This window comes from Thunnus thynnus, chromosome 19 (assembly GCF_963924715.1).
Source record: "Thunnus thynnus chromosome 19, fThuThy2.1, whole genome shotgun sequence".
In the NCBI taxonomy this organism is placed as follows: domain Eukaryota; kingdom Metazoa; phylum Chordata; class Actinopteri; order Scombriformes; family Scombridae; genus Thunnus; species Thunnus thynnus.
Genome location: NC_089535.1, coordinates 7,821,158 through 7,928,117, shown reverse-complemented (window position 1 = coordinate 7,928,117; position 106,960 = coordinate 7,821,158). Strand labels below are relative to the sequence as shown.

The 106,960-nt window shown below is 38.7% G+C and overlaps 7 protein-coding genes across 16 annotated transcripts; 4 read left to right on the top strand and 3 right to left on the bottom strand.

The window, feature by feature from the left end:
• Nucleotides 1–5,806: 5,806 nt before the first annotated feature.
• Nucleotides 5,807–12,118, top strand: LOC137171185 (neuropeptide FF receptor 2). Its single transcript, XM_067574974.1, has 3 exons — nt 5,807–6,134; nt 8,788–8,887; nt 9,002–12,118. The coding sequence occupies exons 1-3, from the start codon at nt 5,807–5,809 to the stop codon at nt 9,894–9,896; spliced, it is 1,323 nt and encodes a 440-aa protein (XP_067431075.1). The 3' UTR covers nt 9,897–12,118.
• Nucleotides 12,119–27,677: 15,559 nt separating this feature from the next.
• On the bottom strand, nt 27,678–35,659 carry LOC137171001 (probable global transcription activator SNF2L2). Of its 2 annotated transcripts, none has more exons than XM_067574710.1 (6): nt 34,996–35,659; nt 32,768–32,997; nt 31,300–31,405; nt 29,147–29,248; nt 28,759–28,903; nt 27,678–28,669 (listed from the first exon to the last, which is right to left on the bottom strand). In XM_067574710.1, the coding sequence occupies exons 1-6, from the start codon at nt 35,089–35,091 to the stop codon at nt 28,536–28,538; spliced, it is 813 nt and encodes a 270-aa protein (XP_067430811.1). In that variant the 5' UTR covers nt 35,092–35,659; the 3' UTR covers nt 27,678–28,535. The 2 variants fall into 2 exon arrangements, with proteins under 2 accessions (XP_067430811.1, XP_067430812.1); XM_067574711.1 differs by having other exon boundaries at nt 35,192–35,656.
• Nucleotides 35,660–40,624: 4,965 nt separating this feature from the next.
• On the bottom strand, nt 40,625–54,109 carry LOC137170993 (KN motif and ankyrin repeat domain-containing protein 1-like). Of its 2 annotated transcripts, none has more exons than XM_067574702.1 (12): nt 53,827–54,109; nt 51,346–51,449; nt 47,865–50,426; nt 47,060–47,203; nt 46,418–46,526; nt 46,152–46,331; nt 45,883–45,970; nt 44,999–45,218; nt 43,071–43,213; nt 41,840–42,040; nt 41,488–41,586; nt 40,625–41,383 (listed from the first exon to the last, which is right to left on the bottom strand). In XM_067574702.1, exons 2-12 carry the CDS (start codon nt 51,380–51,382, stop codon nt 41,321–41,323), a joined length of 3,846 nt encoding a protein of 1,281 aa, XP_067430803.1. In that variant the 5' UTR covers nt 51,383–51,449; nt 53,827–54,109; the 3' UTR covers nt 40,625–41,320. The 2 variants fall into 2 exon arrangements, with proteins under 2 accessions (XP_067430803.1, XP_067430804.1); XM_067574703.1 differs by lacking the exon at nt 53,827–54,109 and adding an exon at nt 50,744–50,838 and having other exon boundaries at nt 51,346–51,423.
• Nucleotides 54,110–57,583: 3,474 nt separating this feature from the next.
• On the top strand, nt 57,584–61,003 carry fbp1b (fructose-1,6-bisphosphatase 1b). Its single transcript, XM_067574837.1, has 8 exons — nt 57,584–57,832; nt 58,451–58,613; nt 58,721–58,813; nt 59,708–59,848; nt 59,962–60,099; nt 60,221–60,340; nt 60,489–60,678; nt 60,784–61,003. Exons 1-7 carry the CDS (start codon nt 57,663–57,665, stop codon nt 60,675–60,677), a joined length of 1,014 nt encoding a protein of 337 aa, XP_067430938.1. The 5' UTR covers nt 57,584–57,662; the 3' UTR covers nt 60,678; nt 60,784–61,003.
• A 13,571-nt stretch (nt 61,004–74,574) lies between these two features.
• Nucleotides 74,575–76,721, top strand: gas1b (growth arrest-specific 1b). The gene has a single exon (XM_067574667.1). The coding sequence runs from the start codon at nt 75,023–75,025 to the stop codon at nt 75,797–75,799; it is 777 nt and encodes a 258-aa protein (XP_067430768.1). The 5' UTR covers nt 74,575–75,022; the 3' UTR covers nt 75,800–76,721.
• Nucleotides 76,722–83,405: 6,684 nt separating this feature from the next.
• On the bottom strand, nt 83,406–90,912 carry c9 (complement component 9). 2 transcript variants are annotated; one of them, XM_067574818.1, is made up of 11 exons: nt 90,800–90,912; nt 90,601–90,691; nt 89,128–89,278; nt 88,904–89,045; nt 88,102–88,240; nt 86,740–86,967; nt 86,395–86,635; nt 86,131–86,259; nt 85,100–85,275; nt 84,178–84,415; nt 83,406–84,081 (listed from the first exon to the last, which is right to left on the bottom strand). In XM_067574818.1, exons 1-11 carry the CDS (start codon nt 90,871–90,873, stop codon nt 83,915–83,917), a joined length of 1,776 nt encoding a protein of 591 aa, XP_067430919.1. In that variant the 5' UTR covers nt 90,874–90,912; the 3' UTR covers nt 83,406–83,914. The 2 variants fall into 2 exon arrangements, with proteins under 2 accessions (XP_067430919.1, XP_067430918.1); XM_067574817.1 differs by having other exon boundaries at nt 86,509–86,635; nt 90,800–90,909.
• A 6,095-nt stretch (nt 90,913–97,007) lies between these two features.
• dab2 (DAB adaptor protein 2) lies at nt 97,008–106,034 on the top strand. 7 transcript variants are annotated; one of them, XM_067574004.1, is made up of 15 exons: nt 97,008–97,187; nt 99,913–100,179; nt 100,289–100,428; nt 100,743–100,841; nt 100,943–101,074; nt 101,185–101,268; nt 101,821–101,847; nt 101,937–101,987; nt 102,096–102,158; nt 103,061–103,684; nt 104,262–104,391; nt 104,486–105,142; nt 105,335–105,429; nt 105,528–105,616; nt 105,711–106,034. In XM_067574004.1, the coding sequence occupies exons 2-14, from the start codon at nt 100,041–100,043 to the stop codon at nt 105,597–105,599; spliced, it is 2,313 nt and encodes a 770-aa protein (XP_067430105.1). In that variant the 5' UTR covers nt 97,008–97,187; nt 99,913–100,040; the 3' UTR covers nt 105,600–105,616; nt 105,711–106,034. The 7 variants fall into 7 exon arrangements, with proteins under 7 accessions (XP_067430105.1, XP_067430103.1, XP_067430104.1 ...); XM_067574002.1 differs by having other exon boundaries at nt 97,009–97,187; nt 104,262–104,334; nt 105,263–105,429; nt 105,525–105,616; XM_067574003.1 differs by having other exon boundaries at nt 97,009–97,187; nt 105,525–105,616.
• The last annotated feature ends 926 nt before the right edge of the window (nt 106,035–106,960 follow it).

Here is a 106,960-nt window from a genome sequence, read left to right as displayed (position 1 = left end):
TAGTGGGTTTCATTCGTTTGCAAGGTGCACAAATGGGGAGACAATGCTCTCAGTATGGTTTTTGGTGTCGACATTGACACTAAATTTGAAAAGCCCATTAGAGGCATAGCAAAAACTGCTGCTCACGACAAAAATATAGAAAAGGTTGTATATATTTCTCTCTCCAGATAACACTGAAAGGCTAATGTATTTTTTTTTTATTACCAGTAAGGTAATGCATTCCTTTCTCTCTTCCCTAAATAGACAATAGCCGAACTAGAATTAGAACTGCTGTGAGAGTTTTAATGTGAACCAGAAGGGGAATGCAAATTACCCATGTTTTAAAATCCTGTCATATCTTCTTGTGAGTTTTAGAAAATAAAAGTCTCTATTCTCTTCTATTTTCTATTCTCTCGCCCTCTACTTTTTTGTGGATTTGCACCTCAGGACATACATATATTCATATTCATGTTGCTCTGAAGAGGCATGGTAATATAATGTAGTTCAACCATTTTTTTGTATTTCATGGAATTTTTGTGTCATCTGCAGGCAATAAGGTTACACTCAAAATCATGTTTCATAATTAAATTAAGATTATGTGATTCTGAATAAAGGGTTTAATTCAATAAAAGTTCAAGTGTTTGTGCAACACTTAGTTATTGCTTTTGTGTAAGCAGTTGTACTTCAATTATCTTTTCTTGGTATATTGTATCACATAATCAAATTATACATTTTCAATATTTATATGAAAAAGCTCGACACACATGAAAAATGTTCTGTGCCCATTATTGATCACTATTGATCACTAGTCCTGCAGAGGTCAGTTCGGTGAAAGGTAATGATGAGTTGCAAACATGCATTTTTTAAGTGAGGGGACAAGATATAAGGACACTAAGCAGAAATGTTGCCTGGAGAGATGAGTGCAGGCAGCCATGGAAGAAAAAAAAGAGCACTGTTAGAAACTGTGATTGGCCAATAGCCTCAGGCAAGGAGAGGAGGAAGGGCAATGGGATTATTTAATCCCTTAATGGACAATTTCTGCTTGATAGTTATTTTTAGTTTACTTTATTTTTTTTTTTACATTTAAATAATTCATCATCATCACTCATTATTAACTCACTGAGTCACTGTGAATAAGAAACCAACAAGGCAAACTACAGCATGGACACTTTTTGTTAACTGCCTGTAATTATCATTTTTGATGATCACTATGTAATAGTCTTGCAATCATTAACACGCATTTGTCGGAGAAATCGAAGGCCCAGCTAAATGCACCATTTATTAATTCACCATAGATTATTTTTAGTATTTTTTAGTATTGTTGTTATCTGTTTTTAGCAAGGCTGCTACTATGGCTCTATAGATGGCAATGTCAGTCTGTCTGTTGATCAGTCGATCCACCATTTTGGTCCAGGCTGAAATAGCTCAACAACCTTCGGATGGTCTGTCATGAAATTTTGTGTAGACATTCATGACCCCCAGTTGATGAATCCCAAGGTCTTTGGTGATCCCCTGATTTGTCCTCTACCACCACCAGCAGGTCAAACTTTTTCAGTGAAATATCTCAACAGCTATTGGGCGGATTGCCATGAAATTTGGTACACACTTTATATATCCTCTCAGGGTTAATTGCAGGTCAAAATTACAATTTGTCCAATACTTTAGTTTATGATCAATAATATATATTAATATTAATAATATTATAATACATACAAAACTAATGACATTCCCTTCAGACTCAGCTGTAGATTGAGTTCTGTGCTAATTAGCAAATATTAGCATTCTATCATGCTAAGTTAAGATGGTGGACAAGGAAAATGGTAAACACTACCCCTGCTAAAGATCAACATGTTAGCATCATTGTAGCATGTTAGCATGCTAATGTTAGTAACAGGGCTGCCAACTCTCACGCACTGACCGTGAGACTCATGCAGTTGACACTTTTCACACACTCTCACGCATCACGTTCATTTTCTCTCACAGAAAAACAAATTCATAACTGATAACGTTGCGGCACGAAAAGAGGACACTGACAGCGCACGGACAGACAAGTTAGAGCAGCACAGCGCAACAGCAGCACCATGAAACAACGATTAATCAGACCATCAGGGGGAAAGCCAGTAATATACACAAATCTATTAGAGTATATTGTAATTTATTCTCATGCATGCTGCTCAGAGTAACCCCCATCCCCCCAGGGACAAATCTCACTCCAAGCTGAAGTCAAAGGTTGGCAACCCTGATGTTAGCATTTAGCTCAAAGCACCGCTGTGCCTCAGTACAGCCTCACAGAGCTGTTAGTGTGGCTTCCAACCTCAATAGGACTTACCTGGTCAAACAATGGTTAGATAAATAAATAACATTTCACTGTTGTGGGACAGGGTTACATGTGTTACTCGACCCAGGTTTAACTTTCTCCCTCTGTCCTTCTTTCTGTATTAACATAACAACAAAAACAACATTCTCAATGTTTTCATTAAATGAGATGAAGTGAAAAAAATACATAATTAGACCATAAAATAACTTGCTGGCGTTGCTTGAAATCATTGTCTTATTGTTATTTTATATGTGTGTGTATGCGTGTGTGAAAGAACATTTCTAATTAGTGCTGTTTAACAATGCCTGAGACTAATTAAGCCAACAGGCAATGAGCCAAAAAACTGCAGAGATGAAAAAAGTTGAGAGTGAATTTTTTGATGGGAGCTTATTATCATTTTTGCATCCTTGATTTTCCACGTCCGTCACACAAAAATACACACACACTCTCTCTATCTCTATCTCTCTCTCTCACACACACACACACAATCAATCACAACATAATTCTTATAACTTAACATGACAACCATTAGAAATTTCAGTACACACTGAAAGCTCTATTTTTAAAACGCCTCGTCTATCAAACTTCATACAAACTCTAGCTGACAGTGCGTTTCCTCCCTCTCACCTCTCCCTGAGCTAAGAATCCCAACAGTTTGACAGGATTTGTGCTCAAGGCATTTCAACGTGTTAATTAAGCATTCTACAGCAACTGCAGTAGTTTAAAGGGTTTAATTGAACTGTTGTTTCTTGCCCTTCTATCTTCATTTCTACTCAGGTCAAATGTAAGTCATCTACTTATCAAACCTCCTCCTCAACCTACTGCACAGTGGCCACCCTGCACGATTAATCCTGACCTCTTCATCTTACCTTTCACTCCTGTGCATTGATCAGGTGTTGCCCCTTCATTAAGTCTCACCTCTGCTTCTAATCCCTCAACCCATCATCCCTCTGTTTTTACCTTCTGAGCCAATTTTTCTCCCATGTATGCCATTAAACACAAATTCTGTTTGCAATATTGTGTATCTTTGTTGCACCCTTTAATTTGTGGGGCGTGCTGCAGCCTGCATTAATGGCATTTTAGTCGACATGTACCAGTTAAAATACCAATTAAAACAGATTCAGTTACAGACACTTCTGTGCAGCACTTAGACTTCACTTTTTCCACTCTGAAGGATTGAAGATGTGAAGGGTGAGTGGTGAGACTTGACTCATGGAAGACCTGATTAGTGCAGGAGTGAGCACTGAGGAGGAGGCCTGACACCTCGTAAGAGTTGGTCTTAGATTCCCCAACACCTATCTGCCTGATTGATGACCTCCAACCTTTGCCCCCCCATTTGTACAGAGTCATCGCACAGTGTGACAATTAGAAGAATCAACACCCACAGAGTCAGGTGCAGACTACACCTGCAGAAACTGCAAAAAAAGACTGCCACTCGAAAATTAGCACAGCAGGTGCTGCAACTCAACCACTGACTAATCCTTGGTGCATACTCCAACACACACACATATATATAATTCAATTTACACAACATATATTGCTCCCTGTGCCTGCACCGCCCAGTACATCTCTCTTGAGTGAATCTGCTCTCTGTCATCTATAAGCGCTACAGCAGTCTCTGCCTGGCAGGCGCACTGAGCAGACACGCAGGGTTTAACATAGGGATGAGAGTGCGCAGCTTTGCTCTATGAGTGGAATTTCTGTCATACGGATATACAACGCCTGTATGGAGAGAAGATAGGAATACAAGTCAGATACTGTTTCCTGAAAGGTAAGAAAGTATCTAGAGTTATTTGTGAAATTTGAGAATTTATAAACTAGATAATCCACTGTACTTCTGTATCAAACTGTCATTTCCCATCTCATCACCTGGGCTAATTTATTAGGAATGTACTGTATTATTTACTTTTGTTGTTACATGAATCAATTGCAAATCAACAGAGATATTAAAGCTGTATGATTGCACATGGATGACAAATCAAGACAGACTTTGACAGATAAAGACGGACTTTTTAATCACTTATATTGAACTGTTATTACTCAGGCAGTGTAAGGGCTGATACCCACCAGGCATGACTTTTGAAAGTGTAGCAGGTACAATAACTTAAGTCCTTGGATCATAAAGTGATAAAACTGTCTGATTCTGTATATCATAGGAATATTGAAGCTCAGTCGGGCTACAGATCTGCAGGGATAATGATTTTCTCTTTAATCCCAGATATACTGCATGTATGACATTTTGGAAATGAGCTCAAACTCAAAAAATCTTCTCAGTCATCCATTTAATTGCCAAAAGAACAATAGGGCAAAGGGTTTCAAGGAAAACAATCCAGATAGATTAAAAACAAATTTTAAATGTTTGAATTGTAGGTGTTTGCTACTCATATATTATGTTAGTTAATTATTTGTTGATGCATGCAGTTGGTAACAAGATTAATTTTATTTTGTAGGCAAGGAGCTATAACTAGCTGTGCAGCTATAATCTCTGATCACCTTTTTCAAGAGTTAAACTGTCACAGTGGTGCTGTTCAGTCAGTTTGGGAAATAATTCAAACTGAAAATTTACTCAGGAGGTTGACAGAACAAAAAGTATCTTTTAACAGCTCATTTTTTGAGGAAAAATGTATTATCATTTATTAGATACAATTACAGGTTTTCAAAATACTGTTCGTGATTAAGTGTGAAAATGAAATTATTTAGACTGCATGATTTCATATGTAATTACTTATTAACATGCTAATAATTGATTCATCACATACCATCAATTAAATATTCATCACTGAATAAACCTGGCCTACTTTTTTTTGTTTGTCCCACTGAAAACCATTTTCACATGAGAAAGACTGCACTTTATAAACAGTTGTACAGCAGATGTTCAGCTGCAAGAAATTAATACATGAAATAGCCTAACAATTTTCCTGCCTTAACTGGACAATAAAGTTTACTCTATTCTATTCTATGAAAATAGGACTTTGATTAATCTTAATATTCTGCAGTATTGTAGGTTATGCAGAAGGCATGAGCCTAACCTTGCAGAAGATATAAAGGTCCCAAAATACATTAAGATTTGTCAAATTTAAGTGTCATAAATAATTTGAAGTCAATAGTAACCTAATTCCTTCCCCACAGTGCTGCATTCACATGATTGATGTAACCAATCGGCAAGCTATCAAGCGCACCTCCCCACTGCTCTCAGAATAGATTGGTCACTTTGGTATTGATATTAGAGTGTGTGAGAAAGCATGCACTTGACTGGATCAACCAACCCACAATAATCAAAAGAGGCAAAAATTGGACTATTGATTTCTGGAGAGGTTCTATTGTTTGTAATTACCAATTGATCTATAGGATTGCACTGGGAGGATGTGTGTAATGTTGTTCTGGTTTATAATTGGCTGATTTTGTTAAAGGAGAATAATGGATACACATGCACCAACATGCCAAGCACATAATAAGTAATCCATGTATTACACCTCTGCCTTTCTTTCTCTGTTACTCTCAGATATCACCATGACCCAGAATCTAATTCTCAACACCACCAGGGAGGACATGAACCCTTTCAATTCCTCAAGTTTGCAGGAAAACCCTTTGACTCGCCAGAATATCACCTATGTTGATTTCTACCTCCACAAGCCTTCTGTTGCTGCAATCTTCACCGTATCCTACCTGCTCATTTTTCTGGTGTGCATGTTGGGCAATGGGGTGGTGTGTTTCGTCGTGCTGCGCAGCAAGAATATGCGCACGGTCACTAACCTGTTCATTCTCAACCTCGCCATCAGTGATCTGCTGGTTGGCATCTTTTGCATGCCAACCACGCTGGTGGACAACATCATAACAGGTCAGGATATAACGTATTTTGCTTGTTCTACTTGTTCTAAATTTAAATTTGGAGGTATTTACCGTCCACCTGTTTCAATGATGTACTTGCTGCTGCTTTGGATTTATTAATGATGAAGAAAAACTGTCAGTCTTTTCAAAAGTGAAAATCACTCTCCCACAGCTGATTTTTCAAATGTATTGTATTCATCCTGCTTTTACCCTCTCATATACAAACCAACTAGAGTGACAAATAAAACGGCCACCCTAATTGACAGTATTTTAACAAATTCTTTTGATTATGTATCCAACTCCAGGATACTGTGCACAGACATTTCAGACCACTTCCCTGTATTTCAATTGACTTCAGCAACTGATGTTGTACATGTGTGTAAAGATAAAGCATGCTTTTGTAGGTTTAGGGAAGGGAATTTAGGATGCTTCAAATCCATGATTGATGATGTTCCATAGGATAATATTTATACTCAACTGGATGCTGAATTGGCATACCAATCATTTTCACAAATAATCAACTCTATATTTCAATAATTGCTTTCCTTTAGTTGCTAGTAAATCGTGGTTCTGTTTGGGATTATTGAAGTCCTCTATAAAGAAAAATAAACTATATAAATGATTTCTGCTAAATCCACCTCCCCACAACTTTGATACATACAAATACAAAAACAAATTTCCACATCTATCCCATATAGCAAAAAAGAAATACTATTCAGACAAATTTAAAGAGGCTGCTAGTAACATAAAATCCACGTAAAACATCATTAATCAATTACTTAATAAGAAAAAGGCTCCTGTGAAAATTCCATCTCAATTTACTGATGGTGACATTTCATTTACTAACCCTTCTGATATAGCATTGCCAGTGTGGTTAGCACTCTTGCAAAAAAAATTGTTCATACAGATGTATGTCCAATAGATAAGAATACTGGTTATTTTCCCGCATTGTGTAGATTTGAACCCCCTACATCCAGAGAAGTGCTTGACATTATTGTCAATCTCAAATACTCTGCAGGAGGTCATGATGAAATCAAGGCAAAGCTTTTAAAAGAAGTAACATCTTCAATTAGTGAGCCACTAACTCATGTCTTTTCAGTCTCTTTAAAATTTGGGTTGTCCCAAGAGACCTGAGAGTTACGTTGGATCCTAGCCTTTTCACCAATTACTGACCAATTTCTATTTTAACTTACTTCTCCAAAATTTTTGGAAAAGCTAGTCTTTGCAAGAGAGTTAAAACACCTCAATGATAACAATATCCTGTATAAACACCAGTATGGATTTCAACAAAATCACTCAACATGCATAGCTCTCTTGCAACTTATAGAAAAATCTGTACAGCTTCAGACAATAATATGTTCACAACTGATATATTCTTGGATTTATTGAAGGCTTTTACAGTTGATCATAAAATTCTCATTTCTGAAGTTCACCGCTATGGCTTTCAGGATGTTGTTATCTATTGGCTTAGTGACTACCTTAATAATAGAGATAAATATGTATCTATAAACGATGGTATTTCTAATGGAATCAAGCTATATTGCGGAGTGCCCCTAGGATCTATTCTTGGGCCACTTCTATTTCTCATCTATGTAAATGACTTGGTTTGGATGTCTGAATCTGCATTACCCATTCTGTTCGCAGATGATACCAGTATTGTCATATCAAAAGTAATCTTTGGTTCCTTGATCAGAGAAGCCAATGATATTCTATCATATACTGCAAAGTGGTTCCAGATGAACAAACTTTCCCCAAATGTCAAAAAATCCTATTGTATCATTTTCAGAAATAAAAATAAATGTTATACAAAGGAAGATGCTAAATTGTTAGTTAATAATACTGAAATCAACCAAGTCACTACTGCAATTTTTTTTAGGTGTATTAGTAGATGAATAGATAGTTTAATGTTTCCTGTTTGGGCCAGTACATACCCCTCTTCAATTCAAAAAATTATTTTAATCCAAAAGAAATTTTTAATATTGGCAACTGCGACAAATCCCCATGAACCATCAGAGCCCCTGTTTAAGAAATTAAATGTTATCCATTTCCAACATTAATATTTATCAAACATGTATCTTTATGTATAAATGTATGTTTCAAAAGTATAGCTTACCTAAAGTATTTCACAACTTATTTTTAATTAACTCTGATCTCCATTCATATCCAACTAGACAAGCAAAGGATATTCCTCTTCCCTATTATCACACAACTCATGGACAATATGCTATAAAAATACAGGAGCCCATCATTTTGGAATATGAAACCTGTCCATCATTGTCAGTATTTAAGTCTAATATGAAAAAACACCTGTGCCATATTTATTCATATTTATTTTTGAATTTTCTTACCTCTGCTGCACAATCCCTGCTATGTTTGTGTTTATATACTTTTGCTTTTATTACTTCCTTTGTGCTAATAAATTAAAATAAATCAATCTGTGAACAGAGACTGTGTTATAAAATGACAGCATTATCAATTCATCATTTATATACCACAAGCTTCTGTGTTAGCTTTGATTCAGAAATAGTCAAATATTCATTACTAGAAAGCGTCTGATACTTTCTGCCCATTAGGAGTAATCCTAGCATTTAAATTATTCATGTTGTCTCCCTTTCTTTATGTTTTTACACTTGCACATTTAACAGTTTTTCTTTTTTCTGCAGGATGGCCATTCGGTAGCGTAGTGTGTAAGCTAAGTGGTATGGTTCAAGGCATATCTGTGTCAGCATCTGTCTTCACTCTAGTGGCAATAGCTGTTGACAGGTGAGGGTTGTAATTGTACAGTATGACTGGTTATCATCTGCTTGTGTGCGTGTTTTTTTTTTTTACCCTAACTTCATTTTCTTCATGCATGTCCTTCAATCCTCTTTGTGTTAGGTTCCGGTGCATCGTCTACCCTTTCAAGCAGAAGCTGACCATCAACACCTCAAAGTTAATTATTGTTATCATATGGGTCCTGGCTGTGTCCATCATGTTTCCTTCTGGGGTGATGCTGCAGGTCACCAAGGAGCAGAGGGTGCGAATAGTCCTTGGCCACAACAACAACACCCGTCCCTTCTACTGGTGCCGGGAAAACTGGCCCAATCAGGAGATGCGGAAAATCTACACCACCGTCCTCTTTGCAAACATCTACCTCGCCCCTCTCAGCCTTATCGTCATCATGTACGCTCGTATTGGCCTCACCCTCTTCAAGACCACTGTTCCCCCATTAAGAGGCAGTGGAATTGTGTCTGGAGAGGGCAGTGGCAACAACAAACCCAGCATGGAGGGTCGTCAAACAATTTCACGGAAGAAGAAGAGGGTGATAATGATGCTGCTGGTGGTGGCTCTGCTCTTCATCTTATCCTGGTTGCCGCTGTGGACGCTGATGATGCTGAGTGACTATGCCAGCCTGACAGAGCACCAGTATCGTGTCATTAATATCTACGTCTATCCCTTAGCTCACTGGTTGGCCTTCTTCAACAGCAGCGTCAACCCCATCATATACGGGTTCTTTAACGAGAACTTCCGTAGAGGTTTTCAGGCGGCATTCAAATTCCAGCTGTGCTCCGCTGACATTGAACGCCAGAAGACCTACTCGCATCGGATCCGAGCAAACGCTGTGCTTCCAGTCCAGCCAGCCATCCTAAGTAGATCAGGCTCAGAACTCGGATCAGTGTTGGTGAGGAACGGTAAGTGCTCATGTCAGGAAGCAGAGTGCTTGGCAGGTAGAGGTGACATCAAAGAGCAGGATCTGATCATGGAGGACCTCGAAAAGGTGTCCCAGATTTAGACAGACTGTGCAGCGCAAAGACACTTTCAAAGGTTCTGGGGCTTCTGGAGAATCATGTATTGCATTTTAAGGGCAAATGAGAAACATGCTTCAGAAATACATGATTAAACTCCATGTATGTTTGTTAAAAGTGAATGTACACGCAAGCTTGCTTGAATAATTTTGAATATCTCTTGTGAATGTTTTTTTCAAAGTATATATAGCAAATAATATAAACAAAGAGTTTAAAATACGAATCTGAATGTCCATTATCGCAGTGTAAAGAAATGAATCAGATGACATGAGATTACTGTGTTCATTGCTTCAATTGTGTTTTTGTTGTTCACATATTGTAAAATTAGCCAACCGTATTGACTCTGTGTACAGATTTTCTTTGCAGGCGATGTAATACCTGTGAGATTCAATGAATGGCACAGTGGCACAGTTCAATCGGGCTTTTATACAATGTGTAATGCGCTGAACATTACCACTTTACAGCTTACTCCTGGAAGGTTTTATGTTCCAGGAAGATTATAGGCCTATCTAGACATCTTTGGCAATTGAAGATATTGAGATTAGAATAGCACTGCTCTCAAGGGTGAAGCACAAGGCAGTGTGAGCAGAATTGTGTCAGCTTCCTTCAGTCAAAGTGCATGTTTTAGTGCCCTAAGGCAGTTGGTGTTGGGCTGGCGGCCGTGACATGCAGCAGCAGGAGAAGAAGATCATGGGCTCATTTGGAAAGCCTCCATGTGCCCTCCCGTTCTCTGCTTTCCTTCCTCGGAGGATTTGGATATTTAAAACAATGTAAAAGGGAAGAAAGTTACATTTATTAGCAGTAGTAAGATTCGGGAAAAGAATAAGTGTGCGTAGTGAATAAAGCAGAGCCGATAACACTGAATGCATGAGCACATATGCATAATGTGGTTATTTACATAAAAAGGGTACGCTCAACATAAACGGGTAGTGGAGATTCACTGTCTGTCGAAGCCTGAATCAAATATGGAAACAAAGCTTATAGATATATAATGCTTAATAGCCGTTTTTGCTCTGATCTTTTTTCAGAACCATTTCAACTGCTGTTTTTTTTTTTTTTTTACTGTACATAAGGTTTTTAAATCCCAGGAAAACCACCAGGTCTCACTGTTATGACCTGGCTCAAGTGGCCACAACTAAGAGGAGACACAAAAGTTTATTAAACAGAGTAACCCAGATTAACCAAATTAAAGTTGCAGCTAAATACATATAGTATGGGGTGTGGAGATTGATATGAGGTGCGTGATGCATGAATGGAGAGTGTGTGTGTGTGTCAGGTGAATGAAAGCAAATAACTAAGACAGCATAACTAAACCAAACTAGTAGAGAGCTGCAAGCAGCAGCAACAAGCAGTCAGGAGGGAGAGAGATTACTGCAGATGCACCCCAGACTTCAATAATCTGGCAACCCCATGGGCCCCCAGGTGTCGCCAGTTGTCCTATTGAGCATGTGCAGAGAGAGAGTAGACAGGTTAATCACAATGCCAAACAAAAATGACACCAGGGGTCACCAGGTCTCAGTCTTTTTGTGCCTCTTCACAGTCTATGATCAAATGTCCAAATGGCTGGCTAACGGCTGGAATGGGACAAGACAGAGCAGGCTCAACAACCTGACTTGCTTCCCCAGCCAGCGCGATATATGGCATGTCCTGACATATTTGGATAAGTCATGCTTTAACCGAGGCCAAGAGAAACAGCACAGGACAAGTTGATATGTTTTCTTTATCCCCAAATGTCCACAGTTATCTTGCGCTGCTTGTAACCACACCACATCACGGAAGTTACTTGGCGCAACAACCTGAAAACTCACTTCCCACTTCCTCACCAGCAAATTGTCCTGGAAAAAAAGTATCCATGTGCAGCATCTTTCTTTTTCAACTGGCAAAGCCTCTTTCCATAAGTCAGACAGATGAATCAATCCTTTGGCTCTTGCCCCATTGCTCCCTCCAAAACAGCTGGAGGAAGATCAGGCAGCGAAACCACATGTTCTGCACTCACCATACCTTCACTACAGGCGTTCCTGGATCAGACATATTACAGCTCTGTGCGTGCGTCACAGAACTATAATATGGAAAAATCTTTGGATCAGGCAGGTCTTGGGCAAACACATCAGGGCCCTGTGCACACGCCACGGTGCAGGCTGGAAAAACCCCTGGATCACTCCGACCACTCTCATCCGGCTCCCCAGACGCTAGTGGTTTGGAAATAATCACAGGAGACTCCGGCACATTGGCCCACACAGCACCACAAGCCACGTCGCTGCCCGAAATCATAACCACATCGTCAAGTGGCAACACAGGGCTCATGCCAACAGGAACAATGCCCTGTACCAACTTACAATTCAGCACCATAAAATGATGGGGCAAAGCAATCAAGCCCATCTCCATACCGTGCATCAGGACGAAATCCCCCGTTTCTGTCTAAAAAAGGTAAAAGAAGGCAATATCAATTCCACAATAAATGAGTATTAAGCACCTGTGTCACGCAACAGCTTAATCGGAACATGCTTCTCACTATCAACCAAGGACACAAAAGCATTGGCTGATGGCTCAAAACCAGAACCAGTTTTGGAATCAGGCCAGAACCAGAACTTAAAACCACACACACACACACACACACACACACACACACACACACACAATGGCCTCTGCTCCGAAACTGTAGAGCATAGCATAGCTGGCGAACAACGCGACGGAGAATGATGCAGAGGTGATGGTGAATGACACTTAGCTCTTAGATTTAACAATGGATCCAAGAGCTAAGCGTTGCCCCGTACATGCAGCCCTGTACATGCAGGCTTATGTGAGGGACGAGGCAAAGTTTTGCACCACCGCAGGAATTACCTCAATTATCTTTTCCGCTTCTCCAATCACTGCGGTGACTCAAGACATACCGATCTGCTAACGCAGCTGCCTCACCAACTGTACCTGTTGCTCTGTTATATATGTGGCAATACAGCTGGGAACTGCATTTCTGAACTGTTCCAAAACAATAAGATCACACAAATCATCTAAAGTTTACACATCAGAAGCTGTGTGCCAACAATTAAAAGTATTCAGCAAATTGTGTGAAAACTCAAGGACTGTTTATCTTCCTTTCTACCATTCCTAAACTGCTGGCGATAAACATCGGGAACCATCTCATAGACCTTAAGACTAGTGGCTTTCACTGATACATAACTCAAGCTATCTGTCACAGAAAAAGCTGCATATGCCTCCTACGCCTTCCTGTCAGTACACACTGCAACATGATTGTGTGATTGGCATCAGGCCAGCCACTGGCGTCCGTCACTCTTTCAAACAGAAAAAAAATGTTTCAGGGTCCCTCTCATTGAACCTTGGAACAAGCTCTAAACTACCCACCGGATTAAAAATTGAGGAGAAGCAGTTACCGGATAAGAAACTATCTCCACCTTGCCCTGACCAGCTTCCAGGCTCAACCTAACCTCTCTGATCAAACTTAATTTTTCATGCTCCAAAGTAATCCCAGCCTGTTCTGTGTCACACTTCATTTTTTCCAAACCCAATTCTTTATCAAGTTGACATTTACTTTTCTCATTTTTCCTCAGTTTCAACCTGATGCTTTAACTTTTCATGTTCCATTTGCAACAACAGTAACTCCCTCTGCTGTTTAAAGGACAAACCAGTACTGTGACCTAATGGCGAAGACAAACCAGTAGCATCCTCAACTACACTTCCCGCTGCACCTTGCAACACATAAAAGTTAGCTTTAAAATAGATTTAATCGTGTCCTTGAGACTTTTGTCACTGATTTCAACCTTATAGTGATCCACAGTGTTCAACTGCTCTTTTGTGCAGCCACTCAAAAATGCTTCCTTTAGCTGCCTAAAAAAACTCTGGTAAGGAAGCCAAACACTTGAGGCAATACTTAATCCTCACATAGACTTTCCCCCTAACTACCTAACCAAAACTTACTAACAACTCACCCAGTCTTCATGTGGTTTGCGGCAGGTATTTACAGACTGCAAACCAGCAGACTTGTATAGCGACCTGTCAGCAGGCAACCCCACGAAATCACGTGGATGTGCCTCTGAGACAGTTGTCTGTAAACAACTGACACTAACCATGTTGCTAAACACACACACAAAAACAAATGGGCAACCCAAAGGGGAAACTCCAGTACAGCCCAAAGGGGAAATCTCTGTACACAGCGCATCAGGACAGTAATACTTACCTTCTGAACAGTACTCGACAATCCAAAACTGGGTCGGAAACCAATGTTTCCATAGAGAGAAAAAAAAAACACATGGTGTACCTCCCAAAAACCAGAAACCAGAGCAAAACCAGAGCTAAACCAGAGCTGCTCTGGCAAACAAAGCATGCAGCCAAAACCAGCAAACAGCTGGACCAAATCAACTGATCAGTGTGCGCAATCAACACCATGTGTCCACTGCTACGCGAGGCACAAACAAACTTTCTTAGTAAAACAACCTAAATGGACGAGCCCCCGATTGTTATGACCTGGCCCCAGTGACCACAACAAAGGGGAGACACACCCTGTTAAAGAGTTAACAAAAGATAAATTTGTTTATCAAAGTAACCCAGATTAAACCAAATTCGGTCAAATTAAAGGTATTAAATATATACAGTACGGGGTGTACGGGGTGTGGAGATCCGTGATATCAGTGTGAGTTGCGTGATGCATGAATGGAAAGTGTGTGTGTGTGTGTGTGTCTCGGTGTGGGTGTTGTCAGGTGCCTGAAAGCAAATTAAATAACTGAGGCAGCATAACTCAACCAAACCAGAACATGTGCCTGAAGAGAGAAGCAGAGAGAAGCAGAGAGAAGCAGAGAGAAGCAGAGAGCTGCAAGTAGCAGCAGCAAGCAGTCAGAGGTAGAGAGACTGCTGCAGATGCAGTCCGGACTTTAATAACCTGGCAACCTGGTGGGCCCCCAGGTGTCGCCAGTTGCCCTAATGAGCACCTGCAGAGACAGAGCAGACAGGTAAATCACAAGGCCAAACAAAGAAGACACCAGGGGTCATAACATCACGAATATACCTACACTGACAGTGTTCTCCCAAGAAAAATGACAGGCAATCTATTGTTTGTGATAAATGACAGAGCCCTCTAGCTGTAATAGTTTTAACAGAGACAAGAAAGGTGATGTTACTGTGTAACTAAGTCCGCATAGGAAAGAGGTCTGTGTGGATGGGAGAGTCAACCAAATGTCTAACTTTAAAGGATATGGTTGAAAGTCTTCTGCATTCTTCTTATTGTTAACAAGTCTCACACATGTGCAGAGCCATGTGTGTATCCAAAGCCTGATGTTTCTCTTCTTCCTTATTTCTCCATGCTGAAGACCTCAATTGTTGTTCAGAAACTATTAAAGCACATCAATGAGCCACACCGTTGCACTGGGTGACATGCACTTTCACCACAAAGATTGCAGTCACATTAGTTTGTTTAGCAACAGCAACCACTTGACTTTGTACTGAAGTGCTTTGAGAAATTAAAAATGTATTGGACAAAGTCAAGAGGGTGTGAGATGTATCATAACAAGCTAGCGAAGTTCTGAGTTGTGCATGCACAGTGGCGTCTGCCTTACACAGTACTACTCTGTAGAGATTGAAAACGTGATTTCTGTTATTAATCTTTGGAGCCATTTTAAAACAAACTTACATGACTAATCTTTGTGGTGAAGGAACATGTCATGTAGCACAATGGTGTTTTTTATATGGCTCAGAGGAATAAGATATATCAGGCTTTGGATACACACACACTACATGTAAGTGATCAATTCATTGTTGGTTTGACTCAACATATGATATTTGTTGACAATAATAAAAATATGAAAAAATTCGCCAGCCTTATCCTTTAAAATGGGAGACTACAGTTTGTTTCTCATTTCCAACTGCAAATCAACATAATTTTTTTTCAAACTATGACAATGATCGTCTCCTAACCTTAACCAAGTGGTTATTATTGTAACCATGACGATCAAAGTCCCCTTAAGGAAGAAGTAATTCCAACCCAAACCATGACCTTTCCCTAAATATCAAACATCATTTTTTGCTTAATCCTACATCGACTTTAACTATAGCCTTGTTGCATAATAAAATGTTTATTGTTCAAAAGTGATTTGTAGTATTTTTGGAAAGCATTGATAAATGCTGTCGTCCTGCCGATAACTGCTGATAACTGCCAATAGGGGCTTCAGATTAGAAAACATTTTGATATGTCAGTCTGGAGTGGATGGACCGACAACAAATTCATTTTGGAGGACACGTTGCCCGTATGTCAACTATATGTTCTGATATGGTGAGAGCCTGATCTCATAGCTGAAAGTAGGCCAAGCATTCTCAAATAATGATAGTGTTATTATGCTATTGCCACAAAGGTAATAGCTGTCTGAGGAATGTACAGCATTGATGTAAAATGAGTTATTTTCTGGAAAGTATGGGGTTTGTGCCCTATTTCCAAATGCAATTATATTTTAAATGGTTGCCTCAACATGTGATTGTGTTATTACACAGTGCTGATGCTGACACCAGTGCATAAATGTGTACAGTATATTCAATAGATATTTATTTAATAGATATTTATTATGATTGTAAATAATAATAATAATTTAATGGAAATCCTTATTTTAACTTATTATGGGATTCTTTCATTTTTGTGTATATTTGTAATAATTTTGTTCAATTATGTTTAAAATAATTGCCATTTTATTTCATTTTTTGTGATCAATATTTGGCAAGCTACAATACATAATGTGTTTATGCCAAAATCTTAAAGGTACCCAGTGATGTTTTTAACCACTGGTAGCGCTCTGGAGCAATGTTTTTGAGAGTTTTTTTGTTTTTTTTAAAGTTTGTTTATATCAGGAAAATGTGATACACAATCCTGACATTAATGATTCAATTATTAATTAATGATCAATATATATATATGTATATATATATATATATACATATATTTGACTTTATGAGGAAGGAAATACATTCAACAAGTTTGTTAAACCTCAAGGATGCACACAGTGTGTTTTGGTGAGTATTACTTTTGTTTGTTTACAAGACAACACCACAGGGCACATTTAAGGTCTTTAATAATTTACAAATCATAAAAATGATAATGATGTGTATAGTCCTTTCTTTCTGCAGCTACATAATTACTGTTATTATTCTTACTGTTATTGGTGGTCTGATTTTTGTGTGCTGTGCATCTTAAGTGTACTTGTGCATGCTTTTCCTTTATTACGGTGTGTTAAAAAAGATTCTTCATCATGTGTCTAAAAGCAACTCTTTTTTTTTTTAACAACAGCTCTGTATAAAAAGTTCTACATATGTGATGATTATGAAAGCACTCTCAATGACACTATCTAGAGCAGCCAAACAAAGCAGCCTCAGGGATTGAAGGAAAAGAAGAATAGTTAATGGATAGAACCATGAAGTGAATGCAATGTTCAGTTCGTGGTTCCAAGCTAATCTGTACATAGATTGTACTGAACAGGCTTGTTTATCAATCACCAAAAGACCAATGTAATGAAATAAGAAAAAAATGTTCCTCAGAAGGGGGTCTGAAAGGTGTACGAATGTATTCACACGATCTGTTTTCATAAACATATACAGTATATGTTTATAATATGTATTTCAACCACCCTCTTTTGGCTTATTACACATTTTAATATTTATATTTGAAAAAAATATGGATAAACACACTGCCAATGATCTTTGCTGCTTGTTTGCGAAATATAAAAGGCAATTTTCAGACAGTTTGCTAATGAAATTCCAGCTTCTCTGTGGTTCTGAGGCTCAAACACACTGGTTCCTACTGAAGACGTAAATGGGTCATAAATATACACTTTCATTTCGAAATGTTAGACAGCTAGGCACTGGAGTTTTTAGCAAACTTTAGAAACTGTGTATTTGTTGGGGGATATTTTCAATGGTGGGTTAATGCACATTTGGAGCTTACTGGTGTATGTGGGATTGTCTCAGAATAAACTACAGTGCCCATGTCCATTGTAATGAAGAAGAATGTGAAGAAGTGCAACGGTGTGGCTCACTGATATGTTTTTTAATGGTTATTGGACAACAATGGAAGTCTATGGTTCAGAGAAATAAACTACATCAGACTGGATACACAGACAATACCTGTTGGAGGATCAATTCACTGTTGGTTTTGGTCTTAAATTACCAGATTTATCCTTTAATCACTTATATTAGAGGATGAGTGCCAGAAAGCAGCATTGAACATGCAGCACTGGATTAATTGCTAGTTTTTGGAAATTACGTGTGCTAATTATTCACTATTTCACCATGTAATAATAACATGAAATCAGTCTTTAGTCACTGTGAACATTGCAAACAGAATAACCCTCAGAATAGCCTTTGATTTGGTACACTTAAAGGGGACATATCATGCACATTTACAGGTCTATATTTATATTCTGGTGCTTTACTGGAATATCTTTGCATAATTTACAGTTAAAAAAAACTCCTTATTTATACTGGCCCTTAATTGAGCCTCTGTCTGAAACAGACTGCTTTAGCTCCTGTCTCTTTAAGACCCCTGCCCAGTGAGCCCACTCTGTTCTGATTGGTTAGTTTCCAGAAGCTGCACATCGGCCAACTTCTGGCAGTTCCTGAGGCTACTTCAATAAACTATGACAGTCTGATATCACTTTTTTTTTTCTTCCAGGGAGCATTTTTCCAGATGTTCAGCCAATGTTTTGGAATTGTGACCATGTTTAACACAGACATCCACCATCATAACAGTATAAAATAACAGAAAATCACAAAAAGCATATGTCCCCTTTAAAGTTCATATGTTTTGCATTATACTGACAGTACAAAGGTAATGCGCCATCTGGTACTGCGTCTGCTGATTTGTGTGGCACTTGCATATACAACTGCAGTTCATTTCAGTCGCACTTCAAGATGATAAGAATGGAGCGATCTACAACACAACCCTCCAACCCCCACCACTAACAGAAAACTGTATAATAGCTTTAATGAGCTGGCCATTATAGATTGAAGGGGTTGGATATGTATTGTATTGCTTCTGCTGGCAACAGGGACATCTATGAGAAATTGATTTTGAAAGAAAATCTTTAACACTTACAGATGACCTCATCTAGAAACCAGTTGTCTGAATCTTATAGTTAAATACTTATAGTCCCATCACCTGATGTACGGACCATAATTAACTCTGAGGTTGCCAACTGCCAACAGACAGATTGTTAGTTTCCTTGAATTAATTTGAATTAATGCATAATAGTGACTATTATTAATCTTAAGATGCAATTTAATAACAGAATCCTGACTTTAGTGTGTATTCAACCTTAAAGGTATACTGTGCAGGATTTGTCAGGTTGGTGTTTGTATTTAAAGTTGGCCCCTCCTCCCCGGCTCAACCAAAGCAAGCTGAGAGCAGAGAGAGAAAGAGAGCAGCGGTGGTCGTGTGAGCTAGGGTGTGAATGAAGACAGCGAGCAGCACTGGGTGAGAACAAAGCTGTGAATCAGATAAATAAAATGTTATTTTTATTCTGATTGTTTCACAGAGGTTAGCTCTAAAGCACAAATAAACACTCCCACACCTCTACACAAACCTGCGGGAAGGTTCCGCATTGCCAGATTTTGTGTGAATGCAGAACTTCATCCCGCCCGCTGAGGCCTCTCTGCTCTGCGTGTGTGTGTAGCTCAGCCCCAACCTTGGTCAAGCAGACACACAGACCTGCAGGTCTTTATACATCCATGACACAAAGACAGAGAGTAGAGCGGAGCAGAGGAGAGAGACGGAGACAGACATGTAGCCTGGTCCCGACCTCACACCAGTGTGCTGTTATTGGCGTGAGGCTACACACTCACAGTCCAAAGGTTGATGCCCAGAAGGGTCCCAAACACAGCTAAATAATAATAAAAAATAAGAAAATACAGGCAGAGGGCAGAGTTTATGTAGATACACACCCCCCTACATGGTTCAAAGGGGTCATAAGTGATTATTGAAAGGGGTTACTTTTGTATGAGTCGTTTTTTTTTTTTAGGAAAATCTTACATAGTATACCTTTAAATGTATACATAAAACTAAGTACTATTTATTCAAGCCAATATTACACCTAGCACAGTTGTCAGTCTATTTTTTTGTGCCAGAAATGCCACATTAAGTCCCAAAAATTGAAATTTAAATACATTTGCAGCTGATGTAGATTCACCAAAATAGCTTATAGGATTTTCCTCAATTTGACTAAACAGACATCAGGGAGTTTTTAGAACGACTCTATAACAATCAATGCAAGATGTCAGATATTTTATAGAAATGCTCCTGAAGACAAGACCTCCTATAAGGACTTCCGAATCAAAAATGACTCCTAACGTCCTGGCAGCTAATTTCATATTGCTTGCACACTTTTTCAGAATTTCCCATATCTCCATATTGCAGATATCCAGATAGCATGTGTTCAGCCAAATATTCTGTGACAGCCTCTTATTTGTCATCATTACACCGGAAAACTGTTTGAGATATTCAGCTGTTTAATATCAGCAAGGCAGTCCATTTAGTGTATCAGCGGCCTTTGTTTCACTGGGTTTAACCAGCAGAAACAGATGGGAATCATAAACTGGATGATCAAAACACTTGGATTATACATTCAACTGGGATCAAAGGGATAAAGACACAACTTGTTGGGTTTGGAACGTCGTTGCTCTGTCCAATACTGACAAAGTAATCATCACATCTTTTAAACAGATCAACTTTGAAATCGCATCCAGTTCTAAAAAAAAAAAGCGGCTGTCAGAATGAGATTTCCGCTTCCACTTGTTTGCTCATCCCAGACAAGACTTTAATAAAGAGTTTAATACATTTAAACTTTTATTAAGCTTTTACTAAATCTGGGATAAGCAGAGATATTTCCTAATGCCGGAAATCTGCTACCGGGTAAGCAACCATGACAGGGTTGGAGAAACACATCTTTGTCTCCCCCCCGGGGATATTACACTTCTCACTCTGCTTTCATTTTCACGCTTTAATATGCACCCACGCTAATACACTATATTAAATCTCTGAAGGAAAAACCTCTCAGCGAACCACAGCATCACTTAAGCCATCTACAAATAATAAATAAAGATGTATACTCCTGTTTGTGTGCATCTTTTTATTGGCTTAGAATTGTAAAAAAATTAATATCACTGATCCTCAAAAGGTGGCGTTAAAAGATCTTTTCTGTGGCTGGTCCATTGCTAAATAGAAGAGTCATTTATTGGGACCCGGCTCATTGGCCACAACAAAAAGGGAGACACAGCGTGTAGTTTTAACAAAAGATAAGTTTATTTTACAAAGTGAGCCAGATAAAAGGATGGAAGTATTTACAAAATGAGGTATGGAAATCAGTTGTATCAGTGGTGTATGTGATGCATGAGTGGAGAGAGTATGTGTGTTGTAGGCTGCATGAAGGCAAAAACAAGGAACTAAAGCAATATAACCTAAACAAACAGGTGCCTGTAGGGAGAAGGGAAAGAGAGCTGCAGCAGCAAGGCAGCCAAGTAGCAGAGAGAGACAGCTGTCTGCTGCAGCCAGGCTTAAATAACCTGGAAACATTGCGGGCCCTCAGGTGTTCCAGGTTGCGCTAACAATCACCTGCAGAGACAGAGCAGACAGACAGGTGAATCGCACAGCAAAAGCAAAGATGACAACAGGGGTCATCACAGGGAGATCAATCAGGAAGCACAGCTTGTTCAAAGCAACAATGAGATTGAAAGTAAAAAAGGATTTGTTTAGCAGGCTGTTATCATGCTTTTGCAGCCACAATGCAGCCATGGAAGTTGAAATCTGATACTGACAAGTACAAAGATATACCTGCCCTGCAGCTGGGCTGATTGGACTTGAATGACAGATGAGTTACAAGGGATCAGATAGGGCTCATCCACTGGAAAAGTCTAATGAAGAGTGAGAGTGAATACGCAGAGCTTCCTCTGGTTCCTTCAGGGTGTGTGGTTTTGAAGGTAAGTTACATCATTATGTAATGTTAGAGGATTTGTTAATTCAGATGATACCGTTAAAAGCCTGTGAAACAATCCCCGAACTGAGATTCAAGATGGGGACAAACTATATAATTTACATTTCTGACTGAACATAGGTATGAATATATTATCAGAATCTTGTTGGGTTTTAACAAAACAAGCCTTACAGTGGCTTCAGCTGAACTTTGGAATATATTTTTTTACCCAAGAAGAAGTCTGTGGATTTTGTCCTCCATCGTTGACACTGAAATCACATTAGGACCAGATCTCTTGTGGCCAATGTGGTATCCTTTAAGCTTTTGATTGCTTCTAGTTTTTGGTGTTTTCAAGGGGGAATTTGATAAAGCGGCTATAATCAATATTTTCATATTAATAATGGATCACATGACTACTTGTATGTAACAGGTGTCGCCTGTAGTGATGCAGTTGCCCTCAGCTCCATGAGTTTAATCTCATGTCATCTAATTTTTTGTCTTTTATCTCAAATCAATTCATCTAAAGTCATCTCATCTCATTTTATATCAGCTCATGTCATGTCATGTCATTTCATCTCATAAAGATGCGTACATTTAAATAAAAGTTCAACCAAAAAAAAAAATAAAAATCTATCATCACTTTTCTAACTTCAATGTCATACAAAATATCAGGGGAGTAGGTATGTTCAATAACACAGCATGTTGACAAGCACAGATGCATATAAGCCTTTTTCAAAACACCTAAATTGGCTGGAAATTAATTAACAGATCCCAAAGGGGCAAAAATGACAGTTATTCCCGCATACCTTAAACAATAAGCTGACAGCACCAACCAATATAATTAAACTTGAAAGTTACTACTTCAGACTTCAGAGTATCTTGTCTCCACAAAATGCATCCACTGAAAAACAAACTATACACAGTTTAAGCCTTGTACCAAAGCACGATGTGAAGTCAAGTTGTCTTTAAGATCATTTATAGGTACACTGGATGTAGTCAGTGAAGTAGAAAACAGTAACACCAGCAGAGGGAAAACAACAATTGAATTATTGACTTTTGCGTTCAAGTCATTATTCCTCCAGCTACTGTATCCAGTAATGCTGTAATGTTTCCTTGATCCAGCAGTTCTGTCACACAAATTGTATGTTTACTGCGACAGAAGACGGCTGATGTGTTTTAATGTTATGTGTAGGCTAAATCAATTTGTCAGCACTCTGACAGTCTGGGTCAGTGGCATGGAAACTTGCTGTAGCACTAGTTGGGACTCTTATGACAAAGTAAAATATGTGACAAACTCAGTCTATGTTTTAAAAAATATTCTAGCTGTCTTCCTCAGGGAGGGGCTACTTGAAAAAAGCAAAATAAATGCAAAAACTATGTCTTTAAATGCTGAGAAATTTAAATTACCCAATTAAATTAAATTACTTATCTGACAAATAAAGCATAAAATCAAAGATAAATGTTGGTGCTGACATTTTCCCACCAATACTGACAGAGCAATTAGATCAAATGTGATCAACTGATATTACAGGCGATTAGTGGAGGCCATAACAAATGTGGACCACACTAACTATATTAAATCTGTGTCCTATGGGTAAAGAGAAATGGATTGTCTTCTCCTTCTGGACCCATTAATCTCCAAAAGCCATTAGAGTGTCTACCTTCAGCAATATCTCTATCCCTCCTCCTCCATTAGGTTTACGTGTCATTTTATGTGAGATTTTCATCAAGACGACATACGTGCCACTTTGTTTCCCAGAGCTATTTACTGTAAGAGCCCACGCCTTTTAGCTGCCCCACACTAAGGACGCTGTTAATCTCAAATGAGGAGCTTTTTACTTCTGACACTTCATCGAACATTAAGGAACATATCTCAATACTGTAAACTGATTTATTTAGTTTTCATTATCTTTTTCTACCTGGGGAACACTGCAGAAAAATGTACTTCGACTGAACAAGATGAGACGTGTTGATGAGTGATATACTAATGAGCTTTCTTGTAATTGATGTGGGATTTGAATGTAGATATACAGAAAACAACTGGGTAATAATTCAGATAAAAACAGAATCACAGAGCAAAAACAAAGGCTCTGTTCATTGTTTTTTGGGTAGCCTAGTTTTGAGGGTACTATTGTGGCTAAATCTTCCGCACTCAGAATTCAGACATTCAAATTAAATAGCGGATGGTAAATATAGTACGCTATATAGTAAATAGGAAGTGATTTCGGACACAGCCTGAGTCTACAGCCATGCAAGTGGCTCTGTGTGGTTGGTACCTTTAGGTACCATAGTGCTTTTAGCTAAATGCTAAAATGCTAATGCAATCAGAATGCTAACTTGCTCACAATGACAACAAACTCACAATTACAATTCTAACACGCTAATGTTTAGCACATGTAATGTTTACTATAGGTCAGCAGTTTAGCACCTTAGCATGCTAATGTTTGCTCATTAGCACTAAGCCCACAGTGCAGCTGAGGCTACGGTTTAACCAAAAATATTGGAAATGTTTACATTTTGACCTGATGATGGTGCTACATGAAATGTTGAGAATCATCAAAGTTATTATAAATCATCCTGAGGGGTACATGAACGTCTGGACCAAATTTCATGGCAATAGTTGTTGAGACATTTCACTGAAAAATACAAATGTCAACCTCATGGTGGCGCTAGAGGAAAAGTCTGGGGATAACCAACTTGGCACCACCATATATCAGTGGATTACTGACCCCATACAGATCCACAAGGTCCCTCAGGTCATCAGAACTAGGGCTTCCAGTTGTGCCCTGCTCAAAGTGCAGGATCTGTGGTGACTGAGCTTTTTGTTGTCCTGACCCCTAAACTATGGAGCAGTCTCTTGAACACATAATGCAAAGAAAGAAAGTTAAAGAATTCTTCTTTTGCTTATTTATTTTGCAGGTCAAGAATAATCTCTTCAGTTGGTTCATAAGTGTATTTAAATACAGGTTTACCTTGAGCTTGCAAAATTCTATTATCACTACATGGTCTCAAGTGTTGTGAGCAGGTACCATTTTGTAAAATCTCATTCTCAAATCTCAAGGATGCTCTGACCTCCAAGGCTTGTGAATCAGTTTTCAGAAAGCATTGCATTAATGAGCCATATTGTCCAAAAATCATTGTGAAAATCTCAGATGTGTAATATATGTATAAAAACTAAAACACTTCTTTACACTGAATGTGTAAGGTTACATTGCCTGCATCTGTGAAGTTTAGAGAAAAGCACTGTGGAATAGTAAAACAGTGGTTTTATGTATCTCTGAAGGGGAGTGAATATTTCCTAACAGAAGGGACTTCAGCACTGAAAGAGAACAAAAATCCTATTTTTCTACCACCATTGCTCTATCATCAAGATATTCAGGTAAATATTGTCTTCATGGGAGCTTTGAGCGGCTTCACTTTCAACAAGGAAAGCAAATTAAATATTTATGTTTTTCTTATCACAAAGCTCCTGAGTCAAACGCTTGGATGTACAAGGAGGAACTGACACTTCTGATCAGAATTTCATGTATGCTTTTTGTTTTGTTTTTTGCATTGAACTTCTAGACTGGGGCTCCAATAAGAATAATTGATTATGCTTAACTTGTGCTTACACCAAACTAAACAGATACCTTTTCTTTGTTGTTGTAAAACATCCCTTTTGCAGTTCAGACACTTGTGCAATTGTATCCACAGAAACTAAACTCAAGCTGAGAGCTGTAGATCACCACCTGCTTGTGTCTGAAGCCATGATTTAATTACAATACATTTACTCATATCAATTTATGTTCAAGAGATGGCAAGACATTGAATTTTAATGCAAGCACACTATATACAAGCAACACTAGTCACCCACCCTCCACTGTTGTCTCTGCATACTGATACTCCAATGAGCTGTATGCTCAGAGAGCCGTTTTTAAAACCAGTCGCGACCGAATCAAAAGCTGTTTTCTTCAGATGTTTAAAGCTCTGGTAGGTGACATTTTCTATATTAACACTGTCTTAAATAACTCCCTGAAATATGAAAGGTTTGCATATACTGAGAATCCCCCAGAGACTCAGCTCAGTCTGCAGCTCTGTGCAGCTTTTTTTTTTATTTCTTTGGGGGTTTTTTTGTGTGTGTGTTCATCAGCCCATATAGTTAAATCGCAGTAACTCTCTCCCTAATATAAAGCTGTGGGAAGCTGCTATGTAACGTACTCAGAAAAAGCCCACACAGCTTCACAGTGCAAAACAGTGGAGAACCAAAGTAAACAGGTGGCTGCTGAAGTGAGTTGAACATCGGGCAAGCCAACAAGATCAAGTTATATTTTTTTCTCAGGGGCTTGCTGACCAAACCATGTCTGAAACGCTGTGAATAGATTAGATTTGACAGGTGGCCGGACAGAGGACTCCAATGGCCCCACTGGATGAGTAAGTAGACAGTTTTCTGCTGACGAATGAGACACAGACATATGACAAGCTGAAGGACAGTTGCTGCAAGTTTGTTTTGGAACCTTTCTGTCATATTGTGGTAAAAATAATCACATAATGCACCTTTTAAAGCTGTCTTGTACTGTAGATAATACTGCCACCAGTAGTTCCTACTTATTACGAACCGATAAAGACTTAATTAAACTGTTACCTCTGTTTCTTAGTGATAACCAGACATTTTGTTGGTATCAATAGTTGTTTCATGTGTTCACTTATCATTAATTACTCTCAGGAGATAAATCTTAAAAATCCTTTTGTTGCTTTCATTTCCTCATCAGAACACCTACAACATACAGTAACTTTAATGCATAACAAGACTTTTAGACTGATTTTCACATTTTCTGAGGTACTAACAAGTTGCAAGCACGTGACTTGGCAAAAGCTCCCATGTTACCCACATGTCACATTACTTATGTTTTGATTTGTACCATTTAGCCCTCAACCTGACGTAAACTGAAGGCCGTCGAGGGGGTGGACGGCTGGGTGGGCACAGATTGGCTTTGATGCTTCCACAGATGGGCCCCTGTGATACATGACGTATAAACCAATCATGATGGAGGATATGATTGAAGCATATGAGAGAGACGATCATGAAAATTTAAACATCAATCACAGGCTACGCGAGCACAGATGGCAGGGGTTCTAGCAGACTGTGGATACTAGAACTCATGCCTTTAACGGACCCGCATGTCCACCTCAGGATTTGCTTTAAAGGAAACTATTCCTCAAAAAGTGCAATATCAGTGTGCTATTAACTGGTCGGAAACACCATTATATTTTATATGCACTATGGATCACTCAGTAGTGGTGTTAAAAATTACCTTTCAGTATCTCCATATTAATTACTGTAGTCACTGTATGTACTTGATGAAGTGAAGTCACATCACTTGCATTTTGTGCATCATTTTGTGGAAATAACAGTCATATTCTGATGAATTACTGCATTAAATAAATAAATAATAAAGAAAAGAAGTGCTGCAAACACCTCGGTAAACACATATATGAAAGCTGACACTTTTTTCTTAAGCATGTGCTTAAAACAACACTCCTGGCAACCTGAATTACAAACAACCAAACAGTTCTCTTGCACCACCTATTGGCATATTGTCAAAAATACATACAGTATTTATTCTTGACAGAGTAATGCTGACTCTGTGCTGTAGACTCTGTGCTGTATGTGATATATATTTGTGCTATATTTCAATTTAAACCTCTGTCGGGGAGCTTTCGATACTACTTCCATCCTGTTCTGGCATGGAGTGGTTTATAAATTAATTAATAACCACTATATGACAACAACAACAACAACAACAATGAAAACTAACGCTACCAATAATTACAAACCAGTTGGACTTTTTGGTAAAATTTATTTTGCAAGTGTTTAAATGATACATGTTTCCAGGGATTGTCTTAACAATGATGTCTTCCATTTCTCCCCTACAACCAGTTGTAGTTTTTACTTACTGTTGACACAAACTGTACAATATGAGAATATACTGTAGCACAAGGGGCACAAATGTTCAACTTGAGTACCCTTGATTAGATCCAAACATGTTCCATCAAGTATCAGAAACAGACAAAAGGTATACTGTCGGTACTGGTATATGTCAAGTCTCTTTGACTTAATACTTCCACTGTGGTTTTTTTTTTATCAAAGATGTATCATCTCTAAAATCAGATTCAGAGATTTTAAACAAACTTACAGTGTTCTTTAATTCTCATTTTTCTTTAAAAAGACCGTCCCATGTGCTTCGACTCATTAGCCCTGAACACATCAACATTGTCATCAGCGGGCGCTGCTCTGGAGGAGCCAGCATCAGGAGAGATATACTGTACATATCATGCTCCAAGACATATGAAGGCATTTCATACAATCAAATATATTGATTAAAAACAGTCAGTGAAACTGGTTTTTTACATAATATCTGCAGAAGCAATCACAGGGACTAAGGCAGATAAATTGAAAATTATAATTATTGTAAAAAGACCAGCTAAATTAAAAGAACAGCACTATGTGCAGCAAGATGTGTGAGTCGTTTAAAAGAAGAAAGCATTGTTCCATAAGTGCCTTTCTTTAAGTGGTCCTTCCTACTTTATTTTCAAAGACCTTTCTTTTGCTTAGAAAATCAAAAAACCAATGAAAAGGGATGTGGCAGAGAACAGACATGAACAGGAATACAAAAAAAGAAATAAGGACCCTCCAGTTCAACCTTCATCTTTTGTAGTGTTTTCCTCTAGATCCTCATCACTGTCTAAATCACTGTGGAGCCTTTTGGCCATGGTATTTCTGCGTCTCTCGTCCTTGTTCCCCTTCTTTAGCTGAACTGGTAATGGTTTCACTGGTTATACAAAGAGAAAATAGGATGGGTTGAATGGAAAGCTATTGTAGTTGTATATTTCAAATTCTCTAGGAATAAAAAACTCTCACCTGCTGATTGTACAAATTGGTCTTCAGCTCTGCCGCCATTATCACTGTGACTGGCGGTAACCGTCTCTTTCTGTTCCTCGTCTGTGACAATTCTCTGTCTCGCACTCTCGAAAACAGACTTAATCACAATTGAATCCTCATAGATCTGCAGTGGTAAACAGAGATATGTGCACAAGACACACAGACGCAGACACACACACACACACACACACACACACACACACACAAACACACAGATAATCAGAGCATGGGTTGTTCTTCACCACATCAAGATCCAAACCCATTTACGATTACAATAACAGCTCAGGACTATACAAAGCGTGAGCAGAATGGAGACTGTGAAAAATAATATTGCAGCTTTCAAATGAAAGAATTCCTTGGGGTTCACCTGAGATCCTTCCAAGTTATAAGTCTGAGCATTGTGACACAGGAGGAAAATATCCTTTTCCAAATCCCCCACACTTCTGTACTTGTGATTACGAACACGTTCCTGTGAAGCAGAGGGTCAGTATCAAAACCTTAAGGTGACCAGTGGAGTAAATAAGGAACTATTATACAAGAAAATAGAAGATTATACAAGAAAATAACACAAGAAAAAAACAAAAGTACAATCCAAATGTTGCAGACAGCGTGGGCTTTTGTACAAAATGAGGACTGTGAATTTTGTCCCCAATCACTTCCACTGCAAGTGCATCTGGAAAAGATCTTTTAATAGCCAGTATGAACAGGAGGAATGATTAGTAAAATCTCTTTTAATGTTCATAAGGGCACCTGACTGTTGTTTTAAGACAGACTTGAAAAATAGTGAACCTATCCTTTCAATTTGGAACAGAAACTGCCTCAATGTTATGTCGACATAAATACTTTACCAGAGTAGATGATTTATGATTTTGTTTTATCTTTCGGAGATCTATTCTTTAAACCTTTTGATGTGTTACTGAATCTCAACCTTACAGCTCAAGTTTTCTGTAGCTATCAAGCTTGTTAAATGAAGCATTACTTGTGTTTGTAGCTGACTGATTAAGCAAGATGTTTTATATATGGCGTCACTTGCTGAGTATTCAAGAGACTCAAAAGTACAGTACAGTACAAAGGAAAGAAACAAAGTAGGAATATTCCACTCTTCTCTGCTTGGTAGCTTAGGTTTCAAGTTGAATGATTTTTGGAGTCAAGCCCGTTGGTGTCATTCAAATGCGTTGGCTAGTGAGCTGTGGTTGATGGCTATTCCTGGTTTGTGTGCATCATACGTTATTTTTATTCATTGCGTCAACAAATGAAGATGCAATCTTCTTTTAGCGATGTCAGTCGGTTGGTCGGTCCACCCCCTTTGGTGCAGACTGAATCATATACCAATGACTTAGATGGATCACCGTTCCGTGATCCTCTGACTTTTCCTCCAGCACTACCATGAAGTTGATGTTTGTTGCTTTGAGTGAAATGTCTTGACAAATATTGGATGGATTGCCATGAAATTTGTAAATCCATCTCCCCTTAGGGTGAATTGTATTAACTTTGGTGATCCTTTATCTCTTCCATCAAAATTTTAACTTGCATGATACGTTGGTTTATGACCAACCACCTGAAAATTGATGTCATTTCCGTCAACCTCTGCTGTACTTTGCATTTAGTTCAGGAAATGCTAACTAGGACTACAACTAACGATTATTTTCATTATTGATTAGTCGATTGGTCTACCAAAGCCCAAGATGCAACCTAAAATGTCCCAACAAATAGTCCACAACCCAAAGACACTCAGTTTACTTAAAATGATTAATCGATTATCAAAATAATTGCAGATTAATTTTCTGTCAATTGACTAATCGTTGCAGCTCTGATGTTAACAAGAAAACACGCTAACATGGTAAACATTATACCTGCTTAACACTGCCATGGTGCTGTAGCATTGTCATTGTAAGCGTGTTAGCATGCTGACGTTAGCACTTAGCTCAAAGCAACTCTCAGTACAGCCTCAAATTGCCACTAGACTTGCTTTGTTTCCTAACTTTACATCTAAACCTAAAATAAAAGATGTAATATACAATACTTAATAAGAAGATTTCATCCATTGATGTCACCTCCCTCAAGTTTCAAGTATCTTAAATACTTCCCCAGGCAATGAATATCAAGTTAAGTGAAGCCAGTCAAATAAAGATCCAAATCATTAAATTCGGTACTCAAATCTGACTTGGGTCATATCCTGTCACTCCACTCCCTCACCTCTGGTAGCTTATAGGTAGCAAATAATTTCACTAGTAATACTGCACTTGAAGTATTTGAAGAATTCAAAGTGCATAATTCAAAGAAATAATATGCAATGAATGAAAAATACATCAAAGTTTAAGTTGTAATGATAGTTAAAAGTTTAAGCATATTATATAGTTGACACCACATTAAGTGTTTTGGTAGTCAATACACTGTTGTGTCTTTGATGTATTATGTATCTGTTGGAGTTTCATCTCCCTTTATGCCCTTGATTTTATTTCAGCAGCAAAGCTAACAGTGGTATCTGTATGCAACTTGAAGGTTTTCAATGACACATACCCTGATCCTTCTGAAGTCCACAGGCTTTCGGATCAGCTCGTAGTACTCAGGTACCTCCTTCTTAGAGGGAAGCTGAACAAATCCTTTACTTATCTGTCGACCCAACCTGGAAGCATAATTTGAAAGTTCACATAATCTCACTTTATCAAGAAACTGTTTGATGATCATGTCAGGCTGACATTTACAGAAGCCCAGAACAACCATGGTTGCTCATAATGTCTTTAAGGCTTAGGTAATGACTTATCTTGTTATCTTGGGATAACAAATCCTAAATTTGCGGTGCTCATTTTCCCGTTTCAAAGCCGTTCCAAGATAATGACTCAATCACACTGTTATCTGCAGTTATCAGATATTGTTTCCTCTTAGTCACCAGTTAAATGTCTTCACAACACTAGATAACGAAGATGCCACAATCCCAACTTGATGGTGCCAGTGATGTTGAATCCTTGCAGAACTGATACAAACAGCACTCAAATATGTCTTTATAATATAAGAAGCGAAGACTTTCAAGGTAGGTTTGTTCGCAGCACTGAATTATTATGTTGGAATAGAGAAATATTTATTCCAACATAACATATGTATTTATATCTTTTCAGCTTGATCCAGCAGCAAGTGATGAAATGAGGCTTGAACTATAGCAAAGATATTAAGAGTTGTGACCCTGGTTTATGTAACTCAGCTACTGCAAAACTTGAATGATGCGACAACTAAGAAAACTGGATTCTGATCTCCATCACAGAATTTATACAATGAATTTTTATTATGTGGATTGTGTTGCTTCTATTGGTTTGAGCAGACTAGCTGACAGACAAGCTAATAAAATTATAAAATTATTATATTGTATTTTTTTTTTTTAATCAGCCATACTAACAATGACAAACTCTGCAAAACTATTTCTCATTAGCCTCGAGTGTAGTTTGTGTTTAGTGCTGCTATAGTACTTGCTAAACATGTTGTGGCTGCATGTTAGCATGCTTGGGTTAGCATTTAGCTCAAAGTACCTCTATGTCTAAGTTTAACTTCACAGAGGTTGTCTTACAATATTCCACCACACAGATTGATTGATTTTAAAAATAGATTAAAAACAAAACAAAACATATGGATGTCAGTTTAAAAGTCATGATGAGAAATAAAATCTGATATTTTAATTATTATATATATATAACATGTTTTAGTGACATGAAGATTTTGAAAAAGCATGGAAAGACATAAAAGTTATAGTATTCTGGAATAATAAAATTATGAATTTATGTTAATTGCCTTTGCATACACTAATAAGATAATTATGTTGTCATTTTGTGTGAATAACTGGCCTCAACACTTTGGGCTCTGGGCTTCCATAAACTTAACTGTTAATATGTGAAAGAAAAACTGTTTTTCCAGTTAGTTCATGCATTTGGACTAATACATTAATATAGTTGCATCAAAGAGTCAGAGTCACAGTCCACGAATAATTAAGCGTCCTCACCCATCCTTGTAGTTAATAACCATATCAACCAGTGTGTTCAGTTGTCTGGTGAGCTCAGGTGGATTAGGAGGCAGTTTCTCAGCCGGTGGACGTCCTCGCTTCCTTTTGACCTTTTCGCCAGTTTCCTGCCCGGCCTGGAGCTCTTTCTCTCCATGACGATCACCTTTACGTTTCTTCAGACTGATGTCCTCTTCCATCGCCTCCAGGGAACCGTTTTCTCCTGCTTCAGGCTGCAGGAAGAAGGAGCAATGGGTGGGGACATCTAACAAACAAACTCAAACAAAACTTATAGGTGGTAGAGTACTGTGATATAGATGAAACATTGCAGTATAAAACAAAACATACACTGCAGATATTGTACACACAAAGCCTGCCACCTTCTTCCTTTGTTGTTAAATTCATACCTCAACATAACAAAGACAATAACAACTGGGGGAACGGTAGGAAAGAAAGACTGATTTGCATTCAAAACTCTTCCATTTCCATTTATTTCCAACTCTTCCTCTGACTTTCATGTGACAGTCGTGATGCTAGAAAACAGTAAACGTTTCCAAATATTAATTTGCCACAAAGGCCACAAACCTGAAGCACTTCAGGCAGCACCCTATAGAGTCGAAAAGTCTAAAACCCTCAAATTAAAGCACTTGCAATTTCCAGCTAATTAGCAGCACTGGCTGGAGTTTAAGTATTCAGATTTATAGAGTATGGTTTTGTATTTGAATGACAGAGGGGTTATTTATTTATTTATCTATTACAATAGCATCCGAATTCGTATTAACTGGAGCGACCCCGACTGCTGTGCTGTCTCTGCAAATTTAGGACAGATTATTTTATTTGGAGGCTTTGATGTCAGATGATTATCGAGGGGAGGCGGAATTTTTTTTTTTTTAAAATTGCACAATGAGTGTGAATACATTTGAAGAATCCACGCTATATCAAATCTAAAATGGCCAATATTACATTGAACATTAACGCATATTTTTCCTGGTTTGCATTTTGCTTTCATGCACACAAATGAGACAGGAACATGATTTTAGTTGTGTGGTGTTGGACAAGTGTGCCTGCTGCATCCTGACTTATTTTCAACCATTTCATTGCTCCTTTTTCTGACTATCTGCTGCAACCACTGTATTTCCCACAAAGGCAATTAGAGGCCAGAAACATGAGTATGCATGCAGCAAGAGCGACTCTAGCAGCAGCAGCAGCAGCAGCAGAAGCGGCGGCGGTGGCGGAAAGAAGCAGCAAACCCGGCTGGAGAGAAGAGGAGGGAGGAAATAGGGAAGGCATGGTGTCCAATCCACACAGAATATTGATGCATCAATCAAACAGGCACATACAGCAGCACTCACAGCATAGCCTAATACAGCATGCACTTGTGAAAATGTATTTCTCAAGGACAGAGATGATACCATGCTGAAATACTAGGGCTATATTCTGCACACACTGGTCAAAGGAACAGTAACAGCACCATGCAGAATAGTTACTGGAAAAAATGATAACAATTGCCAAGCCTCAAGAAAATATGACTGCTGGTGGCAAACGCTGTGATAGAGAGAGAAAAAACATCAAAACGCATGCCTGCACTCCCCAACCAAAGAGACATGGCAGGGAATTGAGTTAGAAGGAGACAACAACACTAGAGAGGTAACAAAAGAAATCCTGCTCATCATCGCTCGGCTCAAACGTAGGCTTTGAAAGCCCCGCTACTCTCTCTAAGGGGCTGCAATCGTTCCAGCGGAATACTGGAGGGATAGAGGGGTAATCCTCAAAGATGTATCTACAACACAGCTGAGAGCTGCCTGATTGACTGTGCATGTGCGAGTGGAAGGGTGTCAGTGTGTGCATGTGATGCTCCATGCCTGTGCTATCTCCTAACAAGCCTGCCTCTTCCCTGACAAATCTGGCAAAGATTCCTTCTCATCTGTTACAACACACACCTACACTCCCTCTCTTCTGTCCCCCCCCCCACTCCTGCTTGCTCACACACAGACACACACACACACACACACACACACACACACACACACACTTCCACAGAATAAACTCAGAGACACTCACTCTCCTTCCCTGGCTCGCACGCGCACGCGCACATAGACACGCACGCACACACACACACACATACACATATACACACACACACATTTTATCCATCTCTTCCTCTCTTCCCATGCGATGTAGCCTGGCTGAATCCTGAGCCCGAGAAGAAAGACATGGAGGAGGATATTTACCTGACTGCAATCTGCAGGCTGGCTATCAGGATCGACTGCAGCTGTGGGGGAGAGAATTAGCAAGCCAGCATAGCGGCGAGCTGCTAGTCTCTTCATCAGCTGATCACTCAGAAGCAGAGCCCAGAAGGGGGGAGAATAAAAGCGCTATGTTTTCATTTACAAATCAATGGGCTGGGGGAAAATACAAATGCCATACCCATCTCCTGTCTGCAGCTCTCCGAAGTCTTTTTCCTGACTCTGGAAGGCCCCGAGCTTGTCTCCCTCTGCATGTTTTTAATATCGAGTGTTGCCAGACGTTTTTTTTTTTCCTCCCTTCCTACCCTGCTGTTAAAGTTATCGGGTCCATTTTTTTTATTTTTTTTATTATTTTTTTTTTTCTCCTTTAATTTTGCATCGCGTTTCAGAGGGAGCGTGGCATTCAATGTTAATGCAGAGATCTTCGAAACACGAGTCCAGCCTGCAGCAGTAAAACGGACACTCATGGTTCATACAATAGTGGACATGCTTGTGTGTGTGTGTGTGTGTGTGTGTGGTAGGCTATGAGCAGCCCCAGAATTCCAACAGAGTGATTAATGCATAAATATTGACTCAGATTACAGTTGATTCCTTTGCCAAGACAGCAAGGAAAACATATCTTTGCAATACTGAACTGTAACAACTGCAGTAAAAAACTGGACTTTTTCTAGTTTGGGCTGATATTCACACACATCTGGTTTCTGTGAATCAATTAGTCTTTTTTTCCCTAACATGTGACAAATTACTGCAGGAAAACAGCTAGCACACAATGTTAGAACTCACACCACAGGAAAGGACAGGCTACGAAAGAAAATTGGATGGACGTAAAAAACCCTGTTGCATGTTATCCAAATAATATCAAACTCATGAAGACAGAGCGCTGTCCTTTTGTATAAAGCAGAAACTTGGCAACTGTAGGACCTGAGCTGCTGGGATTGGAATTTTAAAGAAATCATGATGCACATGAGTTGAACAGCTCTGCTTTCATGCCATACAGTTAAGTCGATCTTCCAGAGGCTAGCCAGGGCCATTTGTCATACCTAACTTTTTACAGTCTAATGCTTTCTCTTGTAGCCTTTCTTTAAGCAGAAAGTTTTTTTTTTCTAAAAATAAAATGCTTTTATGAAACTAAAGGGGACATATCATGCACATTTAGGTCTATTTTTTTTTTATTCTGGGGCTCTACTAGAATATCTTTGCATGATTTACAACTCATAAAACTTCTTATTTATCTGATACTGGCCCTTTATGCAGCCCCTCAGTTCAGCCTCTGTCTGAAACAGGCTGTTTTAGCTCTTGTCTCTTTAAGCCCCCCCCTTTTGATGAGACCAATCTGTTCTGACTGGCCAGCTTCGGGTGATTCTGGAGACAACATCAACAAACATTAGTATTATGATTTCACTTTTTTTTCTCGTTCTGGCGTGCGCAAACAATCTGATGTCATCGTGAGGTGGAAGTAGAGATAACATTACGAATGCAGCGTTCAGAGCAGGCTGAAACCCTGGCTTTTTTTACTTGAAGGGAACATTTTAACATCCTTTAACCTCAAATTTTGGACCTCTGACCATGTTTAACATAGACTTCTGACACCATAATATTATAAAAAATAACAGAAAATCACAAAAAAGCATGATATGTCCCCTTTAAATATTCAGGACCTGCAATAATTTCAAGTTTTGAAAATGGTTGCATTTCTAGTCACCAGGCGAATGTCTAAAGAAAGTCTAATAGTCACTTTCCTTTTACCTCTGTTTTTGGTCTCCACTCCAACTTAGCTGCGAAATGCTCCAATATATTTACCTATACTATTTTCTAACTGTCTGTTTGCTGTTTGGTGCTGGGCTGGTTGTATTCAGTACATTGTAAGAGCTTTTCTGCTGAAAACAGCTGCCTGTTGCTGCTGAAAATGATGGTGTTAGCGCGGTAAGAGTGAACCAAAAAAAGTAAGTTGTAAAAGTAAATTTGCAGGTCGTTCATCAAAAGCGACCCCTTTCACATTACACATCGTTATTGCTTTAAGCCAAACCTAGTTAAATCTAGATTGGTGCACAGACATATGTGACATCAACTTTTTCAGCTTGAGCCCCTACCACTTCAAACCAGTGAAAGGAGCACTGACATAATTTGAATTTGACTGACATCATTTGAAATAATGAAAACTGTTCCAACTTTGGCAGGAAATAATGTGTAAATGTGGGACCTCATTGCTCATATTAAGAAGCTGTTTGAAAAAAAAAAGTCTGAGTTGGGTGACAAAATCCACAGCTGTGCAAAAATGCATTTAAAGTTTGAAGTTTATTTGAAGCTATATGAGGCTTCAGCCATCCAAATTACTCAAATCAAGTCAATATGCGTCAAAGTTACTGTGCTTTAAGTGCCAAATTCCCTCTTTTTGTGTCTATCCTTCCACTGCAGCTGAACAGAAAAACAGTCCGTCGAGACACAGAGGGAATTTTTTTACTAAAAAAAAACTGTAACTATGGGAGATACACACTTTATTTGACTAACTCACATTATCTTCAGATAAACTCACAAACATTTCTGCTCAAAACGAGGACTGTGAATTTTGTCTCCTCATCACTTACATTGTAAACGCATTTGGAGGGAATCTTCTAATGGTCAGTATGAACAGGAGGAATGAGTACAGTGAGCAAAACCCTGTATCAATGTTCATTTGGGCTCCTCACTATTGTTTTAAGACAGGCTTTAAAAATTGTGAGCCTGTCCCTATATATAAGTTGCAGTGGGATATGATATATATTTAGATCTTTAAGAGGCATATATTATGGTTGATGAAATGACATATTAAACTGCAGAAACCCTGACATAAACAAAAAATACAGGCAGCACCACTTGCAGACTTGCAGTAATATATCATTAGCCAGCAGATGTCAAGAACATGCGAGATACAGTACCATACTGTCTACTAATACTGTGCACAATGGCTCAGCATATGGTGGATTCATCTGCATGGAACTATTACTACTCCTTTTCCTTGCATGCCTGCTTCATATGACATTTATTGTTTAAAGATGAAGGGAAGAATGTAGCCCTCCTTTTGTTTTCTTTTGAATATGTTTTAGATAAAAATATATTCTAATAAAGTTGTAAAGTGCAGTGACGTTGCTTTAAATAAATTGTAGGCCAGTGTGAAGTGACTGGATTAGCTAACCCCGGTGAAATAGAAATATGATTTCTGTATTATGTTCCCAAGAACCACTTGCTCAAAACCGCTGACTGTTACCATGGCAACAGCAAATTTTGATGGTGGACCCTGTATATCATTGTGTTGTATTGCCGTTGCTGGGAAATGACTCAGAGTGCTCTCAGTCACACATGCACAAGCTCTCAGTAATGGGACACAGTGACACGCTTGGAGGGAGGCCGCCATGTGGAATGACAACATAATTTTATACGTCTACCCTGTCTTTTCATGGAAGGTTTCTATCTTCTACGTCCAAGTACCACCACTGCTTCAAACAAGCAAAATGTAAATCATCAGGGACATACAGAGCTTTGAATGACAACCCAGCTACTGTGTCCACGCATGTTTCACAAATGCCAATAATGTCGTCATGATTGAAATGTTTGCTAATACTTAAAAAAAAAAAAATTTTTTGCGCTTCTATGATTTCTTATAATTAAAACCCGATCACACATTTATTCACCATCAGTTTTCTTTTTAAAACTAAACTAAATATAGACGCAGTTGCAGGGCTGATGCAGAAATGAATTATTGTCCCATATTTCATGCCAACATTACCCCATTCCTGCTTTTCTCAGACAAACACTCTTCTCTTGCTATTGAAGCTCAAAGAGAATACTCATTATAACAGCCTGAACTCTACAAGGCGTAGGTTATTCTGAATGTTTGATACATTATTTATAGCTTATTTAAAACTGAAATTCTGTTTTCATTTGCAGAGATGCAAACATGGACGGAGCTCAGCATACTTTGATCAGATACCCTGCTGTGATTTAGAGTGTCACAAAGCCAGCTAACAACAAGCCTGTTGTCTATACCTGTCTTCTTAAAAGATGTTTAAAATTTAAAGCAACTTCCTGCCATTTCCTCATGGAATTATAAGTAATTAATAGTCAGTAAATTAATGAATGATTGCCCAGTGACAGACTTTATAAGTGAAAGAAGTGGACACGGGGGTGGAGGAAAATAAGACGTGAATGAGGCAAGTGGCTTCTGTCTCGGAGGAGAACACACAGCTGGGTGTCAAGCTCAAGGGTTGAATCAAACTGGTGTCTGCCAGACTGGAAAAATGTGGGAAAGAAGTGCTGATGACCCACAGGGGATGTTTTCATCTGGTTGAGTTATTTAATAAGAGAAATGTGAGAGAGCAGCCATCTAATAAAACTCACTGAAACCTAGTGAAATTGTAACCTGTTGAATGTAGAGAGAGGGGAAAAAGTCTCCACAAAAACTTTCACACATGTATCAGAGTCTTTGTGTACCCTTTTTGGGGGTGTTTTTGCTTCATTTGATAAGTAGCCAACAGTAGAGAGTGACGTAGTGCAGAAAACAACTCAAAACAATGTTGAGGCGCCGTAACCCAGCGTTGCACAACACAAGATCTTGTTTTTGTATTTGCTCTTCCAATTGATATGATAAATGATTTGTGTATATTAACTTTCTAAGTTTAGCATGCTAGCATATTAATAGATGAGAACTAGTGCTTAAAGGCTAGTGAGTGATTTTCTATATTTTTTTTGTCAACAAATCTCAGGTGCAGGGCCAAACCAACAATAAATTGATCCTACTTACAAGTAATGCATGTATCCAAAGACTTAAATATTATATTCTTCTATGCCGTAGAGCTCCATAACTATTAAAAACATGTTAATCAAACACTGTTGCACTGTTCCCTAGTCTGTTTAGAAATGGCTCTGAGGACTAACTTTGTACTGGAGTTCTTTGAGAAATTTACAAGGTAGTACAAAGGTTGTGGTATCTGTAGCACAATAAGCTAGCAAAGCTCTGTAAACGGCACTGTGGCATCTGCCTTACACAGAACTACTCTCCTGAGACTGAAAACGTGATGCTGCTGTTAGTCTTTGGAGCCATTTCTAAACAAACTAACATACCCAAACTCATATGGCTCATTGACATGTTTTTAATAGGTGTTGGACAAGTCTCTGGTAACCTGACGTGCCAGATGGTTTGTTACAGAATCATCTTAGAAGTCGTCCTTGGAAACTGTTAAACATACTTCGCAGGTGATTGGATGAACCATCTGTCTATCATTAACTATAATGGGCTAACTTCAACCAATCAGATCAACGAACCATATGACGTAGTAAGAGCGCAGAGGAAACACAAAACCGCAGTCTGAGAAACTTTAAAAGCTAGCAAGCAAGTCAGTGTAACTAGTTATGTAGTTAGCATGTTGGTAGATGATTCTTGCCATCTGCAAATAAAAGGCAATCTTATGAATTGCTGTTGTTGTCTTCGAATGAACAGTTGCTTCTTGCTGTCGTCACGCCTAACATTGTCATCTCTAGAGCGCTGCCACTGACGTGGGTAGATAAACTGTGAAAGGTGTTCAAATTGTTTCAAAATCAATTAAAAGGAATGTATAAGTCACTGAAGGAGAGTGTTGCAATCAATGACATGTCTCTTTATTCAGTGAGGAGAAAACATTCAGCTATCCAGCCTTCATCAGTGTCAAAACTATGCAATATAGACAAGTAAAACAAGTAAGACATGTCCAAAATGTATATCATGCTTCATGATGCTTCAAAAGTAGTAGTACAGATACAGAAAACCTATAGACAACTTACTCCATACTGTACAGTATGTTTTTACATTACAAAATATAGATAGACAGGTTTTATCCAATTGTAAGTTGTAATATTTTTTCATAATGATTAACAAAATCAAACTTGTATGTTTATTTTTATTTGTTGATATGTATTATTTAGTTTCTATTCATTTACATATCTACTGATATGCGTTTCCATAATCCTTTTTTTGAATCTTTTTTCTTTGCATTTATATAATACTGAAATTATAAATTTGCATTTACAAATATTTACAAAAAAGAGAAATGATTACAGAAAAAGCTAAAGTGACAGTATATAATAGATGATGCCAGGATACAATATTAACTACTCTCCATTATGAATACAATCTGTCATGCGCATGTTACCTGCTGAGTTACAATATGAAAGACACTATGCCATCTTATGCAAACATTAATCTAGAATGAATATCATTACAGTTCTTCTTTGTTATGTGAGCTTTATCACCTCATAAATAAAATTCATGAAGCGTCCATTCAGGTTTTGGAGTATCACCTCATTCAAAGACATTTCTACCACCAGAGGAGGAGAGAGACTTGCCACAGTGACGAGCTGCTGTCTGTTAAAGACACACACACACACAATAAAAAGTTCTTTTTACAAATATACTACCTGAATATCTCCTTTGTTAAAGCGTTACTGTGAAAATGTAGACCCACATACCCCTGTCTGTCCTTTGGAGAAGTTGGCGTGTGCATAAAGGAGGACTGCGATGTCATTATGTCCTGCCTCCAGTGCAATGGACAGGGCTGTGCTTTCATCCTGTATGCACACAAAAAAGCATTTATATTACAAGAGGTTTATTGTACATTTACAGATGGAAGACGCATCCTATATTTATTGAATCATGTATAACTTCTACTCCTTTGCTTCCCAGTTAAATTTTTACATAACATTTTTTCACAAAACTCTCTGCTTTTGTAATAAAATATGTGAGAGAAAGCTGAAATACTTCACAGCTTGAAGCCACTAGGCTCACAGTTGCTGCAGAGAGTGGCAGCAATGATTCACATACACTGTCGGAGAGGGTGGCATTACAGTCTGGCTGTGCCAGCAGTAGTTTCACAATGTCAGCATGGCCATGCTCGCTTGCACACATCAGCGCCGTGGATCCCTCATCATCCTGAAGATTGACCTCCGCCCCCTGTGCCAGGAGTGCCTGCACCATGTCCATCCTGCCATGGCTCACAGCCAGCATCAGAGCTGTCTGACCGGCCTGGACAGCACAAAGCAGGGGTCAAACATAAGAAATAGGGTCAATGGTGCAGAGTTGACACATCTCGAACATTACAAATTTATATTTACAGTTTGTTTGTTGAATCAAACAGTTCACACTTTCTTAACTCTTCACTTCTTGAAGATATGCACATACAGTATAGTGTATTTGATGCACCCACTGAAAAATACAGTTATACTATTTTTTTTTTCCTTGCAAGTTTCCAGAAAAAAATAATACTACTAATTACTAATTATAGGTCAAATACAGGCAGTGTCCAATTTGTATACTTACATTAATTAATTCCAATTAATTGGCTGCATAACCTAACATAAGTCTTTTGGTCAGTGGAACATGCAAAAATGTTAAATTTCTCTATAGTTATACAATTAAACAAAAATGAAGAATAAGGTTTCCAACAATAACTGAACAATTAATGAATATTTACTTAGTCTCAGAACGTAGTCTCATTTTTCTCTATGATTAGTATGAAATTATATCGTCTTCCCAGGAAAACTTCCTTGGAAATGATTAGGAAATTACAGACCTGTAAAATTAAGTGTTACCAAATATACATACAATACTTAGAAATATCACATATGGCAATTTCATATAAACTGATTTTTTTCTAGGTTCACATACAGTCCTGCATGTAAGAATGTGAAGTCTATAGAGTAATAGCCACATTTGGAATTGAATGTTTGTCAAAGACAAACTAGTTTAAAAATGATCTTAATTGTAGCACCTGCATGTGAAAAAAAATATTAATTTCAAAGCCAAAGAAAATGAACAGATGAACAAAAAAAATAAAAATAAGAAGGAACATTTTATCTGTTACCATGGCTCCCAGTTGATGTGACAAGCCAACAGCTTTTTAATATCAAATCTTAACCACAGATAAAGTAATCTTAAAAACAAAACAAAACATCAACTTCTATGAATGAATAAACAACAAGCTTTTTTTAGTAGTTCCCATGGCAGCATATGGACACAGTTTAGAGAAACAGAATCTACCTGAGAACAGACTGACCTGACTGGCCTTGGCATTGACGTCTCCTTTTGTGAAGAGCTGCTCCACAACTCTCATGTCCTCTGGAGTTTCCACAGCTGCGAGTGCAGCCAGCATGATCGGTGTGTAACCGGCTTTGTTCTGCTGATTCACGTTACACACCTCTGTAGTGATGGTGATCAATGGGCCAGAGTTGATAAAACAAAAGAAGATAAAATATATGAATGACAGGATGAAAGAGGTGTACAGTATATCTTCATTTATTTATTGGTGATTCTTGCTAACACTTCCAAAGCTAACCAAGTTTCAAACTGCAAGAAAATCCCTGTGCAAAATAGACCTTTTCTGGGTAAAAAAATGTCAAATAAAATTGGCCTACACTAAAGGTTACCAATTTGAACCAATGAAGACTCATAGACATGGGGAAAAATGTCAGCATTTACAAAAGCCATGCTTTCATTGCACAGCAACAAACCATTTAGCCTTGCTCCAACTGTCTTCAAATAGCTGTTGTTTCATTTAAGCTGTGCAATGAAACGGTCTCAAAATGTACTGAATGTATTTTCTGAGTGCCTGAAATTCTATATAGTTTTTATTCTAGCATGGCTCTGCAACAACAAGCATGAGGAGCTTAAAACACTCACTCAGTGTATTCCATTAAGCACCAAACTACCACTCTTCCAAATTGGGTCCATTTTTGTTTGTTTTATTATTTTCTAATTTTCAGCTAGTACACAGACATTTTGGATGTTTGGATGAGTGAGCTTTTATAGCTGTGTGATGTTTGACCAAAGTTTTGAGTTACATAATAAAAAGCTTCAGTTGTGCTTATTTCAGGAACATTCTGAATAAATTTCTGTGATATGGGATTAAAATTTTCACTGTTTGTGCTGATTATATACTTCTACTCCTCCTTTAGACAATTGAGTGGTAGGCCCAATCTCTCCTGAAAGCTGTAGCAAGGCTTTTGGATAAAACGAAGAGTATTATGTCTCCTCCATTAGGGCACCTATTCAGTGTTTGTCTGTTTTTTTTCAATTTATATTGATAAAGGCTTTGAATGGCCTGGCCCTGAATTATACTCCTTAACGTTTGATCCTTTACAGACCTGTGCACAGCTAGAAGGAAACCTGGAACAGTTCATCATGATGGTACACATGGAATTTCTAAAGTGCATCTTTATGTCTAATTTAAAGAAAAGCTGTAGCAGTACAGAACATCTGAGGGTCAATAAAGTATTTTACCAACACTTTAACAAGCCAAAAGATCACCATGTACCTTTAAATTGTGGTCATTACAGCTTTGACAGTAAAAAAACCCCATCTCTTTTGGCTTGTTATGCAGCAATGAACAAAATGTATTCTATTCACCTAGTTGTTGTAACAAGCCAGGGTTTCACTTCAGCAATATTTTTAATTTGCTGTACAGTATATCATCCATTTATACTGTGTAATGATGAGTGCTACTGAACTACTGTTTGTCCACTGTCCTTTGGAGATTAAAATTTAGGCTCTTGGTTGGGCAGCAGCATTAAGATATATGACCAAAAAAAAAAATAGAAACACCTTGTTTTGGAAAAATGAAAAAAACAATTGCCCCCTAGTGGCTACTGGGGAACCTAGTAGTATCTACAGACAACACACTGAACCAGAGTATTCACTGGTCTTTATGCAGTACTGTTGAACTGCAGGATGTCTGTATGTCCTTGCTTCTTTCTATACAATTTAAGTGTTATGGCATTCTATTTAAAAAGCAACAGAATTTGAGTCAGTTTTTGAATCAGTGAAGGTTAAAAAGCACCAGGAGGATCATTTTTCATCAACATTTTTTGGTTATATTGTACATGCAGGCTGCAGAGAAATAAAATACATTTTCACAGAAAAAAGGGACAAAAAAAGATAGAAAAGTCAGATTGTTGACCTCTAGTTGCCCTCTATGTATTACTGTACCTGCATGAAGCAGTTTCTTGACAATTGCAAAGTTGGAGTGTGACACACTGTAGTGCAGAGCTGTGTTTCCATTGCCGTCAGCCATATTAGCTATGTGTTGCAATACTGAGGGTGAAATGACCCGAAATGTAGACAAGTAATCTTCCACAGTGTCAGGAGCAGCTGACTTGTGGCTGGACACAGAGAACCACTCTTGCTGGAGAGTTTGTAGGCAGTCATGCTGCAAAGGAGAAAAGAATAGGTATTTAACAGGTATATGTATTTTTAAAAAAAACAATGTTTGAATGAATGCTTTTATGCATTCTCATAAATGCCTTTCAAGATGCCTTGATTCAGAGTGTGTAGAGCAATTTTGACTTTGAATAGACAGGAACATCTTGTGATTTCGGGGATGTGACTCAAAGGAAACAGACAAAGAGCATAACAAAGCAACAACTCACTGTAAAACTCTCCAAAACATCATAAAATGAAGCTTGGAAATCTGTCTTCATTTCATCCTCAAAAGCAGCATGTTGAGATTTTGTTACTATTTCAAGTTTCATTATGAAACTCATCTCGATTTTCCTTTGCAATATACTACTTCTTTTGAACTCCCTTTCTCTCTATCGTGAATGTGAGGAGTCTCTTTCACTAAGAAATATAATAGTATTCAAGTTGAAGAAAAATGCCATTTTAGAAAATTACAGTGTCGACACATTCCTGGGCTTTTTGTGTCTGTTGCCAAAGTAATTTCTTCTTAATGGACATACTTGAACACACCCTGCCTCAGCATCTCTCCACACCCATCCAATGACATACCATTAAACATTCACATACACACACACACATGCACACACAGCGAGCTTCATCTGGCTGTCACAGTGAATATATTGAGCAAAACATACCAATTCCCTGCTGGATAAAACCGTGTCATCACTCAGGTGCATCTTTAAGGCTTGACAAGCAGAAAACATCTTTTCACTTAACTTGCTCCTGTAAGGAATAAAATGCTACAGGTTACTACTGTAGGTGCAATGTTAGACTTGAGAGGACCCCAAAAAAGTTGGATTCATGCAGTAAAATATGAAGATAATGGTGTTATTGCTGAGGCTTTTAATGAAGAAATCTGATTCAACTGAGAGATTATTTGGCTTTAAAACCTTCTAGATGTTACCTGTGCTGTGTATGTGATTTTGCAGACCCTTTTGATCCCTTGTTGAAGCCACCTTTGCCCTTTCTTGTTTGCATTACATCTTGAGACGCTTCCCTTAATTTTCTGTTTCCTCTCCTTTCCACTTCCTCAGAGTTAATATTCTCGCTGGCAGAGAGCTCATAAGATGGCATTGGGTCCAATCTAAGGACAAAACATAAGAGTTTAATACAGTGGAAATATGTTAATATATTAATTGTTATATATTAGTTTAGACAATCGATACCTACCCTGTGGTAACCTTCATAAACTTCATGCTTTTCCTGTTACTGCTACAGCCTTGGTCACCATTCTGTTTCTTCATTACATTTCGCAACACGCCGGCATTAGTTGACCTGTCTAGAAACAATGATGGGGCCTCTATTTAATCTGCGAGATATTAGCAGTGTATTTTATTTATATAACACATGTACTGTAATAGAACAGATATAATCATACTAGGCCAATCTGGCAGGATTTAGTAAGGATATATTCAAGATATTCTATATATTCTTACAAATCTGAAGGCCATATTTTAAAAAACAGCTTACTCTGACACCAGTTCCTCCTACGAAACTGTTCATTTTTAGACCCTCAGCCACAAACTGCTATGTGGTGCAAGACGCCTTCCAAAACCAGATATCATTCCAAACATTGCAAGTGTATCCCTCAGAAAGTAAACTTGCCAAACCAAAGGCAGCCACTTCCTCTAAGCCCAATGCAAGTTTAAACTGGACCTTGAGAGTGGTCTGAAGATGGAATATTTTTAAACTAAACTACTTTCGCACAGACAGTCTTATCCACCTAATGTTTACTATATTTCTCTTGAAGAAGAGCTTAGAACATAATTGTTTAGGATTATAACACATTGACACACACACATACATGCTTACCTTGCAGAGCAGAAGAGGTCTGTTGTTCTAACATTTGTATCATTCTTTTCACCTCTGAATCATTACTACCTTGTTGGCAGATTCCCTGGTTTGCTTTGTCACACTTAGAAAAAAGTTGAGATGGGGAGTGAAACTCTCTGTTGGCTGTGGCAAAGAAAGAGGACATTAGTTAAGCTTTGACTTTGAAAGGTACTAAAATATATTTCAAATACATATACATAATAACAATCCAGCATTAAAGGTACCCTGTAAAATTTTTTCACGAGTGGTTGTGTAGAGCAAAGTGTTGATGATGTACTGTACATGCAAGAGAATACGGATAACACAATTCATATTCCTTCTAACTGCAAAGGGCAGTAATATAATTGCGTAGTGCATGTAAGCTATTTATTTTACGTTATTCCACACATCAACAGTTGGTGGCAGTAACAAGAAAAGTAACAATTGAGCCAGCAAAAGTAGGGAAAGAAGACTGCTAGCTGATGTAAAAATAGATGTAAACAATGAAAGTTTCAACCTGCATTAACTGCTTTTTTGGCCACTTGGGGGCAGTGGAAAGAAGTTGTAAAACAACATGACATGTCATCACCTTTTCAGCTGATATGTTGCACTTACATTATGTTAGCAACATATGTTAGCAACAGTTGAAATGAAAGGTGCTGAATGCATGTTGAAACATATTAGTTAGGCCTCAAGAATACACACAGTGCATTTTGGTGTGATATGATGACAGTAAACTTTGCTGTGTTTGTTTACAAACTCCAAAAAGGTACCTTTAACACTAGCTAAATCCATACAGTGCTACCTGATGGCTGAGAATCTAAAGGATGAACTTCTGTTCCTCCTTGTGCCGCAGCTTTGTTACTGCATGATAGCGTGGAGCTGGCGTTTCCTCGGCTGCTGTGCTGCTGGACAAACCCTTCCCTTTGCTCAGTGTAGTCCTCAGTGAGCAGGTCTCCATGCTCCCCAAGGAGCTTTTGCATCTTCTCTATATAATGGTTAAGCTCGGGGTCCCACTGGGACTGTGTAGATTGCTGGAAACTCTGGCCAGGTGTACTGGATGAAACAGACAAATCCCGTATCCTTCCCTCCCCTACACCGATACTCCTCGTCTTGATGGGGTCGGGTAGATGTGATGGACCAGAGGCCATATTTTTGGTTTTCAGTCCAACCAGGAAATTATCATTAATGTTTGTGAATCCAACACCAGTGTCTCGGGTTACGTTAGTGGCAGTCCCTGGTGTTTGTTTTAAGGCACTTCCTACCATATTTTCAGTTCCTACACCAATTGTGCGGGTCTCTGGGATACATTTGATGTCTTTGACCCCATTGCCTACTGATACGGTCCTCATAACAGCCTGAGTGGTGTTAGTGTGCTTGTCTTGGGTATTGAGGACAGTATTAGTGCTGGAGTTGGTGTTGAAGGCATGTCTGGTGTTTGTAAAACGAGACACTGAACTGGATACAGTGTTGGTCCGCTGAGAAGCAGTCTGGGGTGAAGCCATGATTCCCAGATCAACTACTCTTACTGGATCTGTGGCCACACCTTGAGAAACCACTTCCTTGGCCTCACAGATGATTACGTCAACAGAACAATCTCCACACGCTACTGAACGACACTTTATCTTTTCTACTGCACGCCCCAGATCCTCCACATCTGTGTTGGTTTCTGCATCACATACCTTAATCTCTGTCCCAACTCCTTGTGAGTTTGTAAAAACTTGGATCCCCACGCCCCTTTCCTTTGTCTCCACTCTCTCCCGGACCTCCCAGTGGCTCATTGGAACACCTGGACCTGTGCTAGCATTCTTCAGCTCAGGTCTACCACAAGATACTCCCACCGTCTTTACCTCTATGACATCCCCTGTGCTGGCATCTTTGAGCTCTGTGTGATTACCCACTCCCTGGCTTGTGGTGTGAGGTCTCACCTCGATGCCTGTGCTTGCAGTGGATGGCGTTGCAAAGCAGGCTTTATCCGCCCGATTCCTAGCTCCTGCAGCCTGAAGCTCCAGTTTCAGACGGCTCATCTCTGTCTGCAGAGCTGATTCTTTCAATTCTGCTTCTAAGTGACAAATTCTCTCTTTCAAGGCACCAATTATTAGTTGCTGGGCATCAAGCTCTGCTTCCCAATCTTTGTAAATTCCAAGATTGAATTCAGACACTTGTGTTGCAATGGAACTCGTCTCTACCTGTTCAGTGTATACATATTTGTTTTCTTTTGTGATTTTAGACATTGTGATTTCTATATCTTTGGCCCTGTCATGCAGAGGGCTATGGCTTTTTCCATGCCATGCTTGCAAACGTCCACCTGTGATGGTTCTTTCCAATGCCTGCATCTCTTCAGTCAGTTGCCTAAACTCCTTGAAGTCTGTGCAGTCACTTTTCACTTTGCCCTCAAGTCCTTCTTTAGTATTCACCTTGCTCTCAATGTTACACCTTTCCATGCTACATGCTCTCTTCAAAATTACATCATTTATGTCCTCATTGTCACTCTGGTTCTTGAGTTGAGAGACCAGTTGCCTCTTTTCCTCTCGAAGGACAGAGATTTTTACCTGGAGGATAGGGATGATTTTCACCTGCTCCTCCAGCTCCTTCAGCCTCTGCAGGGCTACCACCATCTGATCACGGACATTCTGCAGGTGCATGGAGCCGAGACTTGTAACTGGGGTGGTTCTTCCAGAGCTCTGAGGGCTCAGCCTAAGGCATCCTGTGCTGCCTCCTCTACTGCCAAGAGACGAGCTAAGGTGGACATGCATATCACCTCCTGTGCCAGTAGGCTTGTTCCCATTGTTGTTCTGATTATATGCACCTAAACCAGTGAAAGGGGAGAGCGACCCAGGGGAGCTTACCCCTCCAAAGCTAGCCAGTCTTCGACGGGGATGGGGCTGAGGTGGAGGCTGGCTGGTCACCTCCTGCTCCAAGTGTTTGTGGGCCTCCACATTGCTCTTTTCCAACACTGGGCTTTGTCTCTGTAAAGCAAATGATCTTGCAGCAGGCTGAGGCTTTGACTCAGTGGGTATCGGAGAGGCTGCTGTGCCTTCATTCCGGCAGGGTTTGTTATCCAAGGAGGAGCCATGGGGTGGAGGAAGAGGAGGTCGACCTCTGGCTGCAGAAGACATGCCCAGTAGTCTTGTATCATCACTGCTAGATGATGACAGGGATTCTGCAGAATGCCACTGGCTGGATGAAATCCCAGGCTGTGTTTTTTCCACATTATTAACGGCCACTCTGGGCCTTCTCTTAAGGCTTAGCCGCTTAATGGTGGTGCCGTTTTGAAAACTGTCCACACACTTAAAGTAGTCCACATCCAGCTGACAACTGTAGTCACTCTGCAGGTAGTTAGGAACACACTCTTCAGCACTTTGACCTGTTAGACCAATAGTGGGGTAGACATAGTTTATTACCCTTGCAGAGTAAAAAATAGTCCAAACACTTGCTGGAAAGTGGGAAATGTAACAGAGTATGTAGAAATATCTTCAAATATTCTCCTGATTGCATGTCATAAAAAACAATAAAACTAGACAATCAATTTACAACAGCAAATTACTGGTATTTAAAATATTAATATTCATAATCAAAAAATATCATAGGCAAACAACACAATGTGCTATGGAAAATGCAATATCTAGGCTTACTGCATGCTACATACTTTCTACCCTTACAGTTTCCTTTTTCTTTCCTTACCTTAGTATTATAGGCTTCTCTGTGACCATTTCTATTCGAGTTTAGAACCTTTCTTCTCTCACCTCGAAATGTTTTTGACTATAACTTCTCTGAGCCTGTCCCACAAGAAGAGGAGGGACAGAGGAGGATTTACCAGTTGCGTAGACACTGTTTTCAGAAGTCACTTTTCTCCAAATGGTATGTCTCTCTACATAGACTGACCCACTCTATAATTACTCTGCAACTCTCCCTCTAAACACCCAACCATACTCTTGGCAGGCTTTCTCTACCACAGACATCTTCCAAGTATTTCAGTCAGTGAATAAACAAAAGCAACAGAGATCTGAGAGATTTAGCAATGGATACGTGACACAATATTGTAATTCATGAAAAATGTATAACAGCGTTTGAATGGTAAATGCTGAATACTTGAGAGAAATGTGCATTTAAGTTGATGGAGATATTCTCTTCTTTGCAAAGTTTTGGTCTTTCAGTCACCATTAAATACCACTGTAACTCCTAAAAACAAAAAGGTGAACACAAACATTGCACGTAGGAAAACATACAAACTAGAGAATACACACAGAGCGTCTAAGTTATTGCATAGTAATAGTAATAGTTACCTGACACATTTCTCAAGATGTAACTGCCTTGAGCCATGAATATGTTTCACAAAGTATCAATAATGGAGCAATCCCTTTAAATCCAGATAGAACTTTGAATAATTCTGGAAATAAAAGAAAAATGCAGCAAGTTAACTATGCTTCACATCTTGATTATTAGCTTTAACATGTATAGTCCTACACTGCATCACTCCTTCAATCACTTTCTCTCTCCCACACCAGGTCCAGCAGTCAATAACAGTTAACCTTGCAATGCTTACACAAAGGAAATGCAATACCAGGCCATGACATATTATAGTTAATTCTGCACAAGTACACTGAGTGAAATGCTGAGCCTCAGTGCACAACAGTGACTCGATGCTTTGCAATGCTGTATCACTTTCTCCTCACTAAGCACCTTCTGTTTGCAGCACGTGGAGGTGTTGAGGAGACTTTCTCTCAAAGGTTGCACATAGGCACCTTCATAGAAAGTCAGTGACGTGAAAGTTAATTGATTGGTCAAACACTGCATTATGCATTAATAAAAAAAATCAGATTACATGAGATACATAGGATAAGGAGAAATCCAGCAGCAAAAGCATCAGGATTCAAGGATTATTTAAACATATTTTGCTGACAATGATAATGTATATGTAAGTAAATATTTGGTGTATATGAAAGAAATTCATGCTCCACATTAAAACCAGGCATCGCCCAGCCTCCAGAGAGAAAATATCTATCTTACTCTATTTTTCATCTGTTCCTGTTTGGACAAGCTGACATGACATCAAGCCTCAAGCAATAAATCCAATAAGTTTAGCAAGTTCTCTTTAGAGTCAGCCACAGTGACCCAAAGTATTATTTGTGCTGCTCTCAAATGGATGTTACAGAGCAGCTTGGAAGAGCTGATTGCAGGAGAGCAGAGTCAATTTAGCAGTTAACAGACAGAGGAAATGCATGAAAAACATTAATTTGGAACCAACGGATAGAGTATGAATGGGTTAGAGAGAAGGAGAGACACAAAAGAGAACATTTTAAACATGAGGCTTAAGTGTATGTAATTGCCTTTTCCATTCCACACAACATGACAAAAACACTATACTTCTGACAAAAACACCAGTACTTAAATATATTCTAGATACAGAGCACATCAAGTATTTATAAAGCTATGCAAATCACATACCACCATAATTCATTCATTAACTAACTTACAGCTATGCCTACTGTATATGTTTTCATGTTTTCTTTCTTTCAATTAATTTAAGAAAACTACATGACTAGATTTATTTGATAGGTTATCAATACACAATAAATCCTGCCTCAATTATGGTTGATTTAAAGTACTGTTGTTGTTTTTGCCAATAATACTTTATTATTTTACTTTGAGTCAACAGTATTATGGTTGATTTAAAGTACCGTTGTTGTTTTTGCCGTAGATGAATGTTGTTTTTATTATCATGCCATTTCTGTAGTACTTCCATGTATGAGACTGTTTTTTATTCATTTGTAATTTATCGGGATTTACATGACTCTTGTATTTATATTGTTATCTACAGCAGTAAAAATTTCAGTGTAGACTCTGAAAGGGAAAACTTCTGCTTCTGTCATGGGACCAAATTATTGTCTCGGAGGGCTGAATTTGGCCTACGGGCAGTAATTTGTCTACCACTTTGCCTACAGTATGTCATACTGGCTGCCTTTTAGTACACTTGGCCATAAACATTCTGTAAAATACCATGTTAATAAGATAAATACAAACAAAAGAAGCATACAAAATAAACGCAAACCATTGCATACACAGATGTCATCAAATATAATCTCTTACTGATGTAAATGGTTCTCAACTTGGGAGTCATAGGACAAGTCTAAGGGGCCAGAAAATGATTAACAGTATAGGTGAGCTACACCAAATAATGTTTTATTTTTTCAGACTTTCCTCTAATGTTTGCCTTCTCGTGTGGATCGATAGATAATTTTAATTTGTATATATACAACATTGCTTTGTTTTAAGGGGTCACATGTCAGAATGGTTGGGTCTAAGCCAGCTATTTTGGCTTGTTTTGTCGAATACGCCCAAAGCGTTCCCCCCTTTCACTAGTTTGCAGGGCTTATTTTTTTATTTTTTTTTTTTTTAAAGCGCTTATAATTTAGCTGGAAAGATAATTCACCAAAGAATTACTCCCAGTTGGTACCAGACCTATAGGCACTCTTGGAAAATATGTGTTTTTAAATATGACATGACGACACAATTGTAAAACATCTCCAAAGTAGGGGTAAAACATACATCGTTTACATTAAACATCATTTGCTTAAGCCTGACGCCTTGTGGTCACGCAAAGAGAATACAAGATAAACTTCAACCATGTTGATATGATGCTGCTGCCACAATTATTAGGATTATTTCTCATGGAAAATTGTTTTTACTACTTTAAAACTATGATAAAAGTCAGTGCGCATTCACCTGTCAGCCTACGTTAGCTAACGTGATGAGAAGTCACTCACCTGTGCAGGAGACCTACAACAGGTTCGGGTGATGTAGAAGTTAAAATAATTACACAGACGCCATTTCTGTTGGGAGAGGTCGAACAGCGTTTAGTGGACATGAAAGCGATGGTAATTTTCATCTTTTTCTTCTTTACTCCTTTGTTTTTGATTGTGAAGACGCAGTGCCGGTGAAGACAGAAGTTTTCACTGTGCAGGAGCAGGAACAACACTGCGCATGTGTAAGAGCTGTCAGCGGGCACGGCAGGTGCTCCAGGTGGTGAATAGACCTCATTAAAATATTGATGCTGTCTTTTCTTCTGTTGAATCGATTACATAGCATTAAGACTACATGATTTCTGTATCTATTGTCTCTGAACTTACATCTTTCTGTAGGCGAAAGGGCTGTTTAGGTTTTGACTGTATATCTCCTCACATGATGCATATTTACTGTAAAAAGCTAATCAAAAACCTTTATACATATACAATGATTTCCAATACCCTAAATTCACTTTTCTTTCCATAATTGGGACATATGAGTGCGACTTTTTTCTGAAACCAAGCAAAACTTTACAGTATTATTTGTTTAAATATTATTTATGGTTTATATCTTTCATTAATTAAATATCAATAAATGCAAAAAAAAAAAAATCATACAAGTTGATGAATCTAACATCCTGCAGGGACTGTACCTGGTCAGATCTGTGTTGATGCTATTTAAAGTTCAAGGGATGAAGAAAATGACATAAAACAAACAAAACAAACAAACAAACAAACAAACAAACCAAAAACCCAGCAATACACAACTCTTACTGATTCAAGGCACAGCAGGATTGCCATCAGTTATATGTTCCTCTGAATTCCTCTAAATTGTAAATTGTGAATTGAATCTTTGCTCAGACTTTGTTTATATTCAAGCTGCACAGTGACATCATGTGGTTACAGTGGAGGAATACATTTTGCACCCAATACTAGACCAGCAATATTAAAGTTGTTCTTATACTATATTTGCCTGGGACTCCAAGAAAAAAAAAGAAGTATACATTTTAGTGTAACTTATGTTGTTTACAAACAAAAATTGTTCACAAAAATAATCAACTGTAGCTCTCACATGCTGGTCTGTAAAAATCACATTAGCAAGTACATTTTTTTACCATTAAAAGACAGTTTCACAAATGTTCAAGTCTGTCCTAAAACTAAAGTCAGGAGCCCAAATGAACACTGACACATGTTCTTCTTGCTGTAATCACTCTCCTGGTCATACTGGCCATTAACAGATCCCTTCATAATGCACTTTTCATGTAAGTGATGGGTGACAAAATCTACAGTCTTCCTTCTGTGCAAAAATGTATTGAAAAGTTTATTTGAAGATAATATGAGACCTCAGTCTTCCAAATTATTCAAATCAATGCAATATCTTTCAAAGTCTTTTTGTTTTGTTCCTTCCACTGCAGCTGAGCAGAAAAACACTGTCCATCAAGACACAAAGAGGGATTTTTTGTTTTTTTAAAATAAAATGACTGTAACTGTTGAAGATATACACTTGATTTGACTAACTCAGACTGCTGAAGCCTCATATCAACTACAGGTAAACATTTAAATACATTTTTGTACAAAACCAGGATGGTGGATTTTGTCCCCATCACTTACATTGTGAGCACATTTAAAGGGGATCTTCTAATGGTCAGTATGAGCAGGAGGAATGATTAGAGCGAGCAAAACCTGTTTCAGTGTTCATATGGACACCTGACTATTGTTTTAAGACAAACCTAAAAAAATTGTGAACCTATCCTTTAACCAGGAAAAGCTATGAATGGTGTGTGATTAACCATTATGCAATACCTCGTGGTAATGGCTATTATCATGCAGTGGTGGAATGTAACTGAATATATTTTCTCAAGTACTGTACATAAGTATAATTTTGAAGTAACTGTACTTTACTTTAGTATTTCCATTTGATGCTACTTTATACTTCCACTCTACTACATTTCAGAGGGAAATATTGTACTTTCTACTCCACTAAATTTATCTGACAGCTTTAGTTACTTTTCAGATGGAGATTTGACACAATGGATAATATAACAAGCTTTTAAAATACAACACATTGTTAAAGATGAAACCAGTGGTTTCCAACCTTTTTGGCTTTTGCCATCTTACAAAAAGCAGTGTGTAGTCAGGGTCACATTTCAGATGTCTATGAGTTGTTAACAGCTCCACCAAATAGTGATTTTTCCCTCTAAACTTCTCACATGGTTTGATTTCAATAAATGTTAACATGACCCGATATTTCACCAGAAATCAAAGATTAGAGAAAGCCAAAAACTGAAAAACAGATTCGTGTGTTAACTTTGTTTTTTCTTCTTTCCTCTCCCATTAATCATCTCATGACCCCTCAGATTTGCCTGGTGACCCTTTGGAGGGACCAGAACCCTTAGTTGGGAACCACTGGACTAAACTAGATAACTGTATATAAAGTAGTTGAGACTAGCTCCACCTCCAGCAGCTACAGCAGTAACATGCTGCTCTAACACTGATGTTTCACTATTAATAATCTAACCATGTCATATATAATAATATATCAGTCAGAGAGACCAAACCACTACTTTTACTGCAATACTTGAAGTACATTTTGCTGCTAATACTTATGTACTTTTACTTAAATATGTTTTTTCATGCAGGATTTTTACTTGTAATGGAGTATTTTTACATTGTTATTGGTACTTTGACTTAAGTAAAGGATCTGAGTCCCACCACTGTTATCATGCCTGATACCTTGTTAAAAGTTCAAAGTTCAACTTTAGTTTTCCATTGTGAAACAGAACATTGACACATTCCGTGTACGCTTACGTTGTAAGTCGAGTAACTCAGTAAACCATGTGAGGTCATTTTGCCTTTTCATGTTTTTGTGTTTTTGTCACATACAGAGACAGCCATAAAGTAATTATGTCCATTCAGAGACACACTCACACAGCAACAAACAACAAACACCACTGCACCCTTTGAATCTGACTATTTATTACCTTGCAAATACTGTTTAATCAGCATATGTGAAATTAAGGGTGTTATATAAAAGAGATAGGGTAGACCGGGACAATGAGTCCAGCGTTTTGAACTTTACACTTCTCTTGGATCATGCAGGAGAAGCATGTTTAAGCAGTGTTAGTGCTTAATATATTGTTCCAAAAATATTTTCTGTAATTCTTATAATATTTTGGCCAATAGTGGCACAGTGAATTTCATAAATTGTTTGGCATTTGTAAAACTAAACACATTTGTTTGAAACTAAAGCTAATCAGTTCAATAATAAGAACAATACAGAAACAATTTGAATAGCACAGACCATTTGTATTAATGTAAGAAAATGAGAATTAGATGATACAACAGTTTGTTTAAAAGCTTTTAGAATAATTGTGAACTTTGGCATAAACACAGTGCAACAAGTTGTTCCAGATGTAAGATCATACCATTTTAACTTAATAAAGGGAATTTTATTCATTGAAAATATTGCCCAGAACTTATAATGAACAGAACTTTAAAGTGCAGACAAAGAAAATCCTGAGTCAAAAATCAAAGTGTGCAGAGATTGAATCAGGCTTGAGCCTTTGTTACTTTAAGACGAAAAATGTTAACTATCTTTGAACTTTGCTCTTTCAAACCCACTGTTCCTAACAGAAGTGATCAAACCAACCGCTGACTGTGGGAAACAACACTTGTGATTGGTTGAAAGAGTTGCACACCCCCATCCCTACCCCTATCTCTAGTTCTAGAGTCCGCTTTTTAACTTTGGGGGCCATGCTCACCTATTTCACAGGCATTAGGTTTCTACTCCCAGTCCCAGTCTCACACCTGACAGCAAAATGTCTGACAAAGGAACCTTCGATACCAACGTGCTGACCCTCACCAGGTTTGTTCTGGAGGAGGGCAGGAAGGCCCATGGAACAGGAGAGCTGACGAACCTGCTGAACTCCATCTGCACAGCTGTCAAAGCCATCTCAACTGCTGTCAGGAAGGCTGGGATTGCTAACCTGTGAGTAGTATTTTCTTTCTTCTTTTTAAGTAACCGTGGAGATAATAGAAGGAAACATGAATGCATCTGCATGTAAATATGAGGCTGTCATATAAGTATCATATGGATAAACGAGGAGGGGTAACTACAGTATGCACCCCATTAAACATTTATAAATCAATCAAGGTCACTATTATTTGATGACCTTCATTTGCTCCTCTTAAGATATCAAGTTTCAATATTCTATTCCTTCTCTTCCATTTAAATGTGTGTGAAACTGAGGTTCATATCTGGATTTAGTGTTACTTCTAGCTGCATGCAGTATGACGTAAGACTCAACTGTTTTAAATTAGGCCCCGACCCCCAACCAAAGGTAAACTGCAAATGTTGTGCAAAATCCTCCAGGACAGGGGTCAAGCAGACACAAGAAGACTTTTGAGACCTTTGTCATTCTTACCGGTGCAATATTTTAATATAATGTGGAAAAAAACATCATAATAAAGGCAATAAATGCACTTTTAAAGACAATCTATGTGGATTGTTATGACATTTCCTTCATGTTTTAAAATTGCATAGAAATAGATAGCTGTTATTCAGCCTTTGATCACTTCAGCCTGTCCTTGTCCTTTCTCTGGAAAGATATGGCATCGCTGGAAGCACCAATGTGACAGGGGACCAGGTGAAGAAGCTGGACGTCCTGTCCAATGACCTGGTCATCAACATGATCAAGTCCTCATTCACTTCCTGTGTGCTGGTGTCAGAGGAAGACGAGAAGGCCATCATTGTGGAACCAGACAAGAGAGTATGTGCATCTCTACAGTATACTGTATACATGCATGTCTATGTGAGTTTTCACATGTTTTTTTGGTTTTGTAAAGTTGATTTTAACTGATATTCTTTAACTGACAGGGAAAATACATTGTGTGCTTTGATCCACTGGATGGTTCCTCAAACATCGACTGTCTTGTTTCGATTGGAACAATCTTCGCTATCTACAAAAAGGTTAGTGCATGCTGATTCAAAACACAGAGAAGTTCTTACCTCAGCGAATTGGTCAGCATGGCTTTCAATTATATTTTATATGGATTTTCCCTGAACTGATATTTTTTCCGAAAACCCTCTATGGAGTTGCAAATCAGCATCTGAGGAAAAAAGGAGTAGGGTCTAGTGTTGGGATGTCACTAAGTGCATTTACTCAAGTCCTGTACTCAAATACAATTTTTGGATACATACTTAGACATTTGATCAGTTCATAAAATATGATGTATTGTCAGAGATTAAACTAGCAAACAATATATAACATAATTAGATTACCTTCACCTCTATCAGCTACAACATTCGAATTCTTTCAAAACAATAATGCAACATTAATAATCATCATATAATAATATAACAAACAGAGGGGCCATTTTACTGCGTGATGAGTACTTTTACCAAGAACATTTTGCTGATAATACTTAATAGTACTTTTACTTAGGTAAAATTTCCAATGCAGGACCAAACACTTTGTCCACCACTGGGAGGCTCACATACTAAGAGACTTTATTCTAATGTGTTTTCAAGAACTCCAGATACAGTCTGGGTAGATAAAAGGGCTGCACAAGGATCTGATGTAAGGTATAGAGTTAATGTGTAGACTAATAGCTTTATATGAGTCCAAGGGTAACCACAGACTTTTACATACCTGAAAAAGCTGTACAAGTTTAATCTAGGTGACAAATCCATAAAGAGGGGTTTAGTTGTTTAGTTTAGTTGAAACTGTATCCCAAAACTGCATCGTCCTGCCCTGTATCCCTATCAAAGAAAATAACTAACTGTCTGGCAGCTTCAACACATCTTATTAGTGCACAAAATGTCTTTGTCTGTTTTGAGAATTTTCCACATGTTGTTCCATAGACCACAGATGATGAGCCAAATGAGAAGGATGCTCTGCAGCCTGGAAGAAAGCTTGTGGCAGCTGGTTATGCTCTGTACGGCAGTGCCACCATGATGGTCCTCTCCACTGGTCAAGGAGTCAACTGCTTTATGCTTGACCCTGTAAGATGACCCTGTAGTAGATGATATCAAAACTGTTACTTTTTGCTAATTATATACGTTTATTTGTCTTCATCTGATACTCAGATCATCAGTTCCTTGAATTCCTTTTTCAGTCGATCGGTGAGTTCATCTTGGTGGATCGGGATGTGAAGATAAAGAAGAAGGGAAAAATCTACAGTTTGAATGAGGGATATGCACAGCATTTTTACCCAGATGTGACAGAGTATCTACAAAAGAAGAAATACCCAGAGGTAAAGGAAACCAGCCAGTGACCATCATTACTGTTATTTCGTGTATATTAATACACATATTTGGATTCTGAATATTATGAAATTGATTAATAAATTCCACATAACACTTTCGTGTTTCTAGGATGGTTCTGCTCCATATGGCAGTCGATATGTTGGCTCCATGGTAGCTGATGTTCATCGTACTTTGGTGTATGGAGGGATCTTTTTATATCCTGCTAATGTCAAGAGTCCTAAGGGCAAGGTGAGCGGGTTGAACTTTATAACTGAACAAAAATGTTTTTAATAACTTCAAATAATGTCTGTCAAGTTGCAGTGAAATGCACAAATCACAGTTATTAGTCATTTATCTCGATGTAAAGTCACTCCTCTTTGCGCTTCTTGACTCTCAGCTAAGGCTGCTATATGAATGCAACCCCATGGCCTTCATCATGGAGCAGGCAGGAGGCATGGCCACTACAGGAGCCATGAATGTTCTGGACGTCCAGCCCACCAACATTCACCAGAGAGTCCCCGTGATCATGGGATCCCCTGATGATGTGCAGGAGTATATTTCCATCTTTAAGAAGCATAACAAATGAGGTACTCAGCTCTGCTATGTAGCAACATTACAAAATATCATATAAAATAGTCATCAACAAGCAAACAGTCTGGGATAATAAATAATGTTATGTTTTTTCTTTTCAGTTTCTTTGGATTTAACAGGTCGAGTTTGGTGGTGAGCAACGTAAAGCAGGACGATCAAGAGGCTCAATCAGGACATTCATTGTTAAGTGCTTTCTACTCATTCCTTCAACCGCACTGATAAAGGAACCGGGAACCTTATGAACTCTGCCTCACACTTTGCTGTGTGTGTTATTTGTAGAGACCTACCCTCTATTTTTTAAATAAAGACAAATAAAAAGTTGCCCTTGTTCTTCACTGAGTTGTAAAAATCCAGTATATATGGGTTGAGCTCTATGTCTGTTTTTCTTAAGGAGAAATAAAGTCATACTGGATTTTGGATGGAAAAGGAACTAAAGAATCCCACAAACTAACTGTCAGTCACCTTTTCTCACTTTATTAATGATATTAATAACTTTACCACTTCATTAATGATGTTAAACAAGACTAAAAAAAATCTGTAGCTCTATGAGGCTGTATTTTAGCACAGAAATCCCTTGAGCTATGTTAGCATGCTAACAATAACAATTCATGGTGATGATAAGCAAGTATAATATTACCACAGTCACTCTGTTGTGTGTTAGCATGCTAACATTTGCAGCCGATGAGAAAGTGATAAACCAAAGTAGTGGACAAATTAAAATTTTGACCTGATGATGGTGCTAGAAGAGAGGAGATCACCAAAGTCTTTCAGGTTTAGGTTCACTGACAACACTCTAATACATAATAAAATACAACATATAATAAGGATAAAGTCCTGGACTTACTGCCATTTATCAAGATGGAGAAAGGTGTTCAAGTCATTAAAATTTGTCTCTGGTGACCATGAATGTCTGTATATTGTAATCTATGCAATAGTTGTTGAGATATTTCATTCTGGATTGAAGTAGTGGACCAACTGACAGCCCAGCATTACCATCCCTACAGCCTTGCCACTAGCATGGCTAAAAAGTGAGAGCAAGAACCTGACAATGTGCAGGATCCTCTGATACCATCTCATTATAAAGAGATTTTGGTCCTAAACGTTGCCACTAAGATCATATGGTGTGCAAAAACTTTGTTGCAGATTGTAAGATTGGACTGAAGTAAAACTCTATTTGAATGAAACTTTGGATGGCATTAAAGATGTGTTATAATTCTATTCCCACCCATCCTCAATTTTGGTATTTTTGTGACAACCACACATCTACCATATAAAACTACAGCCTCTTTCAAAAAATGGAAAAATACTTATACTACTATCATTGACCATCAGCTGAAATTGCTTTTGAAAGCAGCAAGCCCAGTAGAGCACTTTGGACTGAGGTATAACAGGATATTTACATGCATTACATACTTTCCCCCCTGGAAACTGCACATTACAGCTCTATTAGAGCAGCTGGGAGTTAAGGGTCTCGCTTAAAGGCACCCTAGTGATGGTAACATGGGCAGGCGCTGCTCTTTCACTTTTCTCACCCAGATTTTGATATTCCAGTCCAGGAAACCAACCAGCCTGCTTCTCTAACATATGAGCCCCAATTTGCTCTGAACTTGAGCAGTCAGTTTGAAAAACATTGTCCCAACAATGAACAATGCTTTCCTTTCATATTCCTCTTAGGAAAGCTGAGACCAACTTCCTTTACTACATTTTATTTGGACATTATGGGATTTTGGGATGCAAGCCCAGATATCTCAGAGCAAGTTAAAGGACGTCATTGTTCCTACTTCATGGTCATCTAAAAAGAGGATAGGATAAGAGGATAGTGTCCTCAAATGCACATGTGCAGAGTGACAGAGTTCTAAATAACCATAAATCATTAACAATCAGAGCAAAGAGTTGTTCTGTTGTTAACACAAGCCAATGCGTGGGCTGTATAGAAGAATGGAGCAGTCTTCTCTTTAAGGTGGTCATCTTTCAGTGGGTTTCTGGAAATGTTTAGCATCTTTTTGATTTGGTTGGTAATTTAAATTACTTGCTGTAAAGGAATAGCTCAACATGGGAATATCAATACCACTCTCATTTGTGTAGGGTAGTTATGAAGCTAGAGCCAGCAGCTGGTTAGCTTAGCTTAGCATAAAGACTGGAACCAGGGGGAAAAAGCTAGCCTGGCCCTGTTGGAAGGTAATAAAATCCAGATAAGTTCACTAACTGACATGTTAAGTCTCATTTGTTAAATTTGTTCAAAATTCACATCATCTGAATTGTAGTCTCTGCACTTGGCCTAGAAATAGGCCCGGTAAAACCCCAAATTGTTATTTTTACACCTTGGTTTTTGTATGGATTAAACTAACAAGATATTAAAATATCAAGAGCTTTATTGATGCTGGTAGGCAGATTTTGTTAGCTTTGACCAGAGCCAGGCTAGCTCTCTCCCATGTTACCAGTCTTTATGCTAAGCTAAGCTAACCAGTTCCAGCTTCATATGGAATAAACATATATAAAAGTGGTATTAATCTTCTTATCTAACTCTCAGCAAGAAAACTAATAAGCATATTTCCCAAAACATTCCATTAACCTGAGAGGACATGAAGTTAGACGTCAGTGGAGCATCTTTTTTTTTTTTTTTTTTTTAAACCTTTGCATCAATGTCCATTAACACCTATTACTGATTTTTAGGCAGCCTTGTTTCTTCTGGCAACAGCAACACACCCTGACAGATCATCAAAGAGCCAGAAATGTTTTAGTTTTTCCACGGAACTAATGAGCCATAAAGACTCACTGAGAAAAAACAAAAAGATCCAACAGTGTAGTAACACAAGAGCCTCATTCAATCAATCAAGTTATAGGAAAGCAGTCATTATGGTCTGTAGAAAAACAATGCCTTCGAATTTAGACCTGCTATATTGAACTGTAGCTTCCAGTAAAGGAAAAAAAAACATAGATTGAAAGTCTGATATAAGCCTAATGAGCTTTTAATAACATTACAACACAATAAAAACACAATTGTGTGTATCATTGGATCACATGGAAACTTGGCATTGAGGTGCAAATGCTCCTCTGAGAGCATAATGGAATTTTTATTGCGTTTCTTTTTCAACTTGCGTCTTGGATCGAAAGCCCCTGGGTGTGAGAATATTGTATGTGAGTCATATAAGTAAAATTATTTGATTGATGGCAGATGTTTGATCAAAGACGGATGGCTCGGCACTTACGAAAGAACTCCTTTGTATATATAATACAAAATAATTTATGTATCTCCAGTGCGCTGAATGGAATCCATATTGTCTGGCATCCACTAAAAAAACTCTAACCACTTCCTCTTTTGAGTTAGTCAGTGCCAGCACTGAAGTGCTGCAGTGCCCATGAGACACACAAACACTTACACATTACAGACACCCTTGTTTATTTCAATTTTGTTCAGACTGTGTATGATTACAGGCTACTGAGTCAATATTTAGATTTTGCAGGAAAAGCAAAACCCAGCCTGTTTATTTTTTCTCTTGCTACTGTGTGTGGTAAGTGTGTATGTACTGTATGTATATGTGTGCAGCCACATGCATGTGTGTGTATGTGTGCACATGTTTGAAGGACAGGATGAGATGACATATCTTGGTTTTGAATAATAGTCAATCTATTGAAATAAGTATATGAATAGAAACTTTAAAGATTGCTTTTGAATGTGTTTTGCTGCATTGTTGTCCCTATCATGCTTTTAAAGAGAGGCATTTCCTTTTTCTCTCCTCAAAGGAGCTATTTATATTACAGCTCGCTGAATCACTGTCTGACTATTAATTTTTCTCTGGAAATGATGTCATATTGAAATTATATAACAAGGCCTTAAAAAAGAGAAGTGGGTAGCATATCAGAATACTCTTGCCAAATGGTGTTGTAATGGCTACTTCTGCCAACTGATTGATTGTTTATTTAAATTAATAAATGGTCATTTATAATATAGTATAATTTGTCACATATTTGTCTTTTTACTGTTTAATTTGGTTGATGCAACAATGTTTTGCCCCTTTGTTCCTTCTAACTATAACAGGTCAGTACCTGCTGTTTTCTGTTGTTGCCCTTGACTGTCTGACTGATATCCAGCCCAGACAGGCAGGCTCTGTTTACTTTACACTCTGATGAAGACTGTTATAGTGGTGCATCTGTGGTGCGTCTTTGCGGCTGACAGCTTACTCAATCAGCAACCTTCCCCCTTTTCTGTTCACCCTCACCCATCTCAGTTCTTCCAGGGCTGGACGGAAAGGAAGCTCACCGAAGACAACAGAAATTAAAGAAAAAAATCCGCAACTACAAATGTAAACGATAACCAAGCATGTCTATCGGTTGGTCAAACACTTTGGTCCAGACTGAACAAAAGTCAGTTCCCACACACACTTTGCATTGATTTATTAAAAAGAGTCGATGTTTCGGCCTCAAGGACTTTTCTCAAGACATATCAATCATAAAGTGACACAGTGTCCATAATTGCATTATAGTCTACAGCTGTGTTGGCGGTGTGTCCACGATCACATACAACAGCCCACCCACTCAAGACTCCCTCACCTGTCAAAATATACAATATCTATAGTCGTACTCATTCAAAATCCTTTTGATGTTACTAAAAAGCAAAACATTTTTTTCAGGGCTCAAACTCGTATTTCAATTTCGAAGTTCAAATCTCCAGACGAGGAAACAACTTAAAGGAAGCGCTCCTGAAACGTGAAGCATATTAAATTACTGAATTAGAGACTCTCACACCATTGGGGATGAACGAGGACCTGGATCTCAGGGTCTTCCTGTGAAATGTCCTGTGAAACAAACCCAACCTACTGCTAAAGCTCTTTTTTTAATAATTGACCTGCATGTTTTATATAAAAAGTTTTTTATACCATGTTATAAATTATACTACATAGAGACATGGACTTCTTTCACTTCCTGTTGTTTTGTGGGATTGTTAAGTGTTGGTCTATGCCCTGCCCCCTTTCTCTATTGAATAATTTTGATTGATTTGAGCCCTTTGAAACCCCCCACCCCCACACCGCCACCACCACCACCAGATATAACATGTACATGCTTTTTTTTTGTTTTCTCTTTTTTGGGAGGGCCTTTCCTCCTGAAAATGTGTTTTGGTCTACACATATTTTGTATACATGGATGAATCTAAAGGTATAGGACCCCATGGGGCATTTGTATAATATTTATACCACTAACCTGAAAAAAAATGTCTTTTTAGTAATATCAAAAGGATTTTGAATGTGTATGACTATAGATATTGAATGTTTTGACAGTTGAGGGAGTCTTGAGTGGATGGGCTGTTGTGTGTGATTGTGGACACACCTCCAACACAGCTGTGGACTATCATGCAATTATGGGCTGTATTTAAGCACTGTGCCACTTTATGATTGATATTTTCTGAGAAAGGTCCTTGTGGCCAAAACGTCAACTCTTTTTTAATAAATCAATGTAGACATACACCACAAAAGAGACAAAGCAAGTGATGTGCATGTTCCTTTTTACTCATCCGGACTGAAATATCTCCAAAATGTATTGGATACATTGTCATGAAATTTTATACATTCATTGTCCCCAGAGAATGAATCCCTTTGACTTTGGTGAGCTCACAACAAGGTTGACATTTGTGGGTTTTAGTGAAATATCTCAACAATTGTGGGATGAACTGTTTTTAAATTTGGTGCAGACATTCATTTCTCAACAGAAACTTTTCCTTTAGCACCACCATCATGTCAAAATGTCCAATACTTTGTTTTATGAGTAAACACCTGCGAAACTAATTAGCCCTAAATAACAAATACTAGCATGCTAATGTGTTAAACTAAGTTGGTGAACATGGTTGTACTAAATCAGCATGTTAGCAATGTCATTGTGAACATGTTAGCATGCTGATTTAGCCCAAAGCACTGCTAGCCTGGCTGTAGACCCCTACTCTTGTTTTATTATTTTTAGATGCACTTTTTTATTCTTTTATAGTAGACAGTAGAGAGTTGACATGAAATGAGGAAACACAGAGATGGAGAATGACATGACTAGACACTGCAGACAAACATGGTCTTCTCAGGTGGTCCAACTTCCTGTACCAAGTGCAAGAAATGTATTCCAGCCTGGAAGAGCTGGTGCATTTCTTATAAAACTACAATGATCTTTTCTCTCTTCAAGACAAATATATGTTTTAGTTGGGGTGTTTGTGTCATGAAGTTATCGGAAGACCAGACTGAGCTGATTATGAGCCTGCAAAAGGTGAAAACTATATCTTTATACATTATATCTGTTCAGCCACCAACTTCCATTATAAACAAGATTAAATCTGCCAAGTTGCGTACATTAAAAGGCTTCAGTCATCATATTAAACATATCATCTCACCCTCTTGTTTAACTGATCAGCATGGCTTTTCTCAGCACAGTGACAGTATGCAGACCCAGACAGCCTATGTTTAAATTAAACATAAACTCTGTATCCCAGACCACCCTGACTGGAGCTAACTGCTATTCCAAATACTGCCTCAACTTGAGTCCAGAAAGGACCCATATTTGTACCTGATACTTCATGCCTTCCCAACCCCATCCACCCCCACCCCGTCAAACACTCTTATTTAGGAGGTAGCAGTCAAAACAAAAGTTGGCTTGTAACGTCCACATCGCAAGACCGCATTTCATTTTTCCACACATAAAATCTCAAATTCACGCCGACATATGAGTGACTCCAGTACAATATGAGACCCGTCTGTTAACTGTCTGGTTAACCAGTCCAAGCTTTTCTGTCACTTCAGAGAAAACTGTTGTCAAAGACTGGAACCAAAACTGATGTTAAGTCAAGTTGGAGGGGGCGGGGGGGACCGTTATTACAGTGTAGAGGGCAAAGAAGTGAAATGTTGTGTTAAAGTTATGTTACCAGGCAACATTAATGCTTGCAGTGCGCTGATGTAGTCAAATTATTTTTCTCTAGTGTACCTTTAATAGCAGTTTTTATTAAATGTCCAGCTGTTCATGAACGTGAGACCTAACTCCATAAAATCTGGTCTATGGATTCTCTCCAAAAACAGTGGCTGGCAATGGCGTAAATGAATCTCAGTGCATCAGACAAAATAATATTCTTCTACAAGCATGTGACCTTAAGAATTACATCTCTTCTTGTTCATATAGGGTGGCTCAAATGCAGCAGTAACCTGGTATTTTGTGGTATTTGTGTATGGAAGTGGAGAAAGAGTTCTCTCAGATTATCTTGATTTATTCTATGGTGTCAGGGATGGGGACAGTTGGACCAGACCACCACCGGTGCTGTGCCTCACAAAGGGTTCTGTGTTTGGATTAAAAGCATGCATGTGGTTACTGTCACTGCAGACAGCCTCATCTGAGCTCTGACCACCAGACTCTTCGTAAGCTTACAGTTGGTATTAAAGTTAAGGAACAATATATATGGACAGAATCTACCCACCAAACCTTTGGGCCTCTCCATTGACATGAATAAGAATATAGGATGCTGTGAGATATGTTTGCATGAGGCATTTATATATATATTTAGGTATTTTTGCAGGAGGGATGTCTCACTCTTCCTATGAAAACTACTGTAGTTGTTGAGTATTTTTAGGCTTCTTTTAAACTGAGCTGGAATGATATATGGTTGTCAATTGGGGTTGTGCATCAGCAACAATTGACACTGGCCATATACGTATTACCTGTGTCTATACTCTTGAGATTGCCAGTAAGATAATCTTGGAAGAATGGCTAATGCTTAATGCTATTCTGACAGTTCTGTTCCAACATTGTGATAACTCTGTCAAGGGTCACATCTCATTATCCGTTTCCTGAAACAGCAGCTACACCTTAAAGATTGAGCTCAAGATGTGCTCCACACTGGTGGGATGCCAAAAGAGATTGAGTTACAGTGACTTTTGGCCTGTTCTGTGGAAAAACGTGTAATCTTGTATTTCCAACTGTATTCTATGTGAATTTGCATGTTGAGTAATCATTCCACAATGATCCCTTCAGTGTCTGTATCTCAGGTATCATTTAAAGGAGTATGACATTTTGGAAAATAACCTTATTTGCTTTCTTGAGGAGAGTTAGCTTGGAATATTGATGCCAACCTCCTGTCTATGCATTAAATATGAAGCTACAGCTTAGCTTAGCATAAAGACTGGAAACAGGGGGGACAGCTAGCCTGACTCTGTCCAAATGTAACGAAATCTGCCTACCAGCACCTCTAAAGCTCAAAAATTAACATGTTATATCTTGTTTGTTCCTGGAGACTCAAGGAATCACTGCTTCCAGCGAATAAATAGTTTGACACACAACCCCACGTAAAACCACAAATTGTTGTTTTTACGATTCAGTTTTTGTACACATCAAACAAACATGATATAACTTGTTAATTAGTGGGATTTATATATGCTGGTAGGAGCCAGGGTAGCTGTTTCCCCTTGTTTCCAGTCTTTATGCTAAGATAAGCTACCAGCTGCTGATGCCAGCATCATATTTATGGTACAAATGTGAGAGTGATATTAATCGTCTCATTTAACTCTCACCAAGAAAAGTGAACACGCATACCTTCCAAAATTTCGGGTTTTTACATTAATCACATGACAGATTCTATGAATTACAATCAAGTTTTGGTGTCTCAAATTGCTAAACTATTGAGAGAACTGTGTGTATTTGACAACCAAATCGAATTCCCTTGGCAGCATCCCCAGCAATCCCTAAGACTCAACATTGTGGCTGGGATAAGTAGTCATTACACCGTCACGTGAAAATTCATTGGGCCACAGCAAAAAAAATTATGCCTGATCAAACTGTCTGTATCCATGCTCATCAGAAATAATCTAAGGCTGATTAAAGCTTCAAACTTCTACAAAATGACTCCCAAGTGTCTCCATGATAAAGGTGCTTAGACCAAAAGCATTGGATTTCTTCCTAAGTGACCAAGAGTCATCATTCACACAAGGTGTGCTTCATTTTCTCTGCTCAGCTCTTGTAATGTAAATGCTGCATAGTCATTTTCCTCCTTTCAGGTTTCTTGTTTAGGTCTTATCCTAATGAACAATGACTTCTCTGTGTTGAGGTTGTGGTGGCTTATCTGTCCCTGAGCAGCTATTTCCTCTCAAAGAGATACATGATCAGAGAAGGGAGGGGAAATTACATGCCAAACAAAAACTAAAACCCCTGTCTGCACTAGAGTCTCTTTTTCTTTTGTAATAGCTCCACACCTTCCTTTTTAGATAGCCTAAGTAGATGCATGTGGCTTTATTATCTTGCTCTCTTTGTACTGAAGAGAAATGGCCCTGTTATCTTATCATGACCTTACCAGTGTCACTGCCTCTATGCTGCAGGCCTAAGTGACCCTGGAATTGTTCCTTATAAAGCAGATTTTACAGCAGGTGTACAGCACCCACTATCAATCGCCCTCCTTTGTGATGGCAAGACCAATGTCAGTATCTCTGTCTGGAGTTTAACTTTCTGTTCCAATCTATTAAACAGCCCCATCTGCTCTTCTGCAAAACCCTTGCGTGAAACAATAACTACCAGAACATGAATCTTGCTGTAACATTATCCAGCATTATCCGTGTTGTGGTGTTAATCTGTTCCATAAAGCAAGCCAAGAGAATCTAAAAGTCTGGGAAAACCAAAATAAGAAAACAATTGTCTGTCTGCTCATCTTCACATCATATGTTCCAAACTTTTTACTTCCCCAATTATAACTTTCTGAGTGCTCTTGGTTACTTTACAACCAGAATGACCCAAGTTTCAACTTGTGGCTTTGTTCTTGTTCTTGTGAATTCAAAGTTAAACGCTTTTCCTGGTGCTTGACTTCCCCCAGAGGGATGCACTTCATCTCAGGACATGTGGTAGCATCCTAAAACATCTCTGGTGTGATGAAAGCATAGGGCGCACTGGAGTCTGGAAAATGATGCTGGTTAGAACCAGTCAACATGCCTGTTAAACAAAACTAATAGTCTATAGTTATACTAGCAGCTCCATGAGGCTTTATTTGGGCACAGATAAATGCTAGCATCAGCATACCAACATGCTGACGCTTACCATGCTGACATGCCAATGTTTATCAGGTATAATATTTACCATGTTTACCATCTTTGATTAGTTTGTTAGCACGCTAATATTCGCTAACCAGCACCAAACAGAAAGTATGGCTGAGCCTGATGGGAATGTTATTAATTTTGCATAACGTCTCATCCTCAGTTGAAAGAGATCAGTGCCAACATCCCATACAAGATGGCTTAGAGAGATTATGTTTTACTTGAAGCTTGAAAAAACCAAATTTACATCGAAGGGGAATGCAAATATAAAGATAAAGATGAGTGTAAACTTTTTAACTTCCTTTTTCTTAACTTTTTATTTCTTTCTTTTCTCATTTGTGTCCGTCTAAACGAGGTCGATGTTGTATTCTTTGTGCTTGATGTCACTGTTTTGGTCATCTCGGGAGTATGCTGGGGAGATGGGGAATATGTTGGGGAGCAGGGGAGAGATGGGGACTATACTGGAACTATTTCACATGTTGATTTTATGATATATAAACTGTAAAATTCCAATAAACAGACTAAAAAAATTGGCCTGTTGGTTGATGGTTGATTGATGAAAATTTAAGGGATCACCAAAGTTATTATGGTTCATCCTGATGGAGACATGAATATGTGCACCAAATTCCGTGGAAATCCATCGAATAGTGGTTGAGACGTTTCACTCAAAGCCACAAATGTCAACCTCATGGTGGTGCTAGAGGGAAGGTCATGGGATCAATAAAACCACTAGGATGCATTGTCTGCAAACCAAGAATGTTTTTATATGATGAGTGGGATTGAGGGAAGGTTAAAAAGAAGCAAAAAGGGTTTTTTTTGTCATTCCATCTAGCTGATGTGATATTTTACTGCGTAAGTGAAAAGTTTGTTATATAAAAAGTCAGGGGATCACCAAGGTCATTAGGAATCATGCTCTACATGGATATCTCTACCAAATTTCATGGTAGTCCATAGTAGTTTTTTGTGCTAAAAAACAAAAATGTCAATCTCATAGACAATCCATCCAATAGTTGTTGAGATATTACATATAACACCACAGTGGTGGACCAACTAGCCTGACTAAAAATCCCTTTGATCCAGGTGATTTGATCCCTCCTGTATAACCTTCTAGGGCGCATGACAGAAAACAAAATTATTGTAGTGCTCTGTTGTTGACTTGATTCATGATGGCACTTATGCTGCATATGCATGACATGACTAAGCACAGACCAACAATAACTTCAAGTTACATTTTTGTTTTCACCAAAGGCATATGTCTCCCTCTCTTTCATGTGAAAAGAATTAAGAAAAAAATATCAACCTATCTGAGACAGGCATCAGAGAAGTTTCCATGAGCCACAGAAAAATGAAAAAATGCAGGCAGAAAAACACTTGGCAGCTTTTTAATGTTGACTCCATCCCCTCCAACCCCCCCACACAACGCCCCCGTCTCTCTCTCTCTCTCTCTCTCGTCCTCTCTCTGGGCTTGGAAGCACTTGAATACAAGGTTCAGTGAATTGTTCTGGCATAGCAGCTTGTGTGTAATGACTTCTGACAGCAGTGGAGACAAACTGAAGAGCATGTCTGTCTCTGCATGAGTATTTACAAATCTACTCCCGGGAACCGCATTCCAATTCTGGAAACACTATTATATGCAAGTCGCCATGAACAACCGCATGTACAGGATTCAGTCGTTTGAAATAAATGGTGGACACTGAACTAAGACTGCAAATGAAACTGGCCGTAGATTTCCCCTTAGAACAATCGGAGAAGTTCGGTATAAAAGTAAAGAATGTAAGAGATGTATTAGAGTAATTTAAGAGGTACAGTTTCGGGGGAGAGCAGCTGCCTGTTCCATCATACAGAACCGCTGGCTTGACTGAATCTGGCCCTTGTTCTTATCTGGCTGTCATCCAACACTGATGGGATTTTGGTTCTGCTATGCATTATAGACTCCTTTTTAAAAGTGAAATGCAAAGATGTGTTCTTTAGATTGTTCTTAGTTGAAAAGAGAGCTTTCTACAGGCCTTGTGCATCAAAGTGTGTGGCTTTGTAAGGGGTAAAAATTAGAGGTATACCCAAACTTTGCACAAAAGTAAACATGTTTAATGGTAGTGTCCTCAGCAGTGACACAGCACCCATATCTGTCTCTGTTTAAGTGCCATCTTTGGCCTCAGTGGTCTGGGCTGATGTCAGGTTCTTTGTAGTTAATGGAGACCCTTGAAAAGTTCACCATTTGGGCTTTCTCTAACCTCCACTTTGATGTTGCTCTAAATTGAGTCTGCAGTCAGCCTGTTGCTCTGGTATGCCAGCTGGATGAGGTGAAGGGGGGTGTTTGGGTTGTTTGGCTGAGAACTCTTCTGCACTTGTCTTGACTCCTCTCTAATCTCTCTAATTGGAATCGGGGGTCCGAGGGTCCCCTGAGAGCTGCCAGATCTTTGTGGTCACAGTGCGGTGATGTGGCGGGGTCAGGAGAACAGAGTTACCCGAAATGACTGAGTGGTTTTCTTCTCTACACTTTGTTCTGTTGCCCTTGAGGCCCCTAAACTGGACAGCAGGCAAGGTGAGGATGGAGTAAACAGATCCACTCTGTTTCCTCGTGCTTGCTGTTTGTTTACATGGTGTGTGGTTGCAGTTGTTATTCATCTTCACACTCTTTTTCCTTGCTAAGTGTTATTGTTAGGAAATAGGAAATACCCCTTACCAAAAGGTAAAGTACTGGGTTGTCAGGGTTTCACACCACTGCTTGCTTACACTCACGTTGAATGAGTAGTAAAAAACAGCCAAAAGTTTTTTTTACGTTTCTTGTGTGAAAGCCTCTGGTACTTTCCCAGCTCCATATCTGGAAATCATATTTCTTAAACCTGTAAGCTGTCCTATCTTTATTGGTGTGTGCAAATGTGTCTGCTCAGTGTTCATGAGTGTGCTGTATCATAGCTACGCACTCAAGGCTTGTTATGTTTCATGGTGGAAAGCGTAAGTCAGGAGCTCTGCATGTGTTATAACAGCTGTCGTTTTTCCCTGCGGGGAGGCAACACAGTTCCAGAGTTTTCCAAAGAAACCCTACTTCATTGCATGTGGGTCTCATTGCAGTGATGAGCAATTATTCAACAATCAGACCACAGTAGTTGAACTACATACTGTATTATTTTAAATGCTGATTTTGTAGTGGTATAATACAAAGCAAGAGGCTTGTGGTTAGGCTACAGAGAATATAACACTAACACAAAAAGACTGGGGCTAAAATATAATAAAAACAAACAGACAGATGCTATTTGACATCAAAAAGTCATATTTTTTTTTACATTATCCTTAATCCTAGCCATCCTGATTGTGTATTTTCATATTTGTTCATATTTTGTATCTTTAAACAAGTGTACTACACATTTCAGTTTGCTGCTATTCCACAAATTCACCTCAATTAATAGAAATGCAATGTTGTTGTTTTTTTTTAGATTTTTTAAATTAGTTATGACCCTTTGTTTTATCATGCATCAAGCATATTCCTCTCAAATCATACTTTGGTTGCCTTTCTCTCCCTTAAAACAACTTTTGGATACTTTCATGTAGTAATTATGTACTTTATACACGATTTGTGCTGTTTTTTTTTCCAAATCCGGTACCCATTAATCTACTTATGGCCACTGTGAAAAACTGTTATAGCAATAATTAATAGCAGAATAGATATAGAAAAGGCAAAAATAAGTGTCAAAACTATCTTGAAACTGTTTTAAGATAAGGTAATAAAAAAGTACGGTTGCTGAAAGTTTCATTTTCAGTAAGTTTAAAAACAGTAGCTTGCGTCACTGCCCTCGTGTGACGAGAGAATCACAACCGTTTATCCGACCAATCGGACGTGGTTGTTGCAGTAACCTCATCAGCCCACCGCTACACAACTCTCATTACTAAGCTGCTGCAGTTGGAATGGATGCGGGCTGGAAACAGATGAGAGACTTTAGGGAGAACTTGGAAAGAGTTAGGGTAATAAGTCTTTACATCTTCTTTCGAACATGTTAAAGTTTACGATAACTTTTACTCGTCTGAGTTGTTGCTGAACGACAGACGCAAACGCATCTCAAGCTCACTGACTCTGGACTGCGTCTGGCGAAAACTTGATACTTTGAAGCAACATTGAAACTTTTCAGGATTGGCTCGTTATGGCCATCCTTGATCAGCTGTTGCTTTTTAATGGCACCTTAGTGACTTCAAGTCACAAACTATGACATGATATGAAACCATCAAGGAGTAGCCCAGTTTTGACGCAGCGTGATGGAATCGTAAAAGCCCATATGAAGTCTGACATTTTTAAGATTCATTCTTCGTGGAAATGGCAAGTCGTGCCATATTGATGGGGCGCGTATCAGTTTTGATATGCGGTGTATTCCTCCTAATCGTCGGTCTGTGTGTCGGATCTCCTAACCACAGTCGTCGGCTGGTCTGCTGGAAAGCCATCCTGAAGTGCCATGGAGAGCCAGAGTGCCATTACGCTTATGATCAGTACCTTTATGCCTGCGCGTCTGTCATCAGCGGGGCACGCAAGAAGTGTCCCAGTCACTGCATATCCTCTCTCATTCAGCTTAATCAAACCCAGAGCGGCCCGGCTCTGGAGGACTGCGACTGCGCCCTGGACCCGGTCTGCAGTGGCACCAAACAAGCCATCGAGCCGTGCCTTCCGCGGACCAGCATCATGGGCTGCACCGAGGCCCGACTGCAGTGCGAATCGGACCTGTCGTGTAGCTCTGCCATGAGGGATTATTTATTTCACTGTCGAAAACTTTTCGGAGGGGAAAGGTGCTCGGATGGTTGCCGCAGAGTAATAGCCAACATGCGCACCATACCAAAAGCGCAACAGCTAGACACTTGTGTGTGTGATGGCACGGAGAGGAACATATGCGAGTACATAAAAGTCAGCATGAAAACTTTCTGCTCTGATTCCAGCGACAGGTTCGCAGGAAGCGGCTTTTCAGACTCTGAGGAGGATTCTGACGATGATTATATCGAGGATTATTATCCATCCTATGTGGAAAGCTCAAGCGACTCCCCACCTTTTCAGACTGTGCTAAAAGTCCTGACCACCATCTTGGTTTTAACCAAATTTATCTGAAAAGCTGCTGCCATTGTGGCAAAGCAGCCAGAGAGTCAGTGGTCCTGTTTAGTGAAATCAACTCACCTCACTAGAATCTGTCTGCTTTCTTGTAATCAGCCATGTTTTAGTCTTTAAAATAATACATTAAGTTCTACCTAAACTTTCTGCTACAGATCTGCACAAACTGAAAAGGTTATAACACATGTAGCCTATTAGTTATATTTCAGTTACACGTTCAAAAATGTTCTGATCATGTTGAAGGAGCTTATTTTTGTATGTCAGCTATATAAAGGTAAATTGTACAGTATATTGTATGAAATTATTTTTGTCTAAATATTTGTTTATCATTGATAAGAGATTTGCACTGTATGAATAGATGAGTCTCACTCTTTTACTGCATTATGGCCACAGAGGAAGGAAAAACATGTTGTGTCTTAAAAGTCTTTATACTGTTTTTATTCACCATTATGTGACTATATCAGAGGCAGGCTGTCTTTACCAGCATGTACAGAGAGTTTATCCACAACCCTTTCATTAAAAACCAAAGTTGATGTAAGTAAATGTGTCTAAATCCGAGGCCAGATGATGCATCTGAGGAAAAAAAAAGAAAGAAAGCTCTTAGAGTGATACACTTGACCTTGTAAACATGGATGTTTGTTTTAGGTATATGGTGTTAATTCTGGAAAACTGTTCAAACACACAGAGAGAAAGGTAAACCCCTCCTCTTGGGGATTTGCAGCACAAATGGAGCAAAGAAGCGTTGGGTCAGTTTGTTTATCCTCGCCCCTTGTGTTTGTTAGACGTCTTCACAAAGACAGACTGAGAAGAAGAAAAAAAAAAGAGGTCTGTGTCCGGGTGAGTGGAGATATTAACGTGCCCATTGTGAACACACTCTTCTGAATGTACATGCACATTAAATAAATAAGAGTTTTTAATAGGATCCTTCTAGAGGTGGTGTGGTTCTTATTTTCTAAAAGATGCGGGCTTCACATATGGATTAAAGGAGCGCAAGGCAATCGTGGTTCAATTACAGAGATCTATATTCTTATTTTGTTTAGGTTTATCTGAGTAAAAAGAATGTTTGATCTTGACTTTCCTGTGAAAATGTGCTTGAAGCAATCACCAGATGGATCTGGGAGGAGGAATTTAACATAATTTTTCACCACATGTCACTGAGAGCACAGTAATTTCACAACCTAGACTGTGAATGCAACACTTTTGCATAGTTATTTGTGTCCTGTGTGTGTGCCACAAGGTGATAGAATCATGCATATAAAACATCTGTCAAGATCCCTTTAGCCAAGAGTCACAAGAGTCTTCTGTTAGGAAAAAAAACAAAACAAACCTTGCTTGGAATTTTCCCAGACTAGCATGCTTTATTCAAGTAATGAGCCGTAAGTTGAAACAGTTCAAAAATAAATGTATAGCTGCTTCAAAGTCATCATCAAGTGACATATTGCTTTCACCATAACTGTTTTAAATCAATACAGCGATTCCAACAAGCAACACATTTCCTGAGCAGTGGTGACAGAAAGTGGTTGCTAAGAAACATTAACTGTCTCACAGTTTATTGGATTTTTTAAACATGTCACAGAAACTGAGATTTCAGATACATGTGTCTGTTTACACGCTCATGTTATGAGTTAGTCCGCTCTCTGCACTCAGAAAAAAAAGCCAGTGTCCCCTCCTTCACTTGTGATAATGGGTCTTGAAACCATTGATGGCAGCCATGTTGCTTTTCAAGGAAAAGAGATGGGCCCTCCAGCCCATTGATTGGAAGAGAAGTCGAGTGGCACCTCTATTATGGAGATGCAAAATACACAATGGTGCTGCAGCACAATGGTGGGGCACTTCATTCACTCTGTTCCTCTGTCACCCTTTCAGGGAGTGGGGGAGCATGAGGAGACAGCTATCCTAGAGGGAAGACAGAGGAGTTATGTGAGAAAGTTCAGCTTTATTGCACCATCCGAACTCCTGCTGATACTCTGTCCGCAGTTTAACTCTTATTCATGCAACAGATAGTTTTCCGGGAATCGCCCAGAGGGGGATACAGCAGGATCATCTCTCTCGTCTCTCCGAAGCTTTCCTCCGAATAGTTTGGCAATACACTTTGTTGTACAATATGACTCAACTCTGAAACACATACGCCATCATTAGAGGTTGAGCAGTTTTGAATAGAATAGGCCACATAATAAATGCAACAATGGCAGTGATTGTTAAAAATACCAACAAAGTGATGAGGTGAAGGCATTTCTGGGCCTTTGTTATGAGAAGCAAAAGCCTGCCACTGTGACTTTAAGAGAGCAGACCTCTGCTACAACCATTAATAATTGTAATGCCTTTTATTATTGTTGAGGATAATGAAGGGATGAGAGTCATATGGGGGCCCCAGACCATACTTTGCCCTGAAATGTTTTCAATTAACTTTTGGCACAAGAGGAAAATAGGAATGTTGTGTTTTTTTCCCATGGTGAAACAGAAAAGAGTCAACTGGGGCTTTTGGTGCAGGGACCAGAACCTCATTAAAATTGCCTCATCATAACTCAAACTGCTGCTCGGCCAACCGCCCCTCTAGCCCGCCCCAAATCCTTCATCCTCTAGGTTACACTACGGAAAAGCAAACAAGGAGCCTGAGTTTAGTTTGATTTTTAGACAATATTCACCCTGACCAGAATGAATATTTTACACATTTTTTCTCACACTGTTCCCTTTATGAGTACCTGGCTACTGTTGTAATGTGTTTTTCTCATTATATTATAATGTTGGATGAGCATCTAAATCACAGTTTTTGGAAGGGTAAATTATTTTTGGCTTATTTGCAATTCAATTTAATTTATTCCTTGGTTTGGTTAGCACAATGGAAATCAAACGATTCTCTTAAAGTCTCAGTGGAACATTGCAAAACATTTTTGAAACTGTTCAGCTGCCAGAGTGACTTTTTTCTGTTGAGCCTATTTTGAAACTCTCAGTCCTGGAATAAAGCGAACTGCTTCTAATTGAGTTATATTCATGTCTGCCTCATGTGAACCCAAAGAGAGAGATGGAGTTTAAAAAAAAAGAGGGTGCAACAGAAAAAGAGGGTAAAGTAAGCATTGAAAGCTACAGTTGGTTCTCTAGATATGTAAGAAGTAATCATGAGTTGGAACCTTATATCTATTGAAGTCAACGCTACAATAGATATATTTGAATGTAGACAGGAGACTGATCTCTCTCCTCTCTTTTGAACCAGTAGAAACTGGCACACAGCTGAGTAAGGCAACTTATGTGGTCGGATATAGCCACGAAATTTACTCTCTAGTAATGTAATACTGCAAACGTTATGACACTTTATCTTAGCTTTGGATTAATCAGTAAAGCTATTAAGCAAAATTGTCAAACATTTGCTGATCTCAGCCCCTCAAATGTGAGGATCTTTCTGTTTTTCTCAATTTTTTGTGTTTCATAGACTGTTATTCATTAAAAAAATGATAATGACAATGATCATCTGCTCTGCTCTACTGCTCTATAAGATCTTAACGTACAAAATGCAAAAAACCCCCAAAAAACAACTGGGTTATTGTAATAGTTGCTCGTGTTACTTTTGGGATAAAACCATCAAAATGTTGTGACATGATCTCCTGTCACACGATAAAACATTGTAGCAGTTGTAGAGAATAGTCATAAAAGTCAGCAAACGGATGTAGTACACAACAAATCCACCGATGATACCAAAACAAGGTTGTGGCAGCAGAACCTCCGAATGTATTAAATTCAGAAAGAGTACATTTTTTATTTCTTATGAATTCAAAGAGGAGAACTGTGTTTTTTTTCCACTTTTAAAAGTGACACATTGATCAAACACATTGGTATATTTGGGTTATACAGCTCAAATATGACCAAAAATAAACAAACTTAGAAAAAGCAAAGTGAAGTGAATAAACCTCAGTGACCCACAATAATTGGAGTTGGGGGGTGGCCTTGAGGAAGGCAGTACCCTGGGCTTTTAGAGAGGTGGGAAAGGTGGAGGAGGGGTTGATTTAGATCGAGGGTTAATGGGGGAAGGGTCTGGTTTTTTCAGAGAGAGGGGCTGTGCTGGGTTGAATGTCAGGGATTTCAAGCTTCTCTGAATAATGATGCAAAGAGGGAATATTTAATCAACCAATCAGGTTTTTCTAGGCTTTCTGTGTCCTGTTTCCCTCCTGCAGCCCAGCTAAAGAGCAACGGTGCAAGGTTTTTCAAGGAGTGAGAGAAGAACAGGGGGAGGTGGGGAGGAAACACAAAACATAGCTGACAAGAGGCATAACTTCATTTCCACGGTGCTGGGGACAGCTGTGTGGAGTAATCTGCCGTAGCAGCCCTCTAAAACTTCAATGCCTTTAGTGACCCAGGGAAGTGGGGAGGGAGCAACTCCAACTGTGTCCAGGCGTTTAGGAGTGTAAGAGGGCTCCTTTCACACCCTTTGAAGGGCTTTTGTTAAAAAAATATCCCTTACCTCTCCTTCCTCACTGAAAGCAAGGACTATGTGTTTATGAGACGAGACGGCAATGGTTTGCATTCTGAAAGCACGCGATTCATTTTTTTCTATAGGTTTTGAGAAACAAGTTCCAAAGTTTCAGTTTTTATGAAGTAAAATTTACTGCAAGTTCTCTGAATGCCGTCATATTTTCTTGGAACCTGCTTGATAAGCTTTGAAAAGTATCTTACACAAGAGGTTTTGCATTTGGCTATGATGATATTTTCTACTCAGCACACTGAATACAAAATGTTCTTTGTTTGAGATCGCAGATTTTCCCGTTTCATATCTCTGACATTTACACTGAATATGTCTAAAATAGCAAACGTGACTCTCCCACGCAATGGGAGTTTATTTGAAATGCCAGCGAGGTGGTTCAACAGGTTTGAAAATCCTCATTTAAGCTTTTAAATGTTCCCTTGTTGCTCAGTTTATATGAGTAAATATGAGTAAAAAGAGAACTGTGCAGTCTATCGATGAGGAGGGGTTCATTATTTTGTGCTAACTGTTCTGTTGAAGACTGAAGAAATAACAAAACATTTTAGACTAAGATAATGGCTCGAGGCTGGGTTGCTGTTTGGACTGAATGGGGTCTCCCTGGAGCTCAATAAGGTCCCAAAGTTTTACTCCATTATGCTGACATCCCAAAGGCCAGGGGCCACCACCCCCAGTGGTTACCTCTCAAGTATGCATTCATCACCCCCACTACACACACACACATACACACACACACACACACACACACACACACACACACACACACACACACACACACACACACACAACCACACACACACACACACAAACTTTTGGACTTTAACTCCTCTCTATTTAAGTGATGACAGGAAATGATATTCCCAGAAAGCTTACTAGGAGAAGAAGAAGAAGTAATAAATAATGTGAGATCAGAAGGACCAAAGCTGTAAAGATTAATTCAGACAAATTAACAAAGTCATGATGAGATATGTGTTATTATTTGGTTTGTCTCCTTTTAGGAGTCTCGTAATAAATTCTGTAAAGGGTTTTGGGCTCAGTATTAATTGTTTGACATGTTTAATTATGACATATAGGATTGAGAATAAGTTTCCCAAAGAATTTACTTCAGAACAGGCAGAAAGGAAATACTTATTGTATCCAAGAAAATTTCATCTCCACAGGTCTGTGCACATTCCTAAATGTTGTGCAAGGCTGTAACAGTATACTTGCTGCTGTCTCACTCACTGTTTGCTTAACACGGCTGTCTCTGACACGAGCCTCTCCAGTCTGCTGTGTTGGTGCTAAATGACTTACTTTAAATGTATTTATTTATTTAAATTTTCACTTTATACATCCATGACTTAAATCCAAGAGCAAACATGGTAATCAAAGGCTGGTAAGCTAAGCAAATATGACAGTCATCCTTTTTTAACCCATTGTGAGGGCGAATCCATGAAAGCAATAACCCATTGATAATGAGAAAAGACTAAACAATGCCAGTACTTCACAAAAGAAGAGAAAAGAACAAGAAAGAAGAAGGTACTGTGGATTGCAGCACTGGACTCGTGCAGTTTACACAGGACTTTAGGACTCTCATACACAAGTTAATTTTGTCACGGTAGGAAAAGCACAGGTGCCAATAACTTTAATGATGGCTCTGTTATGTTCACGTTTCCCAGTAAGACGTAACAATGTGGCAGTGAGCCAGCATGCACAGTACCATGAATTCAGTCATCAATAATTTTATTATTTACACCTGTGCTTTTCTTGTGACGTGTCATAACACTCTTTGCCTTTAAAACAGCGCCAATTCTTCTCGGTACACATGTGCACAATTTTTCAATTTACTTGGCAGGTTGGTTGTTCCTGCATCTTGGAGAAGTTGCCACAGTTCCTCTGTGGATTTAGGCGTCTCAGTTGCTTCTGTCTCTTCATGTAATCCCAGACTGACTCGATGATGTTGAGATCAGGGCCCTGTGGGGGCTGTACCATCTGTTACAGGACTCATTATTCTTCTTGTCGCTGAAAATAGTTCTTTATGACTCTGGCTGTATGTTTGGGGTCATTGTCATGCTGCAGAATACAGATCAGACGCCCCCCTGATGTTGTTGCATAATGGATAAGAATCTAAACATCTAAAGTGTCTTTTCCACAGTACTGTACATGACCATGAAAACGACTGTATTGACATTTTATATTCATTTGTACAGCAGCTTGAGGATAGTTGAACAGAGACGGGCACAGTTTTTGCTGTTGTTGGGCTTAGATATGTTACCTCACAAGCATGTATAATATAAGATTCATATAAGCTAAGACAATGAGTTTTGCAACTCTGTTCCCATGTTACATGACCTATTTACTAGGGGTAGCAGCAACAAGCTGCACAAATAGCAGCAAGCTGTAACACAAGTTCACCACAGAAGAAGAGCATTATGACTCATTTTGCAGTTCAATAACTTGAATGATTTGTCCCCTCACAGGTTAACCATCACAGAAATACAATTCATTGATTTGATCTGAAATTTTGGATAATAATGGACAGCTTTGTCTTCAGTGTGAGAAAGGACGGTATAATGTTACTACTTTTGTCCCCAATACGGTTCAAAAGTTATAAATTTCCTTACACCAAAAATAGACTCCAGCTTCTGTTCCCAAATTACATTATAATATAGAAATTTGCCATAACATGTGTGAATTTATGTTCATGTGTGACAGAGGTTTCATGAACCGTAAAAGACAACTGAGAAAAAAAGAATGCACATGTAATGTCTTCCTTTATGTCGTGTTTATGTCCAACACCTTAATCTCTGATCTCTGCCCACCGGCTGTCTCCGGTTGTCCTCTGTGTCAGTTCTCTCTCCGTCCAGGAGGCTTCTACTCATCTGGTTCTCATTTGCACATGCAGCACAACCAGCTGGAATGTCTCCATGCCTTTAAAGATGAGTTATTAGCTCATTAATACACACTTCAGCTCACACTATTTAAAGTGAGCTGAAGTCGAAAGACACACAGTGTTGTTTGCAGTCAAAAAGCCAAAGTTCTTTTAGACCTAAGTGTAAGTCTCATTAATGATTGAACAGGACACACTCTTGTTTTTTTCTGTCCAGGGGGATGCAGGCTGTAAAAAAAAAAAGCGGCGCAGATATTTCAATGAAGTCTTTTTACTACACATACTGCTTGGTTTATTGTATTGTAGTGGAGCAACATTACGTAGCTACAAAGACTGAAATAAAAATAAACTGTAGGACTCAAGCAATTAATATTATATGGCAAATATCAAAGTATACACCACACCTTTACTAGGATTAAAGATATGTTATGCTTGATATGTGTTTAGTAGTTGTTCATGTTCATTAAAGTTAGTTCATAGTAGAAGAAAATACCAGAAGACTTGTGTGCTGGGGTACAGTGGATCGTTTAATTTTCACATACTATTTTCTACTAAATCCATATGTGTACATATTTTCAGTGGATATTGTATTCTCACTTTATGATCTGTATTATCCATTACCAACCTCAAGATGGCTCTGTTCTCCTTATTAAGTATTCTAAGAGAATTTTATTCAGGTGTTTGAATCCTTTTACTTTTATCTTTTTTGAAAAAGTTGCATTGTCAGAGACAGAGAGAGAGAGAGAGAAAATGAGAGATTATGTTCACTGAGTGGTCACATTTCTACTCTGCATGGTTCTTCAATAACGGTGTCTCCTCTGCACACAGCTCCAGAGAGCCCGTCTTGGTTGCAGCTACGAGTCCTGGTGCGTTTCTCTCCACTACATTCGGACCAGCCAGACCAGCATGTCCAGTTGCCTTCCTGAGTCAAAGGTCTTTTTGCTGCAAAACATCATCCAAATCAACACATACTGTATACTATATATAATGGGATATCATAGGTTTTGATTTATCTGATACCCTGCTGTTCAATGTTACCTTTTAAGTGTTTAGATTTCTCCTGCTTGAGGTTCTGGCAGGCCGCGCCTTCAAACAGGACAGGACACAGGCAGATACACTTTCCATCCAGAAGAGTAACAGTGCCTCCGTTATGACAAGGCTTGCACTTGCACACATTATACTCTGCCACATAGTCTTCAGTGGCCTGCTTTAAGTTGGATATCCTGGTGTTAGCACCAGGCATATCCAATGGAATCAGCATATAGATGGGTTCTGGCTGTCAGAAACAACAGAAAATGTGCATTATTACACTGGCTGGAATATAATAACAGAAACTTTATATCACAAGAAATGCTAGCAGCTCTGTGAGGCTGTACTTAGGCACAGCTTAAATGTTAACATCAGCATGCTAACATGGTCACAATGACAATGTTTATTATGTTCACCTTTTTTTTTTTTTAGCATGTTTGCATGCTACATGCTGAATTTAATAATTAGCTTTAAACACAAACTACAACTAAGAATGTGAATGGCTTTACAGGTATTTGGTCATAAACAAAAGCAGGATGATGATCCCCAAAGGTATTACAAATCATTCTGAGGGGGCTATGAATGTCTGTACCAAATTTCAGAGCGATCCATCCAAACGTTGTTGAGATATTTCACTATGTAGCCTATAAACTAAATGTCAACCTCATGGTTGTGCTAGAGGAAAAGTCAGAGGATTACCAAAGTCAATGGGACTCACCCTCTGGGCACCTTGAATGTCTGTACAAAATACTGTGGCAATCCATCAAAGTTGATAAGATAAATTGGACCAAAATGGTGGTGAGGCAGAAGGAAAGACTGTCATTGCCATGCTTTGAGTCATGTGGCTGGCATGGCTAAAAACATTGTCATTGTATCATGACATCTATAATAATGTCATTAAAGCTTCACTTCGCCAATCTATCATTCTTACCTCACTGGAAAGCAGCGCAGGGATATCAGGGATTGTCCGGGCCCATGCCCTATAGGTATCGATGTCCATCACCCCGTCTTGATCTAATTTGGCCCTCATATTACCAGCACTTTCTAAGTCACCTCCTTTTACTGCTGTTATCACCTCATCCACCAATGCTTTTCCGTCCGTCCTCTCTGTGAAGCAACAGGATGGGATCTATTTCTAATGTATTTCCATAAATTGATACATTTATGTGAAACCTTCTCATACTCATCACAGTATCGGTACACAATATGTTCATAAGAAAGGTGTTAAGAGGTTAGGTTCGGATTTTTACAAGTAAGTCTATCTTAATACAATCTTCCAAAGTTACGGGTATTTTCAACGGTACTGTTTCTTTTTGGTCTTTTGCCACATTCCCTCCTTGTATTTCCTTAGACAGCTCTTCCTTGCTGAGCCGCTGAGGGTTACATCCTGGTAGTAATATTGCCAGGATAAACAACAAGCCCTCCTAATCAAATGACAAAATACGTTATTGGTCCATGGCCTACAGTGCGACACACAGAAGCGTTTTCTAATCTAACACTACCATCAACAGGATGATATTGCCGTTTGGATTAAAACAACAATGGACTTTGTCACTATATAATACAGTCACACTGTTTCCTACTTTTCTCCCAGCACACAAGAGTCATAATTCCTACAGCTGCTAGAGGGCTTTGTCACTTGAACATAACCATATGTAATTTTTGGGCATTTGCTGAAATGTTTTTCTCCAACTGAGACTGCTGTAGCCTCATATTAGATTTGTCTGAACTTTAGAATGCACTTTTGTCCACAATTTCTCACTGTGTACTCACACTGCAAAAGAATCATTTCACAGCCTGTATAGACAGGAGGCATGATTACTGTGACCAATAAGTCTTTCAATGTATATATGGCATATGAGTATTGTATTAAGATAGACATGAAAAAATCTGAACTTATCCTTTAAATATTGACTTATACAGAAGGGTCTAATGTGATCAGGTAAAACAGGAAAAGCATACTTGTTTCATTTGGTTTTACATCCTTGCAGCTGTCAATATCTACGTTTGCCTTTCCTTCGACAACCTTACCAGTAAGGTCTGCTTTGACACCTAATGTGAAGCATTTTTGAAATTCTCTCGCTGTCACACCTGCAAGAATCATGAAGTATACAGGATGAGTGCTTCTCATTTTAGTCAACATTTTCAGTCGGATACTGGAAAATTAAACTTTTGAAAATCAAAATGATTAGTTTGAAAAGGAGAAATTTGCTGGGATACACGTACGCCTCTCTACCATGGTTTCGTGATTGAGAACATAGACCAATTCATATTCGCCGCCAGACTTCCCGTTTTTGGTGTAGTGAGTTCCATAGTCCTCCAGGAAGGCAAAATAAATACCCTTTTCATACTGCAAAGGCAAAGATCTGACATGCGCCAGGAATTCATCGGCCACTTTGAGATCACGGGAGCGCATTCTGTAGGTGCTCAACTGTAGTCTGCCCTTCACCCGCATAAAAGACTTGTTCTGAGTGTGCAGGAGAGAAGTATTAGTAAATACAGTCGCAGATGGTATATACTGTTTCTGAGATACTCTTAAGATACTGAGTTACTTGAGCAGTTGACATTTACCGTAACGTTTTTGATCTCTGTGATCTCCTTAATCATTTTTGACTGCTTGTATTCACCTTCTAAACCGACATTTAAAGTGGCATTGGACATGGAGCCCTCACTTGGGCTGAATTTGAATGAACCAGTAACTCCACCACTAATTTTAAAAGATTCTTCAGTCAGTATTTCCCTCAGAAGGCTGTATGTGTCCTCATAGATTTCTTTGGAAGCGGTTTCTTCCACTTGAGTCTGGAAACAAAAGGGAGCAAAAGTGTTAAAAGGACATATTATGCACATTTCCAGGTCTCTATTTTATTATGGGGCTATACTGGAATATCTTACACTGAATATTTATATTATAAATAATATTATTTTGGGGGGAAATATTTGTGCTGCGTGGGTCGGTATCTGGTCATTTTCTATCCTTGGAGCAGCAGGTCATGACCTGTCTGTTTCAGAGTGGTTCATCTCTCTGTCTACTGAGGTTGGCTAGGATATGCAGCTGTCTTGATAAGGCTGGCTGTCTCCTATGGTAACCAAGGTTAGGTGGAGATATGCTGTGCTTTGTGCAGGCGGTCAGACTTGTCTCCTTTTGGAATGGATAGCAAGTAACCTGTGTACAGACTATGTGACTTCAGTTAACTTTATTTGGAGGTAGTAAGGGAGGGATTTGGCGAAGAGTTTAAATACTATTGTCCAGAAGTAGGCAACAGGATTGAGTGGCATTGCACAGTGTCTCACTTGTACTGTAACTCTGTTCTCCTCTATTGAGCTTCAATAAATGTTCCTGCGTAATGTTCCACTCTATTCTGATTGGTTAGCTTCTGGAGGCTGCCTCTTAAACCAACAGTAGTAGTAGGATTTCACTTCTTTTTCTTGTCCTTTACTCAAAATGGAAACTTCTCAAATACACCTGTACATGTTTGAGCTGAAATCCGTGCTGGAGTATGGAAGTGGACAATGCTAACAACCCATGGAACAACCTTAACAACAGCTTTAGCAAGAAAGACTGTGGAACAGACAGCTGTTAGTGGGCATGTGTGAACGAACCGATGTCAGTTTGATGGAGAAGTAGAGGTGATATTGAAAACGAAGCATTCAGAGCAGAGTGAAGCCCTGGCTTTTGACTTGCAGGGAGCATTTTTACATACATTCATGTCGACTTTTGGACCTTTGATTATGTTTAACATAGACATCCAACACTATATCAGTATATAAATGACAGAAAATCACAAAAAAACATGTTATGTTATCTTTAGGGAAAGACAGAATTTCCAGAATCCTCGCTGACATATATTCATCATCATTTTACACATACACAAATGCACATACACATGGTGTGTGCATCCTCTGGATAAAACAGTAGAAATGATGCTGGCTAACCTGATAGTTGAGGACACCAACATTCCAGGGAAGCCTGTCGTACTGCCTAGTCGTTGGATTCCTCACTCGGTCACACCGCCCATTGAAGTAATCATTGAAGAAGGGGTTCATTCGAGGCTCTAAACCCAAGACATTGATTCTGGTGCATGGACACAGGAGCCACTTTAAGACTATATACAGAATGATGCCTACTTAGCTGAAATTGAAGGTTGAGAACTTGTGTAGGCCGACACTACTCGTGTAGAGGTTCTATTACTTGTACATAAAAGAATAGTTTGACATTTTGGGAAATACCCTTATTTGCTTTCTTGCAGAAAGTTAGATGAGAACATTCCACTCATTTAAAAAAAAAAAAAATCTTAGAGTGGAGAGGAATGATTGAAACGTCTTTTTACCATAAGTGTTGCAATATAGGGGCATTTGCCAGGATACAGTGATTCGCAACTTAAAAAGAATGTGGAAGGAGGGTAAGGTTAGGCTGCTGGTGGATCCCCTACCTCCGATGCTCTTGGTCTTAATGCTAAGCAAAGCTAATTGTCTTCCAGCTCTAGCTTCATATTTAGCAAACAGACATGAACGTGGTATCAATGTCCTCTTTAAATGTTCTTTTAACTTTGCAAGAAAGTGAATTTCCCAAAATTTCAGACAATTCTTTTAAATATTCAAGTACAAAATGTGTAATTTCCTTGTTAAAAACAATTCAGATAAGACAGTTATGTCCTCTGAATACTGCTTTGATTAGCAGTGATGTAATATGTTGACGTAATATGCTGAATTCGCTCTTAAATTATCTTACTCTTACCCATATCCTGCTGTCCTGGCTTGCTCATTGTTCTGCAGGGTTTCTTCACCACAAGGTTTACGCCCAGGATCACACTCCTCATCTGATCCATCTTCACAGTCAAGGTCCCCATTGCAGGATAATCTCTTCTTGATGCAATAACCTGTGTAAAAATGTTTAAACTGATTTTCTTTTTGGGTCTTAAAATAATTAAGAAAGACGTATTGTATGTGACTTAGCTGTACCTGTCTCGCACTCAAACTCTGAGTCTGAGCACACAGGCCATGTAGTCTGGTTACATTCAGCTGCTGGTATACAGGACTCTCTTTCCCCTATTGATCCCAGGCAGAGGCTGCCACCAAACTGGGCAAACACCCTCACACTTCGAGAACGCCTCTGAGGATCACAAATGAGGTCACACATTTTTTTTTTAAGCATCTACATTTCCATATAAAGGCAGACAGCAAGACACTAGAGAAAGAGTAAAGCTGAGAAAAAAGGCTTTGAAGTTTGAAGGGTCTTCGCAGATACATAAGTTATGAAAACTTAATTTTATGCCTTTTAGGGTGGTTATGTGTGCAACGTTCATGTTATGCCGTATGGATGGGAAGGATTGGAAAGATTCCCAGGACTTGCAAGTAACTGCCTTGGTCGTATGAGGGTTTAAAATACTGTGCATTGACGAAATTACATTATATACATTAAATTTGCATTTAATCACATTGAGTGACAGACTTTGGCTGACTGTTTGGTTTTCAGGTACTTTCATATCATTAAGCATCAAGTCAGGTTTATCAGAGCTTTCAGAAAAATCCCAGTCTCTCTGTCATAATTACGACTTGGAGGTTGACATGAACGCCGTGTACAAGTTGGAAACTCATAATTACAGTAACTCTGATATGACATGAATGCAGCATAATAATTGTCCTCACATATTTTGTACAATAAGGGGAAAATGTAGTATCTACAAAACAAAATGTGTTGTGTTGTTTCTTCAGCTTTTTTGTTCATTTGAACTCATGGGCTTGTTAAATTAAAAAAAATTTAAAATTTAAAAACATTTATATATGCAGTTTAAATGTATTTTAACAACATCAAATTACGTGAATTCCACTGGAATCAGAGGCTGCAGTCGGCAGCTACTGCTACTCTGCTGAGCAAGGCTACTTAGGGGAGCACCTCAGTAGCCAAATGGTTGGTTACTGTCCAATAAAGGCAAAAAATGAAAAAAAAAAAAAAATCATCTTTACAAAAAACTAGGCTTGTTAGCTTTAAGCAAGACAATTATATGGTTACTTCTCCATTTTGATCTACCAACTGGGTTGTTTATGTGGCATAACAAATTCTATTACTAAGACGTTGGAGCATCAAAATTGATTTTTCAGGAACATTTTTTGGGAACATTAGCTGTAGCTAAGGCTATCTAACCAGCTAACATAACTAACCATGAAAGCAGTCACTACACTTTGTTTTTTTTACCTTTGTTTTCTAGTTCAAACATATTTACATGCTGTCCCCACCAAAAATTACAAATATGTATGGAATAATCATTATTATACAGTAAAACAGATGTCAGAAAGTCTGAATCTGGTCTGAATTCAATTATGACCATGCATTTTGGCTTTGTAGGGCAGAACAGTTTGTCAAATGAAAGCTATTGTGATTAGACTAAGTTGAAAATTGAGTTTTGTAGTTGACAGCAGTTTTAATGGACTTACTCTGGCTTTTGTGCAGGGATCACAATGACTCCAATGTGACCAGGGGCTCCATTGACAGTTCACTGGTGGTGGATCAGGAATTACCTCTCCCCTGAGATATAAGTGATGCAATTAAGTTTGTCTAGTAAACCCAAATCCTTAGTAAGTAAATGAAAACAATTCATTGCTGTTGTTTAAATGAAACAGGAAATATACATACATTCCTTCTCCAAGAAGCACCAGAGTCAGACACAGGCCAAAGAAGCCCAGTGGGAGAGCGACCTCAAGCCTCATGATGAAACCGTGAAGAGACAAACGTGTGTGTGTTTGTCCCTTTTTAGTCTTTTAAGCTACCACTCCGTCAATGATTATCCAACTGCAAAAGGACCATGTTTTGTTGTCAAAGTAAATAGTTTGGATTTCAGGTGCAGTGATATTGATTTGGGGACTGGAAATTCCCAAAATTACTCATCTAGTCAGTATATTTTGTTTTTCATAGTGGGAGCAAAGTCTCTCCAAAAAACAAATAAAGAACAACTATAAATGTGGTGAACCATTTCTTCTCATCATCTCTGTAAAACCGTTGTATAGCTGTTATGTACTCATTTAATAACTAATAAAAGAAATAGATTCACACTATAAGGAGCAAATGACTCTGCAACAGAGATTTAATGTTCAATGCTGTATTCTGAGTTGACTGTGATAACTGGTATTGTAAACTGTTTACTTTTAATACTGTATTGACTTGACACTTATGTCCCTCACAATTACCGGCATTATTGCAAAAAATATGACAGAAACTTCTCAAACTAACCAAGTGTCAAATTTGAAACCCTGTTGAAGTCATGGTACAAATGAATAAAAATCACTGCAGTTTGGATCTTTAATCTTTTTTAGTCAGTATTACATCTCGTTTATATGCAATTTGGAAGGTATGAATGAAGAAATTACTAAAATGTGCAGTTAAAATGATTAGAACTTGTTCTTCAGGGGCAAAGAACCAAATGACATGAAGCTTAAGCCAATAGTGAACCATGGACAGCACATGAAAGCTGACAATCACTCCTACTATACTGCAGTGTCAAGTTTGGCCTTTATTTAAGTTCATACACACTGTTTATACATAAGGCCATTCATTTGGTTATATTTTTTATTGTAAGAATACTTCCATTAATTGGAGATAATTTGATAATATCTGTGTTTCCAGGAATATGCAGTGATTCAGGCAGGTTTATGAGAAAACCAGAGCAAATATTTAAAAAGACTTTTTTTTTTGATTGTTGTAATACATTGATAAGATTATGTCCAAAGTTCATAGAGGTCATTATGTGAAATTGGGAAATTCAGTGGCGAGACTATCAAAATTCAGCCACGTACACACTGACTGCAACTGCCAGCATTACAGATGTTTGGAAAACTGTCGTGTCTGGTGACTGCTGCATATGCTCAACAAATCTGTGCAGCAAGAACCGTGTACAGCGTGCTGAAATGCAACCTTTTCTCCACAAGATGGCAACATCGATACACTGTGTGTCCATGTCTTACATTCCCATGCTGTTTATGTATGTAAGTTGAATATACGGGCTATGATAACAGTATATACTGCATACACTCATTTCTGTCTCTGATATGTCACACACTTTTCTTTTATAAAAATATTAAAATAAGCCTTGCATAATGCAGAGGAAGTTTTAAAACTGTTGCACCTAATGATCTGTCATGTGATCTGTGAGGCTTGTGCTGAGTCTGCAGTACTTTGTTCTTCAAAAGGAGGCGAGTGGAGTGTGTATAAATGACAAAAAAAAAAGGAGGGGGAGCAGAACACTTGGCAGAGTAAACAGATAAAAGCAATTCTAAATTTTAAAGTAGACATGATTCATAAGGACTATGATCAAATTAGCTAATCATTCACGGACACAGATGTTTGGCAGTGTTGAGAGGCTGCAAAACGTCTGCATTTATCCATCTGAGAAAGTAAAACTGATGTTAGAATTCCAGAATAATCAGCACACTGACAAGTATTTTCTGCTGACTTAAATAAACACGGTCAGACTATTCCCTGATGTCTCCAAAGTCAATGTGGGGGCTGCCCTGTCCTGGTTCTTCCCCTCTATCTGCAAGCAGAGCTGGGGTAGACTAGGGGCTATGTGGTCATGGCCCGCTGGAGAGGCACAAATATGTGCTGAAGTCACCACTTTTACGAGGTTCGGCAGTTTCCTCCCAGTTTTCTCAGGAAACCAGAGGGTAGGTAAGGTGCTTGGCCAATATTTCTTCTGACTAGAAAGACTTCCTGTTTTTTGGGGGGGAGGTTGGAACTGTGTGGAAATAGTTCTGAAACAGCCTGTTGCTCACTTTTACTGTAATTTACACTCTACATGCCGTTGAATCTTGTCATCATTTACAAGAGAATATGATGACGTTGCTTCCTGCATTGCCACTTGTCCTACTTCTTTATGTGTCATTTTTAGACTGAAATGGTCAAGAACTGTTATGGCAGTTGAGAGTTAAAAGACCAGAGAGGATAAAATCTAAGACATACCTCAATTATGGACTGGAGATAAGTGGCTATCTTAGGTTCTGGCTGCGGTGGCAGCCGGTTCCAAGATTCACGCCCTAAATGCTTGATGTTTGGATTGTGGCCTTCCTGTCATAAACCAAGGAAAGGACACTTCCCATTAGTCTTTGTCAGCATTATATCATAAAAATAAATCCTCTAATGTGTTACGATCTGTGCTGACTTGTGCCATCTGTAGTCTGTCTCATCTTACATGCTTTTCCTTTTCCCTACTGCTCCCATGAGCCTATAGTTTTACATGAGTAGCATCCTATATGTCCTCCTATGCAAGTCTGCAGTTGCATTGAGGGTGTCATTGATCAAATCAGACAATGAGTCACTTTCAGAAGAACTGGGAACCATGATTGATGTCATTAAACAGTGATGCTGGTCCAGAGAAATGCATCATTGCAGGAAAAAGGTTGACAATCTCCGAATCTTACTTATTAGAAAATATATACTGCTATCCCTGAATTTATTATTTAAAGTATTTGAATACTGTGTACAATTTGGCTTCAGTTCTGCCTATACTGTATGTTCTAATGCTGTGCAGATAAATACATTTCTTTCTGGGGTTCTGCAAGTATAAACTAAATTCTGAAATGTATAACAAATGTTTCTGTTAAAGATCATCTGTACATTTCAGCAGTTGGTCATTGAGAGGGAAAACAGGCCCTCAGCTAGTCAATAATCTGGCTTCTGAGAGGCTCATCTCCTAAAAACCAGCTTCTGTCAGCAGAACACACGACACAAAGCCAGGAAGGACGTCCTTCCTCTGTCTTTTCTCTATCTTCATTTCTCAGCTCTAAACCTACTGTACATCTCTTTAATGTTAGACAAAATTATATTTTTCAGAACTATATATAACTATATATATATATATATACATGTGACTATATAGGATTAGGATATTGTTATATCCGTCCCCTGGCTGCTCTCATGTGGTGGTTGTTTGGCTCTGTGATGTTCCAGTGTTTACAGCACCAACAGGTCTAGGCTTAAGGTGGTAGATTTACTATGTATGAATTCAAAAACTCAAGGTTCGAGATTGAATTTATTGTCATTCTCTCCGTATACAATCATCAATCCGCAGGGGAGAGAAATGCTCATGTGACCCTGTACGAATATATCTGGGAGCAATTATCTTTTTCCTTGAATAGTGAAATCTCCAACAGTCTGTGGACTCCCTCCTCCCTTCTGAGCTGCAGGAGTCTGATAATTTCATGTTATGATCCATTTAACAGATGTAAAGCTAAGCAGCAAGACAACTCTTAGTTTTTTTTTTCTCTATTTGAGAAGTGAGAAGATCAGGTCTTCCTACTTTTGTTTTCAAGTGGCTACAATCAATCAAATTCTATTTGTATAGCACTTTTTGTACAGGTTAGTGCAATTCGAAGTGCTTTACAGATGATAATAACAGGACAGAACAAATGTAGACAAAGACTAACACACTTGTGTGAGAAAAAAAAGAACATTGGCACAATGAAGCACTTTTGTCGAGCAAGCCGAGTTTTATTTGTCTCCTAAAATGTCTCACTCACAGGCTCCAAGGCAATTTTGGAGAATCAAATTAGTGTCTTAGCAGCAACTCTATTGTCTTGCCTTTTTGTATTATGAAGGACTCTGTGATGTATATGATAAAAATGTATAATATGCAGTTTAAATGCTCAACCAAGATAGTTTTGGTTATATGTGCAGAAATATTGAGATTTCTTGCAAATGTAAAAATGAAACCAGATACTAAAAGGCTGCTGCAACACACTTCTCAAACACATTCAGGGACGAGCTTTTAGCAGAAATAGCAAACAGCAGAACAAACATTTGTTCATGACAAAAGCTGCCGTTTGTTTGTCTGGCAGCATCAATCATTTAAAAGCTGTCTGCCGTGTATATTATAATTCACTGTTAGGTGACGGCTCACTATCGTACTAAAAACACACACATTTACAGAAGTGAAACCTTCTTGTCAACGGGGGGAAAATAAAGAAGCACATTTACATCACTACTCATGTCAGTCAGATCTCTGTGTTGATGTTTACTCTAGTTCTGTAGCTACTTCAGGTGGTTGATTTCTTTCCCTGATCATTTCTCTCTTCATGCATTTTCTGTTGAAGAAGTTTGAGTTCTTTGTCTCTTAAACTGTGGCTACCCCCCCCCCCCCCCCCTCCCCTCCTCTCCTCCCTCGCTTATAATAACCAACCCAGTTATTCTCTCAGTTATCCCAAACAGACATCTATTGATCCCTCTGCAAACATTAAACAAAACACTTCCTGTGTGACAGAGGATTTTCTTCCCTGGGAATGTCATAACTGGCAGTCAGTGCTTAGAAAAGCAAATATGAAAACTGTCATTACATGGCTGAATCACTATATGGTATCAAAAGCAAAATAGGCATTTATTCTTAGGAAGTTTACTGTAATTGCAATGAGACCAGTGCATAGCAAAGGAAGTGTCGCTCTTTCAAAAAAAAAAAAAAATTGTGCTGTGTTAGCACTAAAAACTGAGTTTTCCTCTCTGGGTCAGACTCATCTTTCCCCTCACTCTCTCTCTCTCTCTCTCTCACTACATTTCATGATATGATGCAAAGTGTACATAAAGTATCTATTTATTTCTCCTTAATAAAGCCAATTAGCTTTTCAATCTGAAAGTCATCCCATGCTGTAGACCCACAGTGTTGGCAGAGACAGGTTGGAGGTCTTCCAGTTGCTTGTGGTCGAGGCAGTGTCTGACTCAAATGATGAACGATCCATCCTTAATTGCTTCATCTCATGTCATCTGCGGGAGCCAGTCATTGTCACACAATAGAACAATAGAAAAACAATATGTTTCAAATCACATGTTTCATGTTTGTTTTAAAAACAAAAAAGATATACTGTTTTGAATTAATGAATAAGCTGGTAACTGTGTTTGCTTGTTTTTTTTTTTAGGTGGTAGTTGAAGGTTTGAAGGCAGGTCCTTACTTTAGGGGACAATGATGAGGGCAGAAATGAATGATAGGGAACATTTTAAACCTTTTGTGTTACTCTCTAAGTATAGCCTATATTGTCTAAATGCAGCGGTGGAAGAAGTATTCAGATCCTTGAGTAAAAGTAGAAATATCGTCATCTAAAAATACTCTATAATAAGTCCTGAATTCAAAATGTTACTTAAGTAAAAGCAAAATGTACCTTAAGTATAAAAAGTAAAAGTATGCAGACTGGTTATCTTATTATAGGATATTATATAGTTTGTTTTTAGCACACACAAATACATGTAAGAGCATTTTAGTGTTATCGATGTGGAGCCAATTTTAGTTTTGGGGTATTTTTGGGTAGATTAATAGTAATAGTACTGCATAATATTATATTATATATCAGTGTATAATATTTTTTTATTATAATAATACACTTTCTTTATATAGCACCTTTCACATGAGGAAAGAGCAGACAATTTAAACAACAATTAGAATATTAAAATGTATTATTTTGTGGTAAATAAATGTAGTGGAGAAACATGAAATGGAAAAATACTCAAGTAAAGTACAAGTACCTCAAATGTGTACTTAAGGACATTACTTGAGTACATGTAGGTTACTTAGTTACCACTAATCTCCAAATGAACATAAAAAAGAGCAAATATCCAAACTGAAGGCTACTTGTAGCTGAACTGAGAACATAAAAAGGCCTTTGAGTTTTAATTATGTGCAGTATAAACACATTATATCACATCTACTTTCCTCTTAACACCGACAAATGTTCAATTTTATCATCATGACCCACTTACATCCTCATGTGTTATTTTCTTCCACGTGAAGAGCCCGCCCCTCTCCCAGCTGAAATCTGCAGCCAGTTAGGTCTGTGCGTCAGTCAGCGAAGGGTTAAACTGGGAGTTTGCAGCAGTCTCTCCTTTCTGTCCACGGCATTTAGCGGAAAACATCTGACTGCTGCTCGTTTTCCCGAAGCTGTGTTTGATTTTTTTACTCATTTTGCGCCAGAGCCGCAGAGGCATCACGGGAACAAAAAAATCACTGTTTGTACAGCAGGATTTCAACATCTCTCTGCGCGCTTTCTCACAGGTACGTAATGTTTCCATCCATGCATTAATGTAGGGTGTCCATGTAGTCGTACAAAAACGGTGTTATTTGAGTAAATCTATAGCAACCATAATATAAAAGTGGTAGAAAGTTGTTCTTCAATCTAAAACAATGTTCAGATTTTCCGTAAGCTGTTGCGGTACATCATTTGGGACGTTCAATATATGTTTTTTCTTTATTTGTGACTCATTGTTTGGTCATTTTCTGCCTCAACTGTTGTGTTAACACCATATAAATTACTTTTCCTACGTAAGTTTTCTATCTAGATTACTGCCTCCTCTAGCTGCAAGCCAATTAACATGACATCTTTTCAAATCTTGAGACAATCTATGACTTTTCATAAGTTTTTTGAACATCATACATCTTCTATCCACACAGATATCCTAGTTTTAGTGCAAAACCTTTTTGCATGAAAGTGTTTGCATGCCCTCAGTGTTCACAGTGGGCCTGTGGTATTTCACCATCTCATTCACTTGCAGACTGAGTCATTCCCTGATTTCCTCCAGATGTGCAGTAGTTTACGTTTCCTGACGGCCCAGGATTGTGACATTTCTGCCCTCGCACTGCAGTTATTCTGCTGACAAATATGAATTTGCACTTGTGCTCTGTGGCTATGTGTTATATGTGTTGTGACACTGGTAGATACATGTATAAACTTATACATTTTCTTCTCTTCTGGATCATCTGGACTGTTAGTTTGTGTCTGCCTTTTTGAGTCAGTTGTTAAAATGTAATCCTTTAACTCAAATTTACAATGAACAGCTGACATTTCAACCTTTTTATTAGCCTCTCCGAGCTAGTGGGACTCTGACACCATTACAGTTACTGGACAAGTGCAATCATGTGTCCTGCTCATGTAAATGGCACATCATCAACAAGTGTTTAGGGTTATGTCTTGTTTTTCTACGCTCCCTCGCACAGAAACAAAAACAGCATGTGTGTCTATGCCTTGGGAGGAATTTAAATGTCACCACGGGGAAACCAAACATACTAGGCCCTGCTTGTCTCCTTGACTTCAAAACTGATACTGGTGGATAAAATTAAGGTTTTATTGTTTTACCGCTGTACAGTAGCTCTTGTAAAAACTCATCCTAACAGCATTATGCAATTGAAAACATTTCAGGAATAAGGAAACTTGTTTGATTTAAATCCAATGTAGCAGCTTCTACTTTGTATACATCTCCTACTTATGTCAGTCTGTTATGGTCAGGTGTGATTCATGGACAGTTATCTGATGGCTAAAGCTGGCATGCACTTGCTGACCTGACAGCTTGCATCTGTTATCTCATCCTGTATAACTCTCATTTCCTCTCGTAATCAAACAAATAACCTGCCTGATTGATTTAATCATAAACTGTAACTCCAGATATTGTTTTTTTTTAATATTCTTACTGTCTTTAGATGAAAAAAATTCTGAATTTGCATTATCACTCAGGTGCATTCAGGTTTTTTCCACATTGTCACTTTATTTAGTGTTTTATTGACAGCTGTAGATTGAGAGCATTATGAGTAAATAATCATTGCTGGGCATCACGAGATATTTTTCTCTGCTAGCGTAAGATTAACTCCGGGTAATTGCTCAACCTTTGCCCACTTTCAACCTTTGGTCTGTTCTATGGTGCTCACAACCTCATCACAGTGATATTTCAGCCAGTGAAGCCTCTGGAACTGGTCCCTAAAGGTATGTATGTCCCACACAGAGCCATGTTTGAGTTGGTTTATGTTAGATTACTCTGCTTGTATAGAGCAGGGGTGCTTTTAATGGCTTTTTCTTGTTTGTTTGGGTGATTGTGATTGTTGCCACTTTATTCTGATTGTTTGATTCATTTAGAGAATGAAATGATGATGATACATCCAAACATAGATGAGGAGATGTACTGTAAGTGAATCTCAGCTGTGGTGTTGTTTGTTTTTTTTGGCTCATATTTCATCACTGTGTGTCTCCTGCACATTAAACGCAGAGGTATTCATGAATTATGTCCACTATGTCGGCAGAGAAGTTGTTGATGATGATGATGATGATGATGCTATTGTTCGTATGTAGACGAATATATAGAATATGACGAGTATGTTGCTTTTGAGCCACCATTAGCACGGCTCTCTGATTTTTTTGGATGGGATGATTATCGGTCTGACAAATCACATGATGTGACAGTATGATTATAAAGTTTTCCTTGTCCATCTACTCAGTTCTTCAGTACCTCCTTTAGAAAACATCCTTGAAATATATATAGTTGAAAGGCAGGAGAACAGTAGATTTGAAAAGTGGTGACTGTGAGCAGAATCTTCTTTATCTTTAGGATAATTTACTCCAACTCCTTTTAAAGGCCTGACACAGCATGTGTAAAGCAGGGTTAAAGTGTCTTTTCTGCCTTCTTGTCCGTATGAGGATATGACGTTTTATGAGTCATATGTCTTGATATGCTTCTTCTCTCTCTGAACGGTATTTCTGTGGTTGTAAATGTTTACGGTGGCTCGTTAAAAGAATATGATTGTTTATGATTCACAAAAAAAATCCTTTCAGCAGTTACTTACAAAAACCTTTCTGGATGTTTAAAAAGTATTTTAATCGTGGACCTTTTACAGTCCAATATCTTGTTTTTTTAGTTTCAACAGGAAAGAGTGAATGTTAACCTTTCATCTCCTTCTCTTTTTTCCCCTCTCTTCCCCCGACACACACTGTCCTACTTCACTTTTTCTGCCCCAGACAAATAAGAAAAGCATGTGTGGGTGTTAAGAGTCATCTGCTCGGTTGCCCTCGCTGCCCCTGAACACGGAGCCGCCGTCTGCTTTACCCCTGACTGTCCGCTTGTCCAGTGAGGCTCACTGCACACCATGTCTGCAGAAGTGGAGAACAGTGTGGCTGTCTCTGCCGACCCCAGCATCGCGTCCCCGTCCGCAGCCTCGACCCCCACCACCCCTCCCACCTCCCCTGTAGCATCCAAGGTCCCGTTCAAGAAAGAGAAGAAGAAAGGTGAGTGATGGAAGATGTAATGATCTCAATCATGCCTTGGTCAGGGCATTGGATTGGCTATCCATTTTTCCATTTTTAAAGATTTTAAAGATTTTTTTTTTTTACACAGTACCAGAGAAAACAGACGAGTACCTGCTGGCCAGGTTTCAAGGGGATGGCGTGAGGTACAAGGCCAAGCTAATTGGCATCGATGATGTTCCGGAGGCTAGAGGAGACAAGATGAGTCAGGACTCCATGATGAAACTTAAGGTGCAGCATCAGACCTGGGACTGTGGAATTCTATCTTTATGATTCATAAATAAGATATTTTTAAGGGAATGACATTTTCAAAGCCCCTATCTGTATTGTAATGTTTTGCAATCAGTAAATTCATATATATACATGTATGTGGTGGGTATCAAGAAAACACAAACAAGCACATTTGTTCCTGTTAGAGGTCATCTACAGTTGAAAATCGTGTGTCATGGCTTGTCAGATATTAGCTTTAAATCACTAGTCGTGTTTTGTGTACATACAAAAAGATAGCAAAAATATAACGGTATGTATTATTTATTTCACTCTAGGGTATGGCAGTAGCTGCTCGGTCCCAAGGCAAACATAAACAGAGGATTTGGGTCAACATTTCCATGTCGGGCATCAAGATCATCGATGAGAAATCAGGGGTGAGTTTTGCTGTTTCCTTGTATTGCTGTAACATCACACTCTGGAGTGCATTAGATTTGTATTTGTGCCTGCTAATAAAAACGCTGTCCTTGTCACTCAGGTGATTGAACATGAGCATGTGGTGAATAAGATCTCCTTCATCGCCAGAGATGTAACAGATAACAGGGCCTTTGGATATGTGTGCGGAGCAGAAGGGCAGCATCAGTTCTTCGCCATAAAGACTGCACAACAGGTAACACAAATTCATACATTCACACTCTGCCACAAGCATACATGCTGGAAATACCATTAAAAATGCATGAACAACAAAGACTAATGTACTTTCTTTCTGTCACCATACAGGCGGAGCCCCTGGTTATCGATCTGAAAGATCTCTTCCAAGTCATCTTCAACATGAGGAAGAAAGAGGCAGAGGCCTCTCAGAAGGTAACTGGCTCAGAAGTAGAGCTGCAGCAATTAATTGTTTGGAGCAAAATTTCCAAATTCTTTGGTTCCAGCTTCTAAACTGTGAATATTTTCAATATTTTTAGTCCTATCTGATGGTAAACTAAATATCTTTTGGTTGTGGACTGTTGGATGGGACAAAAGAAGACATTTGAGGATGTCACAATGGGCTTTTGAAAACAGTGATTGACATTTTCACCATTTTCTGACATTTTACAGACCAAACAAGTTAATTGAGAAAATAATCAACACATTCACTGAAAATGAAAATAAGTGACTTAAAACTGGGAAAGGGGTTTGTTTTTTTTTGTTGTTTTTTTTCAAAAGTTGGACACTGAGAACATAAAGTAAATGAAAAGCATTTGGTGTGGTTATTTGGCAGGGCTGACTGGGTGTATGTACTCTCCTGAATGTCAACACTGCCTCTCTGTGTTCTTTCAATGAATCACATCCTCAGACATTCCGTTGAAATGATGTGGAATGACACATGTCTTTCTAAATTAAGAAAGTAATTCAGCCTACCTCTGTTTACAGGGTGAAAATGGCAGCGCAGTAGTTGAGGTAAGCACTTGGAAGCACTTGTTTTTCTTCAAATAGTTTCTACGCTGTAACTCTTTCTTTAGCCATCTGTTTTTTTTTTTTGTTTTCAGAATGGAAGCGATGCCTTGTTAAGTGTGGAGGGTGAAGTAAAAGCTTCCCAAGTAAGAATTTCTGCTCAGTTGTGTTTGCAATTTAACATGAAGTAAACTACCACTGATTTACAGTAGCTAGATGAATACAGTATGTTTCTGTTTCTTTCTGACATCCAGCCAGTGGAGCAGCTTGACCTTTTTGGAGACATGTCGACCCCTCCAGACATCCAGGCTCCAAATGTAAGTGTGTTGCCACAGTGTAAAATGTACCCTTTATCTGGGTCACATAGTTGAATTATACTTAGTCAATGAAGTATAGCAGGGTATTTACAGTATTATACTTAACAGTGTATAATTTTGTCCATCACATGCAGGAAACATCATATCTTAATAACCACAGTAGGGTGTAGAAAACTTTTATCTGATATTTTTTAAGTTTGAGTATACAACACGTGGAAAACCATGTGCACTGTCAAAAATATGGCTCTCAGATCTGATACAAATGGTTGTAAAAAAGAAAAATGGCTCCACTGAATAATGTCAGCACTTCTCAAATCATTCTCTGTGTGTGTGTGTGAACTCAATTCTAAAAAGACTACCATTTTTGTGTTTTAATTATAAGTTTTTATCACATTCTATACAGTAAATTGTAGATTTTAGACTTGAATTCGATGTATCTTTTAAGAATTGAGTTTATGCTTCATGTTTACCAATCTCATCGTCATCAAACCTTTTTAAAGCTGCTACAAGTAGAATCTTTTTAAAGACATTTATGTTGACTTGGTGACACCTGGAGTCTTACACTAGTAATGTTCACTACTATCATTGTAGCTGAGTCAACTCACTGAGCTCCATGTCAAGATTGTTTGGCTTATTTAAACTTCCTTACTGTTGTTCAAGGCAAGCAACAAATTCATTTTCCAAGTTGTAAGACGGACTCTGGACTGTGATTTTACCATCAAATTTAATATGACAGTGATATTTGAGGTAAATATTTTACAGGTAGCAGCTTTGAATTGTCATGTCCTTTCTCATCATGTGATTCATTTTTTTCATTTTGTTAACACATGTGTTTATCTCCTTCTGCAGAAATGATTTATAAATCTCTTTTTCTCTCCCACTGTCCCTCTCATGTTAACCAGGACTCTAATGATATTCTCTTGCTGGACTTTTCTGCTGAAGTTGACAGCAATCAAAATTGCATAAAGGGAAACTCCTTTGTAACTTCCTGTGCCCCTGACCACGGGGCATCTCCCCAGACAGAGAATCCCTTTTCCTCAACATTTGGCTACTTTCCAACCCCAGACAGTGACCCTTTCAGAGATGACCCCCTTTCTAAATCACCCGCTCAGTCAGCACCCGATAATTCACAGATTCCCCTCAGCACCACCAATCACCTAATCAGTGCTGCTGGTAACACTAGTAAGACAATTATTAACGGTGCTTTGAATGGAGACTCTGAACACCTCAGTCAGCAGATAAATGGGTTATCCAGTAAGACAATGATCCTCGCTCTCAGTAACGGCCAGTGGCCACTAGGAGGCAAAATAACTCAGGGCAACACAATAACCATGATGGATGGGAATGACTCTGGACCAGTTCTCTCGACCAAAAATCCATTTTTTGACTCCCCTTTGAAAACCTCCTCTGTCTCTAATGGCCTAACTCATCACCCACAACCCCCAGTGACTCATAGCAAGGATTCAGTTGTCATAAACCCACCTCCGCAGAGCTCTAAGGCTGGACGAGGTCGAAGGAGCGCAAAGGTGAAATTCAATAGCTAGATAACTCATAGTAGTGTTGCATGTGTGATGCCTAAAAATAGGTTTTATGCACATTTTCCGGAGCTTATTGGTTCTAACATCTCCCTTTCAGAGCATTTGGGGTATGCATTGGTGTCTTGACTGGATATTCTAGAAGAGGTTGCATTTGGTTTAGATAAGGTAGACCACCTGTAATTTAGACTTGCAGTTAAGGCCTGTTGTTTGGATTGGTTCTGTCTTTATGCATGCACTGGTGGTCACATGCTTCTCTAACTGCCTTGTACTGTATAAATGTCACTTTGTCTGTGCTGCTGTGCCCTTTGTCATCTCTGCTCATAATCTATTTTCTAATGTTCATGCTTCCGTGAATAAAGAACTGGTAAGTTGCAAAGCATGCATATTGTTCAGGTAAATAGTATTTATTTATCTGTAATTATAGTAAATAATTTATTGCTATTGGTAGGCCATGTTGGCTTAATCCTAATTTCTTAGTAGTAAATTGTGTAGTTTATCATGTATAAAATTGTCATTGTGGTTGCAACTTTACTTCATTTTTTTATTTTTTATTTTCTGAAAATAGTCTACAGCAAGTGACCTGTTTGGAGCAGAGCTGTTTGCTGCTCCTGGTCAACCTGAAGGGTCATCTATTCCAGGTGACCTTTTCAACAGTACACCTGCCAACTCTGCTCCCTCCTCCATAGCTGCTCTGGGTAATACGCTATAGGGGAATATTGTCTCTTATGCAAAAGATGTTTTTTAATAAATTTCCTTTAAACTTTTATATTAAACATTTTTCATATTCAGGGAACCTTCAGTTAGGTCCTCCAGCTACCACCAGTATCCCTGCAGCAGGCATGTGGGGACCCTCCGCTGTTGTACCCTCCATGTACCCTGTGCCAGGAATGACAGCTCCAGGCCCTGGGCCCGCCTACCCACAGCCATCTGCCTTTGGTGGTCTACCCATACCACCCACAGCCTGGGGCCAGCAGATGCCATCTCAGTTTTCTGCCCCGCCTTTGTCCCCACCCCACCTCGCCTGGGGCCAGTCTCCACCAGCTGGGCCACTTGGTGCTCCAGGCTGGGGTCAGCCCGCCTCAACCAATCCTTTCCAGCCTGGCGCGTTCCCTGCAATGGGCGACCAGCAAGGTCCATCACGCCCACCTCCTCGGCCACCTGCGAAGGAGGCCCCTCCAAAGGTAGAGAACAGTGCCTTCACAGCTTTGGACCCCCTTGGAGATAAAGAGAAGAAGACTGGAAAGGACATGTTCAAGGACTTCCAGATCGCCAAACCCCCTGCCATCCCAGCGAGGAAAGGGGAGCAAGGGTCCAACTCTGCTCTGGCCCCCAGCAGCAAAGAACCGGGGTCATTTGATCAGTACTTCTCCAGTAAAGTGGGCCTGCCTCAGGATGCTGCCGATCATGATGACTTTGATATCAATCAAATTTCAGCAGCTGCTAATGGTAAATAAACTGCAGAAAGACACCACAGTACATGACTGAGATTTTCACAAATTAAATTAAATTAAATACTCTTTTGTAATGCATTGTAATGTAATGCGTGTTTGGATGTTCCTAAACCAGCTCCTGCTCCAAGCTTTAACCCTGGCCTTCTCGATGCCGCCTTCTCTTCTGCTCCCATCACAAACAATTCAGCACCAGCCCAAGGACAAGACCTCCATCAGGACATGTTCGATGAAGCATTCGGGGCCCCAAATTCCGGTCCATTTGGAGCGCCACCTGTAGCTATGGTAAAGATATTCACACATAGACACATATTGGGAGTCTATCGTGAATCACAATAATAATAATTTGTAATTTTGCCTTTTTTCTCTCAAATTAATAGCAGAATGCTTCCGTTGGTCAGAGCTCTGGTTCGACAGCCGCTTTTGGGGATCCTTTTGGAAATCCCTTTGCTTGACCATAACTTGTCCACAAGTAAGTGTTTTGTTCATGTTTGTTTATTCCTTAACTGACTTCATCTATTCAGGATAAAGACTATTTTCAATGGTTTTCTCTTGTGCCCTCACAGTTGAAATGAAGTAAATGGAGAAAATGGAGATCAAACACCATCTTTGGGACAAGCTGCTACAACGTGTGCAAGACAATCCAAATGATGAACTCTTCTAACTCTTATCCTTGACCCACCCTTCTTTTACACCTCCAACTTTGATGTTTTTTTTTTTCTGTCCAATTGGTAGTTCCCTTATTTCTGAAGACCACTGATCTAAGAAGTAAATGTTATGTCATGATCTGCTGAGGAAAGAAAACATGCTGTGTGAGAGAAGACACGTCCAAAGAGGGTTACTGCTGATGCTGTCTGTATTAAAGAAATAAAATAATTAAATGAACACTGCACAGTGTTGATCAGCTCATCGCTTTCTATTTGGTATTGCTTCAGACTGTGTTTGTGAGTGAACAGTTTGCAGTCCAGTGGGGTTCAACCATCAGAGAGATGCAAATTTCAGAGTTCAGGGCAGCTGCTTCCCTAAAGACTGATGGTGTCAATCCTTTGTGAGTCAAACAAGTTGGTTACATGTTCTATTACTACTCTCAAAAATGTTTCTATACTGATCAATAAGCCCTAGACTGTTTATTGTATGCTGTATGGTATCAAATTCATGTTATACAGCATCGTATTATTGAGCAAAAGAAAAATATTCTTAATAGGCACAGAATGGAGAGTATAAACAGAAAGCAGAAGCGTAATGATATTTTTTTTACAAAAAGAATCAGCAGTGAAAGAAGTATTCAGGCTCTTAAGTCAAAGCGGCATCATCAAGTGTAAGAGTTCTCCATTACAAGTAGAAGTTCTACAGTCTAAATTAAACTAAAGTAAAAGTATTAAGTATAATCGGCAAGTACTCATCAAATGAGAACTTCCCCTTTCAGTATATAATTATATATTCACTTTTGTAGTTTAATGTGGTGGAATGAATTTTAAATACTTCAAAGTTGGATTGTTTAATCATTAACAATGCATCAGAATAATAAGTATTTTAAGTTATTTTAAGTTTTGTGTAGCAAAAACTACAGTATTTGACTCCTAAGTGTAAGTATAAATCACCACAAAATGCAAAAGTACAAGTACTTCAAAATTGTGGTACTTTAAAAGGAGCATACTTAAGTACATTTACATACGGTCTCAGGTCTTTACTTTCAATCCTATGCAAAAACATGGAAGTGAGTGATTTAAAAAAAAAAGGGAAATGAAAGGTCAACAACAGTTTGAATGTATGCATTAAAAATGGGGGAAAGGGGAAAAAACACGGGATTTAATCA

Excerpts from the sequence above, each read along its gene's own strand:
- LOC137171185 (XM_067574974.1), top strand. The coding sequence starts at position 5,807 with ATGACCCAGAATCTAATTCTCAACACCACCAGGGAGGACATGAACCCT. Across the intron at positions 6,135-8,787 it reads GGTGGACAACATCATAACAG|GATGGCCATTCGGTAGCGTA; the intron begins GTCAGGATATAA and ends TTTTTTCTGCAG. Across the intron at positions 8,888-9,001 it reads GTGGCAATAGCTGTTGACAG|GTTCCGGTGCATCGTCTACC; the intron begins GTGAGGGTTGTA and ends TCTTTGTGTTAG.
- LOC137171001 (XM_067574710.1), bottom strand. The coding sequence starts at position 35,091 with ATGAAGAGACTAGCAGCTCGCCGCTATGCTGGCTTGCTAATTCTCTCC. Across the intron at positions 32,998-34,995 it reads AGCCTGCAGATTGCAGTCAG|CCTGAAGCAGGAGAAAACGG; the intron begins GTAAATATCCTC and ends TTCTTCCTGCAG. Across the intron at positions 28,904-29,146 it reads ATAACTTGGAAGGATCTCAG|ATCTATGAGGATTCAATTGT; the intron begins GTGAACCCCAAG and ends TTACCACTGCAG.
- LOC137170993 (XM_067574702.1), bottom strand. The coding sequence starts at position 51,382 with ATGGCTCAAGGCAGTTACATCTTGAGAAATGTGTCAG. Across the intron at positions 43,214-44,998 it reads CAAGAAACTGCTTCATGCAG|AGGTGTGTAACGTGAATCAG; the intron begins GTACAGTAATAC and ends CCATCACTACAG. Across the intron at positions 41,587-41,839 it reads ATGCCACCCTCTCCGACAGT|GATGAAAGCACAGCCCTGTC; the intron begins GTATGTGAATCA and ends GTGTGCATACAG.
- fbp1b (XM_067574837.1), top strand. The coding sequence starts at position 57,663 with ATGTCTGACAAAGGAACCTTCGATACCAACGTGCTGACCCTCACCAGG. Across the intron at positions 58,814-59,707 it reads TCTTCGCTATCTACAAAAAG|ACCACAGATGATGAGCCAAA; the intron begins GTTAGTGCATGC and ends GTTGTTCCATAG. Across the intron at positions 60,100-60,220 it reads AAAAGAAGAAATACCCAGAG|GATGGTTCTGCTCCATATGG; the intron begins GTAAAGGAAACC and ends TCGTGTTTCTAG.
- gas1b (XM_067574667.1), top strand. The coding sequence starts at position 75,023 with ATGGCAAGTCGTGCCATATTGATGGGGCGCGTATCAGTTTTGATATGC.
- c9 (XM_067574818.1), bottom strand. The coding sequence starts at position 90,873 with ATGAGGCTTGAGGTCGCTCTCCCACTGGGCTTCTTTGGCCTGTGTCTG. Across the intron at positions 86,260-86,394 it reads CGAAACCATGGTAGAGAGGC|GTGTGACAGCGAGAGAATTT; the intron begins GTACGTGTATCC and ends TGATTCTTGCAG. Across the intron at positions 85,276-86,130 it reads TGTAAAACCAAATGAAACAA|AGAGGACGGACGGAAAAGCA; the intron begins GTATGCTTTTCC and ends GTTGCTTCACAG.
- dab2 (XM_067574000.1), top strand. The coding sequence starts at position 100,041 with ATGTCTGCAGAAGTGGAGAACAGTGTGGCTGTCTCTGCCGACCCCAGC. Across the intron at positions 101,075-101,184 it reads CCATAAAGACTGCACAACAG|GCGGAGCCCCTGGTTATCGA; the intron begins GTAACACAAATT and ends GTCACCATACAG. Across the intron at positions 102,159-103,060 it reads CAGACATCCAGGCTCCAAAT|GACTCTAATGATATTCTCTT; the intron begins GTAAGTGTGTTG and ends CATGTTAACCAG.